The 144,179-nt window shown below is 43.9% G+C and overlaps 1 protein-coding gene and 1 long non-coding RNA gene across 4 annotated transcripts; one reads left to right on the forward strand and one right to left on the reverse strand.

The window, feature by feature from the left end:
• Window positions 1-3,701: 3,701 nt before the first annotated feature.
• CTDSPL (CTD small phosphatase like) lies at window positions 3,702-86,336 on the reverse strand. 3 transcript variants are annotated; one of them, XM_080340354.1, is made up of 9 exons: window positions 85,845-86,336; window positions 36,725-36,879; window positions 28,281-28,313; window positions 24,849-24,902; window positions 21,243-21,344; window positions 16,512-16,568; window positions 9,890-9,982; window positions 8,146-8,331; window positions 3,702-5,001 (listed from the first exon to the last, which is right to left on the reverse strand). In XM_080340354.1, the coding sequence occupies exons 1-9, from the start codon at window positions 85,918-85,920 to the stop codon at window positions 4,876-4,878; spliced, it is 882 nt and encodes a 293-aa protein (XP_080196480.1). In that variant the 5' UTR covers window positions 85,921-86,336; the 3' UTR covers window positions 3,702-4,875. The 3 variants fall into 3 exon arrangements, with proteins under 3 accessions (XP_080196480.1, XP_080196481.1, XP_080196482.1); XM_080340355.1 differs by lacking the exon at window positions 24,849-24,902; XM_080340356.1 differs by lacking the exons at window positions 24,849-24,902; window positions 28,281-28,313.
• A 1,130-nt stretch (window positions 86,337-87,466) lies between these two features.
• Window positions 87,467-90,434, forward strand: LOC308037777. The gene is made up of 3 exons (XR_013921854.1): window positions 87,467-87,479; window positions 88,875-88,966; window positions 90,389-90,434. It is a non-coding gene; the product is annotated as an uncharacterized lncRNA (long non-coding RNA).
• Window positions 90,435-144,179: the final 53,745 nt, after the last annotated feature.

Consider the following 144,179-nt stretch of genomic DNA (forward strand, 5'->3'; position numbering starts at 1 on the left):
CTCAGGAGCTGCTACGGAGATTGGTAAAATAATAATCATTTTAAAAAAATTAAAAACCACCAAGCTACCAGTATAATATGAAGGCAGTCTGGTCATTCCAACACATAACAGAAATAACTAACAATATTCTTCATTGCAACTGATGTGCTGTCCTGAGCCAGTTGCTTATTCTAGCAGGTTTTCTGCTCCTAATAATACATGGCTTTTGATAAAAAATGAGGCTCTTAAATCTTACTGAAAAAAAGTCCCCAAAATAGACTTTCCAAGCAAATAAAGTGTTTCATTCAGATATCCGTTGGGATACGGCAGCGATGTTAAGAACAGCCATTCAAGCCGCCCTTCGCAATGGAGTCACAGAGCTCTGAGACTCGACCAAACCATCGCATGATCTCATCGCAGGGATCTAAAGAGCCGGAACATCTGCCCGAGTCGCCGTCGATATACGGAGCCGAGTTCAGCAGCAGTTCATCTGCTCTGTTTGCAAAGCAGGTGGGCAATAAGAACCCTATAAATGACTTGAACAAAGCGGAAAGCGCAACAGAGATGGGTGGTTTTACTACGTATCATCAACGGGAATAAAACCCCTGTCAAATTGTAACTAAAAGTGGAGAAGTGTGGAAATTAGTGGTTTTTTTTCCCAGAGAAGTATTACATGCACAAGTAACTATATTGTTAAAAGTTGGTTTTTATTTGTGACAGTAAAGAAACCATTCAATACCTGATTGACAACACTTCTCTCTCCTGAAAACACTCACATGGTATCGGCAGCGTTTCTCAAGTATCGCCGGATTGTTCATTGCATTAAAGTGTAAACAGCTCCATTAGAAAAAAGAAGAAGAAAAGACACATTTCCATTGCTTACTCCTCTGTAAAGTTCCCAAGAGAGCTTTAACAAGAAAGAAAAAGTCAGCTGGAGTTTTACAATACAATGTGAAACAGCAAACGGACAGCTGCTCTTGCATAGTTAGCCCAGAGATTCTCAAGCAATTGCCCCCCCCAGGTCTCACCTGCCCCCCGCGCCCAAAATCATCACAGCACCTTGGAAATCAGAGGCACAAACTGGGTTCTGTTGTACAAATAGGGCTGTGCGGTACTGTGGTTTATTAGTTTAAAAAGAATCCGTCAAACATAGGATTACGTGTTTGTCAATTATAGAGCTACAAGTTATTATTTCTCCCCTTTTTTTATACACTGAAATGTCAAAAGCTGCAATATCAGCACACGCCAGTGTCATTTCGATACTTTTATTGTCCCCAACCAGTCTAATCAAAATCACGCTGTGATCAAGTGATTGCACACACCGATAACCAAACCTCCTCAGGTGTCGAGTCGCTTCCACGTATAACTTCGCTGTCTAAAAAAGGATTAAAAGGGCAAACCAAAGAGACAAATTCTTCTTTGCAAAGCTTCCTAAATTAACACAGCAACTACATTTGCTCCCGTCCTCCGTCCGGCCCCTGCCGCGATTCCTGGGGGTGAACAAATATTCTGTGCACAGCCCTAGTTTACAAATGGCAATTTAATCGGTAACACTTCAGTTGGATTTCAAAGAATCGGAGGCATTCTGCCTTACAGTTTAATTTAAAAATACCTATACAGGCAAAAAACCTTTGTTAACCCGACATATAAAGGACAACGGAACTTCAGGCCAGGCAGCGTTTCTGTAGCTGAACCCAATGACCAACTTGTGTAATATGCAGAAATAGGATGGAACCCGGGGTTTATAAGAGCCCCGGGACCCACAGGCATGAGCTGCACTTCAAAAGATGCAAAAGATTTAGGATAGAAGTAGTTTTTGTTTCCTCTGTTTTAATTCTTAAAAATCTCGTACTTCAAACACAATCAAATACCCGTATTGCGCATTTTCCAAACGTTCCGCTCATTACCTGACGCCACGGACAGAGCTCTATTGCTTTGTTAACATCCAGACACTCTATATATACAGCGTATGTATATCCATGCAAACCTAACACCTGAAATTTCAAGTACGATGATAAGTATCAGAATAAACAACAGTTCGATCCCTTTGGCCAAATCTGAAGAGCCAGGGAAGGCCCAACCTGACTGGAGATCGTCCCAAGTTTGATATCAATGGGAACGAGTTAATAAAAAAAGAATCAGAAGTGATAAAAAATACTCTTAAGACACCGGGAAAGATCAAAACTGTAAAGTTTCTCACCTTTGTATTGTCACCAAGTGTCATTTTAATGCTGTACTAAGTTAAAATAAGGGATTTGGGTTGAAATCTGTGGAGTTCAGGAGTCAAAATAAACGGTCCAGGACAAGTTGTGCAGAACACCGTTCTTTCCAGAATCTGGTGCAGAAGTTCAGTTGTCCATTCTATGCGGATTTTAGAACAATACAAGACACTTTAATAATCAACATTCATTCACAGACTTAAGGCAACTGGTTCATGAAATCGCTGCTTTCAGAAATGCAAACGAATGACACGGATCCTCTCACGTACAACGGGTCACAACCGGCAAATGACAACGTCTCGGCGGGGTTAATTATTGTCTAATTGGAAGATTGTTTGGTCTAACGCTAGCGAGAAAAAGTCTTTGAGTTTTCTTCAGCCATTCCCACCATACCTGCACATCTAACTAGGACCTGAATTCTTCCCTGCAAACTGCGCTGGAGGCCTCGAAGCGACAAACGCAGTTGAAAATACTGCTCAGAGAACAACTTTTTGGCAGCTTACAGTTTCATTACTCTCCAAGTCAAATACAAAATTAAACCATCTTCAACTGAAAATAAACGTTAATGAACCCGAATCCATACGTCCTTTTTTTTTTTTTACTTTTTTTTTTCTTTTTTTTTGTTTTAAAGAACATAGGATTTTCTTCTTAATCTGACAGTTTTGTTGTGGCACAGAGTTATACAGTACTAAGGTTAATGCCAACCGGTAAGAAAACAGAGCGGCGATGCCACCGCCCCTCGGCGCCACAGCTGGCGCACAGCTGGGACACAGCTGGCCCGCAAGGGGACCAGCTTATACCGCACCCACGACAACCTACTCACTGCCTGCCCTTCTATGAATTGATTTGTTAAGCTGCTTCACCAAGGTTTAGGACGAGGTTGACGACCCAAGTCCATCGCAATGATTTTTCTTTTCATTATTGTTTCCGAGTCGTCGAGACTTTTCGAGAAACATATAAAAGGCGAAGTGGATTTATTGGTTCGAAATTTGGCACCGGGGTAATTAGAAGCACCAACTACTTCATTTAGCCTTCTAATCGCATGGCTGTGATTTTTTACGTTGGTAGATTTCTGGTGCGGGTAATAATTAAAAGGTGACACTGGAAAGGGAATGAAAAATAAACGTGCCTTGTGCTTTAAAGGCTTAAAAATGTAACAGTTATTATTTCACAAGGGTACCTGTGACACTACAGACGATGCTAAGCAGGTTCTCAGATTGAGATGAGGCTTATTCAACTCCAAAGCCACAGGACCAATTTTAGGCCAGGCTTGTCACTTCTGCCTTTCTAGCAAGACTTGATTAAGCTCCTGATCTGTACCTCATGCCTTGGGGAAGAAGAAATACGAATCAGAGAGGTGGGAAAAATACTTCTTGCATTGTTATATAGCAAAGAAAGGACTAATTTTCCTAATTGAAAACCAAAATATTAACAAATCCTTTCCAGGTCACCTTTAACTGAGTTCTCGGCTATATCAGATTCCATGGGGTTAATACCCAGGGGTGGGTTATGAAGCCTGCGTTTTATTTATTGCCCAAGTTTGCAGCTTACAGAGAATGTTTCATAGCACAGGCACAGTGGCAAAAACAGTATAACAGCCGATGGTCAACTCCATTTGGTGAGGATACAGTAGCAGCAATTAAAAGAAAGAAGTACTCCAAACAGCTCCATACAGATCCAGCTTACCCAGATGGGGTTTCTTTTTTTTAAGAAAAGCATCTTAAACTAATAAATAGATCTCATTCTCCCAAGATAATGGTTTTCTGAAAACAAGAGGCATGGCAGTTGTGCGTAAGCGGAGACAACAGAACTTGATCTGTCTAGAAGAAAAGGTGCTTTAGATCTATTCGCCACCTGATTTTCCCAATTCCATCGTTCCCTAATACTCAACCAACTGCAGATATGTTCAAAACTGTGCCCAAAAAGAAAATCACATCAGTGAAACAACCGCGTAATTAACCCAAATCACCCCTCCCACAAACGCTTCAACCTTCTGAGCATGACAAAATGTAATTACAACTTAATGTCATTGTGGAAACAGGAACCCAGCATCTTTGTTTTAACTTTTTCCTTTGTTATATATTACAGTGCTCTATAAAATTTTTTTTCCTTTTTCCTTTTAAAGCATTTAGACAATACAAGACTAAAAGATGTCTGGAAATACGTCTTATACAAAAATGAATTTTTATCTTAAAATAACATTCAAAAAGGCACTTCATTCGGTAAGAAAAAATTCAGAGTCAGGTCAACTGCTCTAAGCAGGGGGTAGAATTGTCTGCATAGTGGGAGGGGAAGAAAGGGAGAGAAATTCAACTGCTGAAATACAAGCTTCTTTTTTTTTTGGCATGTTTTAAGAAAAGCTCATCCAGTAAAAGATGTCCGTTTATGAAATTCATTAAAAGAGTTCTGTTTAAAATAGCTTTTTTGTGGTTTTTTTGTTGTTTTTTTGTTTTCCTTTTAAAAAAGTAGTCTGAACACATGACCTTAGGAGTCAGGCTTCTGAAGGCTTAATAGCATCACTCGTGATTGTCCTTTGTGTCCAATGTAACGGGAAGATCAAGAGTAGCACTTCTGAGCGGGGTGACCTCCCCAAAGCTTAACATTTGAAAGGGCTGAAAAGGATGGAGATGCCTCGAGGAACTGCGAGCTGGCAGCAGAAGTCAGTCCAAGTTCAGGGCTACCTGTTGCAGAGTTTATGGAGCATACTGTAAACTTCTTCCTCTTTGCTTAGTCCTTCAAAGAAAGGAATAAGATCTAGCAGCTCTGTGTCTGTCATGTCATCAAACCAGGACTGCACAGGCACCTGAAACAAAGCAGCCAAGGGGTATTAAGGTGACTTTATGGAGGGAAGAACGTGTGAGTTTTGCCCGTGTAGGTGGCCTGTAATTCTCACCGCGATCACAGTGAGGCAAATTACTAGTAATTAGCATTTTCTACAACTGCCCAAAAGGAGGTTGGAGCGTGGAAGGGGTTGGTCTCTTCTCCTGAGTAACAAGCCATAGGACAAGAGGAAATGGCCCCAAGTCGCACCAGGGGAGGTTCAGACTGGATATTAGGAAAAAATTACTCATGGAAAGTGCTGTCGGGCATTGGAACAGGCTGCCCAGGGCAGTGGTGGAGTCACCATCCCTGGGGGGGTTTAAAAGATGTACAGACGAGGCTCTTAGGGCCATGATTTAGTGCTAGATTTAGGTTATGGTTGGTCTTGATGGACTTGAGGATCTCTTCCAACCAAAATGATTCTGTGGTTCATGTGGAGCAGGAGGTTCTAGTCCACATTTTCTAGTATGCAACACCAACCCCAAATCCAACTGTAAAAGAGCTGTCGTGACCTTCTATAAATCCACGTAACCTACATGGCCAACACTGGAGAGCTCAACTTGCTCTGCCTCGGTACTCAGAACAGACTGGAAGGAAGATACAGGTTATAGAATCATGGAACAGTTTGGGTTGGAAGGGACCTCCAAAGCTCATCCAGTGCCACCCCTTCCCTGAGCAGGGACATCTTCACCAGCTCAGGTTGCTCAGAGTCCCGTCCAGCCTGGCCTGGGATGTCTCCAGGGATGGTTCATCCACCACCTCTCTGGCCAACCTGGGACAGTGTTTCACCACCCTCAGTATCAAAAATTTCTTCATGTCCAGCCTGAATCTCCCCTCCTTTAGTTTAAAACATCACCCCTTGTCCTATCACAACAGGCCCTGCTAAAAAGTCTGTCCCCATCTTTCCTACAGGCCCCTTTTAAGCACTGAAAGGCCACAACAAGGTCTCCCCAGAGCTTCTCTCCTCCAGCTGAACACCAACACTTTATTTACAGGCAGGTCTTTTTTTCCCCTGCTATTATCAGTGTGAGTCACTAAACACAGACATGCAGCCACAGCCCCTCCTGGCACGAGGCTGCGCAGGAAATATTTCAACAGTGAGTACAGCACAGTTCTCCAATTAGGGCGGGTTCAGAAAATAATGAATATATTAATGCTTCTTAAATATGTGGGCTGGATTTGGGGAAAGAGCTCATGTATCTTCACTATGGAAGTACACTGAGGCCTTTTAAAGACCATCTTGGATCTTGTTACAAGCTCTGGTTTCTGCAGAGCCTCAAATATCAGTTCGCTAACAGCACTTTTCTAGACATGATTAAACCGCTCTGACAAGGTTCCTAATTTCATCTCCCAAATTTCTACAGCTCATTATTTTCTTGGCACTGAATTCCAAGGTACCGAGTGATGATCTGGATCAGGTTTTTAATTTTAACCGTGACCATAAATTAGTGCTGCAGGTCCTGGTTATTACAAATAGCAACTTTAAACAATGTGTGGCACCAACCATTTAAAAGCTGATTGATGCAACATAAGTAGCTCATGTTAAAAAAAACCACTATTCCAGAGACAGAATGATGCAAACCAGTGTTTCTGATACAAATTTCCTATGTTAACGTGAACAGTTCACAAAAAAGGCAGCCTAAAAACATCAAAGAAAGGGTTGCACAGCCTGGCTGGTTAAAAGTCGGTAGATCTAAGGCGAGTTCCAGCTTGCTGTGCTGGCAGCTACAGAACAGATGTGAACATCTGTACCGATGGCAGCAACGGATGGAGCACAGGCTGGAGCATTCACAGCTCTGGAGCTGATACGAGATACAGTCAAAATGCTCACTGCTCCTAATTGTTGTCCCTTGAAGTATCGTTGCCTGCCTTTTATTCTTAAAATGTGATGAACTTATCAACTAACATTTCTGAATATGAAGCGAGTTATCACAAAAATACTTAAAAGTAGAAGCGTAACAACACAACAGGATCTTGATTTTTTCCTTCCCATTCGCCATGAACACAAAACTCAAATAGTAACCAGTACAGCATTAATTATCTCGTCTAATAAAATACCTTCATTCAAACAACGAAAAAAGATGGAGTACCAAAAAAAGCAGTTTGAGTGAACATCCTTTTTGTAATTACCGTGCCAAAGAAAATCTCTGTTGGAGGGCAGCTTCAGTTTTTAGAGCTCAGTTAGTTATTGGGGTTCTACACAACTTGGTGTTTCTCAAAACTGACGGAGCAGTGTAGGGAAAAGGGACCTGGGGGTCCTAGGGACAGCAGGATGACCATGAGCCAGCACTGGGCCCTTGTGGCCAGGAAGGCCAATGGTACCTGGGGTGGGTTAGAAGGGGGTGGTCAGTAGGTCAGAGAGGTTCTCCTGCCTCTCTGCTCTGCCCTGGGGAGACCACACATGGAATATTGTGTCCAGTTGTGGCCCCTCAGTTCCAGCAGGACAGGGAACTGCTGCAGAGAGTCCAGCGCAGGGCAACAAAGATGCTGAAGGGAGTGGAGCATCTCCCGTGTGAGGAAAGGCTGAGGGAGCTGGGGCTCTGGAGCTGGACAAGAGGAGACTGAGGGGTGACCTCAGTAATGTTTACAAATATATAAAGGGTGAGTGTCAGGAGGATGGAGCCAGGCTCTTCTCGGTGACAACCAATGATAGGACAAGGGGTAATGGGTTCAAACAGGAACACAAGAGGTTCCACTTAAATATGAGAAGAAACTCCTTCCCAATGAGGGTGGCAGAGCCTGGCCCAGGCTGCTCAGGGAGGTTGTGGAGTCTCCTTCTCTGCAGACATTCCAACCCGCCTGGACACCTTCCTGTGTAACCTCATCTGGGTGTTCCTGCTCCATGGGGGGATTGCACTGGATGAGCTTTCCAGGTCCCTTCCAACCCCTGACATTCTGTGATTCTGTGACTTCACGCCAAACTCTAAAAGTAGGTGAACAGTCACGCCTGTCAACATCAGTTTGCCCTTGTCCTTCACCATTCCACAGTGAATATCAGAACCTACCTGCAGTCTAAGAAAATGCATAAACTAACACAGTCACCGCTCTGAAAAGCTATTTTCTGAATCAGAAAATCTGGTCAAGGACCAGAAAGATGACGTTACGCTTGAGCACTAAGAATACTTACTGCATTTTCAGGATGGAAGATGTAAGATGCAGGAGAATTATCTACTATAATAACTTTACTCAGCTCACGTCCCAGTCGACTCAGATCCTTCACGTAATTTCCTCGGTGGAAAACACAGGATTCTCTAAAGAGTCTTGCCCTGAACACACCCCAGCGATCCAGCAAGTCGGCTACTGGGTCTGCATACTTAAAAATAGAAGTTAGGAACATGACGTTAGCAACAGGCAGATAAGGCGAACTCGCAGATCTATACAAAGAAGGGACACACAATAATTTCAGATCAAAACACCCTTTCTTCGTTTTCTTCCCTGCTTCTTGTTAATTAACTCACATGCCTGCAAACCCGAGGTGATTAACAGACAGATAACTACGGAACGTTAACTTGCACTCTAATGTTTTCCGTGATTTATCAATTAAGTTTTACACTTAGGGCCAACTAATAATTACCCCAGGAGTTACCTAGAAGTTGATGGATCCAGAGATCTCACCTGACATTACCCTAAAACCAGCCAGCGCTAACAGAAAACCCATATGAAGCCACTTCCACAGCTGATTCATCTTCATATGCCTTTGAAGATAAACTGCACGGAGGGCACCTGCGGCTTTTTCAAACGATGCCCTTGGAGCGACTGGGTCAGGAAGAATCTTAAGGTTGCCAAATTGCATAATTGGGCCATAAAAGATCAAAGATGTATGTTATTAGGAAAAATACCAATGTGCGATACTGGGAGATTCTCATTTTATATAAGAAGATGATACTTTCAGTGAGACACAGCTTAGAATCCAGCAATTGAAATAAACTGTCCAAGGAATAGTATCCAAATAAGCCATGAAATCACCATGAAAACGGTAGTTATAACTTATGCTTGAAGGATATATTTTATATATATATATTTTTAAACTGAAAAACAAAACTGATGTTGAAATCAATCATCTTTTGACTATGAAACCACTAGACATCGAACTACAGTCTGAAATTGCTCCATTATTTGGGATTTTCACAATGTGACTGAACAGAATATGGCCAACAGTGCATGGAAGAATCCTCTGAAGAGGCAGCTCTACAGATCTAAACATGGTCCTGTCCCCTTCCACCATCTCTATAACTAGGTTGGAGTAAAAGATGGCTACGCTAGAGCGTTATTTAGAAATAATCAATACAGTTTTACAAACAAGACACCACAAATACAAAACACTGATAAAAAACCCCAAAGAACTGAAGATGTCGACTACTGCAACGTCTACCACAAAACTACCTACGAGGTACTAGTGCTACCGGAGGGCACAAAATATTCCTGTTGATGTTTTAAAGCTTTAGGAAACATCTGATTTTCTAACTTGAGATTCCACAAAAACCCACGTGTTCCAAATTTTGAGATGCAGTAAATTTCTGATAGCGATCAACGCAGGGTTATTTTATTTCATGCCCAGCTTTAATACACGGCTTTACTCGCAAGCTATTTGTTCTAATTTCTCACTATAACCATGGTAACTTGTCAGCCTTTCATATTGGCATTATGAGCAATGCATGGAGGCTACATTATGAGCCAAGCCCATATGTGATGGTGTTACCATGGAAACACTTACCACACACTAGCAGACAAAAGTACACACTGTCAGACAAAGAAGCAGAAAAGAAGGGGAAAAAATTAAGATAGTACCAAGTGTGGAAATAATTATCCATAGAAAACCCAGCCAAAAGTCCAGTGACCAGCACCGTGAAGGGGTGAATGGAGGAACAAACCTTGGCTAGACTGGCTGTGAAGAGAACACATTCAAAGAGCTCTCCCATCCTTTGAAGAAACTCATCCACATGTGGTCGTTTCAACACATAAACCTGGAATGACAGTGACAATTTGGGTCAAACGGTGTTTAAAGCAAAAGGAAAAACACATTAAAAAAAACAACTTAGAACACCTCCTGTAATGCTAACACTGGAAGAGACAAAAGTTAGCGTGGAAAGAGTTCAGATGGAATGCTAAAAGGCAAAAATATAGCATATACGAGATAAAAGTAGACATCCAGTAATGAGAAATTTGAATGCACAAGCTGCCAAGCCCCGCGCTGATTATGCTACAGCATCACCTGGAGTGACGCTGCTTGAAAAACCTCATTAAAGGCGAAGAGAGACAGTGGGGCTGCTCAAGAAGAGGATTCAGATGTCACAACCAGAGCGGTTTTGGTGCTGGGATCCTCAGTCCTGCCGAGCTCTACCGAAGGAATAAATCAATCTGATGCAACCTCCATGCTGACAGCAATTGCACAATAGGGAACTGTTTTCTTCCTGGGGCTAATTCTTTCATTTTTCCAATTCCAGGTGCGAAGCACCGTAGCTCGTTATGGATAATTATTAATAGTGTGGCTCTGCAGCGAGCTTTCACCAAAAATCTTCACGGAATGTGCAGCAAAAGCTGCTTTCTAAATGCGGTGGTGAGGTCTCCAGTGTATTTTACTGTGACCTTACCGTAAAGACGGGAAATACCCAGGATTTCTCTGGAGCAGCTTTGCTTTCTGCAACGTTATCTTGCCTTTTTGCACCGCCAACACGCAGCTCCTGTCAACAACCTGATTAATAAAGGTTGGAGCCTCCTCGCTTCTCTTTTCAGAGCGAGTAAGATGATTTGCATGTGCAAAAAAACCCACCGAGATAAGAGAATTGCAGCTTGGGAAGCTGACAAGCAGCTCACAATACACCGGGAAGCCAAAGAGGGGAGTCTGCTTGAAAAAGTATTTATCTGTTTTGTTTGCGCTCAGATTAAAAGTTGGAGAGAAAACACTGGTGGCGTTTTATCTTCGGCGCTTGGCAAATAATCCTTAATGCTGGAAATTTCAAGGCTGAATACAGGGAGGAATGATGCAATTGCAAGAATTTCTGTCTTTGATATGTTGAGCTAGATTAATTGTATGTGTTTTAGGAGATTCAGGTTAATAAAGAGGTAACAAACACGAGGCACCCAGAGAAAAAGCCTGAAGGAGAAATATATGGAAATAGCAGCTTGGACTGAAGTGTAACAAATAAAGCCTTTAGCAAAACGAGAACTAATAGGGACTTGAAATTGAAAACCTAAAGCTGAAAGCAAAGTTTTATTAAAAACATGTATGATGGGGCTGTACCTTAATGACTAAAGCAGAAATGTTAATTACTTTCCCACTTTATGCAGCGTAGAGCTCAGAGCATGAAGACCTGATCTGCTCTAAGCTATTTCTGTGAAGTTCAGCTAAACTATTTCTGGCCCCTCCAATTCAAGCGATACATTCAAACTTTGATATAGATACTAAACGATAAGCCAGGTTTACCTTTTATTTGTTTAAACAGCCACAGCAGCACTTCACCAATCAAATAAACGTGACAACTTATGAATTAAAGACACTGCACAGATTTCCTTCAACACTCATCCTGTGTTTCGCTAAGCACAAATCAAGTCATTTCTTCTCCTATAATAATGCAATTAATTTTCCACTTAAATTTTACTACACAAAGTAGGGTTTCCTTTCCAAATTGTATCTTCAATTTTTAAAGACACAAGTAGAAAGACACTTGCAGGGTACCCAGAAAGACATTATCCGACTTGCCAGTGATAAGAGGAAAGATTGCACGATGAGTAACGCCTTAACTCTACAGCTCATTACAAAACTCTTAATTATTTAGAATTTTATTATGTGTTGACATTTAATTATATATTTGGGATATTAATAATATTTCCACACTTATTCTTGAGGGACATCCCACAGTCTTGAAGTCATTCTTGGATAGTAAGTGCTGGAATTCAGTATTAATTTCCCTTTTAAAACCCAGTGTTTTCAGCCACAGCAAAACAAACCTCCTCTTCGCTTTCCTCCTCTATCTCCTCCTCTGTCGGTGAAATATTTCCACGTGGAATGTAATTACAAACTCCAAGCCAAGGATATGAACTTTGCTGCTTGCAACATAACCCAACTGCTCCATCAAGAGAGCGCCCAGTAAATCAACCGAGTAAAACCAGAGCAAAAGCTCCTCAACCACAGGCTTGTGGACAGGAGTGGGCTTATAAAAACAAATATTTGCAAATATGCGCTTTTTAAGCAATTTCTGGGTCTCCTAATACTGCAACTAGTCAGCATTAGCTGTAAGCACACAGTATTTTTAAGTCGTATTGTCTAATTTCGGCAGTTTAGAGCCTCTGATCCACCACAGCAGCCTCAACCTCCTCTACTTGAGTTTCTCCTTCTATTCGGCCTTAAATGTTTCCTGTTGGGCTCTGGCCAACACATTTGCTCCTCATATTAAATGCCTTATTAATAATGAATGTGATCTCTTAGGATGAAGCCTCACCAAATTTTTCCCTTCATTCTCTCCCTCTCTAAAAAGCCCCAAGTCCTTCAGTTCCCCCTTGGTTTTATTTTATTCCATTTTATTTTTTCTTCCATTCCAAAATCCTATCCTATCCTAATTCTATCCTATCCTATCCTTATTCTATCCTATCCTATCCTAATTCTATCCTATCCTATCCTAATTCTATCCTATCCTATCCTTATTCTATCCTATCCTATCCTTATTCTATCCTATCCTATCCTTATTCTATCCTATCCTATCCTTATTCTATCCTATCCTAATTCTATCCTATCCTAATTCTATCCTATCCTATCCTAATTCTATCCTATCCTAGCCTATTCTAATTCTATCCTATCCTATCCTAATTCTATCCTATCCTAGCCTATTCTAATTCTATCCTAGCCTATCCTAATTCTATTCTAGCCTATCCTAATTCAATTCTATCCTAGCCTATCCTAATTCTATCCTAGCCTATCCTAATTCTATTCTATCCTATCCTATCCTAATTCTATCCTATCCTAATTCTATCCTATCCTAATTCTATCCTATCCTAATTCTATCCTATCCTATCCTAATTCTACCCTATCCTATCCTATTCTAATTCTATTCTATCCTATCCTAATTCTATTCTATCCTATCCTAATTCTATTCTATCCTATCCTAATTCTATTCTATCCTATCCTAATTCTATTCTATCCTATCCTATTCTAATTCTATTCTATTCTATCCTATTCTAATTCTATTCTACTCCACTCCATTCCATTCCACTCCACTCCATCCTATCCTATTCCCTCCTATTCCACTCCATTCTACTCCATTCTATTCTACTCCACTCTATCCTATTCTACTCCACTCCATTCAATTCCACTCCACTCCATTCTTTTAAACAACCCTGGGTGTTTTTGCAGAGCAACATATCTTAACACTCCACATGCTTATTCCCCCCGAAGTTATTTTTTATTTCGAGAAGTCCTACTTAGATCCTGGAAGCGACTCCAAGCGCGCTGGTATCCTGGGCTACAAAATCTCTTTGGTTTCCTTCACATAAAAAGCTTTCTTCAGCTGACACTGCAGCTCTTTTCTCCTATTCCTCCTCATTTGGAATTTCCCCCCCCGCTTTACTTTGGTAGCGGCTGGACTTGAATCTCAATGCTGCATGGTTATTTGTGGCTTGGATGTTTCCTCCCTTGCCTGATGTCTTCAGTTTTAGTCTCTAGACTAACCGGCTCCTGGCGTTTTTCTGAGATTTATATACTGTCTTCAGGGCATTAAAAGACAGTTTTTCTGTACTGTATGCTCACTGATTTCTTCCTTATCACAGTAAGAATTCAGAGGAATACAGCCTTTTTTAAAACTGTTATTTAAAATGAAACCTACTCTTCAAATGTTAAGGCACAAATAGAGCACTAGGCATGTTTTCACAGGACTCTCTACTTACAGCTGCTAATGGCAGAACACGAGTAATTATCTTTAATTGTTTCCAAGCATTTTGCATTTCCACATACATTTTCCATACCTCAAAGCAGCCTTCACCTAAAGAGATTCTATTTGTAAACCAAAAGAGAAACCCAGCTCAATTTTAATCAATTAAATAGGATGCAAAGAACTGCCTTTCAAAAACCAACAAAATGTTCAAGTAACGACAAAGAAATCTGCCTGTGACAACTCGAGCTCCTGTAACCTCCTGTTTTGTGGGCTGGGTGCATCTTAACATTGAGCAGAAAATACAATGTGTTCTTGAGCTGCATTTCTCTGGAATATGAAGTTGTGGTTGCCTCCTAGTGCAAGTAACCAAGAATAGGCCAGCTCGGATGGATACAGCCTATCCTGGATTACTTGAACCAGGCCGCAGCCTTCTGGAAGAAAGTCAATTAATTCCATCCCTTCTAGAAAGAAAGTTTGTTATTTGAACAGCGTTTTCCCCTACCAAAAATAAACCCCACAATATTCTGTACATTAGATTCAAAGTATACATGATAAATGTTGCTTTAGTTTTTAACAACTAGTAATATACAACTGTGAATCGAATACAAAAAACCACTTAAAAACTAGTTTTACTCATTTAAGAAACAAAGAATAAACTCCAAGTTATACCAAAGGGTAGGAACCACCCCAGGTTCCAGTATAAGTTGGGGAATGACCTATTAGAGAGCAGTGTAGGGGAAAGGGACCTGGGAGTCCTGGGGACAGCAGGATGACCATGAGCCAGCACTGGGCCCTTGTGGCCAGGAAGCCAGTGGTACCTGGGGTGGGTTAGAAGGGGGTGGTCAGTAGGTCAGAGAGGTTCTCCTGCCCCTCTGCTCTGCCCTGGGGAGACCACACCTGGAATATTGTGTCCAGTTGTGGCCCCTCAGTTCCAGCAGGACAGGGAACTGCTGGAGAGAGTCCAGCGCAGGGCAACAAAGATGCTGAAGGGAGTGGAGCATCTCCCGTGTGAGGAAAGGCTGAGGGAGCTGGGGCTCTGGAGCTGGACAAGAGGAGACTGAGGGGTGACCTCAGTAATGTTCACAGATATATAAAGGGTGAGTGAGTGTCAGGAGGATGGAGCCAGGCTCTTCTCGGTGACAACCAATGATAGGACAAGGGGCAATGGGTTCAAACTGGAACACAAGAGGTTCCACTTAAATATGAGAAGAAACTTTTTCATGGTGAGGGTGGCAGAGCCTGGCCCAGGCTGCCCAGGGAGGTTGTGGAGTCTCCTTCTGTGCAGACATTCCAACCCGCCTGGACACCTTCCTGTGTAACCTCATCTGGGTGTTCCTGCTCCATGGGGGGATTGCACTGGATGAGCTTTCCAGGTCCCTTCCAATCCCTGACATTCCGTGATTCTGTGATATGTTTCAAGCATTCAGCTCTGGTGAACATTACACGTTTAACTACCCTGGATATTCAACTTTTCTACATAAAACAGGCACAGTATAGACACTGTCAAAGCAACTATCACTTTAAAACATGTTTCAGTCCACTGGCTGATGTTTAGTAATTATTTTGAGAGTGAGAATGACATGGATGGTTTTTGTAACAGGAAATAAAACAAACTAGGAACTAACTTTATGAGCTATCAATTGTTCCAGAATAAAAACACAAACATATTAGTCCAAGTAAAAACAATCCATATAAAAGACAACACTTCAGAATTTAAAGTATTTAAAATCTCCATTGAATCACATGCAGGGAATATCTGCAACTCAATAACTGCATTATCTTTAATCTACAATAACCAACAGGAGACGTTTCAAACAATTTGCAAGATTCATATACCAGAAAGGCTCAGCTCCACATGAACCAGTAAAACCCGTTCCCAGCAAGAACTTTAATGTCTGTCTGAAGTACTGAAAATGTACTCTAATTTATTTCATTCAACATTTATAGAAATGACTACGGATTAAACACACCAAGCCAAGATACATGAAGGGCACTGGTTTTCAAATTACGCCTGTTTTGCATTTGCTGAAAACCATTTCACAAAGTCTTAAGTGAAGTTCTTAAAGAGTAAGACATAAAAATTAGTCCCTTGCAATTTTGTGTGGACCTTTTAAAGATGTTCAAGTGTATAAAAAGTCCTATCAGTGGAACTTAAATTACTTACAGGAAGAAAAGGAGACAGAACTTAAACACAGATTGCCACAAGAACTGAAGAAATGTCTGTTCTTCCTTAATACTTTTATAAAGTTTTGTCCCTATGAACTACCAAAGGATTTTAAAGCCAATTTATGTCCTGATTGTCTGTGGAGAGAAATTAAGTATTCAAGTATTTTTTTTCCGGGCTTGGGTTGAAAACCCATCCTTAAAACATTTTCAAAGTGGAAATGATCTAAAATTGATAAAGAGTCAAGTATTGAAGTCCTGAGATATTGTGAACAACTGGAAAAGCTAAAATCGAGACTTAGTAGTTAGAAACTACGTACCTGATCAAACAGGGATGATACATGGCTGGATGATACATCCCAGAGGACACAGATATTGTATTTAGCAAAAAGACAAGTTATGGAGTTTACAAAAAGAAAGGAAACGCTCTGGGACATAGTCCCACGGCTTGAACAACAGCGCTTACCTGATGTATGGTGCCATCGATTTCAACAGGAACGATGAAATCAGCGTTGCTAATTGGCTAGAAAGAACGACAAGGACATAAATCAACATTAAAATATATTAGAGGGAAAATTTCAGAGGCATAAAAGAGAAGAGCACTCACTTCTCAATAAAAAGTTAATATATATTATTATGTATTAACTCTGTGTGAGTTGTGTTCACCAGACACTGCACCTCCCTCTTTCCTGTTTAAATAACCCCCACTACCACTGAGTGTGTTCACCAGCATAAATACCCATTTGCACAACCCTTTCATCAAGTCTGTGTGGATGATAGCAAAGGAACTCAGCTATGTGCTCCCCATATTCTACTCTGGGTCATCAATTAGTAATTAATTAAAGTAACACCTAAAGCTTATATTTGAATCAGAAGCTGCAACAAGGGAAGACTTAAGTCATATGGTTAAATGATTCTTAAGATGTCATACCCAAGAACATGCTATACCAATCAAATTAAACGTATAAACCAAACCATTTTAATTCATAAGAGCGGGCACACTCTGTCCAAGTCCTCAAATCCATTTTTCTAGCCTGTTGGATATGAGCTATTTCTTTAGACTTACTGTGAAAACCTGTTGGTCAAGGAAATTACTTTAGAAAGCTGGAAAATGTCCTTGTAGAGAGTTGAAGAGCCCCTGGTCTAACTTTGGCTGGGCAGCAGTGATAGTTGGAGGACGCACGGATAAGAATGTTTACTGGTTCCAATGAACATTGAACTGGGCAGGATCCTTTGGTGCGGCTCACACGTTACGTCCACGACAAAAAAAGTCATGTAGACATGCCCAGTTTAAATTTGTAACTCACCCAACAATCTCCAGCTGGGAAATGGGTGAGACACCGAGCGGCCAAATACAGTTTGGATGATGAACAGACAATAAACTTCACATCTAACAGTCTAAAATAAAGGTTGGAGGTTGTGTGGCTGGAAAACATCTTCACTTGGCTCTCTCAGACCTGCATGGACCTTCCCAGCTGGTCTTCTGGATTAGTGGATCTACTGATCTCAGGTACCACCACAGTGGTGGCCCTGGAGAACGTGCAAGACTAGAAACAGTCGTAAAATCCATTTGGGGCAGCAAGAAAGCAGAGAAGCAGCCAAGGAAAAGAGACTGAGAAGGAGATCACACACTGGTGAGCCTGAAGAGGTGCTCTGTGAAAAATGGTAGGGAAGAAGAAACCTGCACTGTCAACCTGACGGCACCACTTTGATCCCACTCCGTGGAAGAACGACCTAATGATACAGTTCAACAACCTTCATGTGAGGAGAGTAAAATGACCGTAAGAATTTATACAGAGGGCAACACCCTCTCTCGGTAGCAAAGTGCTAAGGAAGATGGTTTGAACCCATGTCAAGTGTTGTGTCATGAGAAGCTTTGCTGAATCCACTCGTCCTGACCAACCACTATTGGCAACCAAACCTCTGATGCTGGAAAATTCCATCCTGCCGATGACCACTGTGCCAATAAGATCTAGAGAATGCCTCAAACACAATCTATTTTTTTAAGCCTGCATCAAGTGATTTCCAAGCTACATCCCTCTTTCTGCTTCTGAAAAGGACAGAGAGGGGTCTCCCCACTGATAAGTATATATATGATAAGTACATATATATATATGACCAAACTTTCTCACCAGGAGCAACAGCGACCTGAGAAAAACAGAGTCTGTTTAGACAACTGAATTTTTACTAACAAATAAATCTCACCCTTAGACTTTGTCATGATAACCAAACTACTCGCAACTATGTATTTGCTTCCCCTGCTTGTACTTCAGATCAGAGAAGGGAAGGAGGGAGAAGGAGGCAAGGAGGGAGAAGGAGGCAAGGAGGGAGAAGGAGGCAAGGAGGGAGAAGGAGGCAAGGAGGGAGAAGGAGGCAAGGAGGGAGAAGGAGGCAAGGAGGGAGAAGAAGGCAAGGAGGCAGAAGAAGGCAAGAAGAAAGAAGAAGGCAAGGAGAAAGAAGAAGGCAAGGAGAAAGAAGAAGGCAAGGAGAAAGAAGAAGGCAAGGAGAAAGAAGAAGGCAAGGAGAAAGAAGAAGGCAAGGAGAAAGAAGAAGGCAAGGAGAAAGAAGAAGGCAAGGAGAAGGATCTGCAAGAGTTTGCTGGGTAAAGGCTTCAGGGGTTGCAGACGTGGAGCAGTAGATGCCCCGAGTGGGACCCGCAAAGACAGTGTGAAAGAAGACAATGTATTTCCATAGAAAATCTTCACCTAGAACTGTTTCTATTTAATAAAAAAAAAAAGCTTCAGAGTTTTAAATGTTCTCAAAAAGTTTCACAGACAGTTTTGAATACGACTGCATTCCAGACTTGCATGTGGTTTAATTCATTTTATACAAAACCATGTTTACATCTCCTTGATTTAATAATTTATGATTTTTGCTTCTATTATTGTTTTATGATGGGAATGATAAGTATAATGTCTATCTATTCCTTTTTTACTCTTGCCAAAGCACCCCGAACTTTATTCCTTTAATATGCACCTAACATGAAAGACTGGTACCTGCTTAAAGCTTCACACATACGCAAGGGCATAAAAAGGCAAGAATTACCCTCCTTCAGATGTTGCTGCTTTCATAAAAGTGCACTTTAAATAATCCGCCTCTCTGGTTGTGTTAAAAAAAAATAACCTTCATTTGAAATATGAAGCCTATTTCATAACAGAATTAGGAATTCTAAACCATCATGTGTTTTAAATAAAGCCTTTTGTACTAAAAATCACAAATTTATGTGGGTTTTTAGAGCTTTTAAGCAGAGACCTGCCTGGTAGAGCTGACATAGGGAAGAAAAAAAGGCATCTTAAAGAAATGGCACAAGTAACTTGATTTTGCAGGCAGAATAAGTGTTAAAATCACTTTATGAAATAAAGTCCGAACAGGAGCACCGGGCAGTACCAGCCACCACACAACTAAGGCCATTTTCCTCCAACGCTCAGTTTTCTCACATGCTACCATAGGGCTTCACATTGAAATCAAACCAGCACAGCCCTACGACTCCAATAGTGCAGAAATTCCAGTGTTTGCCCAACTCTATTTATTTCACGGAAAAAAAGGACCAGTTTTCTTCTCCTAATACAAAGCATTATTCAGTGTTCAAGACTAAGTAGAATAACCTTTTGATTTTTCTGAAATATCTATTCAACGTCATGTAAATGCCCTTTGAATAAATGGGATGATTAAAACGAGCCCACTAAGAAAGGACCCTGCAATAAAAGCAAAGCTCAGTCCTACAAGAAAGGATCCAACCATTAAAGGTGTATTTCTTGAAAACTGGAACTGAGGGGCCACAACTGGACACAATATTCCAGGTGTGGTCTCACCAGGGCAGAGCAGAGGGGCAGGAGAACCTCTCTGACCTACTGACCACCCACTTCTAATCCACCCCAGGTACCATTGGCTTCCTGGCCACAAGGGCCCAGTGCTGGCTCATGGTCATCCTGCTGTCCCCAGGACCCCCAGGTCCCTTTTCCCTACACTGCTCTCCAACAGGTCATTCAGGTAACACTAAGCCTAATATTCCATTATTTGAATGTAAATTTAGATGTTTTATCCCTTACTATTTTTGAGTCTCTTTTAATTAGGAAGGCAGAACCTTCCCTCCCCAATCCAGCTGTGTTTCTAGTCCCCTTAAAAAATTCTTCTGTACCAAGTCTGGGTAGAGAAGACAATGACCCGGCATTGAGGTTTAGAGGTTCCTGTTCGCCACCACAAACTCTTACAGACCACGAGGAACAGTAAAGACAGAGAAGAACCTTAGTTTCAGTTTGAGGCACAGGAATATTTGTTCTAGTATCTCCTTATAAGGTCTTTTTTAAGTCAACAAAGACAGCGTGTTGCCAGATTCTAACCACAAGATGAATTAGGGTTTGCATATTTAAATGCAGGATTCAAACGCCGAGCTGATGCGAGCAGTGAAAAATGTTGTGCCACCAAAACTATAAAGTTGGTGGTAACTCTAGCTTGGAAATATACTCTTGATTCTTCAGTATTCTCCAATATTGAAGTATAAAACTAACAAACACTTTACCATTTCTGATATTTGTTAGTCAGAAATACTACCGGTACTCTGAGCCAGTTTATTTGTATTTCTGAAGTCTCCCCTTCTAACTTTAGCCCGACTTAAACAATAGAAAAATACCACGACTTCCACCACATGCTGAATTCTGAAGGGTTATAAAAATCGCTTCTACGAGATGAGCGACTCATCAGCAACAGCTGAATGTTATTTGCTTTCCTGTTGTGAACACTAAATACTTCAAAACACTCACTGCGATTGGGACAGCAGCCTGAATGGAAATCAATCTCTGGCACCAGCACAGAAATCAGTGGTTTAAGGTACATCTACCTAGCGTGAAGTTGTGTTGAGCTTCCATTCTTCTAGACTAACTACGGCATCATTTAAACATCAAAAATAAAACTGTATCTCCAGAGCAACAGGTTTTGTACCCATTAAAACCCAGGAATAGTCACAGTTTAAAGCCACAAAGTCAATGACCACGCTGCAGTCGTTGTGACTTGCTCAGAATCAAAAAACCAGCGGCGTCTGTGTTACTCTGACAGCTTAAATTAGGATGAATAATCAGAGGAGTAACGATGAGCACTACCAGGAGAGCCGGTGAGACAAGTTAACGTGTTATGAGGCTTCTACCACATCCACGGACATGTTCAAATCACCAAGAAACTGCTTTGGGTTTTTTTTACTTACCTTAAATGAACTGTGCACTAAAGTCTCATCTAAATCAATGACCACACACTTCTTCCCATAGTCTGATGCTGTCAGTTCTGGTAGGAGGTATTTAGCTGGTGGCTAAAAACAAAAAGGGAAAACAACAACAGAAGAGTAAAACCTCTATGGAAGGGGCACTCCTGCCAACATTATTATTCTAGTTGTTACTGGGAATTGAAATACACGACTCAAAGTTGCACGTTTTTCTGGCCTCATCTCAAGTACATGGATGGAAATTAATGGCTCATGCAATACCCATACAGACTTCTATTTTTTTTTTAAATGAGAGACTTGTTTAGAATGATCTCCAAAGCACTGGAAATGTAGATGGTAAAACCACCACTAGCTAAACAAACAAAAAATAGAGAAAAATAGCACATTTGATACAATATCTTTTCCAGTGGCCCTTCTCCTAATGCCTTGGGTTTGGTTGCTGTTACCCTGCTCACGGTCAACACAATTTCCAGCCACACCATGCTAATGAACATTTAATATATTGTTATTTCCTATTGCTACAAACGATTCTCGAGTGGAGAAACTAATCCTGAAGGAAGCCAGCAGTACTAATTTTATCTTCCAGGGTGCTGACCATGAGTATTCACATGGGTTATGTTCCCAATCAAGGTATTAAGATGCAGTAACGAAAGCCCTTCCTCTTCTACAGTGTGCTGCCCTTACTAAAAACCAGTACCAATTATACAAATTGACCTTTTTTTCTGAAAGCAAAGCAGTCAAATATTCTTCTGATCGCTTATTCCCTGCGTTACCATCCCAATGTGCAACACGGTTGTGTTATTTTAGGCTTTGGTGCTGTATGCTTTCCCAAATATCAGAAATGGGAGAGAACGCTTCTGTTTGGAGCTGAAACACTTGCTGCCGCTTGCTTAAAGAGAGGGTTTTGATGGAGGAAAAGGACTGGCTTTATAGAAAAGTATCGATGGGGAGAAGCTCAAGATGGAGAAGAAGTTAAATTAAGAGTTGGATACTTCATCCTTTGGCTCAACTTTGTGTCTGTTCAGACAATGTTAGAAATATAGAACCATAGAATCATTTCAGTTGGAAGACACCCTCAGGATCATCGAGTCCAACTGTAACTTCATTCTAACACTAAACCACGGCTCTAAGAACCTTGTCTAAATGTCTTTTAAGCCCCTCCAGGGATGGTGACTCCAGCATTGCCCTGCGCAGCCTGTTCCAATGCCTGACAGCCCTTTCCATGAAGAATATTTTCCCAATATCCAATCTAAACCTTCTCTGGGATAACCTGAGGCAATTTTCTCTTGTCCTATCACTTGCTACGTTGCTCTGGTAAAGATACATCTTTTTTTTTTTTTTCTCTTTAATAGCCTTTTATAGAGGTTTTTGCAGAGATTTGAGGCTACCCCTTTGCAGACAGAGGAGCCAGAGATCCTGAACCCCCAGCAGCAAGAACAGACTCTTCATTAACCACGGATGGAGTTCAGCCATCACCTTACATTAGTAAATACCGTCCAACGATGCCTCAGATGTCCTTTAAATGAGCTAACTAACAAATGAGATTCTGGACTAAAATAGAAGTGTCTTTAGCTAAAGCAAAATCATTGGGGGACTTTTCAGAGTGGTCGCTAAACAGATTTAGTTCCTTAGAGCTACTACCCACAAGTTTCTTCAATTAACACAAGGGGAGCTGCCTTGCTTACAAGCCACTTGCCTTAATATATTTTTCTCTTGGCACACACCTAACAGTGACCTTCAGGAAAAGAAAGAAACCACCGTTGCTTAATGGCTGTCAAGTAAGTGTCCATCAAGTAAGTGTCCATCACCATCACCTACCCAGGCCTTTCTAGGTTACTGACAGTCCCATGTACACGTTCCTCCTGCAACTCCTGGAGCTCTGCTTGTCCGCAACCAGGACCAGCCCTAAGGAATTTAGGGTTTCCCCTCCCATTTCCAAATCTAAAAGGTCCACAGGCACCCCACCGCTATTTTTCATAGTAAGAAGGATCCAGACTTGCAACCTAAATAGACCAAGCTGCTTATTGAAAGAAAAATCAAACCCATTTAAAGACTATAATCTTCACAATCCATCTCCTGATACTGACTTCTTGTCTTTAAAGAAGAAAAAAAGGTAAGAACACCCCAAGAAACTTTACGCGTACCTTTCTTTACAGAACAGTTCAGTTCATTTTTGTGTTCTTAAGACTCGTAGTAGGTAGTTGGAATTTTTGACTAAGTTAATCTGCACACGTAGTTCAAATCCAGCAATTTCTTCTGCTGGGTGAATTTTTGCGAACTGAAAATACCTCTGTATACGGAAATAGATCTTCTTCTGTCATCAGGAAAAGGATGGACACACACCAAGGGCTATAAAACGCGAGAACCTTTGACTCTGAGAACCCAAATTCCTTGAGCACAGAAGGACAGAGACCCCGTCCCGTCCTCTCCCACCGGCAGCTTCGCTTTTCCCAATGTGGCAGATGGGAGAAGAACAAGATGGAGAAGAAGTTAAATTAAGAGTTGGATACTTCATCCTTTGGCTCAACTTTGTGTCTGTTCACACAATGTTAGAAATATAGAATCATAGAATCATTTCAGTTGGAAGACACCCTCAGGATCATCGAGTCCAACTGTAACTTCATTCTAACACTAAACCACGGCCCTAATAACCTTGTCTAAATATCTTTTAAACCCCTGCGGTACCTGCGGTATCTTCACTGAGATGCTGGTTACTGCTGGCGTTTCTCTCCCTTTTTAGTATTGCTTTGGGAGATACAGTGTAATTATTGACCTGACTTCATCTAACAAGACTGTACCTCGAGGTTTTTCTGAGGAAAGTCTCCCACTAGGATACACCAACCTTCCTACAAGCTTTGGCTTCAATCTGATCCTGTTTTCAAAGACACCTGGTCAACACCTTCCACATCCAAAGAGCAGAAATAATACATTCTCCATTGCAAAACCTGCATCTCTGCTACTCTCAACCTGGAAACCGCACTTGCCACCCGATGATCTAACAGGGATGAGGAGCCATTTGAAAAGCAAAGCGCTATGAGTTGTGAGGCTGCGAAACAGCTGCTGTAGGACTTTGGAGCAAGGAGGACAATTCTAAGGCTTTTGGAACTTAAATGATTTGCACACAGGGTACTGGTCCATTTGTTTTGCCGTTCAAGCTTTCTGATCTAATGCAATTTCCATGTACTAAGAGCAGCAAAGCTTTTAGGCAGAAACAATCATTCAATATTGTATTTTAACTTCCTTGCTAATGGAGTCATATCCAAGAAGGATCCACATTACTAGGCTTCTATCACAGTTAATAGCAAATAGTTATGGATCTTTATTTCTTTTTATAAACATAGTAGATTTAAACATATCTAAGATGGTGAAGAGTATTTAATCGTGGCTAGCAGCAAGTCATATTTACTACGCAACACGCTGCGAAATACTGCAGACTTCCACAGAACTCAGCAGATAAATAACACGCCGTCCTAGTTCGGTCTTCGATTCCAACAAGACATAAACTGTATACAAGTTAAAGCTTTTAAAACTAGTCACTGTTTGGGATTTATGCATTCCAGCCAGGTCTCAGGGCTGATCAGCTTAACAGACCTTGTAGTGAACCGACTGCTGCACTGCTTCAGTCCCGTGGAAATAGTATATTCCCTAAGAAGAAAAGAAAAAACAAAAGGGGGGTGGCGGTGGCAAGAAAACAGGACTTTTGGTTGAAGCATAAACAGCCGGTCAACGCAAACCTTTCAGAAAGTTACTGTATAAAGCAATCACAACTTTACTTCCCTGCAGGCCCCTGTTTCCCACAGAGACAAGTATGAGAATTAACGAGCCCTTTCTCTGTGTGCTGGAAATGGCGCCCAGCCCGAGTGCAGCGCATTGATTTGCTGTTGGCGTTCCCTTCCGTTCACACTTGGGGCTCACGGCTTCTCCCAGCGCAGAAATCCCCTAATAGAAGATAAATTATTCCCGCTTTGAAACGCAGCTGCCAAAAGACGCCAGCTCCGGGTTATGAAATGGGCAGCTCGCAGAATTGCTTCTAGAAAAAGTTGTAACAAGAAATTGGCTCAATGTAGGTGAGAATAAAATAATATCCTGAATTTCTGCAGGGATTCTGAGGGCTGGTTTTGGTACTATCCCTTCATACAGGGATTTTTAATTGAACAAAACAAATGGTCCCCCCCCAACTCATTGAAGGAGGTTTTGTATTTCCATCCACCTTTCCAATCAAAAGACTGAGAACAAGTGCCCAAGTTGCTATGGATCAACTTTGATTCCTCTACCATATTCCTTTCCAAACAATGCTGAAAAACACCCAGGAAAGTGTGGGCATTCTGAGCTACGCTTAATGCATTTTTAAGCCAGGCTTATCCCAAAACTCCTCAGATAGGTCATCAGCTCAACTGTCAGCTGGTATCATTTTTTTTCTACTTTATTGTATGTTTATATCAGAAATAATTTTGCAGAATTAGGAAAAAGAAATTATTATATCATTGTTTAATCTCTGCCGGATCTGGAAACAGTTGCAGAATATGAGAGACAAACAGGATAAACTCATCTTTAAAAAAGCAAAGTCGTGCTGCTGTTTTTTGAAGGATCTCACTGAAGCTGAACGTTTCTTGCTTAGCAGTTATCTCAATATTACCAACAACCAAGTGAAAATTCATATTAATTCACGTTTTTTAATTAGGTGCAATTAACATGAGAACATTCCGATTCGGCAGAATCGCTTCACTGATTTTACATATAAAGTAACAAGTTTTCAAACAGGTGAGGCTGCCAAATTTTAACCGTGACCAACCTCACTCTGAGCCCATTCGGATGGTTTTTCTCTTGGTATAGACAATACACACAAGTTTTAACAGACTATTTCCCACCCTGTGCAGCGAAGTATCAAGAATTTCTGTCCTAATGGGTCTTAATGGCACTAAGTTGTCTCAGTGGGAGCCTTTGGGCTTCAATGCTTGGGAGAAACAGTACTTGTAGGGCTGGCAAAAGGGTTTAAGTTTAGGTGTTTTTCAAATATAAGGTTGTATCTTCGCTCCTACCACTTTTGATGTAACTCAGCTTGCTCCTGTCTTTAGATTGTTATGTACTAATGGTTGCTGGGCTTGGTTTGAGAGGGGGGAAAAGGAGGGGGGGAAAAGGAGGGGGGGAAAAGGAGGGGGGAAAAAGGAGGGGGGAAAAAGGAGGGGGGAAAAAGGAGGGGGGAAAAAGGAGGGGGGAAAAAGGAGGGGGGAAAAAGGAGGGGGGAAAAAGGAGGGGGGAAAAAGGAGGGGGGAAAAAGGAGGGGGGAAAAAGGAGGGGGGAAAAAGGAGGGGGGAAAAAGGAGGGGGGAAAAAGGAGGGGGGAAAAAGGAGGGGGGAAAAAGGAGGGGGGAAAAAGGAGGGGGGAAAAAGGAGGGGGGAAAAAGGAGGGGGGAAAAAGGAGGGGGGAAAAAGGAGGGGGGAAAAAGGAGGGGGGAAAAAGGAGGGGGGAAAAAGGAGGGGGGAAAAAGGAGGGGGGAAAAAGGAGGGGGAAAAAGGAGGGGGAAAAAGGAGGGGGAAAAAGGAGGGGGAAAAAGGAGGGGGAAAAAGGAGGGGGAAAAAGGAGGGGGAAAAAGGAGGGGGAAAAAGGAGGGGGAAAAAGGAGGGGGAAAAAGGAGGGGGAAAAAGGAGGGGGAAAAAGGAGGGGGAAAAAGGAGGGGGAAAAAGGAGGGGGAAAAAGGAGGGGGAAAAAGGAGGGGGAAAAAGGAGGGGGAAAAGGGTAGAAAATGAAGGAAAAAGAAGGGGAAGAAAAAAGAAAATGAAGAGGAAAAAAGGAAGCTTCTTCTTGAATCATTATTTTTCCTCCCTCTACCCGAATTCCCGGCTTTACCACCAGGAAAACGTGTTCTATGACAGCAAAGTGTCTCATTTCGTTTTTCTACCTGACAACGCTGGATCCAGTTGTTGTTTCAGAGCTGGGTTTGAATCCCTGTGGCACTGACACCTCCACTCACTCTGAGCTGAAATGTTACTCCGGGTCCCAGAACACGTTTGACATTCCAATAACTCCTCACAGAGTAACTACAGACACCAAAGTGAACCTGGCAGGTGTGTGAAGTCATTTAATAGTCAGTATTTTCATATAGCTGAAGTTTACTATTCCCAGACTTGCTTATATACAAGTTACACAAGAAGGAGGGAAAGAAGTAACAAAATAAAATGGTATTTTTGGGAATATTCAGGTCTTTGGGGCCTACCCAATACCTCAAGAAAGAGGCTGTGACAGTAACTCCGCACACCAGCACTGATATATCTTGTTAAACTCTGCACTAATCAATTATTATAAACAGCAAGGGAGCTCAAAAATACTTAAAAAAAGCATTTCCGGTTAAAAAAAACCCCTAAGTCATCATCCACATAAAAAAACAAGTAGAAAAAGAGCAGTTTTTGACCATAAAAGGTTAAACCTAATTAAATTCAAAGCTTCGCTTTGAGGAATTTTTCCACCCCCCCTTCCTTTCATTTAGTTTTGAAAAATAGTTCAGATGCCAAACAGCATTCCAAGGTTAATCCAGCGAGGATAAGGAGGAATATTAAGGCCTATAAACCAGCAGCTGATAGTGACAACATCGTCCCAAATGAGTAATGCAGCTATAGTAGGTGTATTCTTTATTTTCCTACAGTTTAAATGTGTATTTTAAACATACTATAACTCTTCTTTTCAAACTGAAATATAGGGAAAAATAGAGAAATTTAATTATAGCGATGAGTCGCCTTTTGTCTCTATTAATATAAGGAATTTCAGGCTACTTCACGCATTTTGAAAATGATAAAAATTCAGGAATGAATTTAACCGAGATGTGAGATGAGAAGCACATGAAACCCAAACTCTTCTTTTAGTCCCTGTGCGACACGCGCGGTTCGATTCATCCAACATTGCAGATAGAACAGCAAATCCTTGCGTTAACATGCAACAACACAACAGGCCTGTTAGACAGCAACGGAAGGTGAACCAAAGCAAAAAGGCATGAAAATTAGGAAAAGAAAAAGGGATAAAAATACATACACTTGGTATAGGCATGACCTGCATCTGGTCACCCTGGGGAAAAAGAAAAACAAAAAATCACTGTAAGGGCAATGGCTTTTTCAAGGGTAGAACAAAGGTCTGAAGCAGTAAATGTAGCACTCAAATATTTTCAACCAAAAAAAAATTCAAAGTATTTGAGAAACCAGGTTAAAAAAAAAATAAATTAAAAAATAAAACCAGGATTTTGCATTTTAGTCACTGAAATGATCGGTTAGTATATTGGTATTTATGATTTTTAGGAGACCAGGATTGGTAAAACCCATGCCGTGATTAATAAGAGATGATAATAAGGAAAGTACCTGTATTTACTGTAACTTTTTCAGCTTTAATGTCTATGAATGGGTATATTCTGTTTTCACTGCAGCAACAAGAGGTTGAGCCAGACGTGCCCACTCCTTGGAGTCAATGGGCATCTTCACCTGGGCAACAGCAAAATGCCCAAGGTGGACATTATGATGAGAAACCAACCCGAAGAATCTCACTTTCTTCACCAAGATAGAGGCAAGAGTATCGTGTTCCTCCCATGGGATCACTCTTGTATTGTACTTGGGGAAGACAAAAGACTTTGGCCAACTTGACCCTTCTCTTCTCATCCTGGGAACCAACGTACAGAGAACCAAGATATTTCCATTTACAGCTTCTCGATGGAGACAGGCTGGTCAGCGGCGCTGCCGACTCAATACTTTAAGATGTTTTGGGAAGAAGAGAGATTTTCTAGTCTTTCTAATGTGCCAAAAGCAACTATTTGGAAAAATGGGCTGATTCCAATGGGATGAAGTTCAACAAGGCCAAGTGCCGGGTCCTGTCCTTTGGCCACAACAACCCCCTGCAGCGCTCCAGGCTGGGCACAGAGTGGCTGGAGAGCAGTCGGGCAGAAAGGGACCTGGGGGTACTAATTGACAGGAAGCTCAACATGAGCCAACAGTGTGCCCAGGTGGCCAAGAAGGCCAATGGTAGCCTGTCCTGTATCCAAGCCAGCATGATCAGCAGTACAAGGGCAGTGATCCTTCCCCTGTGCTCTGCACTGGGGAGGCCACACCTGGAGTATTGTGTTCAGTTCTGGGCCCCTCAGGTCAGGAAAGACACTGAAGTGCTGGAGCGGGTCCAGAGAAGAGCAACAAGACTGGTGAACGGACTTTAGCACAAGCCCTATGGGGAGAGGCTGAGGGAGCTGGGCTTGCTTAGTCTGGAGAAGAGGAGGCTTAGAGCTGAGCTCAGCACTCTCTAAAACCACCTGAAGGGCAGTTCTAGCCAGGTGGGGATTGGTCTCTTCTCCCAGGCAGTCAGCAATAGGACAAGGGGCCATGGGCTTCAACTCTGCCAGGGGAAATTGAGGCTGGAGATTAGAAAGAAATTATTCACAGAGAGAGTGGTCAGGCATTGGAATGGCTGCCCAGGGAGGTGCTGGACTCATTGTCCCTGGAGGTTTTTAAACTGAGACTGGACATGGCACTTAGTGCCATGATCTAGTCAATGGGCTGGAGTTGGACCAAGGGTTGGACTTGATGATCTCTGAGGTCTTTTCCAACCCAGTCTGTGATTCTGTGTGATTTGTTTTCTGGTGGGTGCTGCACCTTAAAAACCAAAATAAATAAAAGGAAGGTGACTCTTTTAGCATAGATGTTGCTTAAGAACCCTGTTTCCCCAAAAATATGACATGGTCAGTATTCAGTTTTGCTCCAAAACTTATTACTTTTTTATGTGTACGGCTGCTTGGACACTATTTAAATTGACTTTTGTTATTAACTGCAACTAGGGCTTATTTCTGGAGTAGGGCTTATATTTCGAGCAGCCACAAAACACTGAAAAAAAAAATCAAGCTAGGGTTTATTTTTGGGGTAGGTCTTATTTTCGGGGAAAATAAGGGTAGATTATCGTATTCTTTAATTACTTGGGCAAAACAGGCGCTGAGTGCCAGCAGTTTGCCCATGTATTGAAAGAGCTGTTTTCAACATCAGAACATCCTCTCCCAGCTGAAAAAGCTTTGTGCTCGCTTGTTTTGGAATCTAACATTGTGTTGACACATCACGACAAACAGGGAGTTCTATATTATTTTTCAAGTCCTCTTTTTTATTGCTGTGACAGCAGAAATCTTCCCTAAAGTGGGAGGAAAATCTAGAGAAGCTGGTGAAGCAGCTCGAGAAGAGCAACCACCATGAACCATCAAGAAGCTTGTTAAGTCAAAATTGCCTGATTTCTATAAAAGCAAATGCACAGAAAAATGGTAAGAATGTAAATTTTCCTCAAAGGAACAGCTAAAAGAGAATTAAACATTACAATCTGGCACGTTAATGTGATAGTGGAAGATGCTCTGAATTTTGTGGGTCATTTGGGTCAAGAGCGTGTTTGAGTAGGTGCCAGTCGGATGAGCGGGTTGTTATCGAGGATACGGTTCCGCAGGCAGAACGTGGATTGCAAACCCGTGCTTTGTTTTCTTTGAAAGGCGTTTTTTGCATCTCCTGGTAGAGAATAAAATACAACTAGAACTTCTGTCAACAGATGAAAACGGTGTATGAGGGGTAGAGGCACATCCACAGGTTTTCTTTATTGTGAACGCAAATGTAGCCGCATATCATAGAATCATTTTGGTTGGAAGAGACCATCAGGATCATCGAGTTCAACCATAACCTGACTCTGGAACTAAACCATGTCCCCAAGAACGTCGTTTAAACGCCTTTTAAACCCCTCCAGGGATAGTGACTCCACCACTGCCCTGGGCAGCCTGTTCCAATGCCCGACAGCCCTTTTGGGGAAGAATTTTTTCCTAATATCCAATCTGAACCTTCCCTGGCGCAACTTGAGGCCATTTCCTCTTGTCCTATTGCTTGCTACCACATGAGGTTTTCCCCACAGACTTCCAGAGGCTTTCACCATGCCTAAATTCTTTATATTTTGGCAATTTCTTGAAGCAAGCCTGCACCATGGGGTATTACCGTTAAGCCTGACTTCCATGGGAAACCTGAATCTAAGTTGCTCCAGGACCTGCATTCCTGTTGGCTTTTTCTCATGGAATCCCTTAAGTCAAAAAACAAGGAAAACGTGAATTTCCTAAGAGGAACCCTAAAAGTACCTTACGCAAAAACCAAAATGATAACGATGCCACCTGGAAAAACAGGCAGGAAGATAAACGCAAGAGTCTGTTGGTAAAGCCTAAGTGTTCAAAATGCTTTTTAAAAACAAGTCTGCTATGGGAAACTTTTGAACAAGTGTCCTGCCTCATTTCCTGATGCCTTGGAACAGGAAGGGAAGTCGGTCACGACGCTATCGCTTGAAAGAAATGACAGATGACGGCATTTGTTGAAGTCTTTCCACCAGCTCCTGCTGCCGTCAATGGGACAAAGCTGTTCCTAGAACGCCAAAATTCCCCCGCTGTATCACTCAGATAACCCAGGAACTGGTTTGTCCAGCCATTGAAATGAGGGGTTTTTTTTTCATGGTACAATATATACAGATGAAACGATAAATCCGACCGTTTCCTTCAGCTACGTAATCTTAGTTGGAGAAACACAACATTTTCAGTGCCGTGTCCATTCGTTAATGCTGTCCATCTATAATCACGTATGGAATCCATGAGTATCAAGTGACAGACCACACTATTTTGCTTTTTGGACCTACCGAGCTTTGTATCTTGGTATAGATGACTTTTTGGGGAGCTGAAGAAGGTCAGAATGAGTGGGCAGAGACACAGGAACCAAACATAACTTTGCAGAGGGGTTCTTGATTTCTAACCAGATTCCCCACCTGCGTGCTGATGGTGACCAGAGAACCAAACACCAGGAATCTTCTTGCTCTGACCCAGCAAAGGTGAAGAAGAGAGAAAGAGCACTTATTTGTATTAATTTCACTTATTTTTCCCCACACTGGGCAATAAGGCTGGTTTGGAAAGTGTGCTGTTCGTAGTCTCCCCATCAAATATATACAAAGGTCTCTTGCATGATGGAGACACTCAAAAATGTGCTCCCTACAAGATGTTTTTCTCCCTCTGGTGAACCATATTAATGTAGGATAAAGATCCTTTCCCCTGGGTTATCAAAAAACATCCCTGCAGCAGACAAGAGTGTTGGAGACATGACAGTAAGTCCCCAAAATGGTTTTCCAGCATCGCTGTGGACATGACAGGACCGTGCAGCAAAATGCGTGGGGAGGAGGAGACGGAGCTCCTGTGGTGGTTTGGATGGGTTGGAACTACAAAAATGCTGAGGGGTCGGGAGCATCTTTCTGATGAGGAGAGACTGAGAGAGCTGGGGCTGTTCAGCTGGAGAAGAGAAGCTGAGAGGGGATCTCATCAAGGATTATAAATATCTCAGGGTGGATGTCAAGAGGATGGACCAGACTCTGTTCAGTGGTGCCCAATGACAGAATGAGGGGCAACGGGCACAGAATGAAATACAGGAGGTTCCATCTGAATATGAGGAGAAACTTCTTTCCTTTGAGGTGCCAGAGCCTGGCCCAGGCTGCCCAGAGAGGCTGTGGAGTTTCCTTCTCTGAGACATTCAAACCACCTGGACACCTTCCTGTGTGATCTGCTCTGGTGACCCTGCTTGAGCAGGTGGGTTGGACTGGATGGTCTCCAGAGGTCCCTTTCAACCCCAACCAGCCTGTGATTCTGTGGGTGAGGTGGAAATTCAAGGACTTGACCTTTCTGGTTCCATTCCCATTACAGGGAAAGCAGCTGCTGCCCCCAGAATAAACCTTCTTCTAATTCTGTCTCCTTCCCTGTTGAATGTGGACCAAGACCTTTTCATCTAATCCAACAAGTATAAAAACCTCTTTCCTCATTCACGTTTCATCTTGTTGAACATGAGCCATCTGCCCAATCTGGATCAAACAGTGAAACCGAAGCAGAGAGGATTTTAGTGGAGGTGGGTTGTAAATGAAATGGCAAAGCGCCAATGGGCTGGTCGGAGCTCCCTCACCCACCATGAATGAAGAGATCCAGTTTACATCCAGCTTTTCTCACCTTTTCTCTATTTAGATCCCTCCTGGAAGCCTGCAGATGAAATCTGTATCCGCAAACACTTCAAAACTCAGGTAACAACCTTACCCAGACAATATAAAACTTAAACCAAGAAGCACAATATAGAAATTCAGTTGCTAATTGAAGAAGAGAAATCGAGATCTGAATTTGTACAAGAGAAAACAAAAAGCACTTCCCTCTCCTGATGTTCTGGCCCCTAAAAATATTGGCTGGAAGGTCTTGGTGAGCTGCCTGATGCTGAGGAAGCAGGAAAGTATTAGTCAGGGTTTGATGAGGCTGAACATTGTGTGCGCCTGGTGACACATCTGGCTCAGCATCCCAGCTGCAGACAGGCTGATATACCCACCGTACGTCTCAAAATACATCTTTGTGTTGCGCTAAAACGCTGTCACATTTTAAGGAAAGCAAATATACAACCGTTGCAGTAAATACAAGTTATTGTTGGAAAACGTCGCACTGAAACTGTAGAGACAGAACGGATGGTTCGTTACCAGTATTAGAGTCACACTTGGCCAAGTGGCTGCTCTGTGAGTAGGTGGTTTAAATGTGAACTCAATACTTGAAAGAAGTTTTTGGGTTTGTTCGGTTGGTTTTTGCCCCTAGTGGAGGAGCAGACAGTGCTGAAAACCCCTGGTTATTCAAAATCACGCTCAGTTTGGTGTTTCTTCTAATGCTATGAAGAACTTGACCCACCAAGCATAATCAAGTCATATCATTTGGTAAAATGATAAGTGAAGCACTGATTGCATTTGAAGCACCGATTTCATCTGAAGTGCCTATTTCATTTTATCTAATACAGAAAAATAATAATAATCATCATCATCATCATCAACTACTCTGAACAAAATTTCAAAACTGTGTTTTCAATTACTTTATAAACCACTATTCCCCACTTTCCCTCCTTTACAACAGGTTTGTCTTGAAAGAATCGAGACTCCTAATCAGGACTAAGTTAGTTTGCCACATCAACCTCGAGAACACACCAGAAGCACCATAGAAAAATCACTAAATTTCTGTGAAACCAGCAGAAATCTTCTCCGTTCCTTTCCTTCCTCTGACGTTTTTACCACCAGTTTTCACAGAACAACTCGACTAAACAGCAAAGACAGAAGGCAAGTTCATTTGAGTCACTTTATACTAGTTTCTAATAATAACTATTGAACATTATTGTGCAATTTGCTTTTTCTGGTTTTGAAGGAAAAGGGGCTCAACACCTGAATTGACTGGGCCTGGTCAGAGGCCTGTGATGTGATAAATAATTAATACAATAGAGTGACAGAAGGTATAAGGGACCATTCCAATAGCACCTCAACAGGATTTTAACTATTCTTAACCTGGCAGGCAGATTAACGTGACAAAAACTAATTAAACAGCAGAGGAGTTGAAGCAGAATGTTGTCAGGCTTGCTTTTCTTTCCTAAATCAGGTCATTTTGCCATTCCTGGGTATTTAATTTCACCCATTTAGCAACTGAGGCCACTGCCTTTCCCCAACTTCATCAGCACCTCTGAATCTACACAAGATGTTGTGTGTAATTTGGTCAGATCCAACCAGCTCTAAACCGCAGCTCTCCGGGTAAAAAACCCACTATCCTGACAGCAAAACAATATCCAAATACATCCAAAAGTCTTTCTTTCTTTAAAAGAATCTCCTACGTACACTAACCAAATTAACAACAGCATATAAAAACACATAAGAAGCTTCCTAGTCTTCAATATCGCCTTTAAAATAGAAAGGTCACAAAGACTTATTTGCACTCACTATAGAGTTACCCAAAAGCTTGGCTGTCCATGATCTTTTTTTCTACTAAGATCTATACACATCTGAGCGCTTTTCATCCTGTTTGAAGAAAACGCCTTATTGAATAATTCTTTTTATCACATTCTTTGAACTTTTTTTGCTCTCTTAGTCTGGTAATTCTATGAATTCCGTGATTTACGTCCTGGGCTCGACAACATCTCCAAAGCCGCTTCACTAGGGCAGCGCAGAGCGAGGATGGGAACTCGTGTGAACATACACGCTGCGGTTCGCTCAGGGCATAAGGTGTATATAGAAAGCAATTGTTTTACAAAACGCTATCCAAAAACTGAGTCCAGACCATTTGAGCTCACGTTTTCTATAGGAAAAAATCCCAAATTCTTGTTCCTGTTTGTATTTCTAATGAATTCTCGTTTTCTCCCGGCTGTGATTTTTACCCATAGCTTCACTTCTGTGTCTTTTCCATCCGCTGGCACAGCGGGAAGGGAAATTTCTCCCCTTTCCTTTTGTTTCTCAGGTGAATGTGCACACACGTTACAGCTTCTCCCTTAGCACATCCAGACCAGATCTCCCTCATTTCACTCAAAACCTACATTGGCCAGCAAGAGACAGCTAAAAATACACATGTAATTCCTCCTCTCGGCAGAGGAATTTTCAGTGTGTTTTACCTCTGTGTCTCAGTCACTTTATTTTCCTCTCCTTTCTCCATCAAATGGTTTCTTTGCTCTTTCAGAACTCAAACGTAACCAGCAAAATTCCCAATAAAATGAACAGGACAATGTAGGTAAGAAACCAGCCATGTGGCTTATGAAAAAATTAGGGTGAAGAGCAGAAGGTTGAAAAGACATAAATGGCTTGATTTCTGCTATTATTCCCCATCATGGATACACTTATACTTGCAAAAATTAAAAATATTAAGAGTATAGCGCTAGTGGAGTCATCAGAATGCTGAAAAACAACATGGTGTGGAAAAGGTGATATTCCTGTGTTTTCTATATTGAAGGGAAATTCTTCAGTAACATAATGCAAATCCCTTCAGTGTTATCAGATTTCAAAAGAACATATAAAAGCGTATTGTGATTTGGTGAATATGCCAAAGCTATGTAATTACCTCAATTCAACAAAAGTAACATTCTGCTCTTCCATATAGTGAAGTACTAAGAGTTTGTAGCGATTAATTTGACTTATTAGGCAAACATAACTTATTAACCACAAAAAGTGGCCAAACGCTGATACCTCTGGACTCGGTGCGCACTAAATGGAGGTTAATTCATTAGGAAAAAAGGTCCAATTATGGTTTTCCCCCCTTTTGAACTGTTTTTATGTCACTGGAAACAAAGCAGTTCCACTGTGCTCCAGTGGATACGTTTTAACCTTCCTATAGTTGGGAAGAAGAACCAAAGCCAGAGACAACTCAGTATCTGGAATATTACAAGAAATCCACGTTTTTTTAGTGTCTTACTCAGGTTTTAAATATTGTTTGCTTGTAGTGCCAATAATCTTCATGGCCAAGTTAGCTTTAAATTATAGCCAAACAGATATTTGCAATGCACCATCAAAACAGTAGGTTTTTTTCTGTAACCATGTTCCCCATGAGGGAAACCTATTAAAGCAAACTTTAAGAAGTACAAAGTTAAACCTCGGTTGCAAAAGGCCTATAGGACAGTAAAATAAGATACAAGGCTGACCTTCTGAAGTCCTCCATTCTCCTCCACCAAAGGAGGAAGAGCACTGGTGCTGTTGGTAGATGGTGGCTCGACATTGTAGTCACGAAAGCAGCAGAATAAGGTGCTAAAGATACTTCGACTCCTCTGCTTCTTCAAGCTGATATTACATTGGGACACTAGGGAAAAAGAAAGAAAAGGCAGAAAAACTGATTAATGGAGCACAGAACTGGTTTTCCAGCCATGCAATGAGTCAATTTAAGATGTAAGGTTATTAACTATGATAATATCACAGAAATTTTCCGCCTTATTGAGATGCGTTTCGACGCATTTTGGCCTTGTCAGACTCGCACAACAACATCAGCCCATCATTAACCAGCCTGGATCTCTGCACAATCACAGCTATTGCCATGCCAAGAGTTTTCCTAGAAGTATCCAAAGGAGATACTGTAAATTATATTAAATAACTTGCTACTAAAATGTGTAGCAAGCAAACAGGACCCATCTAAAATAGAAGAGACGCAATAAACGCCTATGGATGCCTGGGGGTATTATCTACACCATCAAGTGTGGGACATTGAAGCTCCCACAAGGGTCACAATAATAATAATAATAATAATAATAATAATAATAATAACAACAACAACAACAATAATAATATCTAATATGATAGAATCACAGAATGTTTCGGAGTTGCTGGAGGACAAAGGGCACAACACAAGCAGGACCGTGAGCTGCAGCACTGGCTGCAGGCACATGGTTGAAGAGGGTGTTATTAACTGAAAAGAAAGGTCAAGACCGGTGTTTAACTTGCTAAAAACATTCAAAAAATAAACCAAATTAAAACCAGAACAGCCCTCCACCTCCAAAAAGAAACAAAACCAGGTAAAAAATTACATGCAGCTCAGCAATAGCAAGAGTAGCATCTAGTGAGAGTGGTGGGTTGATGGTTGGACTTGATGATCCTGAGGGTCTTTTCCAACAAAACGAATCAAGGATTCTATGAATTTGAAAGATCTGGAGATTCTAAGACTTTTAAACCCCAGATAAAAACAACGGTTTGCAGCATAGAAATGCACGTAAGGTATCTACTCATTTCCCCAAGACTCAGCTGCCTGACAATTACAACTTGTTGGAAAAGGCTTTTAGAATATTATGTAAGAAGTGATTTGATCACCTTGTATTTCGATGATCTATTGTTAGCTACAAGTATTTGTACCCTGCCTTTCTCGAAGCCCTTTATCCTCAATGTTTATCTACACCATTGGTACCGAACCCTATGGATACTCAACTTGTTAACCTCATATTGTAACACGATGAGACGCAACCACATCACATTCACCCTCTAAGCAAAGGAGTATCTTAAAGAAATTAACACCTTTCTTTTCGGAGTCAACTAATGATTTCATTGAAAACAAGTGCAAACAAGCCCCAACAAGTTATTTTTTAGTATTTCATTTTTTCCAGTTACGCAGCAGTAAAGTAACAAACTTTAAAAGGTGGATTATGCCGAGGAAAAAAGATGCTATGGAAGACGTAGCAGGTTAATAGGGATGTATTGACATTCTGCATTAGAAGGAACAAAACAGTTCCCGAAGCACAAGTTGGAATCCTTATAAAATCCCATTACACACATTAATATTATATATATATATTTTTACACGCGTAGCTGCCTGGACACTATTTAAATTGGCTTTTTTTAATGAATTGTAACTAGGGCTTATTTTTGGAGTAGGGCTCATATCTCGAGCATCCTCAAAAAATCATGCTAGGGCTTATTTTGGGGGTAGGTCTTATTTTGGGGAAAATGGTAGAAATGGATCCCCCAGGAGCACTGTACCCATCACCCCCGAATGCTGAAGACAATTTTAAGTGATCTTTTCCAATCCTATTTCACGCCTTTATCCCATCGTGTTCTGAACCTGTGATGACCTTTAGTGCCCAAAGTGTCCTGGGGTTGAGCCATTTGTAACTCCAGTCCACCTTGGTTCTTATCTTTGTACCTTCTCTAATTTGGATTTTTGAGCGGGGGAGAGATGGACTATATATATATATATGTGTGTGTGTATATATATATATATGTGTGTATATATATATATGTGTGTATATATATATGTATATATATATGTATATACGTATATATGTGTGTGTGTATATATATATATATTAAAAAAACACAATTCCCCATCTTTTCTCTCAGAACTGCCATGTACCTTCCCCCTGATATTACAAATACATCAAGTGCAATCAAGGCAACCGGTAACATAAATACAAATAATAAACAATACAAATAATACAATTACTAGCAGAAAAAGAACATTTCAGTGGGAGAACAGTTGTGTATGAAATGGATCGAATCTCTCATGGAAAGACTTTGATAAGAAAACCTCACGGTGCAGAATTTGTGTGAAATTTCAAGTGTTTTCTCTGGAAGTAGAAACCAAAATATTCTGATTTAGAGGAGCTAAATGTCAATATTTCCTCCTCTCGAAGCACTTGCAAGGTGCCCAACAGTAATTTTCTGTCCTTCATATAGTATGAATTTCCATCGTTCCTGTATTTTTTCCACCTTAAGGGAGTGAGTGAAGCTCAGGTGCAGTTATTAATTGATAATAATAGGGAAGTGTATCAGTATCTAAATGGGTTTTATGATCTTTTAACATTTAAGAAGTGCTTGAATAACATCATAAAGTCAGAATTGTGCAGATCTGTGTGTTTACTGAAGTGTTTCATTACTTTAAAGACACTTGTAAACTGAAAGCAACCCAATCACTGCCATTTGATGCTCCAGTTAAACAGAACACACACGGGAACTCTGCCCCTCGGTGATGGATGTTACGGTAAAAGGCTCGTTCTCAAAACGTCACATTCCGTTTGCAACAAATCTGCAGGAACACGCCTGGAGAAATCCCCACGGGACACCTGAGCAGCTGGGAAGGACTTTCCCAAACACAAACAGCTTTGTTGCAATGGCATCCAGGCAAAGAAATCTCCCTAAATACCGAAAGACGCCGAAATTTGAACGGGAAGGACAACTTCATGTGTTGTATTTTATGCGTAAAAATAGAGTTGTCCCAAAGCCAATGCTGCATCTTAGGATAAAGCCCAGTTTATATTCTAGGCTGAGATTGAGGGAGGTCTGCAAGCAGGATCCATTTCTACAGTTTTCCCCAAAATAAGACCTACCCTGAAAATAAGCCCTAGCATGATTTTTCAGGATGCTCGAGCTATAAGCCCTACTCATCCAGGCAAAGAAATCTCCTTTCTGACCTTAAATACCAAAAGACGACAAAATTTGAACACGAAGGACAATACTGTGTGTTGGATTTTATGCATAAAAATATAGTTGTCCCAAAGCCAGTGCTGCATCTTAAGATAAACCCCAGTTTATACTCTAGGCTGAGATTGAAGGAGGTCTGCAAGCCGGATCCCTTTCTACCATTTTCCCCAAAATAACACCTACCCCCAAAATAACCCCTAGCATGATTTTTTGAGGATGCTCGAGACATAAGCCCTACTCCAAAAATAAGCCCTAGTTACAGTTCATAAAAAAAAGAGTCAACTTCAATAGTGTCCAGGCAGCTACACATGTAAAAAAGGGCGTCCTTTAGAGTAACAATTAATATAAGAACCTGTCTTAATTTGGGGGAAACGGAGTATAAAGTTAACGAAGAAGTAGAGAGTGTTAAGCAAGAAAAACTAATTACCAAACGTTTGTGTAAGAAATGTTGCAGAGCATTTCTGAGCTTCATTTTCGGCCGCTTATTGAACACAAACAACACACGAGGCAAAAATTCACCTAAACCGCATCATGTTCGTCCCCAAACCTCAGAACGCTAAAGATCAGACCATGGCAGTCAAGGAATAGTCTAAATAAACTCTAAATAAACTTCGACACAAGCTACAGATATTTCCTGATAATTTAGGAATTGATCTAATTATCCATTTCAATATTTCATATAATATTTCAGTGAAATACTTGTTCTAGGGAAAACATTCCTTCACGTTGGTTTTAATCTTGGCAGTTTTGCCATTCGCAATACAGTGCCGTTCCAAATAGGTCTTTCCTTTAATTTACATATTATTGTAAAGGTTTTATTGTTAAATATTATGTTATAGAGGCTCTACTGTGACTTAGATAATAATTTTGGATGCAGAAATGAGCAGTTCTCAAGTGGTTTTATGTGGCTTTTATCACACACAGATAATACATAGAAAAGATTTGCACCAAATCACAATTGGAACAACTATGACAGCGTTGAGCATCACAGAAAAGTTTCTCCTTCCCTAGTTACACTGAACCAAACGCAGTAGATGCGCCATTTGCTACATCTGAAGATGTAAAGAGGCATCAATGTGGAAGCACTACCATAAATTTAGGTATTATGGATGCCGGTAAATTTTAAAGGGGGGAAAAAAACACCCTGCAGAGGACAAAATGTGGCGTTCCTTAAAAACCTATAGGCAGCAATGATCCTGGAGCGTTAAACTGGGTTATCCAAACTCCATATCTGAGCAGCACACCCAGCAGATGGAACGGAGAGGGCTTCCCTCACCACCCCCATCTTTTGGGACTTACAGCTTTGATTTCTGGGCCCGGTTTCCTACAGCATCCCCAGGAGCGCGGTACCCAGCACTGAAGACAATTTTAAGTGATCTTTTCCAATCCTATTTCACGCCTTTATCTCATCACATTCTGAACCTGTGATGACCTTTAGTGCCCAAAGCGTCCTGGGGTTGAGCCATTTGTAACTCCGACCCACCTTGGTTCTTATCTTTGTACCTTCCCTAATTCAGATTTTTGAGCGGGGGGAGATGGACTAGAACCACATACAATATTCAGGATAAAAGGAGAGAGCGCCATGTATTTACACACCCACACACTGCTTTGTTCTTTTACTTTCCTCATCATTCCCAATGTCTTGTTTGTGCTTTTTGACATGCGATCATTGAGCTAATGTGATTTTTCGGATGATCTTATTATAACACAAAGATCTCTTCATTAGCAGATATTTCTGCATCACTGCAAACAGAAGAATTCGTATTTCTTCCCATGCAGGAGCGTATCAACATTTAATTTCATCTACTATTTTAGATTTGAAATCACGTTGCCTTCCTGCAACGCCACACAATTAAGTTCTAAATCTATATAGAGATGCATAGATATACCCACACATTCATATAGGTGCACAAACAAACACCCCTTCCCCTTGCGATTTTTGTTGCCTTATTTCTTTATGCCTTTTTCTGATTTGAAAGTCCAAAGCCTGGTATAATTTCCATTCTCCCACCGTCATAGTTCCAACAGCAGCACAATTTGCACAGGAAAAAGCTTCTTCCTCACTTATTGTATCCTAAAAAGGTTCAGTTCAAGGCTTTTCCCCGCCAAATTTTGCTATAGTTGCACAAAATGACAAAAACCATCGCTTAACAAACCTCTTATTGCTCCAAGAAGCCACCACAGGATGAGCGGAAGGTCCTAATCCAGCCCATCCCTCAGCTAATTACTGCTGCATTTTTCCTAATTAAATGAAGGCAATAGCCAGGCTGCAATAATATAAACTGGGTAATGAAGAGACTTTCCGTGCGCTCACAGACCAAGTCGCTAAATGCAATAAAAGGAACATCTGTGTATCGTGAGCTCCCCGCTCACCAGTTTGTTTATGATACAGAGTGGAAAGATGCAGGGCAGAATAAAGTGGTATTAAACAAGGCTTTTATCCAAAGGGGAATCGTTTCGAAATCTATATATGATCAGAGACGAGTAATTTTTCAACCTTCCCAAAAGGCTGGTTTTGATCTTACTAGAAAAATAATACTTTTTATCCTATACGACTTGAGCTAGAAACAATTAAGCAGCAAAACCCATCCATTTTCCTTAATACTTTTGTGATGGACTGACCAGGACAAGAATTATTTCACATAACCCGATGCCAAATCTGCACGTGATACCCACATCGCTTTGGGTTTAAATTCCATTTTAATTTGTGATTGAAAGGTTGAATCTCCCACGTGAGCTTTGCAGAAAAAGCAGCAATAACAGGACTGTCACATACCTGCAAAACCCACCTATAGCTGCTTTAACCTTCAAATATGTATAACCTGAGCAAAATGCTCTGGTTGTTTTATGTTCAGCATGATATACCCCAGAATTATCTTCATTTCAGCTGAAATCGGCATCCTCTCTCCTCCAAGAAATGCAATTAAATAAATGTAAAGGTTTGGGTTTTCCACTGAAATTATTTCTTTGAAGGGAGGGATCCCAGACTAGTTTAATAGAAAGAAGAAACATTGAATTATCCTCCTCCCAAACCTTTTCTGATATTACGAGTCTACTTGGGATGGATGGGGCAGATCGCAAGGCCACGGGCTAAGAAATAAGAGCTTAAGCACGTAAGACAGGTGGGAACACAGGGAAAAAGAACCAAGTGACTTTGGAGATAGTCTTTCTCATTTTAATCCATTTAAAGCAGATCATGGCACTTGGATCTGAAAAAGCATCAATATGATTGAGGGAATTTTAGGGAAATTTGGGAATTTTAGGGAAAAAATTGCACGTTACTCTTTTATTAATCCATTCCACAAGCTTTTGGAAAACAGGCTCAGAAGTCGCACCTGTAGGCTCAGATCAAACGGTTCCGTAAGAATAGCTTATCTCATTCAAAGAGGAGTTATCTAGTGGATATTGGAACACTACGGTTTCCTTGCCATACCTGCCAAAGTCCTATAAATATACACAGTGCCTAGGACAAAAGGAGAAAAATCATTAGGGCGAATGTTAATCCAAGTTGTACGAGGGAAAAAGATCTCTACCTAAGCAAACAAAGCTTTGGAAATGATTCTGTTGTGGCAGCTTAATGCAAAAAACTTTTGCCTTATAGAGATTATTTATTACAGCCCTCGAATCCGGGCGGATTAAATACCCGTTCTTGTTGGACGCTCATTTTCTACGGATCAAACGGAGGGAAATTCTGAAGCCATTTATTTAACACACGGCACTGCTGCCTCTGCTGTGACGCATCAGGAGACGCAGATACTCAATCTTAAACCCAACAAGTGTGCGCAGAAGCCTCTTGGCCGACAAGGAGCGACAAGAAATCACAAAAAGGCTCAAAACGACACAAAAAGCCGACAGATCCCAAGGCAAATTCCCAAAACCATAAAGCAGTCGGTACGCTTCGGTCTGCACACTGCTTGGCTGGATATACGTATATATGATAATATAACACTCATGTATGTGTCAGCTTCCCATATAAGTCATGATTTAAACACCCATTCTGTCTTGTAGCATTAAAAAAATAACATAGAATTTCCCTCCTTAAAGGACATTTAGCTGTTGAAACTCAACTCCTTACATCTAGCAGATCCACCACTTGAGGGGCATTCGCGTTTGCTAACGAAGCTGAAAACTTAAAAAAGAGTTTTAACAACCTAATTAACCTGTTCTGAGCGAAATACCTTCACATTCAAACAAACTAGCGCAGGTTTTGGCTGGGTCCTTCCCTGCTCCTGTGCTTGACAAGCTAAACGGGGCCACTCCAGATTCCCATTTGGAGAAGCAGCACGTGGAGATCTGTATCTCCAAAGGACTCACAAGTTGGTCTTCTTGTGATCCAGGAAGGAACTAATTAACACTTGGCACTTATGCCTGTATTGGTCACCAATGGAACAGCCAGGGACACAAGAGGGATGAGAGTATGGAAGAGAAATTAGGAGATGTTCACCTCCAGTAAGACGAGTCAGGGAGCTGCTGTGGCTTTGACAGCTGGATGGCATTTAAACAGGAGCCCAACGTGCCCATCCAGCCCTCCCTGGGTTCTCCCCGCTTGTCAGGGGAGGTTTAGATTGGATATTAGAAAAAATTTCTTCATGGAAATGGTTGTTGGGCATTGGAACAGGTTGTGGTGGACTCACCATCCCTGGAGAGGTTTAAAAGATGCAGAGATGAGGTTCTTCAGGACGTGGATTAGAGGTGGACTTAGTGGCAGGTTAATAGTTGGACTTGATGATCTTAAAGGTCTTTTCCAACCAAAATGACTCTATAATTCTATGAGAAGGATAGTCCTGCACTGATATCCCTTTATCTGGTCAACCTAGGACCAAGGGCTGTCCTGGTCTTCAACACCAACCTGAGCAACGTCGCTTCCTTTCCACATCAGACCATGGAGCTGCTGAACATGCTGAAATAGGCGCTACAAGGATCTACATTTTCAATGTGTATATACCTATATGCATATACACACAGTTCACGGTCAAACCTTTTCCTAGTATTTGCTTTTTTTAAAAGCCACAGCACTTTGTGTTCCAGAGGAGCCTATGGACATAAATTCTCAAAACACATACCCGCTTAAAAGATAATTAGAAAAATCAAATAATGAACTAGTTACACCCCACAGTGGCTGTTCCCTTGTAGTTTGAACCGGCAACAGAGCTGCCACATGTACAAAGGACCAGAACCACCTAAAATAAAGTTTAAAAAGTTAAAAGAAATATGCAATATACAATATACAATATACAGCAGCCAGGCTACAGCAGTTCAATGTTTGTTAGCAGAAGCGATCAAACTCAAAAGCTGTTTTTCCTTTTGCTAAAACAAAATGTTTCACTTCCAAAGTAAAATTCATGCAAAGCAGAACAGTTTAAGGGAAAAAATAAACTAGAACAAATAATGCAAAAGCAGCTCCAGTACCATTTTTATCTGGATGGAAAATGAAGCTGACTGAGCTACACACAGGCAAAATTATGGAGATGGATTAGGCTGCAAACTTTTTGCAGTGACATTATGGAGCTATAACTCTGTACCTATAGAGCTTCGGTAAGTTTAATGCTTTCTCTCACCCCCCGTAGCCTCTAAATAGCGTAGAAGCAACATGCATAGAATCCAATACATTGAAGCTGCAGCGTTTCTCGGTTGTCTGAGCGAGGCCTGAGCTGCTGGAGCTGGAGCTTTTCCCAGCGCCGAGGTTTGGAGGGGCAGTTGAACAGGAAATGCTGCGCGGTCTGTGCGTGCGTTACATTCCTGAACCGCCCCGAGCCAACAAACAGACCTTTCTTCTAGTAAAAGAGAGAGAAAAGAAGGCAGATTGCACAAAGTTCAGCGGCAGATGAGGCCTACGAATCCAAACTGGCCTTCTTCGCTGATAAAAAGAAACATCGCAGTGTTAACGTCGCAGTTTTGTGAAGATCTGGACGTTTGTAAATGTTCTGAATGCGCGAGGGTGCTCTAGGAAAGCAGCAACTGCGTGCATGTCGGAGGATTTATTTTAAGAAGGTTTTGCCAAATATTATGACAATCAGGCCGCAACAGTCGAGCAGAATGGAGAGAACTTCGCCCGGTGAAAAAAAGAACTATTCGCAATAACAGAGCGTTGTTTGATTTGTTTCCATTTCATTTCCACTGAAGAAAAAAGACCCGGCACTGAAGTTTCTCTTCAACCGTAAAGTAATAAACAGAATTAGTAACCGGAGCGTACGTTCCGTGCGTCTCGACTCTTTCGAATTGCCCTCAGGTTGGCCTCTTAAATCCTGGGAGGTATTTAATAGTGATTTGTGGAATACTTGGGAGGGAAGGCAGAGGAGAAGCGAACAATTGGAAACATGAGAGCGCACGGGGTCAAAACGGCAATAGCTGGGGGTTTGTTAGTCAGGCCTGATACCCTCTGGCATCCAGAGAGGAGCAGAGCGGGGACGGCGAGGAAGCAAAATGTAAACAGGCATGTGTTTATAGAGCAAAACTATGTTCGGTATCCGATCCGCTCCGCCTTGGGTTGTGCTAACACGGAATGCGGTGGGAAAGGCAGAAAAGAGCAACTCGCCCAACGCCGAGGAGCTGAAACACCCCAAAAGATCCAGGGGAGCAGCACCGAGACCAAAGCAGGGGATGGCTTTCCCCAAATATTCATTTAATTCCAAAGAAAATTGAAAACACCAAACCCACTGCTGGTTAAACCAAAGAAAAGAGTGGAAAAACAAGCTAAAGAAAAGCACTTTGGCGGAATATTTTCTTATCACACATAGTACGAACCTACGGACACTCGCATGTGCCACGGACACACACGCAGGCTCAGCAACCCCTTCCATAAGAACTTACGCCACAAAATCACTACAAAGTTACTGAACAGCTATAAAAGCCCCTTTTTTGTGCTCCACACCCACTGTGCAGCGTGTAAAATACCAATTTACCCACCTATTTTATCTAATCAATTAATTTTTCAGGTTGAAGCACAATGCAAACATCAAGAATATTGCCTGTGATCGGCTCAGTTCCTTATCGAGTTTGTCCAGTTCAGTAAGATGATGTTTGGGTTTTGGGTTCTTTTCCCCTGCAATGACCAGATTCACAACCCGAGGTTTGGTTTGGCTCCAAAAATTAAGCTGATTTTCCTCCTGCTGCCAACACATTGACTCAAACACAGGTACAGGTTTGGGTCCTTTTTTGGTTGTTTTTCACTTGAAAACCATGAGACAAGTGGTTCACCGATCCCAAATGTAGAAGAATTTCCACTCTCTTTCCCCTAAAAAATACAACTATATCTCCAACCAAAGCCTTCCCAAAGCTTTGCTTAATCTGGGGAGAAACAGCTTAATTTGCTTTTCCTAAATATAGCCCTAAGATGTTCCCATAGAGACATTCCCAACTGCAGCAAATACTTCAGTAAGGCATCAAATCTAAAGAATTAAGTCTATTTTTGCCAGCTTTCTCATCTATTTCCTAGAAAAAAGCTCTTCTCTAATGGATTTATCTTGCAAAAATGCTGTTAAAGGGTGTTTAGTTTCTCCATTTTACTTTATGAAGTTTCTGGTCACTCCGTGGGGATATTTTGGGAATATCGCTCGTCTAAAGTTTGCTCCCCAAAAACTACATCAGTAATAGTAAAAATCAAACTAGGCCTGTTTTTTTGTGGCTCCTCAGACACTTATTTCCAATTATCGCTTATTTCTCCCAATTTTTGCTATTTTGTGGCTATTCAGAGCAGTTCGCATAAAGCATCCATGCTGGTTCTGGTAAGGTGTTTTATAGAACTAAAACCATTGAAATCACATAGTTTCTGGAAGAGGCCTTGTCTTAATGGAGTAAGGAACATGTGTGACTATGGAAAGGTTTTACCTTCCTTCTTTGGAATAAAAATACAAGTCCTGGTGGACAGCAGGATGAGCATGAGCCAGCACTGGGCCCTTGTGGCCAGGAAGCCAATAGTACCTAGGGTGGGTTAGAAGGGGGTGGTCAGTAGGTCAGAGAGGTTCTCCTGCCCCTCTGCTCTGCCCTGGGGAGACCACACCTGGAATCTTGTGTCCAGTTGTGGCCCCTCAGTTCCAGCAGGACAGGGAACTGCTGGAGAGAGTCCAGCGCAGGGCAACAAAGATGCTGAAGGGAGTGGAGCATCTCCCGTGTGAGGAAAGGCTGAGGGAGCTGGGGCTCTGGAGCTGGACAAGAGGACATTGAGGGGTGACCTCAGTAATGTTCACAGATATATAAAGGGTGAGTGAGTGTCAGGAGGATGGAGCCAGGCTCTTCTCGGTGACAACCAATGATAAGACAAGGGGTTACGGGTACAAACTGGAACACAAAAGGTTCCACTTAAATATGAGAAGAAACTTCTTCCTGGTGAGGGTGGCAGAGCCTGGAACAGGCTGCCCAGGGAGGTTGTGGAGTCTCCTTCTGTGCAGACATTCCAACCCGCCTGGACACCTTCCTGTGTAACCTCATCTGGGTGTTCCTGCTCCATGGGGGGATTGCACTGGATGAGCTTTCCAGGTCCCTTCCAATCCCTGACATCCTGTGATTCTGTGAAGTTGTGTAACTTCAAAAAGGCATTAATAGAGATGTCGCTATTCAGACCAATTAATGTTTTTCCCACTCACCTTCTCGTCCTCCACAGATTTCTCTACATTATGAAACCTGGATACACTCAGCTGGAACAAGGAATTTGTTCTAAATCACTGCACAATCTGTGCTTTGGTTATTAACACGATCCCAAAATTAAAACCACTCTCAAAAACAAGTTCCAGTCAGCGTACAACTCGTATCACTTGGGCAGGCGATTCGAATCCAGCGCTTGCAGAAGCAAAATTACAACATCCGATTTTTATTATAAGCTCAATTGTGGCAAGTTTAGCTGCGTGGATTTTGCAAGGAGCAGTTTGTAAGACACTTAAACGTATCGGCTTGGGCAGAATCTTACAGGTATTGTTGCCAAATAATTTCTGCTTCCAGAGCAGGTTTTACCCAACCTTAGGTTACCCTGCATAATTTTTTTCCCCAAATACCCGCAATATTTATGAATTCAAGTGCATATTTTCTTTTTCCTCCAAGCTATTGCATACGCCCTCACCAGTTGAGTTAGAAAGAATTGTGATGAATTTAAACTTTTCAGTAAGATCTCCATATACGCAGTGACTGCATTAAACTGAAAGTAAAGACAAGTGGTTTTTCAGTTCTGTGGAACAGCAGCACTGCCAGTATCTCTGATGATAACTTTAAGCTGTAGTTTGTCTCTCTGTAACAGAGCATCTATTACTATTCTCTTAAGTAAAGGGGTAAAGGGGGGAAGAAAAACAAAAAGAAAAAAAAAGCCAAAAAAACAAAGGAACAACAACAACAAACCCCACAACAACAAACCAAAAATCAACCAACCAACCAACACCAAACTGTATGGCAAATTCTCATCAATAGTTTGCAAAAATACCTCGTGTTGCCCTAATGAAACATGAGTCCCTGCTCCTTGCCTTTCAAACTCCTCTTCCCTGGGGTGAATTTAGAAAGGCCAGTATCACACAGAATCACACACAGAATCGACTGGGTTAGAAGAAACCTCAGAGATCATCAAGTCCAACCCTTGGTCCAACTCCAGTCCATTGACTAGATCATGGCACTAAGTGCCATGTCCAATCTCAGTTTAAAAACCTCCAGGGTTGTGAGTCCAGCACCTCCCTGGGCAGCCATTCCAATGCCTGACCACTCTCTCTGCACAGAATTGCTTTCTAATCTCCAGCCTCAATTTCCCTTGGCAGAGTTGAAGCCCATGGCCCCTTGTCCTATTGCTGATGCCTGGGAGAAGAGACCAATCCCCACCTGGCTAGAACTGCCCTTCAGGTAGTTCTAGAGAGTGCTGAGCTCAGCTCTGAGCCTCCTCTTCTCCAGACTAAACAAGCCCAGCTCCCTCAGCCTCTCCCCATAGGGCTTGTGCTCAAGTCCCTTCACCAGTCTTGTTGCTCTTCTCTGGACCCGCTCCAGCACTTCAATGTCTTTCCTGAACTGAGGGGCCCAGAACTGAACACAGTACTCCAGGTGTGGCCTCCCCAATGCAGAGCACAGGGGAAGGATCACTGCCCTTGTCCTGCTGACCACACTAGGTTTGATACAGGACAGGACACCATTGGCCTTCTTGGCCACCTGGGCACACTGTTGGCTCATGTTGAGCTTCCTGTCCATTAGTCCCCCCAGGTCCCCTTCTGCCCGACTGCTCTCCAGCCACTCTGTGCCCAGCCTGGAGCGCTGCAGGGGGTTGTTGTGGCCAAAGTGCAGGACCCGGCACTTGGCCTTGTTGAACTTCATCCCATTCAATCGGCCCATTTTTCCAGTCTATCCAGATCCCTCTGCAGAGCCCTCCTGCCTTCCAGCATGTCACACACTCAGTATCACACACACCGCCATTAAAACATTTAAATGTCTGTCTGAATTCTGATCAGCTCCCAAAAAAACAACCTCCAGCTGATTGCAGAGGAAGGAACGGCCAAAACCAAGACACATCTGACATGATTTAAAAATGTTTAGGATGAGATTTTTTTATTTCCTGAAGAGTCCAAGACAGAGATGTTTATTTCCTTAGTGGCTGGGTGTGTATGTTGTACCAAAACACGAAGCTGAACTACATATCAAAACCGCCTTTAAGAAAATGTTCGACTTGCCTCATTCAGCAAGTCTGTAATTTTTATATATATACATATATATCTCAAAAGATACATGCAATATTTCACATTAAGAATTAAAAAGCCTGAAATGATGACTATTAGTCTATAAGGTAATGCCAGCAACCATTGGAACTGCTTATTATTAAGCGTATTGTCAACTAAAATAAGTTAAAAAATATGAATTCCTAGCTCTCCTGACCATGTACTTTGGACTGAAGATTATTCCACCCATTCAGCATTCCCAGACCATTAAGAGCAGCACATTCCCATCTGGAAATATGATGCTCAGAAAGCTAAAACTAGATTAAGACCAAAACAGGAAAAATAGAGGAAACTGCAAGATGCGTATGATAAAGTTACTCCAGTTTTGACCAAAAGTACAATAAAGGCAGCAAAACTTGCCCAACTTCCAGCAATTCCCTGCTAGAACAAAGCCACATTTTACTGCCTGTTTAGAAAGTCAGCTAATAAAAAAACACAATTAATTTTTCTTATTCCTTTAAGCTTAACAGGAGGGGATTTCTAAAAAGCCTTTCGGTGCCTTTAACAAGTGCTCAGATGCCTCGACCGAGCTGACAGTTCAGCTGCAGGTTGGAACAGCTGCAGACACGTTTAATTGGCTTTGGTTTGTTGTTTTTTTTCTTTCAAATACCCAGAACATCAAGTACTTTTGACCTATTTGAAATATCCTAAACTTTGTACTAAAAGGAATGCGCACAAATTGAACAGCCGGGCTTTAAGGTTGTAACGATCCCGTAAGCCGGAAAGCTGCTCATGTTCTATTTTACATGTAAGTCATGAGAAAGTACAAACTGACTGCTGTATAATAACTGAACATGTTGAATAACCAGCGTCTCCTGGACTATGTGTTTGAAGAAGTTAAAAATAAACTGTTTCCTTAATTCTAGCAGGGAAACAAAATTCAAACCAGGAACTTTTTGTCGTTTACTGAAGTAAAAACAACATCTGTAAGTACGTGGATACATTGTACAAACCCCATTCCTGTTATCCCCAAAGGCCATATATTTATCTTATCAAAGGCAGAATAAAAGGAGGTCCTGCATCCATCAACAAAACTAAACGTCTTTGCTAGTTTACTTACTCCAGATGTGCCTTTGTGCTAATTGGAAGAGATAACCAAGGCATGACACAACAGAAATCACTCTGATTGTACATCTTGCCCAGGTCTCAGTTGTTCTCAACCCACATTCTTGCCCAAGCTCTTTATACAGAACAGCTCCAGATCGGCCGCTTTCTGCCCAATCTGGCAAAATAAAGCCATTTTCCTCCATCACGGATGCAGCAGCGAGGGCGAGCGGTTTATTTAGAACATAATGACGCAAGACTATTCCCACTGCTTTGCATCCTTTTCTTTCTTGGGATAATAGAGCCAACCTTTTACTATCTACATTAAACACACCTTGCTGTCCTGTTGTTCTTGGCGCTAAAGAAAGCCAGGTCTTGCCGAGTACTTATTCTTCATCTTGTAGGGAGCTAAAATCCCTGCCTCACGAGCAGCAATTTAACAGCAGAGGTTCCGGCACAGCTTGGGGAAGAGAAGCAGCTGATGATCATAGAATTATGGAATGGTTTGGGTTCGGAGGGAACTTACGAGCTCATCCAGTGCCACCCCTGCCATGAGCAGGGACATCTTCACCAGCTCAGGTTGCTCAGAGCCCCATCCAGCCTGGCCTGGGATGTCTCCAGGGATGGTTCATCCACCACCTCTCTGGGAAACCTGGGACAGTGTTTCACCACCCTCAGTATCAAAAATTTCTTCATGTCCAACCTGAATCTCCCCTCCTTTAGTTTAAAACCATCACCCCTTGTCCTATCACAACAGGCCCTGCTAAAAAGTCTGTCCCCATCTTTCTTATCAGCCCTTTTAAGCACTGAAAGGCCGCAGCAGGGTCTCCCTGGAGCTTCTCTTCTCCAGCTGAACACCCCAGCTCTCTCAGCCTGTCCTCCCAGCAGAGCTGTTCCAGCCTCGGATCATTCCTGTGGCTCCTCTGGCCCCTCTCCAGCAGGTCCATGTGTGTCCTGTGCTGAGGAACCAGAGCTGGCTGTACTTCTTGAGTTGGGTCTCACCAGATCTCACACAGGAGCCCAACCCAGACGAGCAATCCAATACATTTACTGCACTTTGATGGAAAATCCTAAGCATGTGGACCCATAAACATTAAATCCTTAAGTCTATACCTTAGGTACATACCTAAGCCCTTTCTCGCTCCCCACGCGGCTCTGACCAAGTCGGGCTTTGCCGGTTCGCAGTTCAAACGCTCACACGGGCTCTGCGAGCAGGTGTTCACACAACAAACCCCCCTGCCAGGTGGGTTGTAGCTCCAAACAAGACAGAGGAGGAGCAAAGCAACAGCCATTTCTAACCAAAGAGCATACGGGTGCCTCTGGGACACCGGCAGCAGAACTTGCATGGAGAAAAGCATCACACCGGCCACAGCTGCTATTCTATTAGCTTTAAAACCCCTTTTGGCCCAAATAATTATGTGATACAAGCGATTTTTAAAGCTTTCTTCCTGCTACTGATTGCGATCAGTTTGGGCAGAGCCTTCCCCTGCCCATTGAGCTCCCTCTGCATATTCAGTTTATTACTCAAATCTAAACAGACTCGTGCACTTGAATTAATCTCCTGAAGCTACACAGAGCTAAAGCAGAAAGGCACTGCACGCCTGCTGCAAAACAAGATAAATATCTGGCATCTCTCCCACTCCTACGTAACCAAAACGAGGAAGACAAACAGCTGCGTATCAGCTTCATTACTGCCCTTCTTACACGATCCTGTTTTTCTTGGGGACATAGGGAAACATTACAAGAGAAATGCATGACCAAGAAGGATTTTCCCAGAGCAGAACTGCACGAAGATCAACAGCACAAAGCTGGACGTGAGTCTTGTAATACTACTTGTAATACTCTCCACCAGTAATAACTGTGTCCGCGTCCCCTCCCACGGACCCAGCACAGGCCAGGAACTCCAGCCCTACAAAATAAACAAAGCGAGGTCCGGTGTGGCTTCAAATCTGCCAAAAATCTCCTGCCAAGACCCAGAACACCAGCGGTGAGAAGCTGCTGGGTGGTAACAAGTCTTCACATTGAACAATTACTATTATTAGTTGTTAATTCTATCTTATAGCTGTAGCTAAATTTCTATGGATACTCCCCTCAGCCTCCCGGTTGCTCAGTCATCGGCCCGGCAGCTTTCACAAAGCCAACCTGATAAGCACGTGTAAAACATAATGAATATGATTTTTCTATGCTACGACCTACCCTAAAAATGCCAATTTGTTGTTAATTCCCTCCACTGAGAGCCACCGGATGAATAGCTCAACTGTTTATATTGCAAACATTTACAGTTAGGGGAAAGATCGGCACCATCCCCCACATGGCTGCTTTTAGTCTTTCCTGTAAGTCAGCGGAGTTGGCCAAGACCAGAAACAATCCATCAAGTTTGCTTATCCTGAAAAGGCTGCAAAATGACCCCTGCGATTTAATCCTTCTGCTCCTCGTATCAGCGCGACTATTTCCTAACCACTCCCGGTTGTTCGCCCGCGTATCCAAAATACAAATGGGAAATGTTGTTCATAGGAGAAACAAAATAAAAGGCAGGACTAAGGCTCAACGAGAGGTTCCAAAGCAAGGATGGACTGGACACCAACCTCCTGGGGCCACAATGGGCTGCTGGGGGTAGCCCAGGTTTGGGGAATCCAGCAAGAAAAACAACACGGTGCAGAAAATCTGATCGTAGAATCATTTGGTTGGAAGAGACCCTTAAGATCGAGTCCAACCATAATGTCAATCTAGCACTAAACCACGTTCCTAAGAGCCTCATTTCTGCAACACCCGATGCCAGAACATTTAATAGAAGATGATTTGCCCTGTACCAGCTCAAAGCCCACAAGATAATTCACAGGGGAAAGGGTTCACACAAACAGGGCAAAGCTTCTCAATGGGCTTTCTCCGCAGGTTTTCTCCTCCCTCCTTTCACCAAGAGGTCAAAGTGGAAATTTTCATACAGATGATGCCTTGGGCACATTATCCACAAAACTTTATTTTTCCCTCATTTGAGAAAACTCAACTGTTCAAAGACGATATTTAATCCGCTAGTGAACGTTTATCGGTGAGTTCAAGCATTGAAGAGGCTGTTTCATCCCTTCCTTTAATGAAGGCTGAGCACAATTTCCAAATACCTTCGACAAGCCGCAGGTTCAAACACGTTTCACCACCATCCGATAACAACGCGGGGTAATTATAACACTTGTGTAATGTTTGTGCCACAGGTTTAAAGTTTCCCACCACTACCTCAAGGCTTCTGTTCAATTCCAAAGATACGCGTATAACAGTAAGAAAAAGGCAAGTTGTACTAATCTGCGACATTCCTTCTGCTCTTCTGCTTATGGTACAAACATCTGAATCAGCTTGTGTTTTATGGCACTGGAAAAATCACAGCAAACGTTAAGGAATGTGGCTGGAAGTGAATATGTAACAAATAAGGGCTAGAAACACAGTTTTTCTTGCAACCGCAAGTTTTGGATCCTTCCATTAAAACAAAAGACAATACAAAAACCCAAGTGATGCCAGAAGGTACCAACTGCTCCAAGTGACAAGCGGGGACATCGAATTGAGGTTGCCTTAAAACTTCGGATCGAGTGACAAAAGACAATACTGTATTGTACTTCTAACCGGGATCTATGCTCTGCGAAGCAAAGAGGAAAAGCCAACGTCGCCAATTAATACAAGTCTAACGAGAATTGGGTTCTAAATTTCCTTTTTCCTTTGGATTAGTGGCTTCGTACGTTTTGTGCAAGGGTTCCTTGTCTATACAATAACTTCATAAACCCAAGGTAAAAAACACCTATGGAATATTTCCTGCTTCATTTTCATTTAGGTAAAGCACACACCGCCTGTCACCAGCAGCTTGAGGCTGAATATATATTAAAAATTGAAGAGTGCTTGTATAATTTAATAGGAAGGTCTAGAGGAATACTTAGCTTGTAATATCCTGACTTTATTCCCTTTTCACAAGGAGCAAAAATTCCTGCAGTGGTATCATAGACACTTTTATCCAACATATTCTATATAGAAAATACTCCTAGATGTGGTCCTTAACTTTTAAGTAACAATTTAAGCTCGGCCTTCCACAAAATACAGTTGTGGCGTTTGGTGTTTGGTTCTGATTAATTATAGATATTTTTCTTATTAATAAACTAATTGTTGCATAAGCAAGGCAATGGAAAAACAGCTTTGGAGGGCTCCTGTCTGAACACGCAACTCGGTAGTTTCTTTTTCCTTGAGTCATTTCAGGCAAGTAAACCAAACACGATCAAGGAATATGAACAAGCATCGAACAGCACAAATGAAAAATATCATTAAAGGTGATGTCACTTGGCTTGTCCTCCTTGGTTATAGCGATAGGACGGCAAATATAACCGCAAATGTAAGTTTACACCAGGTTTCAAATGTTCCATATTGAAAGAATTTATTGTATTACATAATGCTAAACAGCTTGAAATGTTTTCCCAAATTCCATTTACATGCCGCGGACAGAAAAGCTCTCACGGGTTATGCCTGCCTTAATAAACCAAAGGAATATACACATATATGCATGAATACATGACGTGCATATGCACACAGCTGGAAAAGCCAGCTTGAAAGCGGTACAAGTAACAAAACCACGTAGCCCAGCCCTGTATTCAAACCAGTTAATAACAATAATACAGCTCAGACACGGACTTTAAAGCAACTTCAAGAACCAGTTGCTCTGTCACTTCAGAAAGCAAATTCTAACTAGAATTACTCCGACTTTTTCCTGGTAGCATTATAAGCATTTTCAGTAGCATTATAAGCATTATTCCATGATCCTATCAGCTTATTTTTGACAAAATTCTGGTGCTTTTTCCCTAAAGAAATTCCAACAGTACTTGCATGCACCACTCCAGTATTGGCAAGACATGAAGTCCCTTATATATTCTGTGCATATAATGTGTTCTTCAAGTTCATTTCTACCAAGGGGAGGAAAAAAGCTCTCAGCTTTGCTTTCCCCATGAATTATACATTAAGAATTTAATATTAGTGAAAAAACACCTTCTTTTTAAGCCTCCACAAAGAGTATTATATTTGCCCTATGACTTTGAAAAGACGCATGTGCACATTTAAATCAGGGTAAACCATTAGCTCCTGTTTTCCCATCATTAAGCTGTAAGAACATATTTCACCATTTATCAGCCCAATTCTAAAACAATGGTGTATGGCTTTATAAAGATAATAACTTACCATACCCACAATAAGAAGTATAACACATTTTGGTCCATAACTCAGGGTTATAATCCCAAGCGGAACAGATTTTCTCAGCCATTCACGAAAACTGATTTGTTTATGTGAAGGAGACAAGAGAATCCTGATTTCAAGTGGGCATCTCCAGTCCGCATCACTAATAGGCTCCGTAAATATAACCCAATCCCACAGGCAAAACCATTTGCAGAAGCAAAATAAATCATGTAAGAGAGCAAAATAATCGCTCATCAAAGGGATGAGAACTTCTAGGAAGAGAAGAGACCTTCTAAGAACAGCATCAATCTCGTGCCACTTGTCTTAAATCTTATTCTGCCGGCTCCCGCTACGGCCTCAGGGCTTCTTAGTCCTCCTCAGGCTTCAATAAAAATAAACTGACTGCGGAATACGAGCCCAGATGTTTCAGAAATCTGAAAGCAAGGAGTTCAATTATGCCGCTGCCATGGAAGTATTTGTGTTTGCGTCTGGCGCTATCGCCGAGCTCGCTTCCCTGGAGCCTTCAAGGGTCTTTTCCAGGAAGCCACCGGCGATTGAACGACACTTGAGGAACTGGACAAGGTGTCCTCTGAGAAAGGAACACGAACCGCGGGATAAAGGACAAACGTAGCAAACAAACTTCCTTGTCTTCATTTTCCAGGCGCTGGGAGGATCGGAGTGATAGCAAGGGCAAAAGAGTCGTTTTTATTAAGGCGATGGAAGAAATGTTACGGACAGGGGGATTGGAGTAGATGATCTTTTGAGGTCCTTTCTAATCCCTAACATTCTGTGATTCTCTGACTCAACTGCAACAGCAGGTTTAATTCAACTTTCAGCCCTATTATCCTTTAAATATATCTTTTAATTTCTCTAAGGTATCACATTCCGCACAAGCATGGGTACTTGGCCCATCACCATAGAAAAGAGAGTAGGAAAAGAGTTCTCCTTTACCTAACTTACTACAAACCCCTTTAATTATAAGTTATTGGCACTCCAAGGTTTCGCTCTGGGGTTGGATTTCCAGGCAGCTCTACACAAAAAGAGAAACCCAAGGTGCCCGACACGGGAAACTGAGGCTCTTGAGTGCCTGATACGCAATGAACGAGCTTGGAAACCCCACCTGGCCCTTCCCAGATCAGAGATTGTGGAGCAAGCTGTAAACTTGAAAGAAACAATGAAAAAATAATCACATTCCTAACTGAGCTTTCCAAGGGCACCGAGGTCTCCACGAGGCTTTGGGAACAGCCCTCCCATGTCACTGGGCTTTGGGGTGTTCAAACCTGCGGCTCTTTGACTGCAGACCGGCCAATTCCTGCTGTTATTCTTTCTCCTGTTTTCCTGCTTCTCGACATTTGCTTTCATCTCCAATAATAAAATTCATACAAGAAGCTCTTTTAACCTCAACCCTCCCAGAAAGAAAATCCTTTCCCGTTACTTTCTGAACTGTTAAAAATCACAAACCTCCCGCGTTCGGCTCAGCAAAAGGGCGAATTTGCTCTGACAGTGACTGTCCCCAATGTCCCTCGTGTCCCCCAGCAGCTGACAGGCAGCAAACCGCAGTGTCTATGTTTGGCCATTACCCTTTTTTCCTTTTGGCCAGCGTCTCGGGTTCCTGAGCTCCTCTCCCCTTATACAGGAAACTGGGGCCTCAAGCTTAATCCTGCACATTCAGTTCTCTTCTCTTCCAGCTACCGCTACAAACATGTTATCCCAGGGTAAAAAAAAAAGCACTGGAAGCTCTCGCAATCAAATCTTCGCTAAATTTCTCCACAGTGAGATTATTCCTCCCTATTTCTGGGAGAAAACTGAAGGAAAGAAAGATTAAGAAGATCCTGCAGCTGAGCAAACACACTAAGTGTTACTCGTGGAGACAGAGGGCAGATAATCCAAATGTGAAGCAACAAAACTTGCAAGGCCACTGCAACCAGATAACCGCAAACGTCGCAGTATCTTTATTCATATGTTTTGGCATCAGGCTTCAGTCGCCTCATGTGAGTTTCATGCAGTTGTAGGTTCACCGGCTCCTGTGTGGTGTTGGGGAAGCAGAAACAACCACGCGTTTTCAGGAGATGAGTGGGGAGATGTGGTTGCAAGTGGTGAAACTTGGTTACCTATGAACCCACGGCAGCAGGTCAAGAGGGCTGAAGGGAGGAAGGAGAAGCCTACAACTCTAATTTATCCTCTTTTAGGCTGAAATAATGGGACTTGCTGTGCACTAAGGCACCCACTCCCACTCCTGCTCCCTGGACTCCACTATCACAGAATCGACTGGGTTGGAAAAGACCTCAGAGATCATCAAGTCCAGCCCTTGGTCCAACTCCAGTCCATTCACTAGATCATGGCACTAAGTGCCATGTCCAATCTCAGTTTAAAAACCTCCAGGGCCGGTGAGTCCAGCCCCTCCCTGGGCAGCCATTCCAATGCCTGACCACTCTCTCTGCACAGAATTGCTTTCTAATCTCCAGCCTCAATTTCCCTTGGCAGAGTTGAAGCCCATGGCCCCTTGTCCTATTGCTGATGCCTGGGAGAAGAGACCAATCCCCACCTGGCTAGAACTGCCCTTCAGGTAGTTCTAGAGAGTGCTGAGCTCAGCTCTGAGCCTCCTCTTCTCCAGACTAAACAAGCCCAGCTCCCTCAGCCTCTCCCCATAGATCTATCAGCCCTTTCCACACCCAAACCATCTTGTTTCCTTCCCAGCCTAAAACGGTGAATCTCCTTTTCCTCTCTCTTGCCCATTATAACTCTACTGGGACCACCCCAGCGTGTTTCAAGCGGAAGGAAAAAAAACCCAACCAAAACCATCCAATCTCTCCACCTTGCAAAGCAGCGTTTTGTAACGTTATTTGTGTTATTTGCAACCTCCCAGCAGCTTCCTCAGTTCCTTCTTCCTGAACCTCATGGCCTAAAATAGAGCAAAAAAACCCCTTCCTGTCATCTTTTCCAATTATTTTGGCACTTCCTCAATTACCAACTCTAGGATAAAACTACTATACTACACATAAACACATCTGCAATTTGCTTAATTGTACACATGGCATTTCCGAAGGGTGAGATCGCCCAGTTCCCAGACTCACTGGTTGCTAAGATCAGCAGCCAACTCCACTATGGTTTTTACTGAATTTATTTTAAATAATCTTATAGCATTGCAGACACAGACAGCACAGCAGCAACTTACTGGGGACTTACACACTGACTGTTGGATATCAAGAGCCTCATCGAAAGGAGCGGATGGATCTTCTGATGCCTGTGGTCTGAATGAAGCTGATACTTCTAAACACTCATCCCTGTATTTCACATTCAGAGACCCCACAGCCATGTTTGATAATGCAGTAGCAAGAAGAGGTGGGACGAATGGAAAAGAAGTGACTATACATAGATTAACTACACGCAGAACCAACCACACCAACACATCTTTTCTATATTAAAGAAACATATGCTGATAGCAGCACTACTGTGATTTATGCTGGCAAGCTACCTGTTGAAATGCAGTCACATCAGTCACAGAAACTACAGACAGATATAGAAAGAAATCAAATCAGGATCCAGTCTTTTAGTGTGGGTTGAGTTTTCTAGTCTGATTTCTTACCCCCTGCTCCTTGGAAAGCTCTCAAATCCAAACCCAGTGCTCAAGGCTTTACACAGCAGTTCAGACCAAGTCTTTCCAAACCAGGGTACAGCAAATCAGCTGTCACCTTGGAACATCTGAACAGGCATAGAGAATCAAATCTAACTGCTACAAACATCTCAGGGTTTTCTACAGATCAGCGACACAATGGGCTGTCCCTGTCCTTCCCTGTCTGCTTTTGCAGCCCATTATTCCATAAACTTTTGGAATAGTCTGAGCGAATAGCACGAAAATCACAGGATATACATTTAGCTCATCCAGCCCCTTTCTATATTTAGTGGAAACACCCAGTATGTCTTTTATTTCAGTACCTGTGGATTAAGTATATTCTCATTCAAGCCTGTCCTGCCGTGCCCCCTCCAAGGCCCTGAGTTATAGATACAAAAGCTTCTGCACCCATGTTATAGTTTATACGCAGAACACGTTTTTTTCCTAGTTTAGAGCCTCAAAAGCTTCACTTCAGCTCATGGTAACCTACTAGTTTTCCCTCTCCTTGTTACCAGGTTACAGAAATAAGTTGAGTTTCTTGGACGTGTTTTATTTCTTGAAAAAGAAAAATCTGCTGGATATCATCGGTTTCCTTGGTTTCTCGCAATATTTCTTACGCTTCCATGTTCCTTTCTGAAAACTGAAATTAGACATTATGAATCAGGCAGCCTAAGTATTAAATCCATGTTTTAGAAGCTTATTTACTTATGTCACAGGTAACGGCTCGGAGCTCTGAAGTTGTACAGTTTCACACCAGCCACTAAGCAACCAGCGATTGAATTTGCCATCTGCTCTCAATTAAAGCCTCAGCCAAGGACTGATACAAGGTTCCCTTCCCACAGTTTAATACAATATTTTTGTGTCAGAAGTTGGTAACTTGCTTTTCCTGCAGAACAGCAACGCAAATCCTTTGTCTTCCTTTCGTTACAAGACTCACCGATTCTTTGTATTCCCCACAGCCACTGCTGGGTGCATGTTCTGGCAAGCGCAAGTCGCGGAACATAAAAAACCCCTAATTTTAAAAAATTAAAAGCAATAATAAAAATATCGAAGAAGCAAAAATGTTCTTTTAGACATATCCCTGCTCAAATTATCTCCATAGGAAACTAGGTCAGATTTTCTGCAGGCTTCCTTCCTTCTTGTGCTGGAGAAACTTCTCAAGTGAGTGAGTTACTCTATTTTCCATCCTTCATTTGAACTGGGACAGTCTGTGCTTGTCTCTGTAATGAAAAATGCCCTTAAACTGCCACCTCATCTTAAGTTCTCTTTATCTGCATCTGTGACAACTCTGAGTCACGTCTCCCACTTCTCCGAGTTTCTTGAGCTTTGCCATCTTGTAGCTCACTGATTTTCATGGTTTTGGGACAGAATTCCCTGATTAATGCCACCACCTCACAGTCACCCTTTCCAGCCACCCTCCACTTCTGTGCTCTCCTGAGCAGGGTCACAGCTTTAAGGATTTCTCTCAGCTGCCCTTCCTACATCAAAGCCTGGTAGAACACCAGGATGTTGTGGATGTGTCCTGCTCTACTCCTTCCCCAAGTGTCTACTAGCAAAAATAAACCCACTTCACCGTCATCATGTGTGGTTTGAATCACTCTGAGTCTTATACAAGGCATGTGCTAATTGCAAGATGTAATCAGGTACTGGAGTGAAAGCACAGTGAGGATACAAAGAGGTCCAAGAAAAACTACCTACCACGATGTGACTGTGCTGACATCAACACCAGCGCTCACACTGGCCCAGGTTGCCCAGAGAGGTGGTGGATGAACCATCCCTGGAGACATCCCAGGCCAGGCTGGACGGGGCTCTGAGCAACCTGAGCTGGTGAAGATGTCCCTGCTCATGGCAGGGGTGGCACTGGATGAGCTTTGGAGGTCCCTTCCAACCAAAAATATTCTATGATTCTACGAACTGTCTTTCTTGATAACTCCATAAATGAAGCACAAACATTTAATTACTATTTCCTAAAGACCCACAGGAAGGCTGTTGGGTGCCTCACCACGTAACAGAGCTGACATTGTCCCTCCACACAGCTACCGAGCGAGGACATTGCAGAAGGTACAGCCCTGTGATGTACCACCCTACAGGGCAGCAGCCTCCAAACGGCAAATGCAAACGTTATTTATGTGCTTTGTATCATCTTCACCGCTCCTGTTCATACAAGTACATTTTAGTCTACCCTAGCATACATGCAGTGTGAATGCTGACCAGGATGTCTCTTCCTGCATCTTCCAGCATCTCCTAAGTGGACATTTGACTTAAAGAAGTGTCATCGTCACAGCTGAAGGACTTTACTCACACTGGAATTCCCTCCTCTCACAGCTCCTGTATCTTCCTAGATCTGGAGCTGTTCAGCTGGAGAAGAGAAGCTGAGAGGGGGTCTCATCAATGTTTATAAATATCTCAGGGTGGGTGTCAAGAGGATGGACCAGACTCTGTTCAGTGGTGCCCAGTGACAGGATGAGGGGCAACGGGCACAGACTGAAACACAGGAGGTTCCATCTGAATATGAGGAGAAACTTCTTTCCTTTGAGGTGCCAGAGCCTGGCCCAGGCTGCCCAGAGAGGCTGTGGAGTCTCCTTCTCTGGAGACATTCAAACCCACCTGGACACCTTCCTGTGTGATCTGCTCTGGTGACCCTGCTTGAGCAGGTGGGTTGGACTGGATGATCTCCAGAGGCCCCTTCCCACCCCAACCAGCCTGTGGTTCTGTGCCTGCCCCTTGCAGATACTCTCACAAAGGCAGCTTTTATCATTGTGCTTTGCACCGATGCTTTTTCACATATGCACAACCCATCTCTGATCCTTCTAAACAGATAATCACCCTAACGAATCTGCACACCTACATGAAATACGAAAGTTATAGTGAGAGAAGTGCATGTTGGTCCTAAAGGGATGAATCTTACCTTCTTACCAAGACAATTTCAGGTTGTATTTTCAGAGTCTAAGATGAGCCAGAGAGGCAGTGACACACAAAAGTGACCTGCAATTCTGCTCAAATCCCCATCAAAGCACCTCTTACAGGACACTCTTCTCCTTTCAATCAAATGAATACACGACTACAGCTTTCTGCCTGTGTAGCAAAGCTGCCCCGCTCCCTTTAAGAAAGTTGTCACCGAGACCAGTGTTTCCACTCCGTGACCAACCGCGCTGAACTAAAAGTATTTTTGTTTGGTGGGGTTTTTTTAGTGCTTTTTTGTTTGTTTAAGCTTTTTTTCCTATTTAATTCTAAACAGAAATGCCTTGGAGAAAGGATTAAAAAAAGCTTTGTGCAATTTTGCACTGTTTCTTAATTCGGTTTTGCAGACAGTGTGGAGAATTGGTAAAAACACGGGCCCACAGGCTCAGCAGCCAGTGAAACAACTCTATTTCCTTTGAGTTTTTCCTCTAGAATATAAACTGACCACCAACATTTGGATCAGTATTAAGCATCCTTACGAGAACAGATAATTATATTGTGATTGTTGCAAGTTGATTTAAAAACAAAACAACCAACCAAACAACAGCAAAACACACTGATCAGTATTATCATGGAGTCACAGAATAGTCTGAGTTGGAAGGGACCTTTAAGGGTCATCCAGTGCCACCCCTGCCATGAGCAGGGACATCTTCACCAGCTCAGGTTGCTCAGAGCCTCGTCCAGCCTGGCCTGGGATGTCTCCAGGGATGGTTCATCCACCACCTCTCTGGGCATCCTGGGCCACTGTTTCACCACCATCAGTGTCAAAAGTATCTACATCCAAATATTCAGTTTAATAGGAAGCTTATACATTAATAAATATGAGGAACTGCAGAATTCAAGGAGTCCAAATAAAGGAAACAGAATGGATGTTCAAGATCGATGATGCTCACAGCTCAGATGGACACCAAGAGGTTCTCATCACGTTTCAAGCATCTGCACACAGAGGAGATTCCCCAAACTCACAACAATCTCTCATAACAACCAACATTTCCACCACCATGCTGAATCTGTAACAATCATCTGACACCCAGTCATGCTTAAATCTGTTCGGCTTTCTGCATATATGTATACGTCAAGCAGATGAAGAGAATTGCATTTGTAGCGATGAATGAAGTTACTACGGGCACATTTGTGATGTTCCATGTCAACCTATCAGCTTTTCAACATGCGCAACCACTTTCCCATCGTGGATTGCTAGAGACACCAGTAAAAGCCACCGCAACAATTCACAGTGTGTTTGGCACATTCATCTCTTCAGGTAACTCATGAAGTCAAATAAAAGTGGGAATTAAAGGACAAGATGTAAGGAAAACCAGTGTCATTCTTGAAGACAACGGTGAAGGGTCACACTTAACATATCTCCACCAAGTGCCCTGATGATCCCTTTTTTTAAGAAATAATGCTGTGACCGTGTTTTATAAAAAGCAGATGAGCATTAAGAACACAGTTCTTTAAGGACAGCAATGTAAGGAACAAATATTAACCAAACTCTAAACACAACCATTGGTTTTAGGAAACAAGCAGCCCATCAAACATCAGATGAACAACTACCGGCACCGAACTCCATGTCTTTGTGCCAAGGGGGACCTCATTTATTTCAAGAACTTTGGAAGCAACTTTCCTGAAATACTTCAGAGTCCAGTATTTTCAAACGCTTTACATTAAACTTTACATGGAGCACGGTTGGGAGATGCCCTGGAGTCCTGTATTTTTGGGGATACGAGTCAAGATAATAATTGTAAAGAATACACCGTTGATGAAAGGCCAGAAGAGAAACAACCATGATCTGTTCTACGTTAAATCTGATTTTAAAGGGAAAAGCTTATGAAGTGTATTTAAAACCAACCAAACCACACACTGTTCTTCCACATAACACAACCCTTACTTAAGCTTATGTCCAGAACTGGGGCCAAATGCACACAAAGAAACACAGATGAGGCTGCAGCAACTTGTCAGATTGTGTTGGAAAGATGCTTAATTTTTTTAGATCAATCTATTTAAGTTAAGCGCTTAACTCCATGGATATAACACCCATTGATTAGCTGCTATTTTTGCTGAAAAGAGCCCCACAGCAAACCCTGAAAATAGCAGCAGGGCCAGGATTCCAAGTGATTTTCAGTAACACGCCAAAAATACGCGGTTAAAGATTAACTTCTTGCCTCCAAAAGCAAAGACACTATTTTAACTGTTAATCTACCAAACTGCGGTTACTAAAGAGACCTCTGGTTATCCATAAGGGAAGCATATAGCACAATATATGACAAAAACATACCAAATTATGCAGCAACTAGCGACGTAGATTATTTTGGTGCTAACACTGTTTTGCAACATTTGGCAAAGATGGAAAAATAATCCCTCCCCGCTAACATGAGTTTTACTGTAAATGTTTCAGTTTTGGCCTTGCCATCCCATAGCAAAGAGCACCAAGGGATTGGCTAATCCACTTTCAGATAGATTTATTTCTATTTGTTTACCTCCCTTGAATTAATTGCAAAACTGTGCCCTGCCCTCCCCTGCCATTTCACTGCAGGAGAATAAAGGCTGTATCTCATTACATGGCTTAATGATAATCTTAATAATACTGTCACCAAAACTAAATAAAAAGCAGGCAGAAAATGTGCTATTGAGTGTGACAGTGTGCCCAAATAACGTGAGCAACCAAAGCAGTAATTAACACCAATTGGTTTACTTGACAGAATGAACAGAATATAAGCGACTTGCTATCATGATACAGTTTAAAGAAAGGGATGAGTTGGCTTCTCAGGGACTTGTTGGTGTTAGAGCAATAAAACAAAGGACACGACGAGAGGTAAAGCTGAAGCTAAAGAAACAATAGGTCAGAATTCAATTAGCAGATAACAAGAGGATTTTTTTTAAGATAGGATTCAGGGAGATTTTTCAAATGATGTACAGATTTTCTAAAGGAATATCGACCTAAAATACAAATACAAAGAACCCCCAGCACTAATACCACACAAAACTAATTCCTTCTTATGCTCAGGAGTTGTTTTCTGTAACCTCAGAAGAACCTTTTGCAAGGGGTAAATTCCCCTTTTTACAGGTCAGAAAGTCAGGGAAGCAAAGTATGAAAACAGAGGACTTGTGTCAGCTGCAAATACTGCTTTATATCCATATATTTTGAATAAATAATAAATCCATATATTTTGAAGGATACAAACTGCAGCCTGACGTTCACATTGTCTTCTGGGACCTGTAGAAGGGTTGAAATAGCACCTCAAACCACCCAAGTCTTCTATTACCCGTTGCTGTTCTCTCAAAGCCCAACCTCCTTCCTCTCTACATGAAGCCCACACATATATCACTTTAATCCCAAATTCTATTTTAAGTCATTATGCATTTGGGAAAAAAATAAACAACACGGAAAATAAATGTAAGAAGTTGTCAGATGACAATTTATTTTTAAAGGTAATTTTAAAATTAACCTGTTATTTAAGCTTCTCGTTCGGGAACGCTGTTAATGGAACATCAAGTAACTTCTGGATAGGAACCATAACTACCCAAGTAGCATTAAAGTCCTCAGATTAATATTCGATAGAGCGGTGACACTAGTGCCCAGAATTTCCTCATATTAATAATCTACTATATCAGAAATATCACACTAACTACTACTGAGATTATACAGGCTCAGATTCTGTGTGTTATACAGAAAATGTATCAAATTGCTGTGCAAAATTGTTGCAGGATTATTAGGAAGTGCCAAGTCGGATGGTAAAGGCAAAGGATCGCATCTAAATTCTAAATCCAGACAAATTTAAGTCGTTTTCAAGGTTGAATGTGAATATACACTGAGTAACAACAGCAAACTACTCGGGAGTGAAACCACTGTGTAGTTAGGACCATATTTGTCAAGCAGTGAAAAATACATGTAAAATAATAATAATAATAACAGCATCTCATTATTTCCTTTTCCACCTTTGAAAAGGTGAGTGACAGCACTACAATCGTCATATATACACACACTCAGAAAACACAGTTAGTCTCCAACTATAGTGAACATCTCTAGGTATCCTGTAGGATGCTCTTAAAAAGAGTAGATGAAAATACCAATGAAACGGGGTTTTTTTGGTTGGTTGTTTTAGTTGTTTGTTTCGTGGGCTTTTTTTGTGTACGTGTGTTTCAGGATGTGTTTTTTTCTTCATTTTGGGTCTTTTTTCCCCCCTCTTCCTTCCTTCATTTTGGCAAGTTTGGTTTGTTTTTGCAGAAAGCACATCTTGTTGCACTATTTGAAACAGGAACCGATGCAGCATCTCTATTAACAGCACCTCCCGAGCTTACCTATTTCTAGTTTTCCAAACAGACTATTTTCTACCTGCTTTGGCTTTTCCTGTAATGAACAGATATAATCACTAACACCGTAAAATCACGCTCCCCATTTCCTTAGTTTTACATCACAGCTATTACTCTAACACACAACAAGGCCAAGATGTAAAACCACATTTACACAATCTTTACCACTGAGCACAGGTTCCCATCTTCCCTCTGTTGATAAAATTAACCCCCCCCAAAAGGGGGGAATGAAAAGTTCATGGATTAATAGAATGTGTTCTCTGAAACACCTGAATCTGGTGCCTCAAGAAACACCGTGTCAAATCCTTAACAGGAGTGCTCCAAATGTACTCAGCTTCTGTAGTGATTTAATGTTTTTTTGACACATAGTGTTTGTTGAAAGTAGGATTTCATTGATTTCAAAAGCTGCGCATGCACAACAGGATAAGGACCTTCAACAGAATCCCAGAATGTCAGGGATTGGAAGGGACCTGGAAAGCTCATCCAGTGCAATCCCCCCATGGAGCAGGAACACCCAGATGAGGTTACACAGGAAGGTGTCCAGGCGGGTTGGAATGTCTGCAGAGAAGGAGACTCCACAACCTCCCTGGGCAGCCTGGGCCAGGCTCTGACACCCTCACCAGGAAGAAGTGTCTTCTCACATTTAAGTGGAACCTCTTGTGTTCCAGTTTGAACCCATTACCCCTTGTCCTATCATTGGTTGTCACTGAGAAGAGCCTGGCTCCATCCTCCTGACACTCACCCTTTACATATTTGTAAACATTACTGAGGTCACCCCTCAGTCTCCTCTTGTCCAGCTCCAGAGCCCCAGCTCCCTCAGCCTTTCCTCACACGGGAGATGCTCCACTCCCTTCAGCATCTTTGTTGCCCTGCGCTGGACTCTCTCCAGCAGTTCCCTGTCCTGCTGGAACTGAGGGGCCACAGCTGGACACAAGATTCCAGGTGTGGTCTCCCCAGTGCAGAGTAGAGGGGCAGGAGAACCTCTCTGACCTACTGACCACCCCCTTCTAACCCACCCCAGGTACCATTGGCCTTCCTGGCCACAAGGGCCCAGTGCTGGCTCATGGTCATCCTGCTGTCCACCAGGAATCCAAGGTCCCTTTCCCCTACACTGCTCTCTAATAGGTCATTCCCCAACTTACACTGGAACCTGGGGTTGTTCCTGCCCAGATTCAAGACTCTACACTTGCCCTTGTTCTATTTCATTAAATTTTTCCCACCCAGCTCTCCAGCCTGTCCAGGTCTCTGATGGCAGCACAGCTTCCAGTGTCAGCCACTCCTCCCAGCTTCGTGACATCAGCAAACTTGCTGACAGTCACTCTATTCCCTTGTCCAAATCATTGATGAATATATTGAATAATACAGGCCCCAGCACTGACCCCCGAGGCACTGCACTAGATACAGGCCTCCAACAGCACAAGAGGCAACAGATCCAAGTTGCAATTGGATAATTCCTCCTAAATCTTCAGAATTACAGTGATAAAGTGAAATCTCCATCCTTGAAGATCCTCCAGACTTGACCAGACGATGCTCAGATGTCCCTTCCCACCCGAATCACCACACGGTGACACCACCTGCCACCATAACACACCCCAAGGGTGAACAACAGCCATTTATTTGTGTCCTGTGTACAGATGTGACAACTCCCAGTTATTTAAAGAATTACACACAAGTACATACGACCGCTAAAATGCCACTAACGGGTTAAAAAAATACTACCTTGAAAAAGAATCATTTTCTATCACTAGCCTGTCAGCCTTGTATGAACAATAAGCCTTTTCTTCTAAATTCTTTTATGTAGCACAAAATTAAAGCTGAGTATTTTTGCTTTGAAAAACGATATTGCGAAGTACGAGAACCTAGAAAGGGCTCCTGTGACATCTGAAAGGCGATTTTTGTTTTTAAACTGACATTTCCATCACACTGAATTCTTTAAAAGCTTTCCTGTATCTTTCCTCCAGTTCTGTGTTAGCTACCTCATCCTCCTTTTCCTCAGTTTTCCATTTACCCCAGAAATATCAGCTTATCTTCTTTTTCCGGATTCTTACTGTTTAGCCATCCTCATTCCCTTTAATCTCTTCCTGGGACATTAACAGTAGAGGTAAAACAAAAATATCATAGCCTGGCAGTAGAAATAAACCGAAATAAGACACCATCTCGCTAATCACTAATCACAGAAAAAGGGTGAGAAGCCTTAGCATCTCTCTAATTGCTAAATGCCTCGTAAATATTTACTAAATTGCCAACTTTCGCCATGAACCTTGCTGTGTCAAGATCCAGCATTGAGCTGAATTTTGTCCTTAGTATCACAGATCAGCACCGTTAAAGTCACACTGAGCATACAGCTGAGCTTACGGAACGATTTAATCCGATCTGAAAGTAGAATTTCAGAACAGAAGTTTAAACTTGGCTGTAAATTCAAGCCCCACAACCCAAAACGCACGGCAAGTGTCACAGAATCACAGAGTGTCAGGGATTGGAAGGGATCTGGAAAGCTCATCCAGTGCAATCCCCCCATGGAGCAGGAACACCCAGATGAGGTTACACAGGAAGGTGTCCAGGCGGGTTGGAATGTCTGCAGAGAAGGAGACTTCACAACCTCCCTGGGCAGCCTGGGCCAGGCTCTGACACCCTCACCATGAAGAAGTTTCTTCTCAAATTTAAGTGGAACCTCTTGTGTTCCAGTCTGAACCCACTACCCCCTGTCCTATCACTGGTTGTCACCAAGAAGAGCCTGGCTCCATCCTCCTGACACTCACCCTTTATATATCTGCGAACATTAATGAGTCACCCCTCAGTCTTCTCTTCTCCAGCTCCAGAGCCCCAGCTCCCTCAGCCTTTCCTCACACGGGAGATGCTCCACTCCCTTCAGCATCTTTGTTGCCCTGCGCTGGACTCTCTGCAGCAGTTCCCTGTCCTGCTGGAACTGAGGGGCCACAACTGGACACAATATTCCAGGTGTGGTCTCCCCAGGGCAGAGCAGAGGGGCAGGAGAACCTCTCTGACCTACTGACCACCCCCTTCTAATCCTCCCCAGGTACCATTGGCTTCTTGGCCACAAAGGCCCAGTGCTGGCTCATGGTCATCCTGCTGTCCACCAGGACCCCCACGTTCCCTTCCCCTACACTGCTCTCCAACAGGTTGTTCCTCAACCCTCTGTGCAGCAGAAGGTACATGTGTTAAGATTACTTCCCCCGAGCTAGAGCTTAAGCTCACACTAAGGTCTGCCAAGGTGCCAAGTACCTGTGGGATGAGACAAGATTCCAAAATACGACAGCTCTAAGTTCCCAAAAGAAGGAGGATGGGTGTGAGGAGGACGGAAACCCCACGAGCAGAGCTGGTCAGAACCCCCATCCCAGACACGGCCACACAGCTCTGAAAAGGGGTCTCACAGAGCAACAGACTGGTTGGGGCTGGAAGGGACCTCTGGAGATCATCCAGTCCAACCCACCTGCTCAAGCAGGGTCACCAGAGCAGGTCACACAGGAAGGTGTCCAGGTGGGTTTGAATGTCTCCAGAGAAGGAGACTCCACAGCCTCTCTGGGCAGCCTGGGCCAGGCTCTGGCACCTCAAAGGAAAGAAGTTTCTCCTCATATTCAGATGGAACCTCCTGTGTTTCAGTCTGTGCCCGTTGCCCCTCATCCTGTCATTGGGCACCACTGAACAGAGTCTGGTCCATCCTCTTGACACCTACCCTGGAGATATTTATAAACATTGATGAGATTCCCCTCTCAGCTTCTCTTCTCCAGCTGAACAGCTCCAGATCTCTCAGTCTCTCATGAGAAAGATGCTCCAGACCCCTCAGTATCTTCATAGCCCAAAGTGTCTCCATCACCACCATCCTTCCCTCCACTGCTGAGAGCAGCTGAAGCCAAGACCCAAATCACTGAAAGTCAAATGAAATTTATAGGAAAAAAATATAAACAGTCTTATTTCTAAAGAGCTATAAATATTTCGTTTTGCTATGAGTGCAGAAAGTTTACACTTCTCCTAAATATACATGTTTAAAGTATACCAATTCTTTTAATGGGATGCAAACTTAGGACTTCAGGATGCAAATTTTGGAGCTCTTTTTTTCCTTAGCCATACCATGGACTATCAACAAGTTGAATCCAGTCAGAATCCCACTTAAAACACTCACATATGTGCGATCTCTCCCTTTCCTTCCACAACAGGACCCTGTTTCTTTCCATAGAGGCCTTAGCGACCACCCAGATGAATCTTCTTCCCTTTCCGTATTGATTTCCCTTTGATGCTGCAAACTTCAGGGAAATAAAAGTTTCTAACAACGCCTTTTGATGAATAACTATGCAAAGGACCATGATCTTGCAAATATACTTCTTCAATTAGAGCGGATTTTGTGGAAATGTTGAAGGGTAAGCATATAAAAGTGTTGGTGGCACTCGCTCGGGAAGCCAGCTGGCAAAAATCCAGAGAAGGAATTACAAAAGGCGATACTTTATCAAATTCAGCCGCAGCATTTTCCAATGGGACATTTGTTAACATCCTATAGAAACTGCGAAAACCATCAGAGAGGCACCGGGAATAATGCGGCCTTTCCATAACCCTCTATATTGTTCTCCCTGCTGCGTAACAGACACAAGAAGTTTCTCTACAGAGGCAAAACAACGAGGTCCTGCTGATGCTGAGATCAGGTTTGCCGCTGTGGAATAGAGTAATATAACTTCAGCGTGACACAAATCGCAATTTAAATACACGGCCTGAAGTTTATCGGTGAGTGAATGCCTCAAGTGTTGCCTAAATGACCGATTAAATTCAGCCGGGTGTTTTGGCTTTGGGAGCTGCAGCACGGATGGACTCGCCTGGCTGAAGCACCACGTTACCTAACGCTGCTCAGAGCCTTTCAAGACCCAAAAGCCTGTTTTAACAACCACCCCCAACGCTGCTAAACTTAGAGAAGCAGAACACCACCAACAACTGCTGAATTTTTCTTTTTGCCAAGTTTTCCCTGTTCTTCTCCTCCTCTGGAGAAGACAAGCTAACGCTAAACGAGGGGATTCTGCAAGGCCGTATCCCTGGTTACATCTCAGCACAGCCAAATGTCAGAGCTGTGTGACAGCATTGTCAGATTTGGATTTTGAACTCAATTCCACCTGTCAGAGGCTGGAACAGCTCTGCTATGGGGACAGGCTGGGCTTGTTCAGCTGGAGAAGGCTCCAGGGAGACCTTATTGTGGCCTTTCAGTGCTTAAAAGGGGCCTGTAAGCAAGATGGGGACAGACTTTTATAGCAGGGCCTGTTGTGATAGGACAAGGGGTAACGGTTTTAAACTAAAGGAGGGGAGATTCAGGCTGGACATGAGGAAGAAATGTGTTACAATGAGGGTGGTGAGAGCCTGTCCCAGGTTGGCCAGAGAGGTGGTGGCTGAACCATCCCTGGAGACATCCCAGGCCAGGCTGGACAGGGCTCTGAGCAACCTGAGCTGGTGAAGATGTCCCTGCTCATGGCAGGGGTGGCAATGGATGACCCTTAAAGGTCCCTTCCAATCAAAAATATTCTATGATCTTTGCACACCGACAAGCACAGAGGTCATAAAAACACTCTGCACGCTTCATTTGCTGTTACCAGAGTCAACAGGACACAATTCACGTCACCCTAAAGCAACAGTGCAGTCAACTGCATCCTACAAGAACCTGTGCTTCCTCCACCAATTACTAAAACAAACCCACCTTATTTACATGCACAAATGACAAAACCACATTAATTTTTATTGAGTATCAGAGATTTTTTTATATAAAATAAAGGAAAAAAATATTCAAACACACTGAACAAAATGGAAGGAAAATTCTCCCATTCCTGACCACCTGGCAACAAACAGCAACACCACCATTTTTCAGATGTGAAAGCATTTCCAGCATCGCTTGCAACAGCTCAAGTGTTAGACTGAAAAAGTTATACAAGATAGTTAAGATCGGCATTATTTAGGACTCCTCCACGCAAGGCAAATGACTGTACTTAAAACTCCAGTGACGGCAGAACGCCCTGTTTCTATGAGAAACAGCCTGAAAGACGAGCAGTGTCTCGAACAACAGGAACAACAGCACATCTGGCTCAGCTTCTCCTCCAAAAGGACCAAAATGCTGACAGCAATACGCAGGTGGCATTTGTGAATAAACACAGAAAACGAATCAGTCAGCAATGTTCGCAATGGGGCAGCGAGTGTGTGGGCACCTCTTGGCTCTACAAAATAATGATACGTGGCCCTCCCGGTGATCAAAAGTGCCATATTTGGCCACTTGGACCAAAAGGTGGGTGATGGTTTAGAAGCACATCGGTGTGGTTTCTTGTGACCGTTTCAAGGGCTGGATTTAACCTTTGGGAAGTGATATATATGGCATTCCAACCCGCCTGGACACCTTCCTGTGTAACCTCATCTGAGTGTTCCTGCTCCATGAGGGGATTGCACTAGATGAGCTTTCCAGGTCCCTTCCAATCCCTGACACTCTGTGATACGAATAGACATGATGCTCTCCCAAGGGAACGGTGCTGGTGCTCAGTTCTACCTACAAATTGCCAAAGTATCTTCAGTTTAAGCATCCAAGCCCTCCATAATTTTTTCCTCGAAGAATTAAAACCTGACTTCTCTAATAAATACTTGATGCTTCCTTTCACTAGAACACAAATCAAGAATTCAACATGTTCACATTCAACTTTTTTGCTCATTTATATGATTATTTCACATGCAAGACAACTGTTTATTGAGACGTTAACCCACGCAGACTTCACAAAGAAAACACTGGAATTTATAGGTGTTTTACAAATGAGTAAACTTGGGATTGACTAATAAAAAGTGTTTCTGAATACTGGGTCCAAACAGTAACCTTATCACGCTAGGAAGATATTCAGTGTTTATTTCATTCCAGCACAAAATAAATGTTTGGGTGCTTTCTACAAGAAAATAGAAAGCAAAACCAAAAGTGCTTTCAAAGACTTACTTACTGGACTTGGTGGTTATTTCCACAATTGCAACATTTTATCAGCTCTGTAACTGAACATATAAGATACGGATGCACATAAGGGCTTAATTAAAGCAAGAAATCCTCTTTACTCCTGCAAAACGCTTTGAAACAGCCAGACCAGCACCTCAGCGGCCATTCAAAAGGTGAACACTGTGAACCTGTTTGCCAGCCCAGGTGATTATCAATTCAAAACTGTGTCATTATTGCCCAAAATTAAAATCTTTAGTGATCTTAATAGCGGAAAATAAAAACATTTGTTACTTGAAGGCCGCGATACAAACACCAATTACAGCGGGACTTAAGAAATCATATAAAACATTTGCAAAGGCTTTTTTAGTTAAAGAGCAGCATATATTGGGCTGACGGTCACTTAAAAATAGTTAAGAACAAAGCCATACATTATTGGTTTTGTTTTCCCACCTTGACTCCAACTGGTAATTTAAAGTGGCCATTACAAACATTTTACTTCAATCTTGCACCATTATAAAGGAAGAATAAAACAAACAAGCGCTCTGGTAAGCAGAAGGTGCATTACTGTTTGCTGAAAAAATAATGATTTTTTAACCTACAGACTTAGCAAATTATGCAAAGTGAATTCCAACCCCCTCCTATACACAACATTGAGAATAAACAAAGCCTAAACTAAACAGATATTAACCCTTCCACGTTGAATTCAGGACTATCTCAGCATATCCTGCAATGAGTCAGCCCAGCCATATTTTACTCGTATCTTCCTTCTGTACCCATGTCCAAAACAAAACCAGTGCTACTTGTGCTTTAGTGCAAACACCACTCAAACAAATGCATCTCCTTGTAGGCTAAAGTCCCACTTTCTCAAGGGCTGGAGTGTGTTTTGTACAGACCAAGTGCCAGGTTATCTTGCTAGAAACCCTCCTGCCATCATCACACGGTTGTCCCCGAAGATTTTAATCACTAGTTTTCTTTTCACAGCTTATATCCCTGCTATTATTCCTACATTGGTTGGAAAAGACCCTCAAGGTTACAGGGTCCAACCATTAACCCAACCCTGGGACTAAACCATGTCCCTAATAACCTGATCTCTGCATCTTTTAAACCCCTCCAGGGCTGGTGAGTCCAGCACTGCCCTGGGCAGCCTGTTCCAATGCCTGACAACCCTTTCTGAGAAGAAATCTCTCCTAATATCCAATTCTTTCTTTCTCTTTAGGACATCTGCTGAAAGGACACCTTGAACAGCAATTATGAAGCGAAACCTCCTCCTGATCTCATCTTTTCTGTTGTCACCAAGTGTCACTCTGCATCCCACAGAAACAGTCCCTCAGTGACAGATCCAGGGGCACCTGGTCCTTCGGAATCTACTGAAGTCGCTTCTTGCATCTGCAGGTTTTGTCTGAAAGCTCATTTTTCTCCTTTTAATAATGTTACAGTTCCATAACATGAGACAGTAACAGCATTTAGTTATTATGTTTAAGATAAACAACCGCTTGATTTAAAGGTATTGAAAAGAATCCATCACTGGCAAAACAACTGATGTAGTGACATTTTTAAAACCACTCTGCTCTCGGAGCTCACTCGCCTGCCAGAATGATGCTAAACAGGTAATTTATAACAAAATGCAGCAGTAACAATACAAGTAAATACAACAATGAGACCTGGACACATTCCTGTTTCAAAACTGCCAAGTTTGATTCCTCCTTTTTATTCCCCCCCCCCCCCCCCATTTTTATCCTTGTTCTGTCATGAGATGGTTACAAAAGTGGTGCCAACTGTTGGGCACCAACAAATCTGAAATCCTCATAGAAAGGAAAACCCACAACTATCATAATACTAACAGTGAATGTTCTTTGTATAATAGTAATATTAGTTTAGGTGGTGTGTCTAAGTTGTTAGTATCCTTTCTAACATGGACAGCAAGAATCTACTGAAGCGTTTCAGATTCCTTATGGAGCAGGAAAAACACGCATTTGTATTTCAGAGCACAGTTTGCATTAAACTGACAGTTTTATCATGATAATCTAAAGCCAGAAACAGTTGAGTATTCAATCCACTCTGACATTAATAAGGACATTTCTTGGGTTTTTTTAGGTTTCACTTTCCTTCTCCATTACACTCCAGCACTGCCTTGACATCTTTAATCCCAACACAAGATGGAATCTTCCAGAAACACACAAGATTATGAAATGTGAGGAAAAAGGAGTCCCACAACTATGCCCTCATGATAAACCTGATTAAACAAATCCACTTAGAATCTCATCCCATTGTGGGTACGCACAGACTTCGGCACAGATGCAAATTGTTTTACAGTTCTGTTGTAAACCACCCCCTTCTGGGACTGTTCAATTCATGTCAATGTGTAATTAGCAAATGAATTGCACTGTAGATTGCATTCAGTATTCTTTTTTTTTCCCCTTTAATTCCCCAACTCCCATCCCCCCACTTCCAAAACTCTCAAGTCATTTTCAACTTACTGATTCTCAACAAAATCAGCTTCATATCATTAAAAGTCATGAGATTGTAAAGATGTTTTCCCCTTCCTTCCCCTACCGATGGCTGACACACAATTCACACGCTGACATACGATCAGTGCCTCTATATTATGTTTCAGTACCTTCATAAGGTCGCTTTTACTATAATAAACGCAAATTGCTGTCAGTTAACCCCGTTTAGGAATTCTCAGATTAACTATTTTGGCAACTGTACCTACTCAAGGATTGCGCCAGGTCACCTGTAGGATAAATAAGTAAATTCCTCCTTTTACCCCAATGGGATGTTCTGCCTTTAATTCCGAAGCTGTGGAAATAGCCCTGGCATACTTAGGCTATTTTATTTGTCATTTTTCATGCAGCTCCTCCCTTAAAATACAGCACAACATTCACTCAAAGGTTTTTAAGCATTTATTATGAAGAAGAAATGAACATCTTGGGTTTATGAAGCAAAGCTGCTGTGGGGCAGCGGTGACCCTGTATCAGCCACAAGATCAAGACCTTTATCTTCCTAAATTTTAACAGGGACTTAAACATTTAGAATGTCTCTCCTGATCTTGTGCTATTTTAGCCACTTGAGCAGGACTTAGTAAATTTTAGCTTTAGTTTAGGAGAAGTCCCATAAGCCTTTTTTAATTTGCAATGCTTTTGTGAAGGTTTATTGATGCCGAGATCCCTTATAACCATAAAAGTTCCTTTCTCTCCAGGTGGTAAATATTGGATCTTTCAATGTGCTTGGCTGAAGTGAATATAAATGATAAAACATCTTCTAGGAATGTGTCAAATATTGATCACACTTTTCAGAATAGATACTCCTATCTCCACCATGACTAGGAGATATCATCAATCCACAGCTCAAGCAAACCTTAGACTGCAAAACACCTTCAAAACCTCCGCTCATTATTCTCAACTTCACCAAACCTTCCTGATAATTAGATCCCCAGTAATCACGTATACGTGAATTCACAGGTATCTAATGACGGTATGTAAATATTCAAACATGTATATACAAATCAGCTCTTCCAGACAAAAAGCATGCAGATTCTTAAATGCATGGTTGGAACAACTATGCATAAAATTAACACCTTCATAAATATTCTTTTAATATTACTTCAGAGAATATGTGTTCATTCGTCTACATGTCCACTGTAATATTGTTCATTGCGGCAGATTTCTTTCTGACAAGAGTGAAGATGGTCCATCTACCCCAAAAAGAGCTGGAGATCCATCTCTGACTCCCAAAGGCCGGGGAAGGACCAGGCTTTGCAAATCATCCAGAAACAGGAAAGTTTAAAATGCCCTCATTGGTCACAGCGGCCAAGGAAACAGCGAGATAAGTTTTACTGTGAATTCTGCTGGGAATCCTGGAGGACAAGTGGGGAAACAAAAGTTGGGGGAGAGCACGGAGGGGAATAAAAATCAATAGATCACTTTCTACCAAGAAAATCCAGAGGTTCTGCAGCAATAGGAGAAAACAAAGGGGAGACCCGGCTGAGCTGTTATGAGAGATGACTTGACTTTAAACAAAACCATCAATATACAAAGGGTAACCTCAGCTTGACACTCATGAAATATTTGTTTCCTACAAAACTGCCCGGAATTTTTGTAAACATTTTAAAAAGTTGCGTACACAGTAGCTTTTGACACATCAGACACCCTTCATTTGGGGTTGCTCTTCCATACAAAATATGGCCTGCAGGATCTGATTTGCCCATCTGTCAGGCTTTAAATACACTAATAAAGGCTCAGAAGAGAGTAATAGTTCTTCCTTGCAAAAAGAAATCAGCAAAAAAACCCCTCATTTTAAAAAACACTGCATCCTTAGAATCAAAGTCTACCATATATTTCTTCAGATTTAACTCCCAATAAATGTTCTAGATAATAGAATTCCAGTTTCTAGTACAGCAAATCATTTTTAATAATGGGCTTTTCTTTTTTTATAAATCACACTTTATTATCTTGTACAAAGGAAAATAAGCTGCGGCACTTCCATGCAAGTGATCATGTTGATAACACACTGAATAAATCCTACAAATTCGGCCCAACACCACACACAGAACTCTCTCTGCTCACTGGACTGAAGTTGTATTCTCACTGTTACCCACTATGTTACGCAGTAGCAGCTGCTACTCAGAGCACTCAACTATATAGGACTCACTTTGGTGTTTCTGTCTTACAGCAAACATTCTAGAAACACAAAAAAGGTCAAAACTGTACCGCAGCAGACCACGTGAAGCATATTTTTACTTGGATCTATTTAGATGCTACTTACACTATCTGCATTTGTCACATCTATGTCCATTTTACACCTTAACCTTTCCAAGTAAAAATAAAGGCAGGTCCCGCCAAATTTACAGAAGAGTAATTAATATTTGGTCTTTAAACACCTAACCAGGCTTGCTCATTAGGTCTATCTTCCCTTCTCTTATTTCATCCTCGAAGATTCCTGCTCATTTCTGGATATACTTATGAACTGGGATATGGGAACACATCCAACCACCCAACCAGGTGGACACAGACCCATCCACTTCATTATGAGAGCAAGAACTGCCCGGGAGTAGGATGGAAAGTTCAGAGCAGGTTGGGAGTCCATAACAGACCCTAAATCTATTCCCTCTCCCACTATCAGTCCCCATATGGGCTCAGCAGCTCTCAAGCCAGGAGCTGGTACCCTCTGCTGTCCCTCAAACAGGCAGGAGCACTTGGGCACCAAAATTATCTGAGGGAGGATATGAGGACAGGCTGAGAGAGCTGGGGTGTTCAGCTGGAGAAGAGAAGCTCCAGGGAGACCTTATTGTGGCCTTTCAGTGCTTAAAAGGGGCCTGTAAGAAAGATGGGGACAGACTTTTATAGCAGGGCCTGTTGTGATAGGACAAGGGGCGATGGTTTTAAACTAAAGGAGGGGAGATCCAGGCTGGACATGAGGAAGAAATGTGTTACAATGAGGGTGGTGAAACACTGTCCCAGGTTGGCCAGAGAGGTGGTGGCTGAACCACCCCTGGAGACATCCCAGGCCAGGCTGGACGGGGCTCTGAGCGACCTGAGCTGGTGAAGATGTCCCTGCTCATGGCAGGGGTGGCACTGGGTGAGCTTTGGAGGTCCCTTCAACCCGAACTATTCCACGATTCTAGGATTCTTCTCCTTCCCAGCCCTACGTTCATCCACAAGACACGTCCCCTGGGCAGGGAGGAGGAGGAGGGATGAGCTACATCTTCCCCTCCCGATCCACAGAGTGGGTAAAAACCTAAGGAAGAATGTTGAGAGTCAGGTCTTGCTTTGCTTTTCCTATATATATATTTTTTTTTAAAAGGAAAATGTTAAATCTTGTGGACAGAAAAACTTCACAAATAATTCGAAGTAATCCATCTGAAATTCTCCATTGGGTAGGGTTGAATAATGGACAAATTCTCTCCCCAAGTTCACATTTCCAAATCCAGGATTGCCTGAAACTGGATTCTTAATGGAAAAATGCAATACTAAGCAACAACCATGATGGTCACCGCCAATAGCTCTTCCAACTCAAAAGTTAGAGGAAAACAGAGGTGTACTTGCTGACACACCAAATATTTAAGATGCAACACGCATACAAATTGCAGGCTAGAACTAATTTGCAACCATTTTCACGTTCAAATGATGACTTTTACAAGATAGTAAAACTCATAAATTAAGCGTTCCATGATGGAAAAACAAGCTTCGCACAGTTCAACCCATCTATCAGGCAAATGGGAACGACTTCACCCACCACCATCAACCCAAGGAGGGAGTTTCATTCCTCTCAGCTCTCGCTTCCTCAGCATTTTAGTTCCATATCACTTTATGGAAACAAAGCACGGACCCGTTATCTGGAGCCTTATTTGCACCGTTCCGATTAAATTCTGAAAGACGACGTGTGGCGTCGATCACGCGGCATTTGCCCGATTATCTCAGAAAGTAGTATTTGCATTTCTGAATACGGAATTGACAAAATGTAGGTCGACTTCGGGGGTTTTTTTAAAGGCATTTTAAACCTCTGAACACTTTATTGAAATCACTGCATTAAAGCAAATGTGAATTTGAGACGACATGCGCTATGAAGAAATGATAATTCTGCAGCTTATAGATGTGGACTGAATATTGGGTATTCATGAAAATTATCATTCATGTTACTGACAACCCCGTTCAGTTTAACTGCTCCCCTAAATCAAACCTTGGGTTACTACAGGTTACTTCAGCCTCCCTGGAACATAAAACCTACTGTATGGTTCCTCTGGTTTCATGTAACAACTATGTCATTAGTTAATGATTTAAAATTTTACCCTCTGTGAGCAATTCACATTCCAATGTAGTGCTGAAGTGGTTTCCACATCCTTTTTTCCTTAATGCTGCTTGGAAGTTGAAATTCTGAAGTTAGTATTTTAAAAATGTGTTGAGATAATGTCTCAGGAACATTAAAATATCATCCAGTGCTCTGAATCTTGATGATCTAATGGCAAATAATATTCTTGATATTTTCAAAATGCTTTTTTATTGAAGACACACTTAAAGACATTTCTTTTGGCTTTTAACCTGAGATCTTAAGAACTTGTTAATTTAAACAATAACGAATACAGGTCTCATTGCTGCTTGTTTCTGATATTATTTGAAAGAAAATAAGGCAAAAAAGTTTGCAAAACCAACCTCAGGTAACCACACTGTTCATTAAAGAAATACAATGGTTTAGGTTCCACTGTGAACCTTCTCCAAACAATCTATTGCAGAAGAAAATACACTTTTGTAAGGGCACTAAAACGTTCAGTTACTCTAAAGAGCTGAAAATAGACGCTCAAGCTGACAGATAAATTTTGTAGAAGCCAAGAAAGATGCATCTGAAGAGATAAAAACCAGCACCGCAACCTGAAGGACCCGGTACCTGGAGAAGGACTTGACTATTTTTACGCTACTGCTCAACCTGGCACATGGAAACAGCCAAGACTTTGCATTGGGTACGGGGATCGAATTAAGACACGTAGGTTAAAAATGGACATTCACTTGTTTGGAAGTTACCCATCCACGATCACACCCTCCGCGCTTCGCTCCCTGCAGAGACCTGTCAGCACTGCACTGTTTTCTGTAGATTTAACTGTATAGATTTCACATTAGGGGTCACTGTTCCACTAATTAATAAGAATAAATGCCTTCGTTATAAAATAAACGGTTGATTTTATCTGCAGAACTGATAATACTGAGACTCAGATTTTCAGTTGGATAGTTTTTCTATATGTATTTTTCTCAGTTGCTCACATTTATCACTGATACAACAAACCCCTTTTCACACACATAACTTGAAATTAAAATGGTGACTTAAAAGTCTTGTTAACGCTTCCAATTTCCAGAAGCACCAAATGACCACAACACAAAGTATTTCTGTGAAGAACTACTATTTGCATGACTTTAAAAACTAACAGGATATTAAATTCTCCTCTAATTCAGTGCTCAAAATATATTTAATCACCTACGTATCGCTTCCAATAGGGAGAACGCAAGTTTCTATTTCCCAGAACTAATTTAACGCCGCAGGTAGGGACCAAAATCCTCCAGGGGGACGAACACCGCGGGCATTTGGGAGCAAACACTATAATACCAATAAAATATGATTGTAGCAACTTTCCATGCTCAGCTTTCCTTCTGACAGACAAATACAGTGCACCACCGTGTGGCAACATATTAGGGAATGGTTCTTGTACCGAGATCTGGTTTTTGCCACCTTCTGAATTTTTTACTGTTAAAACTCAATGTTAACAATTCAGTCTTAAGTGTTACTAAGCTTCTCTTTAACAAGTTGTGACAGCTTCCCCTATGCAAAAAGCTATTTTTTCATGCATCTGGATTAGCAAGAAACTATTTGTGTGGTTTTATTTGTAAAACACAGTTATTTAGCTAAAGACAGCACTGCCCCGTGAGCAGAGAACAGCTCTGTTCCTGCCAAACGTGCTCCCTTGCACAAGAGAAACTGAGCATAAGCATATACTGTAAGTCAGGCTCATTTTAAAGCATAAATACACTTTAAAAAACCCCAAAACAACAAGCTAAATGCTGCATCATAGATGATTAAAAGCTTAAAAAAATTAATAATAAGAATCAAACACTTCAAGGTATACACATGAATTATTGAGCAGCTGCTCAGCTACTGTAAAACTCCTTCTCTCGAGCTAAACAACAAGAAAAATAGCTATTTTTTTCCACGAGAAACACCACCAGAAGGTCCCAAAAACCCAAAGAAAACTCAGACTCCGGAAGCCACTTAGTTCCCTGGAACATATTTCTGCAGCCAAACACTAAACTCGGAGAAAAAAAGGCAGTTCTCATTGCACTGGGCAGCCTTTGCTCACACAGTTCGGTGCTGTTGCAATTCCCTGTATTACAAAATTTCAGCAGCCAGGCTCAGGTGATTTCTGTGTTTGTTTAATAAAGAGTTAATTTATTAGGCCTTAATATATTTGTTAGCCATTTTGTACGAACCTGAATTTGCGGCAAAGACTCACTTTAAACATCAGTCTCGCAGCAAGAAGCCGATTGTATTCACCAGCTTGGCTTCGGGCTCTCTCGTAGCTCACCGGACCTAAAGCCTTTGCTAAAACTGTTAGGAAATCTAACAGAAAATGGGGTGATGTGATACGTGGCCACAAAGGAAGGCCGGGAGCACGAGGGCTTTTCACAAGCTCCACACCTGGAGCTGTGGGAAAACCTGTAGTAGAGGAGGAAAGAGCGAGGAGCCCGCGACCGAAAAACCTGCAATTCCTTTCCTGCAAAAGTTGTGATTTGAGTCTCGCCGCAGAGCACATCGTCAATCCAAAGCATGCACTTTAATCACATTAAATACATTAATCCAGATCCTACACTGAGGCCATGCTGAAGTTTCCTCCCATCTCCAACTCCAAGCACCCTCCCTCCCCTCTCCCCCAGCCCACCCTTGCGAACACGCAGCCCGAAAAGCCCCCGCTGTGCAATTAAGACCCCCGTGATTTTCTGCCCAAGACAAACCAATGGCAAGAACACAATGCATATTATGCAAGTTACTGCATAGTTATGCAAGTTAAATGCACGGGTTTTTTTTTGCTACGCGGCATCGCTCGCTGGACTCCGAAGACACTTGTTTGATGTGGATGCTCGCTCGCATTTTGAGCTGTCAAATTTCCCTCTACTTGTCTCAACTGTTTGTTATTTATTTTTTAACACTAAAATTACAACCACCTGCTAACAACACTAACAAAGTCCTTACCGAACATCCAACAACATAGGCTGCTAAGACCACAACATCTGAGCACGCTATCACGTACGTCCACTCCAAACCAGGAGGCATCGCAGGCAAAGCACCGGCACCTTGTTTATCACCAATACCCCATGCTCGGCATTGCCAGAACGGAGCCAAGCATCAGAAATCTCTTGAGATAAACAAGGCCTCGCGGTGGAAGCATCACTTCACAAGTGATATGAATTAGAGGGCTATGTGAGCACTCCCGTACTGAGTAAAAACCGCACAATTTCTCGTTCAAACACCCCCCCAACCTGATGGCTGGTTTTCTTTTTAATCTATCTCCTCCTGCAACCAGCGTTGGTGGGATGAGGAGACAAGAGATTTCCCTCACAGCCCTTCAGTTCAAAGTAACAGGGAGCAACTTCTCCAACGATACAGGACCCCTCGCTATTTACAAGACAAGCTACACAAACACCGAAGCTTTCTGCATGCTAAAAACATCAGTTTTAGGGGGAGATACACCAATCTACCCTTTTTAGAAGACCATTCGATGTCTATTACCAGGCAACACCACCACACGCTCTACTTCTAATTTCTGTCCTTTCTCCCCTTTTTACCAGCACTGCCTGTACCAAAGCACGAACCCAACACCCAAATAACTTCCAAAATCCACACGCAGCTCCCCAGAACTGGAACCCCACTGCTCACCCCCCCTTTCCACTTACAGCCCAAAACTCCTCCGAGCTTCCAAAAGGAAACAAGGTTAAGGGCAACCGTCAACCTCTGGACTTCGGAGGAGAAAGCAGCTCCTTTGGCCAGGCCGGATTCATCTTATTTTAGAGGAAAACGCAACCCAAGCGTGACGCCTTGCGCAATCAACAACTATTTATCTACCAAGTAAATAGAGCCAGCTTTTCAAAGTAGCCCGTGTTTCTTTCCCAGGCGCACAAGTGTCCTCCAACAAACCTGAGAGCTTCCCAGATTCTTAAATGCAAAGCCGGGGGAAATAGAGGAAAACAAGAAGTCACAATTATTATTATTATTTTAAAAAAATCTTTAAAGCTAAGACTTCGAAACCTTCTGACACATGCAGAACTGGTATCCTTGAAGCAGGGTACAAAGTGACAACCTCACAAAGTCCTCAAGAGACAGGAGTATTTTAATTTAAAGAACTGATTAAACCCGATATTTAAACACCGTAACAAGTTCCCAGCTCCAGAGAGCTTCATGCAAATATCTTCCCCCCACAAAAGAAACAACCAAAAAAACCACCAACCCCAACAAGCCCTCCTCTGTTCCCAGATTATACAGCGGCTGAAGAACGCAAGTTGCTACTACGTGCATTTTTAAGAAGCGATTTGCAGGAATTTAAAAGAAAACTAAATAAAAAAGGAGAAAGAGAGAAGGCTGCTCACCTTTATCCTGAGTGCAGGACAGGATCTCCTCCTCTTTGGGGTTAGTCACCTGGGTGATAATGGACGGGTTGTCCATGGAAACAGAGTGAGATTTCACCTGGCTATTTCCCTCCCGGAGGCAGGCTTGTGTGCGGGGGGGTGGGGAGGGGGGTTGTTTGTTTGTTTAAAAATCAATATGCAGATTTGTAGTTAAAAAAATAATAATAAAAAACTCCTCCAGGAGCGAAGCCAAGATGGGGGGGGGGGGGCACCGCGCACAGGGGCCCCTCCGGTAGCGCTGCCACCGCCGCCTCCAGGCGCCAATTCTCCACGGGGAGGGGGGGGGGGGAGGCGAATCAACCCCCCCCCTTAACAAAAAATAATAAATAAGGACTCCAATTCACCCTTCCGGGAAGCCCTGGCAGCGCTCCCCCCGAGACCCCGCCGGAGCCGCCGCCTCCCGAGGCGGGGGAAGTGCCCCCGGCCCCTCTGCGCCGCCTCCCCCCCGCCTCACACCGCCCCCCGCATCCACCTGAGCCGCCCCGCGGGGCCTCCCCCGAGCGCGTCCCCCGGCACAGCCCCGCGCTCCCTACATACCCCCCCGCCGCCCTCCTCCTCCTCCTCCGCGCTTATCTCATCCCCGCGCCCCCTCACACCTCCCTCCCTCCCCCCCACCCCCCTTCCCGCGGGCAGCGCTGCGGGCTCGGCGGAGCGACGCCCGGGCCGCCCCCTCCTCCTCTTCCTCCCCCCTTTCCCGGGTCGCCGCTGCCGCCGTGCGCGGAGGGAAGCGCGGTGCGGAGGGGAGGAAGGGAGGGGAAAGGGGCCGAGCCGCCGCTGCGCGCCCCGGCCGCGCTCCCCGCGCTGCGCCACAGCCCCGTCGCCGCCGCCGCCGCGCTCGCAGCCTGTCAGCCCGCCCGGCGCGGCCCGCGCCCCGCCCCGCTCCGCCCCCGCGCCGCGGGACGCTCCAACATGGAGGCGGGGAGCGGGCAGCGCCCGGGGCCGCTGCGCGGTAAACAACGGGGCGGGGCCACGGCGGGGGCGGGGCCGCATGGGGGCGGGGGCACAAAGAGGCGGGGCCAGGAGGCTATTGTCGTTGCGTACAAAAGGCTTTTCTCTCCGCCGCCGGGAGGGGGCGGAGCCGTGGGCGTGGCCACGGGAGGGGGCGTGGCCAGCGCTCCATGGCGGGGGAGCTGCCTGCGGGAGGCGGGAAAAGGCGTTAGCGCGTCACGTCCATGCTCGGCGCTGTCCCGCGTCAGCGCTGGGCTGGTTTCCTTCAGAAACGGGTATAAACTGCCTGAGAAGGAGCTGCGGTTCATGAGGAGTGAAATATTTTCACAGGTGGCCATGAAGTTTGGTTTTTTTGTTTGTTTTTTTTCTTTTTTCAGAGGCGGGTGTGTCACTAGAAGGCACCAGGGGCAGCATAGCCAGCTTCTCTCAGAGAAAACACCCTTTTATTATTTTTTTTTATTATTTTTTTTTCCCTAGAGCATCTTCGAAGGCTTCCCAGCAATTCCCAGCGCTGCTGCTCAGTGGCCACATCAGGAGATGGATCCAGCTCCTCCTGCCCTTGCCCGGGGTCTGGGGCACGATGGTGGGGAAGAAAAACCAGCTCCTCCATGGGGCTGTCAGTGTCAAATTAAAAGGGCGAACCTTTAAGTAAGCGTGTTGGTGTTTTTCATGTAAATGAGGAATTGCAACCCTGTTTCCTAAAAAAACATATATTTCTAATGTATATACAAGCCTCTATTGCAACCTTGCTACAGAAAAGACAGATATCATTTTAAATTCCATTAACCGAATTGAGGAAAACCCTTCCGTAGCTGGCATGGAGCCAGGCAGTGTGAATTGTAGTAATATTGGTTTCAACTCTCTTATTTTCCCTGAAAGAGAAAGCCACTGCCTGTCTGCATTTTTAAAACGTATATATAAATATGTATGTGGCTCTGAGCGGTTTTACCTAACGTTAGCAAAAATCCAGCGTTTCGACCGCCAAGCTAGGTTGCAGAAATGAGCATTTTGTTTAATTCCAGCAGCAGCTGTTCTCATTGCGGTGCTTTCCCTTAAAGGGAGCCCAGCAGTGAGGAGTTTCTAGTCTGCGGTGGTGCCACATCTACTTTCCGGGGAAAATTACTTGATTCTGGGGCTTTATTTCACTCTGGGTGAGTGTATTACGATGGTCAACACATTGAAACGAGTCTTGAAATTGCTGCATGTGTTTGACGTGGAAAAAAGTCTTTCAAATCTTGGCTGTGTCTTCTCTCACAAAACTAACACTCCCTAAGCAGCCGTACATGCAGAGATACCTGTATTGCAAGTTTCTGGGACTTGATTTTTAGGTTTACCCGTCCTGCTCTTATGACAAACGCTTTGAATGAGCGCGATGCCACTGCTTGCATCGCAGCCAGTTGTGCAAGTCCCGACCTGCTGTTCAGCTTTGGCATCTCAAGAGGAGAGTCTCGCAGCTGCAAACAGTCCCTCGCAGGTTAGATCGGGCACAGATGAACAGGAGTTTGTACATGTCGGCTGATGGAATCCGTCCTGCTACCCGTGCAGGTTGATAGCTCCTGCTCCTAAGATGTTACGAAGCTTTATCAGAGCGCTGGCTGTGTTGTAATCCAGCAAGTGCTTGATCTTCTACCCGCCCAGGCACTGGAGGCATTTTTAATTATCTGTGGGTTGATTTGCATAGAAGCTTCTGCTGAAACAATAAATTCATACCTGTGTTATTATTGGGTATGAGTTTCTGTATCAACATTTGTATTTGGATAAACCGAAGGAGCTTCCTACTAGCGTTAAGACAAAGGGTTTGCTTCAGAACAACTTTGAGACTGTCCAGCTCCAAATACATCTTCAGTTCTGTGCAAGGAAAGGGCAATTATAACATGTGGTAGGAGAATCATAGAATCATTTTGGTTGGAGTAGACCCTCAAGATCATCAATTCCAGCCATAACCTAAATTTAGCACTAAACCATGTCCTTAAGAACCTCATCTATACGTCTTTTAAACACCTCCAGAGAGAACATGTGTTCTAATGCCTCTTTTCTATGCAGGGATGAGGAGATACAAACATCTTGTTTGATGAAAAGCTCAACAAATACGATACTCACCTTGAGCCAATGTGTTAGGCCTGTTTTAAATCTTGGTAAGATTGTTTTTGCAATTTATGACGTAAAACTGCGGTCGAACAGCTCTCTGTTTATCACCTTATTGAGGAATTTTGTGCTTTAGTTTAGAGGGGGAACTGCTATTTATGGTGATACATAAAGTGGAAGTGGGGTGAAAAAACACACCAGGGGGACATCCCTCCCTGGGCTTGTCCCTTTGCTGCTGTGACACCACCTCCCTCACCCCTCCAGTTGAAGGTGAGGAGCAGAAAAGCCAAATATCGACAGCACGCTGGGAGCTGGAGAAAGTCCATGGGTGGAGCAACGGGGAACAGAACGGAAGTTTAGGAAATTCAGCTGAACTTGTACTCCCATTCCTGTACCGGCTACAAGACAGAATCGAGGAATCCATACTGTTTCCTCTCTGCTTTTACCTCAGAGACACTGAATTTTGCACACTGTCTTCTATCTATGTTTCTTTACATGCTACGTGAACTAAATCCTAAATAATCCCCTAGAACAAGTGAATGGTTTCATCTCCATGTTATGGAGAGGAGGTGGAGGTGCTGACAAAACAATACTTTGCAGGAAATTGCAGCACAATCTAGCAGGAGATCCAGGTTTTCATCATGACTCCTGACATCTCTCCTTGCCATTAAAACGTGTCCCCCTTTCAGTGCCATAGGATGTTTTATAATAGAGGGGAAAAACTGTTCTTTAGCAGAGCTGTTCTACATTAAAAGGAAGCATTTATTTTCATTGATATCAGCGCAGTGAAGGCTTGACCCTGGGCCCACAATGTGAGTTTTATCCTTGACTTTAATGGAAGAACAATCAAAGTCTCATGATATTACATCCTAAAGAAGGGAAAATACTGCAGTTTGTATCAATAAGATAAATGTCTCATAGCGTAAGTCGCTATATTCTTACAATAAGCAGTTTATTAGATTGATTAGATGTCTTCGCTTCAGCTATTAATCAGTTTTGGCAGCTGTTTATTGCTTTGTATACTTCAACATAATGGAGATTATTCCTTAATTATCTCATTGCAGTTCATTCATTGTTTCCTAAATAGTGCCATTACAATGGTAAATTGCCACAGTAAAACAGTGTCAATGCGAAGTTATGGAGTTCCCGTTTTATGATGCATTCATAAAGTAAAACCAATCTACTTTAAAAAAAGTCAGCACAATCTACTTAAAACGTAGCTTTGATTTCAGCGCAGTGACCTGTTTGATGTGGCATAAGAGATTTTTGACGAGAAAACAACAGCGCATTAAGTGTGCTGGGACTCTGCTTTTGCCAAAGTGAAACACAGCGTATTCCGTTGGGATATATATGCATAGCAGAATTTATTAAACTACTACTTCTCTGATCACTTTCATTTTCACCAAATGCTGTGAATTCCAAAGATTTTGTGCCTTTGAGTAAGATGTATTTATTTCTTTTTGCCTGTACAGAAAGAAATGGGAAAAGTCCAAGCAATACTATAATTCAGAGGTTACTGTTGTCATTGCACAGAAGGACAGAAGAGTACCAAATCAACCAGAAGATGATGGCTGCTTTCAGGATCATCTTCAGCACTGGCAGCAATGCAAAAATTAGCAGTTGCATAATAATTTCCACTCTAAGTCCCTTTTTCAGTCAACTGTAACTGTACCTAAGTTTAGCATTATGAGTTGCCTGTTTCAGGCTGAGTCGTTTGGGAGGAATCGGTATTACTGGCAAGTCGAGAAAGATTAACGAAACTCGCTTTCAAAAACTGTAACATCAATTGTCTCCCTTCTTGCTCCCCAATAAACGTTTTGTTGGGTAAAAATCAATGTTGGGTTCTCATTTTTTTTGTTGTTGTTTGGTTTTTTAATCTCCTTGACTTTTCTCTGTGCATATCATAGTAGAAAATGTGTGTCCTTACCCTGCATTAAATTAGTGCCGAAGGTGAATGGGATTTTTATTAACAGGGACGATTTATGTTCAGCTCCACATTCCTACAGCCTCCTAATCCAGAAACGTTCATTAAGGAACCCAACTAAGGTGAAGTCTGATTGTGCCAGATGCCAGACACCCACATGAGAAACGCTGCCTGAAAAGTGCTCAACCCAACATGACACGAACATATAATTAAAATGCCTGACTGTGATTTTGGTACCGGGTTGAATTCAACCGATGACCAAGAGGTGGAAGGCTCCGTAGAGCTCGTCACCTGGTAACCTACAAGTGACATATCTGGTCATGAAATCATATTGCAGCCTTTACAAAGATTAGTGACGTCTGCCTTTCACTGGGTGTATTAGTTGCATCTTCTGCTTCATATGGTCAAGTTTAAACAGTCTCCTACAGCTTCAAGGTGCTCAGCAACATCTTGGAGCTGAAGGTGAGCTGCCACCAGAAGAGACATCAGCAAGAAAGTTCCCACTTAGTCAAAACCAGCTGACTCAAGGCAACTATTTCAATTCTTTAGCCTAAATAATTTGGCCTAAACCACGTAGAGCTTACTCTGAATTTTTCAGACTGCAGAAGCAATAGCACGGGGCTGGAAACAAACATTTAGGAGGCACCAGCAACTTCAAGTAGCATAATTGCTTGTCCATTTGCAGCCTTAGACCGTATCCACGCTATAACTTTTTACTGTTGGTCAGAGATGAGAGTTGGGAATCCTGTGTTGTCAAAGAACCGCAGTGGAGACATGACAGCAGTAGCAGGACTTTTCTGTTTCACTTGAGCACAGCGGTGGAACAGGATAAAACTTGTGGTTTTATGTCATGCGCTCTCTTCCCCAGGATCCCGCCGTAGCATTCCGACTGATGCAGTTGCAGACGCTTGCTTTCCATTTCAGTTTTACTGGTTGTCAGAGAGTTTATCTGTGAAATAGATATAATAACAGCTAATCTCGTGTTATGGTTCCGTGGCTGTTTATAACTCCTATTAATAGCAACTGTGGAAAGCCCGGGAGCAGGTTTTATAGGGCACTGGGGTAACCAGTTACTGCACATTCCCCTGAGGCTACGTAGCATCAAGTGTAGCAGCTTGTCCTTTCCAGACTAGGTCATGATCACCTTAGCTCTGGCATTCTGTGTTTTGGGGACTTGACTTTGCACCCTGCGAGTTCTTCCTGAGATATGATTGGTAAGCAATTGGTTTTGGTCGGGGATTCGTACTAAGAAACGTCCCAACTGATTTCCAAGAAGAGGTTCCATAACTAAGCTCCACCTTGTGCATCAGCTCAGGTGGGTGTCAGCACATAAAAGTGTTCTGAGTTGGCTGGACGTTCACTGGAGAAAAAGGGGATAGGTACACGATGTTTTGATAAGTCTTAGAGATTCATACTTTTAAATGCTTCTAAATGTTCTAAATGATCATTTCAATTGCTGGTACCCGCTATTAAAAGTGTGTATTTTATCATCCAAATGTGGGAAATATTAATGTGAAGCCTAGTTCCCTGAAGCATTGACCAACGCAAGCATTTTCGCGTATAAAACCTGCCTCTTTGAAAGTGGACAGCAAATACCTTTCTTAATGATAGATACACTGTGGGATTGCTAAATTAACGTGGCGTTAGTGATGCGGTTGTGCTTTCCCATGAAGCACATTAAACATGGGAAGGTATTTGTCTACCAGTTCTGGGGGAACCAGCTGATGAGCCGTGAGAAAGTCCTGGCCTTGTGGATGATGAAACGGGATAAGAAAAGCCTGACAAAGGCTTGAAACAGCCCTCAGCAAGGACTTTGGGTCATCTTGGTACGCTGGAGTGGTAATTTATTCTAGGAGTCAATTCTGCAATCAACAGTGTGAGCTGTGAAATGAAGCTATAGTATGAATAAAGGCAATAGAATTTGGCCTAGTTGAGAAACAGAAGAGGAGGAGTGAGGAACATGAAAGGTCTTTAAGTGCAATATCCTGGCATCTCAATAAACTGATAGTCATGGTAAGGAACCATCTAATTGTTTTTAAAGGACTTCTCAGAAGAGAAACCTGCTGACTGTTGGAAAAATAAAGTCAAAACAATTAAGAATTGCAATGAGAAGTTCCAGTCAGTGCCTAATTTTATGCCATTCATTTCAAATTGCATAAACGGTAGCTTAGCTTTTGGCCTCGTGCCTAGAAGAGCACCTGAGAACACATCGTTGCATCATCATTGAGAGTCCATTGGCCTTCTTTTTTAATTATGGGCTGGCTTTTGAAAGTGAAGTGGCTTGATTGGTTAAGGCTGATACTAGACCTAACTAGCAGCGGATGACTACCACAAAAATGCTAGCACGAAAACCACAAATTCCCTTTGAAGTCTTTGAAGCTTTGCTTGCTTGCCACTCGGACCCTTTGCTTGGTTGAAATTTTGTTCACACGGCTGCTGGTGGAACCTGAGAACGTCAAGAATGCGCAAGAGCTTCTCTCATCTGGCGGGGTGGTCCGTGTGGTTGGAAGTAGAGGAATCAGAGTCCAAGTGGGTAGGTTGGAGTGAGAAAAAGAGGAGAGAGTATCTGCAGATGTAACGAAAAGGAGCCTTAGGCATGTGTGAGTTCTATACGCGAGCCATGAGGGGGAAGGGTGCATGGAGGAGGTGGCAAGGCAGGGAGAAGGAAAATGAACCACAGAAGGGGTAGGAAATAGGAAGTCCTTGAAGAAAAGCTCCTAATAACTCTCAGCATTTCAATCCTGGTGGCTTTGCCCTGGAGAATTGCCTAGCAAGGCATTTAAAATGTGAGGTGACCGTCAGCAGCTGCTTGCTGGAGAGCTGCAAAGGATCTTGGTGGCACTTTTTGGGGAAAGGTGCTTTAGATATTGGAAAAGCAGAGCTTATATGTGCTTGGGAATAGTACTATTCTCTTCCCCAGTTGTTCCTTCTGCTGTAAACATAATGAAAATGCTCAGGCATTGGAATGGCTGCCCAGGGAGGTGGTGGGCTCACCGGCCCTGGAGGTTTTTAAACTGAGATTGGACATGGCACTTAGTGCCATGATCTAGTCAATGGACTGGAGTTGGACCAAGGGTTGGACTTGATGATCTCTGAGGTCTTTTCCAACCCAGTCAATTCTGTGATTCTGTGAAAAGGAATCCAGTGGACATCAGAAGCTCCACATTACTTTCCTGCATATGCAAAGCTATGGAGGTGCTGCTCAACTGGTTCCCAGCGATTTCCAAAGCAGGAGACACTGGCCAGCCCCAAATAGTTTGGAATAATATCCTACACTTTTCACTGTAAAAGCTGTATCCCAGTAGAAGAGCCATGAAACAAGTTCCCTGCTAAATATCTACCCATAATGGAAGAGTGTAAACATCAAGAAAGACGTGCTTACATAGGACAACTAGGGTGAAATTGAGATTAATAAAAATATTTGACGGTGAGATCAAGATAACTAAATAATATTGTCAAAATTAGTCTCATTGTGCTGGTTTCTGTACAAAAAGTGGTAGGAAGTGACACACGGCCTAAAGATTGGCAGTTTGAGTGTAAAAGAAAACATAATTTCATGTGGAAACTGAAGCATAGAAGGAGTAATTAACTGAAATTACATGTGCAATTTCTGGCAGGGTTGGGACTACTCAATCTACCTCTCCAATCTTAAATTGAAGCTATCCTTTAAATTCTTGAAAATCAATCCGCTAAAGATGCAGGAAGGAATATTAGTGTGATAGGTCATGTACCAGCCCTGGAAGATCAAAGTCCATAATTCCTGGTCCCGTCACCCACCCATCAGAAACAGAAGCACCGAGTGAAAGTGTAACTAAGGCTGTGGGTTAGCAGAAAGTCTTCTGCTTATTTTTGGAGTCACCATCCCAGTAGGATACCACTGAACTAAGATTCTCGCATAAGCCACTCCCAACTTGAAGCTTGTCCCAAGCCACCAACTGACCGAGTGCCATTGCTGTCATTTCCAGTGAGCAAAGACATGGCTGTAAATGGAAGCAAATAGACTGTAGCGCTATTAGCTGAAGATGTGTAGGCAGACCTGCCACAGAAACAGACTTCACACAGTTGCAAAGTGCTAAGTGCTCCGGAGACTGATATGCCATGTTAAATCCATTAATTGGTTCTTCAGCTTGGTTGAAAGATCAACCCATGAAATACAAATATCTCAAGACAAACCATTTCTTTCTTGTCTGCCGTGGGTAAAGTGTTCTGCACATGATTGTCTATCAAATAAATGTTCAGCTGTGGCGTGTGCATCTTGATAGAATTATAGACTAGTTTGGGTTGGAAGGGAGCTTCAAAGGTCATTCAGTGCCACCCCTGCCATGAGCAGGGACATCTTCACCAGCTCAGGTTGCTCAGAGCCCCGTCCAGCCTGGCCTGGGATGTCTCCAGGGATGGTTCATCCACCACCTCTCTGGCCAACCTGGGACAGTGTTTCACCACCCTCATTGTAACACATTTCTTCCTCATGTCTGGCCTGAATCTCCCTCCTTTAGTTTAAAACCATCACCCCCTGTCCTGTTGCAACAGGCCCTGATAAAAAGTCTCTCCCCATATTTCTTATCCGCCCCTTTTAAGCACTGAAAGGCTGGAATAGGGTCTTCCTCAATGTTCTTAAGTAATTTTGTCCAGACTTCACTTGACAGCTATTCTACATTTCACTCTCCTTTGGGTCAGTAAGTGAAACATTTTCCTTGCATACTTGCATTATTTTCAGTTGGGGAGATACATATGACTGGGCACAAGCCAAACTGGTGTTTAGAGACTGTGATAAAGCTAGAAAACGGCGTTGCAGTGTGTTGATCCAAGCATCATTTGCAACGCTTTGCCCCTGGCTACTCATCCCGCTGCTCGGGGTAGCAGCAGCGGACTCCACTCCATTTGCATGCAGGGAAGACTTTGAACTGCCTGGTGTTTTGTGTGAGATTTCCCTTTGGCTGAAAGCCCTGCGCAAGTTCCACGCACCATTTAAGTTCTTTATGCATTAGCTTTTACCAGAATAGTTAAATAATTAAGACAGTCTGTTGGCCGGTATATTGATGAATGGATTACTTGGCTTCCGTTGGTTGCTATTTATGTGATCGTGTGGGTTATTTTTTGCTTCAACTACAAGTAGAAGTGCCCGGATCATGGGGTGATAGTGCTTTTTGGAAAAATTGGGATTTGACCTTGCAGGGAATGCCCCACCTCCCTCCCTAAGCCAGAATTTGTGGCTGAGGGTTTGGGTTGTATTTGCAGAGACAAAACCAACAAACAACTCTCGGACACCTGCTCTGACCTGTATTGCTTTGATTTAGGGAAATTAAACTCTACCCCCTAGAGAAAGAGCTGAAATCCTGCTGCTTTGGGGAATGGGATTTCAATGTACTTGTTCAGTGAGTTGGCCTGGTAGTTTACAATTCCGAAAGCCCCGAGCACTTGTGAATTGTGAGGGAAGTACACTATTCATTATCGGCTGTCAGGCATTCATCATCCCCGTGTAAGCTTCAATCCTCTCATCAGAATGCAGAGCATTACTTATGACCAGTCACAGGCCATGAATAATGGCTTAACGAAATGAACAGTTCTCCAACCATTCAGATTCAGGTTTGTTAATCAAAACTATTCAGAGCCAGATTCTGGCATGCCCTCACACATACTGAATAACACCTATCCCCAGTGCAATCTCTTTGGTTTTAATTGCATTTGTGGTTTAACAAACTCTTTTTATTTAAATCTAGCTGACCTCACCTAACTAGCTCCGGTAAATCTGGAGTTTTCCTCCACCAAAATAAGCAGTTCTTGTCTCATTCTGCATTAGTACTTGCCGTGCAAAACCACTTTGGCAGCGATGACAAATCTACATGTCTTTTCAGATGGAATATCCACACTGGTCAGCAGCTGAGCGCTGCCTAAAGCTAAGCAGTGATTTAAACATATATTTTATCTTTTATGTGGAAAAAGTAAGTCAAGCGACACATTCTTTATGGGACCTCATGCACAGCAATAAAATGGCATGACCATATTTGTCCATGTGTAGGTTTATGCACCGTTCTAGTCAACCTCCCAGCTGAGGTTTCACACCACCAGCAGTTCTCTCTTACATATTGCCAAACATACTTCAGGCTCCTGGAAAGTGGAATATATTGGTGTATTTACGACCTAGTCCCCAAATATTCCTCTACAAACGTTCGAAGCAGCTGGTAGTTCTAGCTCTCTTCCCCAGTCGTAGGAGGCTTCATTATTCTGAACTATGCCAAGGAAGCTGGTTCTGCATTTCCAGAAGCACGGATTGATTCAGTTGGAACATTCCATTTACAGAGAGCTTTCTGGGTAGTGATGGTAAGGTAAAGCCCTGGAAATACTCAACTGAATCTTACATCTTCAATACTATCTTTGCATTGTAAAGCACAGCCTTAGCTGTCATTACACATATTGGGCACGACCACCAGCAGCGGTTCCCCAGCACTATTTTGGGGCACAGGACTCCTGACAGATATGGGGTGGTAGGATGTATCCAGGATCCTGGGTGCATTCCTAATCCCTCTAGTATTCTTGAGCTGAGATTCCCCATGGAGACTCTCAGCGATGTAGTTACCACCTCCCATTATGGTCAGACTCTTCTATGTGTTTGAACACAACTCTGCGTTTTATTTTACATATTCATTTGTAAAATCATTTTCAGTGCATAGTCTTCCATAACCAGTTCTTCTTCCTTGGGATCATATTTTGGGCGACAGTCACAGCAGTTTCACCCCTGGAATATATTTCCCCATATGATTGAATGTTGTTCCATTTGTAGGCGTGAATGAATGCTCAAAATGAGGAGGAAAAAACCCTTTAGATTGGTGTCAGAGGATCTCTCTGTCGGCAACGGCTGGTGCAGGGGAGGCACAGCTTACTCTGGTTGTTTTTTTCCAGCAGATTATGGTCTGAGGCAGTAGCTGCAATGAGTGGGAAGGGAGGAGCAGGGAAAAGAGGGAGAAAAGAGAAAAGTCCTTCTTCTAGAGAGGAGCCAGGAGTGCTCATTTCTCCCTCCTCTGCCTTACATTCAATGCCACCAGCTCTTCATCATTTCTTTCTGCCTTCAGGGCTATAAATGTTGGCATCTGGTGGGGAATAACCTGCTCTATGGTTTTGTCTCCTCGAGGAAGTTTTCAGCAAATTTTCATTTTGGTCACTTCTTTTCTTCAGGCTTTGTATGTTCTTTATTAGAGAAAAGAGGGGAAAAATGCAACCCAAACAACAATTCAGCTTCTCCAGCAAAGTTTCTATTTTAATGTATTGAAAACTTGTCCAAGCAGTTATTTATATTTTATCCGTGGAAGACTCAAAAAATTTCATCTGAAACAGATATTTCCATGGAAACGTCCATCTTTGATGAGATGTCGTTCCTCAGATGCTTCAGCTGAACAATTTTGTCAGTTCTGGCCGGGGAAAAAGCAAAAGAGTGGGGGGCAGAACAAACAAAAGCCCAGGCTCACAGGAAAACACGCAATGCTTCAAGTTAATGGGCTGAAATGTCAGCTGGTGAACCGCCATAAAACCAGAGAAGTTGACCGGTCAAGCCGAGTCAATGGAACTATGCTGATTTACACAGAGGATCTGGCCTTAGGTTTTAATAGAACCAGCCTAGCAAGCTGTTTCTCCGCTTACCCATCCTCCTACCTTTTTAATAAGCTCTCAGTCATACTTGGCCTATCCTTTAATAATTCAGCCTTCTCTCTTCACCGTCCTTCTTCCTTCTCTGGAGATAATGGGATGGGATTTTCTGCTTGCAGCCCTAACAGAAATATTGTAGACAGGTTAAACTCTGCACAGCTGGCTACTGGCTTCTGACATATCCCTCGTGCCTCTTTCTGGACTCTAATATCCATCTTTTGTTTGGTCTTTACTTAGCCGGTGCCAACCGACTTCAATATTATTTGCTATATGTTACGATATAGCATGTTGTGTTGTAATCTATAGATCCTGGGGTATTGAAGAATTAAGCTCGCAGAGCAATCTTTAATGGGAATTGTGTGTGTCTGGCCACAATTCTGGAAAGTAGATCTATGAGATAGCTCTAGGACACAATCCAACTTCTGAACCAAGAGACTGCTCTGCCGCACAAGTCACTATTTCTTTCTTGCTCAGGGCCAAATAGATATTTAAAACACAACTGGCAAGATGCACTTTATTGCACACTTTTTGTTGTTGATGTTGTGTGTATCTGCAGTATGAATGACCGTGTGTTAACTGCTCAGTCCTTGCAGAGTTTCCAATCTAGTTACCCAAGGAAAAACAGGACTGGGATGGGAGAGAAGGATTCAGAGAAGCAAAGAACACATGGGGTGGCTGAATGGCAAAGAAGAGACCCAAATCTCACAAGACTTAAGATGAACCCATATTAGAGCATGCTATATTTTCTGTCTTGGTGGCATCCACCGCTCTGTTATGTTTTCCACAATGAAACTCCAAACCATTGAGAATTTGGGAGCATGCACAGATTTACCCAAATGAAGTATGCTGGGAAAACTGCTGTGGAAGAGCAGAATATTAGCTTCTCCTCTTCTGTCTTTCTATGACAAAATGCACCCCATTTCCATGTCTGAAACTGTTGCATCTTAATTCAAGAAAACTGAAAGTTTATTGAATCCCAACCAAATGCTATCTATGCCTGTTTTGGATAGTCTGCATTGCCCTGATCATCTGATCCACCCCCTTTTTTTTTTTAATATGGGAAGAGTAAATAGGATCAAAATATTCAACATTTGTTGCAGAAACTGTACATACTGGACAGTAGTAAATAACATCTTGTGGTTCGTGTGATAATTTAAATATATATTTTTTTCTCAGGATTGAGTTGAATTATTTCAGTCCCCCAGACATGAAACACACAGCTGTATGAAACAAATATTTGATGATACCCAGTTCCAGAGCTGCAAGTTTCTTACCCCATTCCCTTGAAGCCAAGATCCAAAGTACTGACTTTGGTAAGACCCACCAGGCTACTTTTCTTAATCTAGTTCTAGTTGCTTGGTGACCAAGTCCTTCCCTCTCAGATACTTTGACTAAATGGAATAGGGAATTGTTGAAACTCCCTTAAAAGGCTTGTGCTTTTCTTTTTTTGAAGATCCTCATTGAAAAAGGAAAACACACCTGATTGTCTCCTGTAGAAGTAAATAGTTTTGAGTCCCCAAGGAATGTGAGCCCTTATTTTCAGTGATGTATTTCAAATGCTTCGGTTCATTGTACCTGATCTTGTTGATGTGGAAGAGTGAAGACCATACAAAATCTGAGATGTCTTCTCTGGTGGTTTCTCAGAAACACAATGTGTGGAGCCCAGCTTTTGGACACCTTTTTCCAGAGTAGCTGAGACGCTGCTTGTTTGCCCCAAGTTTAGAGCTGGTAACTGCGTCTTCCAGAAAAATAACAAGTGTATGAATGGTTCCCTTACTGAAGCCCTGTGGAGTTTGTATTGATTAAATCAACCTTTTGGAACAAGTATGATTGATGTCATTTGAATTTCAGCTCAGCATCTCGACTGGTGTTCTTGTTTAATGACTTTTCCTTATTTGTTAAATTTAATTGATGGTTGTTGCATTTATTTCTAAAGAACATTGCTTTAATTAAAAAAAAAAAGTCTCAGCTCTATGGAAATTATTATTCACCATCTATATAGCACAAAAGGCTATGTGGTGAACATAGAGAATAATTAGTAGCTGTAGGAGGAGAACTCATGAGAAGATGATTATGAATATGTAATAGAGGAAATAGACTACGAGGAAATCAAACTAAGGAATTTATGAGTGAATAATTGACCTCAGAGTAAATACGAGCATTCTCTCAACAGCCACTTGACGTGTTGTTAACCACTCAGTATTTGAGAACATTAACCACCCTCTTAACTAACTAGTTCTTTGCTATTGGCAACAACTCGCTCCCTGGAGTTGCCTTCCTATTTTACAGGGTGATTGCTTACTGTGTGCATAATGCTACAAATACACATGGTGCCAAAGCTTTGGAGTAGGTGGGAGAAAGGTCATAATCTGTTACATATGTGTAAATCCACTCTTAGCCAAAGGAAATAGTTTTAGGGACTAAATAAATATACCTCCAGAATTACGCTGTTATAAATAAGAACAAAATTTTATCACTACTAGCAAAGGAATGTAGATCCATTTCTACCATGAGGGCATTGATCCAGAGCTGAGATTTTCAGAACTGATGGTGAAGTTTCTAAAGTTGATTTTCAAAGTTTTCAGAGTTTCCATTTTCCCTTAGATTTGGTGATAATTAATAATGGTGACATTAAAGACTGCAGGCTAGAGGTGCCAGCCTGTGCCCAAGAAAGCCCAATATCTTACAAGTGAGGGGCCTGAAAGATATGAGCAGATACCAGAAAAGCAAAGCTGATAGTGGTTATATCTGAGAGGTAGTTCCCAAGAAATGTAGAACATCTATGAGTAAGGGCCAGGCCTTTAACCTGAATTGTATCATTAAGTGAGGTCATATCTCCCTGAAGGAAAACTAGGCTCATATTTTGAGGATTCAAAAATCAGAATGATAAAAAATCAGATGGTGAAGTTTGTTCATTGGGAAACTTTTGTATTATGATGGTCCATGGAGAATAAGGTACAATGGTTGTATATTGAGGATAAATAATATGGTTTTGTTCCAGAGAGAACAGTTATTCCTGCTGATTATGGACCAAGCACATTGCTAAACTGCCAGTTTACACCCAGGAACGTGATAAGAAAGGCATGATATCAGTGGAGCTTTGTCTTTTTCTCCTCCTTCCCTTTAAATGCTGTTTAGTGCACCAAACATTTTTTATATCATAGAAGGCAAGTGGTTATCTAGAAAATGTAATGATCAACTACAATATGTGACTGATTGAATCAGGTGAGTTGTGTGAAAGATGAGGTTCACTTGCTGGCCTTGGCATCTTCGTTTGGCAAAGAGAGATAAGAAGACAAAGCTCAGTTTTATCAGAAGTTAACGAATTACTAAGTAGATGAGAATCTCAGACCAGCTCTTTATTTCATTGTGATCCAAGTAATTAATGAAGTATGCTTGGAGATGGCGAAGGCCAAACATAATACCTTAGCTATCCCCAACTTTACCTCTGCTGGAACATAGAGTGGTGCTGTTGGGAGGTCCTTCTGTATGAGTGAAGACCAGGTAGAGCCTTTGGGTTTGAAGTGAGCTGGACATTTCATTCTTTAACCTCCTTGGAAAGTCCTAATCTACATAGCCATAGCCCACACAAGTCCATACTTGCAGTCCCAAGTCCCACCTTTGGCTATCTTGCTGAAAGTCAACAAGTTTGGAGAGCTAAGGTTATGAGTCACAGGAATTAAACCATAAGCTTATCCCAAAGGAAAGATGTGGATGTGCTCCACTTCAGCACAGTTTTTATCAGCAGTGAACATTTTTCTTTCTTTCTGGGAAAAGGAGAACAACCCATAAGCTAAAAGTAAGGAGTCCAGAAAAAGATGATCCAGTCGTCTTTTTTTTTTGGTGATGATGAGAAGGTTTTAAAGGCTACATCTACAGTAGTGAAACGAATGGTACTGGCCCACTGGAATTTGCCTTCTATTGTTTGTCCAGTTATTAGAAAGATCTGTGGATTTTTGGCCCAGGCCACCTACCTCTGTTCCCAAAAGTCTTCAGCAACTGTTTGGAAGTTCACATGGACAAATGACCTTTCCCTGTAGGCAGTTTTGGATGGCGTCACCATTTTGTGGAGGCTGAAGGACTTTGATAGTATGGACAGTCGCTGTCTACATGGATAGTTGCTGTCTACAACTACTTGAAAGGAGGTTGGAGCCAGGGGAGGTTGGTCTCTTCTCCCAAGTAACAAGTGACAGGATGAGAGGAAATGGCCTCAAGTTGTGTCAGGAGAGGTTTAGATTGGATATTAGGAAAAAACTCTTCCTGGAAAGGGCGCTCGGGCACTGGAACAGGCTGCCCAGGGCAGTGGTGGAGTCACCATCCCTGCAGGGGTTTAAAAGGCATTTAGATGAGGTTCTTAGGGACATGGCTTAGTGCTAGAGTTAGGTTATGGATCATTGGATTCAATGATCTTGAGGGTCTCTTCCAACTGGAATGATTCTATGATACAGCCAGACTGTGGTTGTTTGCCTCTCGACTATAAAATGCTCCCTGGCACAATATAGTCCACTAGAAGAGGTGTAGCTGAAACTTGTAAGGCTGTATTAGACATTCAGGGGAGACCCTTCCTCAGTTACCCCTTTAGGTAAGAAAACCTAGGATAAGTTTTAAAAGGAAGAGGGAATGTGTGAGATCTTTTACACTAATCATCTATGTGAAAAATGACAAGACTGTTCGGAAGATCTGACCCCACTTGAATTGCAGTTTGGTACTTTCTGGAGCATTCTACTTTCTTTTTGAGGTTTTCAGTGTCTGTGGAAAATAGAGAGCATGATAGAGAATTTGAATGCAAAAACTGAGGGTATATTTTAGCCCCTATGGCTGTGCCCCATTTCGAAAGCAACAGCAGCAAATACATGAAGGCCAAGTTCAAACTGGGGTCTAAGACTAAGATGCAAAAGGAGGGAGCAACAGTGCAGACTCCAAGAACGCATCCTTATGTACGTCTTCTTATAGGCAGACAGTTACATATTGGTCTGAATAGGTGAACATAGGCTTGTGTGCTTTCCAGAGATGAGGACAGGATCATGCAGAACTCGAAGATGCTGCATGAGTTTGATTCTGAAGTTCCTGAGAAGGGGCTTCTGGGGAGGTGGAATTAGCTGTATGGGCAGGGAAGTTAGAAACTAGGTGGTTACAGAAATCAAAAGGTGCAAAATCAGGGTGAACATTTTCTGAGTGTTTAGATACTGTCTTAGATGTTCTGCATTCTGAAGCAGTGTTAAACATAGTGGGCCCATTTCATTTTTGCTGGCACAAATGAGAAACAAATCTCTCCACCACTTGAGATTCTATTGCATGCGAGATCAAAATCAGAGCCAGAGGCATTTGGAGTTTGAAAGAAATGGTTTTGGTTTTGATGTCTATTTTTGCTGCCTCTATTTAGAGCAAACATAGCCAGGGCTGGAAGTGAATACAGTGTCTCTGAAGAGGTGAATTATTCCCAGCCAATCTGTAGCGGCAGAAGTGTGGTACCTTATGGGCTTGAAATACACCATCCTCATTAACAAGATGTTGGGCCAAACTCCATTAATTTCTACAGCCCCTCAGGGCTGAATTTAGCCCATTATAACAAAGTGATAATATCGTTGGAAGCTATTTTTGTGCCCTGTGCTGTAAGTTGCATACTACGATACAGCATGAACTAGGTGAAGATATTTTAGACTTTTTGGCATTAAGTAGTTTCTCAGTATTTGTCCATGCTCTTCTCAAGAGTTCCCAACAGGACTAATTAGTCCCTAGCATGGCCCGCCTAGGGCTGTTGAGTTGCATGTTGACTTATGTAGATATCCTCTTCTGGTCTAGGTTATGTGGAGACCTCTCAGGCTTTGCTGGTGTTGAGACAGCTGTGTGATGGGACCAGACTCTTTCCAGTGGTGCCCAACGACAGGATGAGGGGCAATGGTCACAGACTGAAACACAGGAGGTTCCTTCTAAACATGGGGAGAAACTTCTTCACTTTGAGGGTCCCAGAGCCCTGGCCCAGGCTGCCCAGAGAGGCTGTGGAGTCTCCCTCTCTGGAGACCTTCAAAACCCACCTGGACACGTGCAATCTGCTCTGGTGACCCTGCTTGAGCAGGTGGGTTGGACTAGATGATCTCCAGAGGTTCCTTCCAGCCCCAACCAGTCTGTGATTTACATTTTCAGTTCAGGAAGGAGTGGAGGTGGCAAGGTTGCTCAGGCAAACCTCATGACTCTATCCTGACACTAAAACAGGTGTCCCTTCCAACAGGGGACTGCGGGAAGCTAAGAAGCAGTTGATATACCTGGTCTATGTGCTACTTCTTAAGCCCTCTCCTCAATTTGTCTTTCCATTGGTTACTTGTCTTGTGGCTTTTGGCCGTCTTAAGATTCTGGTATGTCTCATGAGCTCAGGAATATCAGTCACTGCTGGGGTTTAGCAGCACAAATAGGACTCATCGAGTTCATATGAAAGCTTTTCCCAAATGCACAGAGTTTCCCTAAATCACAGTCCCCTTCTCCAGCTGAGGCGAAGCGGGCGAAGGTGGGTGCCCTGCTGACACATGACAGTTTGCTGTGACGTTATGTGGTGCTCTTCTCCTCCGTTGTTATTCCCATGGCAACAACAACAATCATTTGACACATCACCCCGCCTGACGCATGCCTGAGCTGTGCCGTACTGGCATTAGCCGGCTTTACACCTGCTGAATAATTGCGCTCTCGCGAGCTTCAAGATCAGGCATGTGAGCTTCAGCCATTTCGAGAACAGCTTTGCTGGAGCAAAAAAATCTAGTTAAAGAGAGAAACACAGCAGGCAGCGAGCTGTTGGGTCATAACACAGCCCTCCTCGGATAGCCTTACACCAAGGCAGAGGATCAAAGGTGGGGTGACCTTGTTCATGGGAGGTGAGGCAAAGTCCTCTGCACGGGCTGGAATGTGCATTAGCTCTGGAATGCAGACAGGCAAACATTGCCTCTATTAGCAGCCGTAGGCACAGGTCTAAGATCATCTGCGTCTAAGGGGAAAAAGCTCCGCATATGTCCAAAACCCAGAGAAGTCAGTGGAAAGACTCCCATCAACTGTGAATCAGGTGCTTGGAGGGTGTACTCTTAGATCTATTCTTCTGACAAGGATTACAATTAGTCTGGGTGATTATTAGTTTTGGTCCGCTCTGTTTTGAAGCCGGCTGAAGCTTCTGGAAAGCCTAGAAACCTCTCTTTAATTTGCTAAATAGGAAACTTGCATTCATCCTGTAATTTCACAATTCTCATTATAATCTCCAAAGAAAGATTAAAATGGGTCGTGTTTTAAAGATTACTATTTCTCATCCCATCTCCCACCCACTCTTTATTTCAGTTGTCTAAATACCAAGATTGTTATTTCTGGGTATGTGTGAATCAGTGCTTCTGTACTTACTGCTTTCTATACCACCTTCTGGCCTGGATAATTAAACTAAGCCACCTTTTGATTGCTTTTAGAGGAACTGTCTGGCCAGGCCTGTTTCACTGGCTTGTCATACGGATCCAAAGCAACAAAGAGCCCAGTGGTGGTTACCAGATCTCCTCTGTTGCTTGAAAGGTGTAGGGCAGAGAACACAAAGGTGTTGGTCAAGATGAAAGCATGACTCTTGCTTTCTCTTTAGATCCCTTGTCCTGTTTTGGGCTCACAGGTGCTGCTACAATGTACAGTCAGGTAGGATTCATCTCTCCTAACTTGAGACGTCTGCAATGTCAACATTTACTTCTGAGTACTCATCCTGGACCCACTTTACAGTCCAATAATTTTCCTCATCCTAAAGTAGACATTGGCAAGACTTGCCACATTGGGTTATGCCCTGAAGGACTGTGGTTGTCTTCATGTACCCTAGTGAGGTCCAGCAAAGAAGATCAAAGATAGACATCTACAGCTGAGGTGTCCAGATCTGGTTGGAGAGCTTCAAGTTTACAGTCTAGTTTTCCTTGGATCTCAAGGTATTAAAATCAAACCTCTGTTCAGTCTATTTTCACTTCCATCAGTCATCTCTGGAGACAGATTTGCCCTCTTTCCAAAATAGGGTGTGAATTTGGTTCCTAAATCATCTGCACCTTTGCACAAATCATGCTTCCATGAGTTTCTTCCCCTGGGCCATATCTCTCTTTCAAACCGCCCTCTAGGAACTATTTTGTAATGGGGAATCTGAATGGGATAGTTGTGCTTTTTTCCATTACTACTTGGGAAACCATCACCGACCAGAACACCCAGGAGCAAAAAAGCCACGAAGGCAGAAATCCCAGGTGTGCTCCCCATGGACAAAGCCCATAATAATGTCCCCATTGAGCCTTCCTACTTGCAGAACAGGAGAGGTGCATGTGCATCCTGCCTTATAACACGCCGTGGAATCCTCAGGATGAAAATATCTATATAAACTTAAAAAATCTCTATTGATTATAAATGACAGCTAAAAGGAAATACACAATTTAAAGCAGTGCCAGCTCTGGTCTAATACCAGATAAAGAGCACTGAAGCTGTTGGTCAGATAATGCCATCCACTCTACACCACTCAAGTTCAGGCGAACTGCGGGGGAAGGATACTTTCTTCTATCAACACCACAAAGATCTGCATGTTCCTGTATGTCTTTCCTACAGAGATAAAGACATGGACACTGCTGACATATTATATTCCCCTTATCTGGAGTGATTGTGTAATGCCACTGGTGTAAATCTCCTGTTTCCTAGTGTGATGCAAGCAAACTCTGCCACTGTAAAGAGAGAGGTTTGGCACGGTGCTGCCCCCCAAAGCAAGAGGTGTGACTTGTCAGCACGAAAATCACGGATGTGATTATACAGAAGGTGACAAAAGGTTGGAAATCAGTGCAGGAACCTTCCAAGAAAGCCCCATACAGTCTCCACGGCAATTCCTCCTCTCGCCATGTGTCTTATGTAAGGTAACAAGAGACTGACTTGGCTGGGTAACCTCCCAAAAATCTGGGCAGGACTGTCACGCTGCAGGCTGCCGTTACGTGATCCATCTTGGGAAATACAACCCCATCAGGAGCTCTTCCAAAGGATGCGTTTCCAAGTCCTGCCGTCCCCAGGACTCTGGGAATGTTTGTCATCTCGCGCAACTTCAGGGGAATGAATCAGGCATCAAGTGCCACTTTAGATGCCCTGTGTTATCAGAGACACCTGCACAAGGCTGGTGGATAGGAGGCAGGACCTCTGTGAGACACGTGTCCTTGAGGGGCAATGAGAAGCCAAGTGAGGAACACCAGGACATCTCAAAGGGCATGAGATGCCTGGACTTAGGCACCTGCGTTCCTTCCTACATATTTACACCCTCAATGTCTCCATCAGAGCTGCTCACTCTGAGCTGTTTTTTGCAGTCAGTGTAGAGACACCTGTATTTTCAAGGTGTGCTTTAGCTGGACTGTTTTAGACACCTATTTCAGGTGGAGGTGAGTTGTTCCCCAGACGCCGCTGACTGTCATAACTAGATTTCTGTGACCGCAAAAGGAACTCGAATATAGACATTTGCGTTCAATCAGATGAACCTCATCCCAGATCTGGTCTGTCTCAGGTTGACATCAGCTTCATACCAAGAAAACAGCAATCTACCGACCTGATTTTGCTTGTAATTACAACACTGTTGATGAGATTAGATTCAGAACCACCATTTGGCAGTTTTGTCCCCCGAAGTAAGCACTGATAGATATTCATTACGGTAGTGTTTTCATGGCTCCTTTTGTAAAAACAAGCATTTCAGTTAAGAGTTATTTGTTTGGATTCAAGCCAATTGCAAACGGCTTCAATTTTAACGGGGTGTCCCACGACGCTTTCAATTACAATGAGGTAAGAGATGTTTTGGTTTGCTGGTAGTGCTGAAAGATAATTACACACATCTATATTGTTCCTGATCTAATAAAAAAGTTTCACTCAATCCCAGAGAAAACATTTCAGTTCGCTTTCAAGCATTTTTCACGTTAAGAAGAAAAACAGAGTGAAAGGAAATCTCTGAACAAAGAGGCATTTCATAGTGAAATCCATCTCAAGCAACTTATGTTTTTTAATTCTACATGAATTCATTTGGCAAAAAGGACAGAAATTCACAGTGTTGCTGGTTTTTTTTTCACCACAAAGAGCATTGAGCCCCCCCAAAATATCCCCATCCTATTGCAGCTCCAGCATTCAGAAAGTCACAGGGCTTTGGACCTTTTCTGGCAGGGCTGGGGGGACCTGGGATGGTCCCTACAGGTTGGTGACAGCACGTTAACAAAGGGCCATTGGAAAACTTCCCTCCACGATATTTCCACAAGGTAAATGTTCCTGGTATTATTTACAGCGCGGTCATATGTCACAGCAAATGCCAGGTACAATAAGACCCAGACAGCAAAACTGAGTATAAATAGATGAGGGAATTCCTGGCATTAGTTCTGGAGCAGTTTGGGACTGGAACAAGTGAAAAATACGATTTCTCTAAAAGGGAAGTTTCCTGTAAGTAAAAGAAAATTTCCACCATTTCTCTCCCATTTCTTTCCCCGGTTTCCAGTTTTTTGGTAAGGACAATCCAACTGTTCCAAATCAGTTCAACCAGGATTTCATTTTACTGAAGTGGCCTGATTTAGTATGCCGGCTGACCTGTGAAATGCTGACATTTCCCATAGGAGCTGAAATTTACTGAATTTTGCTTATCTCTAGTTACTCCTTGCACAGAAATAGCCCAAAGCAAACAAACAGCCACTTTTGTAATGTGAGTTGGGAGAGCCACCTGGTAAATAGGTTAATTTGGATGAGGTTCCCTGGTGGCAACTCCTCTTCCTCTCTTGTGCCCGGGGAAACCTGTGTAGCCATCAGCTCTGCAGACAGGGCAGTGACAACCTTCCCTTTGAGGGGACAATAAACTCACACATATATAAATTCAGAGATCTTTTCCTACAGGAGTCATTGACACCCCAGGGCAGAAACTTCTTCTCAGTGAGGGGTAATGGGTTCAAACTGGAACACAAGACGTTCCACTTAAATTTGAGAGGGAACTTCTTCCCAGTGAGGGTGGCAGAGCCTGGCCCAGGCTGCCCAGGGAGGTTGTGGAGTCTCCTTCTCTGCAGACATTCAAACCCACCTGGACACCTTCCTGTGTAACCTCATCTGGGTGTTCCTGCTCCATGGGGGGATTGCACTGGATGAGCTTTCCAGGTCCCTTCCAATCCCTGACATTCTGTGATTCTGTGATTTTGGTGTGGCCTGAGGCAGCTCCACTGACCTCAACAGAGCACCTCAGCGACAGGATCACCTCCTTCTCTATGTTGGAATATTCAATTTCCCAGCAAACCTGAAGCCCTAAAGGACTTTTTTATAGGCTCCACAAAGCAGCTGGCAGCCCAAGTGGGACTTCATAGCTGTGGCTGGATGCTGGGAGGCTCCCAGATGGTGATGTGTCCCCGTTGGAGAGGTGTCAGCATGTTATCGATGAGTGTGGGCAAACGTGCCAAAGCTGGGTGCCTGAAGGGCTGAGAGATGGTTGCATGTGAGTGGCACTGGATGGAGGCAATTGGTTCCTTTTCATTGCCTCTGTCTCCATGACACAACTGCAAGGAGACAGCAGCTTTCGGAGCTGGTGAAAGCCTGGGGCAGGGCAGCCTTGGGGCAGCTCCTGGAGGGAGCTGGACCCCCAGCAGCAGAGCGCTGCGGGTTTTCTTTACTGGAAAGTTGCTCTCCATATCCCTCACTACAAGACAGACACTGAGGTGCTGGAGCAAGTTCAGAGAGAGACAACAAAGCTGGTGAGGGGCTGGAGCACAAGTGTGATGGGAGCGGCTGAGGGACCTGGGGGGTTCAGCTGGAGAACAGGAGCTGAGGGGAGACCTTCTGATCTCTGAACTGCCTGAAAGGAGCTTGGAGCATGGAGGGGGTTGGTCTCTTCTCCCAAGGAACAAGTGATAGGATGAGAGGAAATGACCTCAAGTTGCACCAAGGGAGGTTTAGTTTGGACATGAGGAAAAATGTCGTCTCCAGAAAGCGTCATCAGGCATTGGAACAGGCTGCCCAGGGCAGTGGTGGAGTCACCATCCCTGGAGGGGTTTAAAAGATGCATAGAGGATGTTCTTGGGGACATGATGTAGTGCCAGTGTTGAGTTAGCTGTTGGACTCAATGATCTTGAGGGTCTCTTCCAACCAAAGTGATTCTATGATTCCATGTAATGTAGGGTTGAGCAGTTTTGCCTGCTTGCAGCAAGGACAGATGTGAGCACTGCAGTCTCGGTCCTAAAGTATTCATGGCTTTCCATGCTGAGCGTCAGCTCTGCTATAGTAACAGGCTTTTACTTCTCATCCGAGGACGGCAAAGTGCCCTGCAAACAATTAAGTCTCGCAATCCCCCAGCGAGCTGGGAGAGAATTATCTCCTCATTTTTAACTGTCTCAAAAATGACATAGAAATTAATTGACTTCTTCAAGGTCACTCAAAGAGGCAGTGGGAGATTTAAAAATGGGACCCAGGAGTCCTGACTGCTGGTCCTTTCTAATCACTAGATACCTAACATCAATTGCTAAAGAACCGGCTCTTAGGCTTTACAATTTTGATTAAAGATTCAAAAATATTGGAGCTTTAAAGCTAAAAAAAAAAGAATCCCCTACAAGTTTTCAAGCAGTGCGTGACTGGGCACAGCCCCTCTGGGAATACAAGCGCTATTTAAGAAGAGCTGAGCTGCTCTACACTCTGCATACGCATGAGGTGTTTGGCTTGATGCCAACTGAGATGGGCAGCAGGTCTGTTCCTGCCATCAGGGACAGCTCAGGTAGCTGGCAGGGATTTGCATGTCCATGTCCAGAAGGTGAGGTCCTGAACTAAAGAAGTAGCAAGCTGTGCATTTACACCTTACACTGGATTTCTGTTGCATTACACGTTCAAAAGCAGCTGCTAAATACCAGCAGCCTGGGCTTTGAGGATAACACGTGGAGTTTAGTGGATGCATCTCCTGCTCTGTGTGCAGAAGCAGAGTGCTAAGTTGGCTCCTTGCCTGAAATCATCCTGTGGCTGCCAGGAAACACCTTCCACAGGGTTCCTCACAAAGCTCAGCAACCTGTTTCTGTTGCCACCTCATTTCTTCTCCCACCGGTGCACAAGGACACTTGTGGGGAGGATCTGGAGCATCTCACAGAGCAAAAGGTGCCAATGCTTAGAGAACTGAGTCCCCTGACCAAAGGAATCACTCTCCAAGGACAGACTTTTTAGCAGGGCCTGTTGTGATAGGACAAGGGGTGATGGTTTTAAACTAAAGGAGGGAGATTCAGGCCAGACATGAGGAAGAAATTTTTGACACTGAGAGTGGTAAAACACTGTCCCAGGTTGGCCAGAGAGGTGGTGGATGAACCATCCCTGGAGACATCCCAGGCCAGGCTGGACGGGGCTCTGAGCAACCTGATCTGGGTGAAGATGTCCCCCGCGGCCCCAGCACAGGGACTCTTGTCCCATCACATCCCTAGCATGCAGCCCAGTCCCACGCGTGCCCCATAGCAAGGGCGGTGATGGCAGCACAACCTGCCCCTTCATTTACTCTTCCCTGCTCTTACCCTCAGGGATCACCACCCCCAGCCCCTCCATCTCCATCAGCAAGACCTGTCCCAGCCATGTGGCTCCAGCATCCTGACTCACTGTTACCCTCTAGTGCTGGACCAAGCGCTGCAGGCAGCACTGGCTTGTCCTCTCCACTCCCATTCACCCCAAATTCAAGTCCTGGCCCCAGCAACTTATCAGAGGGTGCTGAATTTCAGCCCCTGGGTGGTTTGCTGAGCCGCTCGCTCTGTTGTCTGGCTGTCGGGTAGCATAGACAAGCATTTTGGTTCACTTGATTATGCTCCTGCTGCATTTTATTTTTTCTTCCTTTTTATTTAAGGCTCTCCCTGTCATCTTGAGTTTTGTTCTCCAAACCTCGTTTGCTGTGGTTTTAGTGGAGGGACCGGTAGCTGGTTTGCCCATGGGGAGGCTGACGGTGAAATGCCTGCCAGGAACAATTAGGGAAAACTTGTTCTGTTGGAAACTCCTATTTTTATAGGGAAAGCACTTCTGGAAAGTGGGGCCAGAGTTTGCTCCCAGTCTGCACCAGTAAGGGCTTGGACACAGGAAGATGAAGAAAATGCTGAAGCCTTCTTTTGCTTTCCCCTAGTCTCTGAGAATATGATGAAATTTAACAAGGGAAAGTGAAGAGTCCTGCATCTGGGCAGGAACAACCCCAGGTTCCAGTATAGGTTGGGAAATTACATATTAGAGAGCAGTGTAGGGGAAAGGGACCTGGGGGTCCTGGTGGACAACAGGATGACCATGAGCCAGCACTGGGCCCTTGTGGCCAGGAAGGCCAATGGTACCTGGGGTGGGTTAGAAGGGGGGTGGTTAGTAGATCAAGAGAGGTTCTCCTTCACCTCTACTCTGCCCCAGTGAGACCACATCTGGAATATTGTGTCCAGTTCTGGGCCCCTCAGTTCCAGCAGGACAGGGAACTGCTGGAGAGAGTCCAGCATAGGGCAAGGAAGATGATTAAGGGAGTGGAGCATCTCCCGTGTGAGGAAAGGCTGAGGGAGCTGGGTCTCTTTAGTTTGGAGAAGAGGAGACTGAGGGGTGACCTTATTAATGTTTATAAATATATAAAGGGTGAGTGTCAGGAGGATGGAGCCAGGCTCTTCTCGGTGGCAAACAATGATAGGACAAGGGGTAATGGGATCAAGCTGGAACACAAGAGGTTCCACTTAAATTTGAGTAAAAACTTCTTCCCAGTGAGGGTGGCAGAGCCTGGCCCAGGCTGCCCAGGGGGGTTGTGGAGTCCCCTTCTCTGGAGACATTCAAAACCCACCTGGACATGTTCCTGTGCAACCTCACCTGGGCGTTCCTGCTCCAGCAGGGGGATTGAACTGGATGATCTTTTGAGGTCCCTTCCAATCCCAAACATACTGTGATAATGTGATACTGTGCTACTGTGAATATTGCCATTGGTTTCCAAACAGCCAGGATTTTCCCTCTCTGCTGGGAAATGAAGAGCTGAGCATCTTAAGAGCAGCCTTTATGAGTGAGGCTCAAGACTTCAGAGTGCTGGGATTTGGCTGGGGTGGAGCAGGAAGCTTGAAGGGGGGTGGCTTTCCTGGGGAGGGTGGAGAAAGGGCAGCAGCTGAGCTCTGACCCTCCTTCCCACCCTCCTTCCAGGGGAAGAGGTTTGGCATTTGTCCCTAGTAGGATTCAGCATGTTGGGCACCCAAATTAGATGCCTTCTCGCCCCATCCTGGCCACAGCCCTGAATGCCAATGATTCAACACTGGAAACACTAGTAAAGCTACTTTCCTTTTAATAGTTTTCTTTTATTTCTTAATAAGTTCTGCCAATTCCTTATTTCCTTATAACTTGTTCATCTGAGAGGACTCTCATAGTCACATTGGCTATGGACTGTGTAATCAAGAGCTTGCTGTGGCCCCCTTACACATTTGCACCTGTTTTTTCTGATCAGCTTAGCTTGTTTATAGACATGTGTGAAATGCAGCTTGTGGTTTTCTGTCCTAGTGCATCTTGTTTGACTGTATTTTAACTTCACCGGGTGTACCCATTGATAAAATAAACATCACTATCCATATAAATCATTCACACTTCGAGATCCTGTGATAAAGCACGGTAAAAGTGTCTTGCCTACACTGCTGACCTGAGCAAAGCAAACATCCTGTGAGATAGGTAAGGAGCACTTAGAAACTTTATGGCCAGAAACACCATTTGATCTTTGAGTCTGAGCACTTGTATACACAGGCCATAAAAATTCACCCACGTATTTCTGCATTGTTTCCAGCAATGCATTTTTTGAGTGATGTGTCTGGAAAACACACAGGGCATTTTTAAGTTGCCTAAATTGAGGTATATGGGTTTTTTTTGAGATGCTGTGGGCATGCGATGCACCCGCACAGGTCTGGTAGGATATGATGAGGCTCCCTCCCTTTTGGAGCAGCTGCTGGAAGTAGGGCAGGACACCTCCAAAACCCTCAAGAGGTGTGAGATATCTGTGTGTTGTCAACACAGCTGAGCTCTGTGCATTGTATGAAAGGTAGGGTTGAGCTCACAAACCAAGACAGCTACATTCAAATGCCTGCAGACTGGTGTCCACATGAGCATGGAGTGTCTCAGTTACTGTCAGCGGAGATTTTGTCCATCCAGTCACAGAATCATAGACTTATAGAATCACAGAATAGTTTGGGTTGGAAGGGACCTCCAAAGCTCATCCAGTGCCCCCCCTGCCATGAGCAGGGACATCTTCACCAGCTCAGGTTGCTCAGAGCCCCGTCCAGCCTGGTCTGGGATGTCTCCAGGGATGGTTCATCCACCACCTCTCTGGCCAACCTGGGCCAGTGTTTTACCACTCTCATTGTCAAAAATTTCTTCTTCATGTCTGGCCTGAATCTCCCCTTCTTTAGTTTAAAACCATCACCCCTTGTCCTATCACAACAGGCCCTGCTCAAAAGTCTGTCCCTGGAGAGTGATTCGTTTGGTCAGGCGACTCAGTTCTTTAAGCATTGGCACCTTTTGCTATGTAAGATGCTCCAGATGCTCCCACACAGCTGATGCTGAGGATACCTATGGAATCTGCAGTGTCAGACTTGACAAAGGACTTAAAGAAGACACAGATCTGGATGACACCAAATGTCAGAGAGGTGTGGGCCTCCGCAGAGCTTTTGTCATATCTGCCAGCAGATATGTGTGCAGATACCTGACATATCCCGAAGAGCATTTGACACCTCTGGAAACTGAGCTGAGGACCAGAAATGGAGTTCTTTCCTAACTAGATGTTCATAATGTAGACAGTTATATCTAATGTGGCCACTCGTGGCTCCCTTTACCATAGGTGGTAGGAAATGTGCATTCCCAGGGCATGATTCATCTGCCTGGCTTTCAATGTCTTTTTTTTTAGGAAGACAAGAAAAACTGTTTCTTCTGACAACATAGACAAGATCTCGACAGGGTTGAAAAGGTGCATAGCAAGATGTTGGCTTTTCGCTGTAGATACAGTCATTTAATCAGAAGAGTTGCATCTTCAGGAGGTAGAAAGTTCACCAATTGCTTTGACAGATTTTGCCTGTGACTTGCAGTTGTCTCATCTGAATTTGTCTGGTTTGGACTTCTGGCTTCAGTTTTATGTCCTGCTTCTCTTCATTAGGCTGAAGGACCCTTTAGCACCGCAGTGAGTCATATATTCTGATCACCCCATTGATAAAATAAACAACTGGAGCCACTCAAGGCCTTGCGAGATATTGCTTAAAATTCTTAGGAACTGAGATAACACATGGTGAATACATTGTTTCCATCAATGAGGACAAACAGAACAAGTTATTAAGTAATTCTGTGTTACAAGATAACTGACTTAATAACATCATTGCAAAGCTACGTGCAAGCTACATATGGATGGGAGAGTTTAACTGTATATCAAAGTCTGTCTGTCCATGAAAGAGACTCAGAAAGACCAGAGAACTGGAGAGAGAATATCCAGTGAACATCGTCAGAGGAACATTGTCAGCATTTGCTGAGAAAATGGAGAGAAAGTAACCGATAATACATTTTAGTGTCACCTCTTGAGTTATCTGGAAAATGGATGGGAGCTGTAACCTCAAGAAGCAGTTTTCAGTTCTTTTCCACTATTTCTAGGGGACAAAATAGGGCTTTATTGATGAATGAGATTGCGCTGCAGAGATCTTGATCCTACAATAATTTCTCTTTGGTGGAAGCAACTCTGAATTTTGACAAGTGCTTCAGCGTAACCCAGAAGAGATGCCTTCCTTGAAGCGTTCTGTTTTCTTCGGAATACCCTCTTTCATCCCAGATTTTGGAACAGCATGTTGGGTCTTCTTTGTCTCCCTGTTTGAAACAGCACAACAGCTTAGAAGAGGGAGGTTCAGAGGACGGAAGGCTGAAAGTCATTGCATGGCTAGCAGGTGGACTCATCTCCTTCAGAATGGGTTCCGACACCATGACAGACCTCACTGGTCATGATCTTGGCCTCATATCCCATATGTGAGAGATGCTAAGAAGACTTGCACATAGAATACCTGAAGTCAGTAGGATTCGAGGCTGAGTGGGAGAAGAAGTCCCTTGATGCTGGGTATTGACCATCAAGCAAGGCAACAGGTTGAAGAACAACCCAGAACATAGGGCTAAGGCACCTCCAACTCACCGTCACCCAGTGCCTCTTCTGTGCATGGTTGTGATTTGTTTCATCACTCTCATGGCAGGCAGTGTGGAAGAGGAGGTGGATGCCATTCCAGATGATGTGGATAAGGTGATCAGATCTATTTTCTGACATCTTGTTGTGACTGTGTGTGCTGGAAAGGCACGTGGAATCACTGTGCCTCAGTTTCTCCATCTGGACAGTGGAGCTGGTAGGACGAATCCACTGAGTATCTCCTGAGCTGCATTAACTCTAGGTTGTCTAACTTAGTTAGTTAGTTGGTATAAATCAGTTCCCATGGTGCTTGCTGACAAGGAGTCTGGCCTGGAGCTTGTGAAGCAGCCAGAAATGCAGATGCAATTTGCAACTCCCATCCCTGGGGCAAATCCCACTGCCAAATCTGGGAGCCCAAGAGGGATTTCCTTGTGAGAAACATCACATTGTTATGCTGGGGAGTGAAAAAGGAAAGAGGACCCCATGCTGTCCTCTTTCTAGGCAGAGTTGAGCTGAATTTTCAACAGCCTCACACAAACCTCCCCGCCATGATAGCAGATATCACTTATAATGTATGTAATTTGCGCCTGCAGGCTTGTGTCACCCAGGTCACATGCAGGCGTGTACTCCCTGCTGTTTCCTTTTCTGCTTTGGAAGGATTCGCTTTAGGCATCATGTGGCATCCCAATGAGGTGCCTGCAGAGCTGGGGTCTCACCGTAGCATGCACGGGCTGGTGGGGCTTCGGGAGGTACAAATGTCCCCCTTGCTGCGGTGGCCACCTCTGTGCATGGCTCCGGCTCAGGGCACTGCTGGCACTGGGTGTCTGCACCATCCCCATTGCCAGAGAGGCCATGAGTCTGCAGGGTCTGCTGGGGGAGAGATTTTCTGCTTCTTCTTGGGCAGATATCCCTGATTTTGGCCTTGAACTCGCATTCTTCCTGGCTGACAGACCACTTCTCGCTCCCTTGGCAACACTGCGTTAACAAGACAGATGGTGCTCACTGCACCCTGCTTTTCCAGCCTGACCTTATAGAATCACAGAATAGCTGGGTTTGGAAGGGACCTTCAAAGCTCATCTTGTCCAACCCTCTGTAAGGAGCAGGGACATCTTTAACTAGACCAGGTTGCTCGGAGCCCCATCCACCGTGGCAATCTCTTTAAAGCTGACACTGCTGGTTGTTCTGTGTCCCACAAAGCCAACCCATGCTGGAACGGAGCTGCAAGACCCTTCAGAAGCCCTTGCCACATCCATGTTGTGACCTATTATGGGAGATCCTTTGCAGGTCTTCAGGGCTGTGTTGGCCACATGATGATGGGCACAGGGTGGGTGGCTGCGATGCTCACTGTGCTGTGCAGTCTTATGCATGCCCTGATTCACCTCAATGTTAGGCAAGTGCTTCTTCTATTGCAGTTATTTATGCTTAAATACCAAAACCAATCCCTGATAATACTAGACCTCAACTATTTTGTCTTTTCTCATAGTGAGACCTTGGCAGGATTAAGTAACTTCATAGCATCATCCAGCAAAATGAGTGCTAAATAAGTGCTTCATCATTTTGGGAAGTGACACTTGAGCTCTCCAGCATGCCAGCCCGGTAGATGCCTTCTAAAGCTTGTTTGTCAGCTACATGGGCACATGGCTCTCCTGGAGGTCAGGGAGATATATCTGTGAAAGTGCTCTGATGAATGAGAGTCATGAACCACCAGTAGCTCTCAGCTCCCTGGATGATTCCATGAGGCAATTCAGTTACTTACTGTATTTCAAAGACAACAGGGGATGAAAGGCACTGTGGTTATCTCTAGACACTCCTGCCATGGTTAAGGCACCATTTAACAATCAAGAATAATGAGATTTTACACCTTTTAGAAAGCACTTCAAGATCTGCTTGTGATAAGTGCCTTAGAGAAGCCAAATATTGCTATTATTATTTATTCCAATGTCATAAATGTGTCCAGGCCTAGTAATGGATGCCACCATAGAAACTTTGAAACCCTGTCAGAGAAATGATGGCGTATCCATGTCTCCATAGCTGTACAATGCGCATGTGAGGGAGGTTTAGTGACTCACTCGAGGCTACACAGCAATATGTGGTGGAGGTGGGACTGATTTTGGTGACACATTACTTGGGGCTGCACCTTCAGTAACCATCAGGTTAGGGAAGCAAAGCAGTCCTTACAGAGAAGGGTCCTGGTCCCTCCTGGTCTCCATGGTTGTGCTGGGCAGTGAGCCTGTGGTGAGTGAGCTTCCTTTGGTCTTACTCATAGGAATATTTTGTTGCTTCTTCAACCCACTCATAAACACAGTTATTGAATCCCTGCTGAGACTCAGCACATCAATGTAAATACATGGGTCATAAAGTTTCCCCTACAGTGTTTTTTGGGTCTGAAAACTAGATTCTTCTACACCTTCATCTTTTAGGTGAAATGTGCGCTTTGAACTTGTGTTGGAAAAGAGAGAAAACATTTCAGTCTGAAAGCCTGAAACTAGGTGAGGGACATTGGACTTACTCGCCCGGCCAGTGTGTGAACAGAACAAGAACTGAGTCCCCATCAGATCTAACACCTGTTCTTAATTAGACACGCTTTAATCTGTGGTGATTAAGTAAATGAGAGTTCAGTGGGAACAGAGGTGCTCAGCGCTGTGGTGAGTCATCTCCTTGGTGGCTTCGCTGTCAGTCCCAGCCCAAGATTGGAAAGAGCAGATGCTCTTGTGTTCAGTCCTCAGAGGCAGGACTGAGCTAAGCCGGTGGAGCAGTCTGGAAAAGCTTGTCTTGTCAAGGGTTTGGTCAGAGATCAAGAGAGGACCTCATTTTTCAGACACATCTACCTCATGCTTTCTATGAAGGGCAAGGAGAAGAAGTTTCATGTCCCAGGACTGTGCTCTGTGATCTCTTCACTGACCTCAGGGTCACCAAACCCTGCAAATTCCCCGATGCGTCTGCTCCTGCTCCCACTGAAGCCCTTTGACATCAGCTCAACTGAGAGCACACCTGGATTTGCAAAGAGAAACCAAGTTGATGTTTTTTGTTTGGTTGTCGTTGTTGGTTGGGTTTTTTGTTTGGTTTTGGGTTTGTTTTGTTGTATATTTTTTGTTTGGCTGGGTGGTTGGGGTTTTTTTGGGGGGAAAGTATTTTTTCTAGATATTTTTGTCCCAGGTAATTTCCATTTTCTTATTGCATTGCTGAGGCCCTTCTTTAAAAACAGACCTGTGAGCTAAACAGGGATCCAATTTGCAATGCTTTTCTCTATTCCTCTTTTACCCCACTTGGTGCCACAGAACTGCTCCTCGATGGGTGCCATTAATAGAAAAACGCTTCCTTTGTCTCTTCCTCCTTCGAGCCAACCCAAGAGAATGAGATAACACTTTCACAAGTCATATTAAAAGTAATGGTAAATATAAACACTTGATGGAGAGCTGTGGTGTAGGAACAGATTGCCCAATTTTCTTAGAGTGATGCAGATGTGCATGTCATTAATAAAACATCTTGTTATATGGTTTTTAATTATTTTTCTCATCTCAGTTGTTACCTCTGCTTACATGAGAAAGCAGATAACTTGATGAAGGTTCATGTAATAAGCATTGTCGGAGCCATCATCTGCCAGAGTATCTTGGTAATTAATGGTTTGTTTAAATTCCAGTGCATCATTTTCTTTGCACTCTCGGCTGACTGTTGCTTAGATTCTAGTGGGACATTTGTAGAGAAAACAGGAGGGCAGCAGGACTTTAATTCATCACAAATGCTCATCAGCCAGGTGTGCTTCGGTGGTGTCACGTCCTGGTGGTGCCACTCTGGGAATGGCTGTCACCATACAAGAAAACAACATCTCTTTGCTGGGCATCTGGGCTGGTATTTTCTAGCAACTGACAGTTCCTAACGCTGACATGTGGATTTATGAGTGGGACTAAATACCTTATGAGTGAAGTTCAGCGGGATTTTTTTTCTGTTGGCTCCTGTGAGCTATGAGCACCATTTTGTGTGGTGACACAAGGTGTCTGTACAGGAATCACCAGGAGATCTGATACTACTAAACTTTTTCTGGACTAACTGAGCAGCTTAGGGGAAAGGGACCTGGGGGTCCTGGGGACAGCAGGATGACCATGAGCCAGCACTGGGCCCTTGTGGCCAGGAAGCCAATGGTACCTGGGGTGTGTTAGAAGGGGGTGGTCAGTAGGTCAGAGAGGTTCTCCTGCCCCTCTGCTCTGCCCTGGGGAGACCACACCTGGAATATTGTGTCCAGTTGTGGCCCCTCAGTTCCAGCAGGACAGGGAACTGCTGGAGAGAGTCCAGCGCAGGGCAACAAAGATGCTGCAGGGAGTGGAGCATCTCCCGTGTGAGGAAAGGCTGAGGGAGCTGGGGCTCTGGAGCTGGACAAGAGGACACTGAGGGGTGACTCATTCACATTTATAAATACATAAAGGGTGATTGTCAGGAGGATGGAGCCAGGTTCTTCTCAGTGACAACCAATGATAGGACAAGGATAGAAACTGGAACACAGGAGGTTCCATTTAAATTTGAGAAGGAACTTCTTCCTGGTGAGAGTGGCAGAGCCTGGCCCAGGCTGCCCAGGGGGGTTGTGGAGTCTCCTTCTCTGCAGACATTCCAACCCGCCTGGACACCTTCCTGTGTAACCTCATCTGGGTGTTCCTGCTCCATGGGGGGACTGCACTGGATGAGCTTTCTAGGTCCCTTCCAACCCCTGACACTCTGTGATTCTGTAACTGGCATCTTACCCTTCCATCTCGCATTCCATCTAGGTCTGGGTCACAAACCAGTGCACTCATTGGGATGTTTTTTTCCCCTCTACAGAGTGGCATGAGTAGTCCTTTCTCCCTGTCCTTGCTGCAGCCCTGCAGCTTATTTGTGCTGCTGTCTCACCTGATTTTATTGTGAGACCTGAGATACCTGGTCCTTGTGCTTTCTACTCCAGTATCACTGCTGCCTCTGAGATTCAGTGAAATAAATAAATGCAGACAGAAAAAAAGGGTTTCCAAGCCTTGTAAACATGGAAGAAATTTTGAAAACACGATCCGGATGCAGCTCTGAAATTCTCAGAAAACAGAAAATATGAAAAATAAGTATCCTGTCAAAAAACAAAACCAAAAATTATTGTGACATATACCTCAGTAGACGCAATCCTGACGAGATGAAGGGACCAAGGGGTCTGCTCACAGTGCTTCAAAGCCGATGGGTCACAGCATTAGCTTCATTGGGGCTGTCACTTTATGAACAGCGAAGCATTTAGTTAAATTGCAGTTTGACAAATCCTGAAGTGTACAGCTAAATTCAGTCAATGACATCCCTCTAAGACTGGTAGATGGGTGCACATCCTCACTGAAGAGGTTAATGCTGTCAGAGCCCATCAGTGGAACGAGGAATGAAAACACCACTGGAAATATCGACCCCTCCATGGCTTGAGAATAAACAGTGAGAAATTCCCTTTTGGAGGGTGTCTGTCTGTGCCATGGGAGGCAGTGACTAAAGCCAAGGTCTCAAACAGTCAATAGAGGTTTTTATACCTCAATGACTTTATGACCCATAGTATAATTTGTGGTTCTCTGCTCTAATCAGATCTCATGTTTTGGGACAGAAAGCATCCTGCCATCGGGAAGGCGTCTGTCCTCCACGCAGCACAGATGCCCACAGATGACCGGTGACAAGGTGCATCATATAAACCTGTAAATCTGAAATATCCACTATCAATGCCCGCTGGTACCATTTTTCAGCCAACGTGTCGAGTAGACGCTAATTACAAGATGACAAGTGAGCAAGTCATAATTGTGTTGTTGATTACCTTTGGGAGGCCCCCCGTTACTGTGGTGACAGCCTAAAAGGAGAGAGTGTGCAGTTTTGTGTCTTTGGGAACTTTAATTTTTGGAAACCTGGTGTGCTTCCCGTGGCATCAGCTGGAAGAGCTGCTGCCTTCCAGCTGCAGCATTGGCCAAGTGGAGCAGCACAAAATGGTTACAAATGGTGACAGGGACAAGGGAGAGCAGTCCCCTGGGCCTGGCTGACTGATGGTGACCATGGGTGAACATCTCACCTGTCAGGGTGGAGATTTGCAAAATATCCAACTCATCTGAGTTGCATTAACCAGCTTGTGGATATTCCCAGGGAAACTGGAGCTTCAGACATGTTGGGAAGGTGGGAACCCAGAGTGTGGGAGGTCTGCTATTCCCAAGGTCTTGCCCTTTGATGGGTCATCAAGCAAGAATCCCTTTGCAAGTTACTATGGGTAGGAGTCAGCTTGCAGAGTAAGGCCTAAATTTAACTGCTTTAGTGGAGATGTCTTCATTTGAACCAGGTGCCTAGGCCTCCACCTACAGGAGGAACTAATTTACCTAGACTCAGCTACCTCCTGGTTCCTATAATTTCTTCATAGAATGGGTTGGGCATTGGCACAGGCTGCCCAGGGCAGTGGTGGAGTCACCATCTCTGGAGGGGTTTAAAAGACGCAGAGATGAGGTTCTTAGGGACACGATTTAGTGCCAGATTTAGGTTATGGTTGGACTTGATCTTGAGGGTCTTTTCCAAGGAAAATGATTCTATGATGGGTCTTGGACCTTTAGCTTGGACTAGAAGGTCTGAAGAGCAGTGAAGGACACTTAGTGCAAGGCAAACCGTGCTCGTTTCTGCTAAAGTGGTGAGGAACAGCAGCATCTCTCCCTCCCTCTGCCTTTCAAGCACCCACGGCTTTTCTCTTGTGTTAACTGTCATCCTCCTCCTGTTTCTGCAAATGCTGTAATTCGAAAATAGAAAAAGCAGAAGAATGAAACAAAACAACTGCTTTAAATCCCTGTAAAAAAAAAAAGGGGAACCTAAGATATAATTATGCCTCTTGGACGATATTTTCCCCTGATAATACTGGAAAAATACTAAACATGTTCATGTGATGTTCTAGTGTGCAAGTATCTGTAGCACGTCTTCCTCCTGCTCGCTGCCTCCCTCCCTCTCTCTCTTGCTCTCTGTTTCAGGAACTGCCAGCATTTAAATGTAGATATTCCTAGAGACAGCTCAGATGCAAACCTGCAGCACTGCTGTGCTCTGATTTAAGGATCAGTCTGTAAAACCTGCAGAACACACAACCACAGCGTTTGGCCTCAGAACAAAGCTGCATTTTGAACTCTCTTTCCACCGTTATTTGTGTCTCAGGCTCATTTTTGGGTACCTTAGAAGGAACATGAGAATTAAAGGGAAAAGTGGTGTTGGACCCTCATGCTCGCATCACAGCCCCTTTTCCCAGGGCCAGGGGCAGGAGCAAGGTGGGAGCAGTGGATGATGCAAGCGGTAGCAGCGATATGACAAACAGGACTTTAATTTGGGGGACAGGGCAATGAGGATGCTAAAACACTGTCCTACGTTGCCCAGGGAGATGGTGGATGCCCCATCCCTGGAGACATCCCAGGCCAGGCTGGACGGGGCTCTGAGCAACCTGAGCTGGTGAAGATGTCCCTGCTCAGGGCAGGGGTGGCACTGGATGAGCTTTGGAGGTCCCTTCAACCCAAACTATTCTATGATTCTCATGGAATATAAGCACTAGAGGCTTATGCAGCTCAGCAGCACGTGAACAAACAGGCCAACCCCTCCCAGCTCCATTCCCTCCTGCTCCATCAAGCCCCACTGCTAATTGCGCTGTCAAAGCTCTGCAGGAAATTCCTGCTGCCTTCGTCCAGAGGCTTCTCCTGACACATTCCTGGGCTGAGAGGATCCTGGGCTTAATTTATTCACTGTTTTCAGGGTCAGGTCCAAATAAGGACCTGTGCTTTCCCTTTCCCCTCTCCTCTGAGGTTTGCAGCAGCTGAAATCCAAGCCCTGCAGCAGATCACCGTGTTTTGCGCTAATTTAATGTGAAGCTTCAGGTACTTAAACATTTCTGCGGTCTTTGAGCACAAAAGTGGCCTTTTCTTCTTTTTTCTCTTTTCCTCCATCCTCTCTGTTATTCAAACACTGTTCCAAAAAATTTGAGGAATGAGCCATGTTGCTTGTTTCTTTCTGGCACATTTTGTGTTTTTAAAAGCAGTTTTTTCCACCATTTTGCTGGGGAGCTCACTGCTGGGCACGGTCCTCAGCAGGTTCTTGGAAACCCAAGGTGGATTTAATACCAGTGAGAAAACCTGAAAGCAAATCTGAGTCCCTAAGCCCAGAGTTTGTGTCAGATGTTTGCACATCTCAGCGTTGGGGACCTGATCCCAGATTTAATGATGCCCTGTGGGGTGAGATCTCAGCAAAGTGGGCTCCAGCCCTGTATGTGGGGTAGACGACCCCTTAAGCATATAGCACGTGTATTTAAAGCTTTATTTGGACATGGCATTTAGTGCCATGATCTTGTAAATGGACCGAAGTTGGACCAAGGGTTGGACTTGATGATCTCTGAGGTCTTTTCCAACTCAGTCGATTCTGTGATTCTGTTAAGAACTGAAGACTCAGATCTATCAGCATACTTCTTAGATGGCATTTCCTTTTGGATCCCTCTTAACTTGTCAGAAAAAGAGATGAAGAGCGAGCAGACCTTCTACCAAATAGGGTGTAGTTCAGTGAAAAGTTAGACCTGATAAAAAAGTGGAGATGCCAATAAAAAATCAGAAAGGGAACGTTGTAGTCTTTTTTTAAATCATTTTTGTTTGATCTGTTGTTTCGAAAAGGCACTTAAAATCAACCAAAGATTCTTCTTTGCAGCTGCAAAGGTGTCATCCTAAATTCAGCCTCCCATGAAAACTCAAGCTGCCTCATCGGGGTTTTAAATTGAATTAGTTAACTGAATTAGGGATGCTTTTTGCTTTTCTGTATTTGGTAGCGACTGATAAGCCCGCAGCTGCAGAGAAGCATGGGTTTGAATCAAGCTGCCGCCTGGACCTGCGCTTGGAATCAGTGAACCATGTGCAGGGGAGCTTTCCTGAGCCAGGTCCATATTTCCTGCATAAATGATACTTGTGACAAATACCTGGTGTCATTGATATTCCATTACTTTCCTTCACTGAAAGATCAGACAGCTTTAAAAAGCCAATAAATTCCCACAGATTGTCTCCGAAAGGGAGAAAATAAAAGATTCCTTGGCAGGCCACACACCATTAAGCCCGAGGAGTGAGCAAGTGTTTTATGGTTAGCAGAGCTGAGGTCACTGCTTTTGGAGAGGTGCAATTAAAATGCACTGAAGCTACGAAAACCCCACTGCTTCTGCAGGTGCTGGGGTGAAGACACCGTGTTCAGACAGCAGCAGCCCCCGCTCGGAGGAGTGACTTTCCTCACCAGTGCTATGCTGGTCTTGGAGGCATGTCCCTGTGTTTAGAGATAAAAACCCCATGGATCCCACCTGAAAAATAAAGAAAATAAGGTTTATGAAGATCCAAGGAAATGTCTTTGAAGCCAGAGCATCTACTTGCCGTGTAGACTAAGGGCCATCTGCATTAACCCCTTTTTAAAAGGGATTTTGGAGTGTCGTTAAGGTTCTACAGCTGACAAGATGCCCGCCTTGTTGTCGCCGCATCTCTGTCACTCAAGAAAATGTCTCAAGCCACGTATCTTTCTTTTTTATTTGAGTGTGCAGACGATCGGTATTTGTGGCATGAAATTGCAGCAGCTTCCCCATTTCCCGGCGTGCTCAGGAAGTCCGGATACTGTCAGTTTTTGGGTGCCATTTCCTGAGGTTTGGGTGCCCTTACATCCATCTATCTGTTGCAATGATTTCCCCAGAGCTCGCTCCAGCTGCAATCCTTCGGCAAGTCCTTTATTCCCACTGTTCTCCTTATGGCTGAAAATATATGTTATTCAGGCCGAGGTATATCTTTCAGCCATTTGCAGCCCGATTTTGAATTTCAATAAGCTGCAGCTTTTTGGCGTGTGTTTTCCTTCCCTCTATCGTTTGGTACAGCTAAACCAGATCGTTTTAGCTAAACACAAGAATAAATGGATATGCAGATTGTATTTTTTTTCCCTTTTCTGAAGATCTCAAGCACAAACGCTTGCTTTGATGAATGACTCATTCCTTTGTTATAGTAGCATTGTTGAAGCACTGGTGTTTTCAGGCGATGAGCAAGGCAAGGTTGGGAGGAGGAGTTATTGTCTTTTATTAGACTAGATGATACAGTTGGAAAAAATCAGTCAAGATTTCAGGCATGTGATCCTTTTCTTCAGGTTTGGAGCTGCTTTTGCTGCCTTCAAGCTGACTACAAGTTAAGAACAGCCATTGCACTATTTGACTGAGTTTAGTCAAAGTCAGTGCAGTTGTCTTCAGATTTTCCTTCTGACCAGGATCTCTCTGCCAGCACCACCCTAAATTCAACCTCATGCTAAAACTACTGATTATTTCATCCATTAAATGATAGCAGGCCCTTTGGACATACTTGTCCACATGTCTGTTTAGTTTCCCATTGCTCTTTTATATAGTTGATAAACAAAGCAATTGGAGAGAATTAAAGGCATTTTTGCCTTCTTCCTCATGATGTTTAGGCAAAATTTCCACATTCAGGTAATTCCAGTCCCATGCGACAATTGCACAGAAGGAAAAGGAGGGAGGGGGGGAGGCAACTGGTGTAATTTAAAACTTTTGTCCAAAATAACTGGGGAAAAAAAAAGTCCCCAAATTGACAAGCCTCTGAATACATTTATTGGGGAGGCTCCATTTCCAAGCAGACCCTGGGACCAGAAAACCTTTTCATGTGCTCCAGCCCCAACATGAGGCAGGGAGGATATGGCAAATGGAGACCCCCAGCTCAGGGTGGCTTGGGGACACAGCGTGCATGGGCAGTGTGAAAATGACCAGTTTGCACATCACTGGCTGTGAGGAGGAAAACTTCCAGCACCCATTGTGATACTCTCATCATGATATCCCAATCGTGATACCCTCCCTCATCATGATACCCCAACCTTGATACCCTCATCATGATACCCCTGCTGATGCAAGGCCATGAGCGATGCTGCCTCCAGGCTGGGGCATGTGTAAGGTACTGCCCATGGTGGATTTGGGGGCTGATGACCAAATGGACCCCCAAGTCCCTAAGGGTTTGCATGGGCATTGTGTTTTTCAGGCAAGATTTCTGCTCTTGGCCAAGGCAAGGCACACTTTCCAGCCTGTTTATTCCAGCCTAGCTGGGTGCGGGAAATCTTTCCTCCTCCTCTCCTGCTGCGTCTGACTCAGAAACACATTTGAAAATCCCAGGTTTCTGCCATCTCCTGCCTCTCCCCCTCTGGGTAACGGGAGGCTGAAGGAGAAGCAAACAAAGGCGTCCTTATGCTCGGGAGAGCTGGCGGGTCGCGGAGCGACGACTCCTCCTCTCCTCCCGCTGCCCTCTCGGGGATTCGGCCTCCCCATTGTCTGCAGCAGCTCCAGGCGAGTTACAGCCTTCCTTGGCGTGGCTTTCACATCCAGGCGAGAGCTGGGGCTGATAGGCGGGCTGTTGATATTAATTATCTGAACTGTGGTATGCACTTGAGTCCTTTGCTGCACTTGCAGTCCATTGTGTTTGCTGCCGTGCATTCATCGACACGGAGGTTATGAAACCTGGGGAAAAGACATATCAGGTATTTTGTTACCCTGTTCATCTACATCGGTGTGCTTTCTCCTGCCTTAAAATTATCTCACAAGTTTGTTGGAGACAGAGTTTCCCTTATGTTCGTGCAGCGGTGAGCACCGCAGGATCCAACTCCATGCCCAGGTTGCATCATTTTAACTGAAACGGTGCCATTTTACAGCTGCGAATCCCAGGGAGAGAGGATGGCAGCGGTTTGTTGCCAAAATCTGTTGGAAAAGCAGGGACCAGGCCTGGACAGCTGAAGTCTGGATCAACCATGCTGGCTGTGGCCCTCAGCCTTGTGCAATCACCCATCGAAGGGGAGGACACTGTCCTGCAAACTGCAGCCAAGATGTTCTCCAGCTGGATGAGGTTTTATTTAAATAAAGAGAAGGACAACTGAGGCTCTGCACAAGGTAGAGCAAATATGGGACTCCTTTTATCTGCCTCTCAGGACTCCTATCTGCAAGCAGGGGTTAACTCCTTGTTATTTTGTATTATTTTATTAAATGATGGCTCGGATGCATGCAGAAGCACATCGGAGCTCCTGCTGTAGCACTAGGGTGGCATAAGGACACAGGAATAAAAAACCCAACAAACCACAGAGTCTCTAGGTAGAGTCACTGTGCATGTTCAGGTTGGCACCTGGGTGAGATGAGAAGTAGCATTTCCAAGAGACCCGCTTGTGGGTTTCTGAAAGCGTTTTCAAGCCTGTGACCTTGTCAGTTGAGCTTCCAAATCCTGTGATGGCCAACAAACCTTCATCCCTGCGTGGTGTCCTCACCTTCTTTATATAAACTCAACCCCCAGGCAAGGGCAGTCGGCCAAGCAAATATACACAAATTCCTTCCTCCCCTCCTTCCACCCTCTGCTCTGCTCAATGCACAGGCCCGACATGGGGCCTTGGAGAGAAAGGTCAGGACCATTTGGTGTCCTCTTACTTTGGCTAGTGACAGGGCGTCTCTGGCTGTGCACCTTCTAAAAATAACCCGTGCTTGCAGAGCGGCTTAGCTCTCCGCCACGTACAGGAATAAAAGGATGGGAAAGGTCTCCAGCAAGGGAGATGTCCAAAAGTGGTGCCACGCGGCACACTGCTTCTCTACCAAAACCACCCTGCCGGTCGCTGCGGTGTGGATGTGCATCTGGCAGAGAACTGGCACACAGAGAGGGGCTTCGGGTGGCCATGGTTTGGGGGACTGTGCCTCCTGTGAGAGGACCCTGGGCTGCTCAGAGTGATACGGCTGGAACACCTCTTTTATAAGGACAGGTTGAGAGAGTTGGGGTGTTCAGCCTGGAGAACAGAAGCCTCCGGGGAGAGGTTATTGCGGCCTTTCTGTGCTTAAAAGGGACCTATAAGAAAGGTGGGGACAGACTTTTTAGAAGCACCTGTTGATACAGGACAAGCGGTGATGGTTTTAAACTGAAGGAGGGGAGATTCAGGCCAGATGTGAAGAAATGTTTTACACTGCGGGTGGTGAGAGCCTGGCCCAGGTTGCCCAGAGCGGTGTTGGATGCCCCATCCCTGGAGACATCCCAGGCCAGGCTGGACGGGGCTCTGAGCAACCTGAGCTGGTGAAGATGTCCCTGCTCATGGCAGGGGTGGCACTGGATGAGCTTTGGAGGTCCCTTCAACCCAAACCATTCTATGATTCTATGAGAGCTCCTGTGCTGCAGAGCTGCTGGGTTATGAGCATGGCTTGGTGCAAGGGGTGAAGATGTGGGAGATAATCCTTTGGGAGCAGGTCTATCTGCTAGAGTCAGCCCCTAGGAGAAGACACCGAGGGAGATTTTAGGGCTTTATTTAGCTACTTCAGGACCCTGATGAGTCCAGCAGCACAGAGCGGGTTGTAGAGGTAGCCTTAGCATCAATATTTCAGTCTTTGATGGGGATCTCCCATCAGAATCAGTCAGTATGAACCAGCTCGTTTAAACATTCACCCTCATCTCTTTTTTTCTTTGGTTTACTGAGCAAATATGTTCTGTCACAGCACTTCTGTGATTTTGAATACTGAATCCAGCTTGATGTTCTATGAAAAATGTTTCTCACTTGACTTTTCCCAGGCAATCCTATATCAACCAATTAATTCCTCATCTAAGCACGTTCACAAAGTGTGACAAAGTCAGCAAGAGACAGCAGAAAAATGTGCCAGGAAAACCTGGAGTCACCCTGGATTTCAAAATCAGGGGAGTGTTTCTGTCATGGTTATGGAGAGCTTGGAAGATTTCATCCGAAATGCTGCATGCAGGTCCCTGGGGTATGATAAGTAGGATTTCAACTCAAAGTAGTGTGCAGAAGGGATCTGTGAGGAAGGTCAGAGGAATGGACAGTCATCTGTAGCAGAAGGGACTAAGTCCTCCTGCTGTTTTAGATGGATTTCAGTCATTATATGAGCAGTATTATATTTTATGGCAGCCTAAAACAGCTGATTGTGGGATTTGAGAAATCTCTGGCCATATATTCTGTGCTGTAATCAGGAATTAATCTGTCCGATTGCCTGTAGCTCTGTGATTGCACGTCTCCAAAAAGACAGCAGGGCCTTGTATTTCTTGACTGAGGTCTTGGGGAAGAGGCAAATACTGGGAACAGTCATCAATCTCTGACAAGGTAGAACAAGTGATGGCAACGATAAATAAAGTGGAGGTCAATCTGGTTTCCTTTAATGGGCCATTTGTGGGAAGGAGAGGGTATGTGTATGTGTGAACCACCTGGAATTGTCCAGGCAACCATTATATTAACCATTGTCTCTTCTTTCAACAGGTAAGAGTGTAACACATGCCCAGGGCCCTTCCACACCCAACAGGGATTTTGCATCCCAAATGAAAGCCAAGAAATGTGCAGGAGCTGTGGAAGTGGATGTCAGGAATCATAGACTCATAGAATAGTTTGGGTCAGAAGGGGCCTTCAAAGTTTATTGAGTCCAACCCCTGCAATAAGCAGGGACATCTTCACCCAGCTTAGGTTGCTCAGAGCCCCGTCCAGCCTGGCCTGAGATGTCTCCAGGGATGGGGCATCCACCACCTCTCTGGGCAACCTGGGACAGTGTTTCACCACACTTATTGTAAAGAATTTCTTGAGGGCAGAGCTTTTGTTTGTGTCCCTCATGTCAATGGCTCTCTGGATGTGTGTACACTAAAGCCTGAGGAAGAGTTCTTTATGGGAGAGGAAACTACAAGCTCTTAGCTCAGTTACTCCAACAGAAAACCCTGGGCAATTGCTGTGTTGTAGATCAAAGCTGTGTGAAAGCAAAACGACAGACAGTTCTGGTGCTTACACTGGAGGGTAATTCATCCAGCTTGGCTGAGTTGAAAAATAATAAAAAATAAAAGTCTTGGTGGTAACCTGGGAAGGCTGTTGTTTCTCCAGAAGAAAAGATTCACCTAAAATCCTTCTTGTCTTCCTGTTTCCTACATAAATCACGGGGAAAGGCACTGTGCTGGGAGTTAGCATTTCAGCACTGGTCCCAGCTCTACGCTTGTTCCACTTGTGGTCTGCCTCTCGCTGCCTCCTCTCTTTTAGATGGTGATAATCCTACTTACAAAATATTTCAAAGTTCTTCAACAAGCATTCAACGAACACCGAATGCTCTTAATAAATGTGAGCGTTGGGTTTACTTGGATGATGTCCTAACCAGCATCCATCTCCCAAACCAACCTGGTGTGAGGAAACCATTCTTCAGGCTATAAAACGATAGCCGTGGTGGGCAGGAAATAATTCATGTAACACTTCCAATTAACTGATCAGCCATCACTTAGAAAACACCTTGGGTCACAAGCAAAGGAGGATTCCAAAGTCTGATCCAGTCCCTCTTTGCTCATTAGCCTCTACGTGCTGCTAGAAACCCATTTCTGTTGTGCTCTGCAGAGAGGGGAAAGCCAGCCAAGAGAAGCAATACAAAATCTGCATCTGGAGGTTCATTTTGCAGGGAGCTGCAGGGACTTTCACACACGTATAGAAACTTATTAATAATAAACAGAGTTGCCTGGAACATTCGTACATCCCGCGTAGGATTTAGAGCTTCCAAGTCAGGGAAATTTAGCAGATGAGCAAAGAGGGACTGCAGGGGTATGCAGAAATGTCCATGAAGGGCTGTACCCAAAGCTGTGAATTCCAGGAGGAAGGAATGGGGATTTGCCTTCTCCTGATTGAGGAGAGCCAGCCCAGAAATCAGAGCCAACAGAGAATGTTATCGCTGGCAACTGTAATGAAATTAAAGAGATGTTTCACACAGTATTATCCATCATCAGGTGTGTCAGTTTTCAACATTTAATGGCTTGAAGTTAAAGCCTTTCTCAGCTGCATTTCCAGTCATTGGCTTTCAATTTCGAGCACAAGGAAGGGAATTATGCTAGAGGTATTGCAGGTGAGATTTCCTCCCTCCTGCCACACATTTCTGTGGCAATGAATCAGTCATGAGACTTTATGCATATCATCTTCCTTGCCAAGAGAGAATAATTAATTCAGTTCTTTATCTACTTACTTGTCCAAAATTGCTCTGGGATAATGGGACATACACTAAGCTGGTCCTTTTCTTTGGTATGTGACAACCACATACCACACACCACATCATGCCACCATCGCTCCTTGTAGATATGGGCATCTGAGAGGCAAAGCATCGTGCTGAGATCTCATGAAGAGTCTGGGTGTTGTGCTCAGCCTCTCCGCATGTGATCCCAGGACTGTCCAGACTTTCCTTTAGCAGCCCAGGGTGAGGAACAGATACACAGGGCACCTTTCAACATGACTCAATTCAAGTGGTGTTGGATGAACCCTACTGCACTCTCTGCCATAGGTTCAGTCCTGGAGTGAAGAAATGAACAGAAACACGCAGTGTGTGACAGTAACATCATTTGAAGCATGGGAGGACTGAAGAGGCCCTTCACTTTCACAGCCACATGAATGTGTGTTAAACAGAGATACAGACTCCTTTTTGGCACTTGTCAGACAACAGCAGCTTTTCAAGGCTGTTTCTGATGGCTTCATATGGATTTTCCTTTTATAACAATCTCTCTCATGGAAATCCTCATTGGTCCCTGCTATTCTAGCAAAGGAGAATGTCTAATTCAGCTCATTTTCCCCCGGGAAGATCCAGCTGATTATGCAATAGCAATGTGTACCAGCACGTTAATGGCGCTTGGCACCTTCCTGGGCTGCACGGGAGGCAGGGGATATTGCTGTCATTATGAAATTACTCACGCTGGAAACACCGCAGGGTTTGTTTAATCCAAGGAGAAAGGAAAAAAATGGTTGGGGTGGGGCGGAGGGAGGCGGCAACCACAGCTTTCTGAGCCAGATGGCAAGGGAGTGATGACAGGATCAGGGAACCTTTGCTGGCTGAGCGGGTGTCCCAGGGCCTCCCCACGCTCCGGTTGCCTGTGTGTATTAGTGGATTTTAACTATCTGTGGGCTGGAGTTTGGGGATTTTCCTCCATGCAGGACCCTGACAGCTGTTTGGCTGGATTTTAGCTGGATTCTACCTGAAAGGAGGTTGGAGCATGGAGGGTGCTGCTCTCCTCTGCCAAGTAACAAGTGATAGGATAAGAGGAAATGGCCTCAAGTTGCACCGCGGAGGTTTAGATTGGATATTAGGAAAAATTTCCTCCCAGAAAGGGTTGTCAGACATTGGAACAGGCTGCCCAGGGAAGTAGTGGAATCACCATCACTGGAGGGGTTTAAAAAAATGCTTAGATGAGGTTCTTAGGGACATGGGTTAGTGCCAGTGTTGGGTTAATGGTTGGACTCAATGATTTTGAGGGTCTCTTCCAACCAAAATGATTCTATGATTCTGTGGTACAAAGGGTCAGGTCCCTGCAGAGCCTCCTGGGAGAAGAGGTCTGGGGGGAAAGACCCTGCCTCCCCTTCACTGCAGGTGCTCACTGAGGGAATGTGCTTCTGGAGAACCACTGCTCACAGGTTGGGGATGCTTTCCTCCTGCTGCTGAGGAGGAGACGGGGCCAGACCAGCGCTCCCTGCTCTGTTCCTCTCCAGCTTTCATTGCAACACTGGACCCATGTCTGCCTCTCTGCAGGTCCCCTCTGCCTGCCCCAGGCCACTAGTATCTTTATGTGGTTAGGTACCACTGCCAAACACTTGCTTTAGCATCCTCTACTCTGGAAACGAAGACTTAGCCTGAGGTCTGCCAGCCAAGTGATCTGGGTCTGAGCCCTACTGTCTGACCATCTTCTGACAGAAAGAAGAGCTATGTTGGCTGCAGGTGCCCTAGGAGCTGTGCCCAAGTCCTTTTGGCCATGCTGGAGACATTTCTGCAGATGAGCTTGCAACAGTTGAGACCCACACTCACTCCGCTGGCTCTTCAGCCCATCAGACACCTCTGTTTCATGGCTGCAGTTGTATGCAAGCCCTCCCTGTGCCCCATGTCACCGCCTGTGTGCTCGGTGCCAAGGAGCTGCTGGGATTGTGCCAGCTGGAGATCATTTGCCTCCAGTCTCCTCCTCTTCAGCCAAGACGTAATGGTTTTGCAGCAAACTCAGCAGCTGCTTGTCCCCCACCTGTGCCTGCACTGGCGTTGCTTAGATTTCATGTGCCGTCAATGGGCTTCAGATGCTGCCAGCTAAGCGGCCCATCACAGGATCAGGAGAAGATTGATCTAGACTAAATTAATGCACAGACAGATCTCCAAAGGTACTACAAGACGCTCAGCCCACGGGAAAGACTGCAACGTGGTAACACCACAGGGAACATGGCCAGAAGACTTGGCCTGCGGAGAAGGGATGTCTGTTCCTTCTGCAACCGGCTGCCCACACCATAATCCACCTCCTGAGTTTTCCTGCTGTGTGCAAGGTCCTGACAAGGGACATTTTCTACCCTGATGATACGGTTGGTTCTGGTGCCACAAAAAAATGACTGCAGCAAATCCAGCTGTGTGATGGACTGTGTCCCCTTCTCCCATCACCATAGGACATGGAGGAGAGCTCCCATCAGCAGTCTTCATCTCTTACTTGTGGTGAGGGGAAAGCAAGACACAGTGGAGATGCATGCCCCCCTGCTGGATACTGCTAATTAATGTAAGAAACACTACCAGAGGCCACGAGGCATTGAACTGGAGTGTAATTAGCTACATGGGATTTGCTATGTGTCCTGATCTGGACAACAATCAGGAAACCTCAGGGACTGCCTCTGTCGAAGAGCTGCCATATGAAAGCAGAAGCCCCCCTAGGGATGCTCGGTGCTGCTGTCCAAGCCTATGGGTTGTTTTGTGCCCGACACGAGGCTGTATCGGGATGTACGCGGTGGCCCTATTCCTGCTCCCTGCCCCAGGGTGCCCACAGCACAGACATCACTCTCCTCCTTGCTGCAGCTTATTTAATATTTATGCACTCAAATGCTAGGGGATGTCCTAATACTTCATGTTCTCAAAGGTGCAGAGCTGCCAAATTATTTTGCTGCCTAGATCTTCTTTCCCCTTGCACTGGGCTCTTGCTGGGTTGGTCTGGTCTCCTGCCCAGGGATGGGACCAAATTGTCCAGCTGGTGTCTGGGGTGTCCTTGTCACTTCTGTTTGCTTCTCCCAAGCACAGAGGGTGGGATGCCCTAGGTGGGCATTGGCACTGGTTGTCATCATGTCTTCTTCCTCTGCAGACCAGGGAGACCTAGTGAATGCCAAGAGTTAGGTGTCCAAAATAGGCCAGATGAATCACACCTCCAGAAGCACCTGGTTTTGTCCGCTGAGGACCCATTGACTCAAAAGTATGTGTCCACAGTTAGACTGAGACAGCTTGTCACACCCTTCAGGACCCATGGGCTCCAGGGACTGTGAGCCCAAGGTAGTAAATGTCTTACAATGCTTCTGGTCTCCACGGGCACCTCCCTGTGAGGGGCTGAAATTAAATGTGCCTGGTTTTATCCAGCCTTCACCGGGATAACTAAACCACCCTTTTTCATCTCTAAAGGCTTTGGAAGCCTGGAACGAGGGGATTTATTCTCAAGAAGTTAACCAGAGGCTGTGGGATAGACAGTGTCTCTTAGATAAGCCAAGAAGGGACAAAAATAACCTCAATCCCACTAGAAGCCAGAACCTGCAAAAGCAAACAGGGCTTGTGATTCATGCTATGGCCAGTTGCCCATCAGGTTTGCATGAGACTGTGAGCAGGCGTGAGCGGAGCTGTCAGGTTTCTGGCTCTGGCTGTCCTGGTCATCTGCAGGAAGGATGGACGCCCTTTGAAACACACCAAGACTTGGAAAGGAGCATCGTGTCATGCCTGGCAGGAGGAAACTGCTCCAAACGTAATGCAGCTTCTGTTTAAGGCTCGCTTGGCTATTTTTGCATGTGCGGATGGTATAAAATGTGTTGTTTTATTTTGCTTTAAAAAAATGCAAAAAACAACAGACGTAAGGAAACACAAAGCAAAGGGCACCGTAGACACACTGCAGCAAAGAGGTGATGGGGAAAGGGAAAACAAGGCAACGGCGGAAAATCTATCACCTGCTGTTAATGTGAGAGGAGTTGTTTGGTTCCATTCCTGTGGAGCGTGCTCTCCTGCTTCCAGCCTGGCAGTCCTTACCTTTGCTCTGTAAAAAAGGAGTCAAGATGACTCATAGGAGTGATGAGGTAAAGGCTCTGGTGACATGTTGAGCAACACCATGAGCTTCACGGTCAGGAGGAGCAAGGATGAGTGTGACAGCCTGGGTGGCAGCTTTGGCACCAAAATAATCCTCCTTCACAGGAATTCTCACCTGGAAGGAACCCCTTTTTTTGGCACAGAGTTTAGGCATCTTCTTCCCCACCTTGATGGAAGAGGAATGGACCTGTATGGCCAGACATCAAGAAAGTCCCAAATGAGAAAAAAAAAAAAAAAAAAAGAGAATAATATTTGCTCACTTAAGATTTAATGAAAGCCAGTTCTGTCTCAGCCCAGAGTGATTCAGTTTAGCCACAGTGTGCAGGGAAAATTTCTTACATGCATTTGCAGACACAGGCTGAGCCTCTTGGGTTATTTTGTTATCTCATGTGCAATCACTCTTGTCCATGCTGGGGTAAATGAGAAAAAGTTTGAGATGAGGGAACAGGCTCTGGGTGCAAAAGAAACCCCAAGGATGGCTCTGAATGGCAGTTGTGATCGCCCGTGTTGAAATTTGCCCAGAGGATGGAAAAGAAATGCTCATCTCCTTTGCAAAAAGAGTGGGAAATTGTTTAATCATGCATCTTATATCTCAAAAAATAAAAAAAATTCCTTGGGCAGGAAAGATTCATCTTTCCCCATTCCCTGTGCTTGCAGTAAATCAGATCTCTTCCCTGCTGCTTCTCTCGCCTCTCTGATCTCTGGTGTTTCTCAGCCCCAGTATCCTGCTAGAGGTTTGAGCTCTGTTCTGCAGCTAAAAGCAAAGAAGATGGGAAGAGGCTTTCTGCAGGGCAAATACAATGCAGGAGGATGGTATGTGTGGCTGGGGTGGGGTGGTGGGGGCTGGACTCACTCCCCATGGCTGGAGGCACATAGAAGCATTTTGATTGGAAGAGACCATCAGGGTCATTGAGTTCAAACATTAATCCAACACTGGCACTAAACCATGTCCCTAGAAACATAATCTATGTGTCTTTTAAACCCCTCCAGGGATGGCGACTCCATCATTGCCATGGGCAGCCTGTTCCAATACCCGACAACCCTTTCCGTGAAGAAATTTTTCCTAATATCCAATCTGAACCTTCCCTGGCAAAACTTGAGGTTCATTGAGGTCCTTGTGGGGGCTCTCATCCCTCTCTGCTTTTTCTTTTTGGGATGGAGAAACTGGCACCTTCCTTTGGAGGGTGAGATGGTACCTGGGCTCCCTGAAGTATGTGTGACCTCAGTACCAGGTAGGACCATTAATGGCTCTTTCCTGAGAGAGCAGAAGACATGAGTGGGTAACATGGCTCTTTTGGGCCCTAAAGCTTTGGCCAAGCTCTCCCTTGGCAAACTGGTGCAGAAAGCCGGCCCTGACCCATTTTATTTTTGAGTACAGATGTAGGATGCAAACTCACCTCTGCATGGGAAAATAATGCCCTCCCCTAAGCGAGCCAAGGTCATTGTTCCCCTGCAGACCTGCCCAGACCTTGTGGGTAGATGGATGTTTTGGGAACTATGAGCCAAAGCTAAAATAAACTAGAGAAACAGCCTGGGAGCCAAGCCCAGTGGAGTTCCTCAATGCCTCATTAGCTTCCCAAACGTCTTGTCTGATCTGCTAAGCAACACGTGGAAAATTTCTACTCTGGACTAAGAGCTGTCCACGAAACTCCTGGTGGGGATCTGGCCACTAAGGCTGGCTTTGCATTGAGACCTGTCTCCACTACCCATATCCTCAGTCACTAGAGCTGAGCTCCACTCACATGTCTCATGAGCATGATTTTTTGTTGGCAGTCATAAAAATCCAAACAAGAACTGGAACAAATTAGTTAGGTCTAGGTTGTGTTTGGCACAGCATGGCCATCTCTCTGCTGGGGCACTGTGGGCAAGGGGTGCATTCCACCATCCCCTCCCATGGATGAGGACTGGTCTCACAAGCTGGGTGAGACATTCCACCTCACGTGCTGCTGATGGTCACTACCTGGCCCCCAAAATCCTCTGTGAGAGAATTTTTGAAGAGGATGGAGGGGAAAAATCTCCTTGTTTGCTTGTTCCTTCAATCTGTGTTTGAAGAGAGAGGATTTACGGAAGTCAATTCAATTCCCTGTCTTGTCTCAGCTGATATATTTCTACCCATCCTCACTACAATGCCATCAAGGAAGAGTTCAGACAAGTGCTTGGGTCGTCTGATGCTAAACCCCAGGATGCAGGGGAGGCACACAGGGAATGGTGAAGCAGTGCTTGGACCATGCAATGTCGTGTTAACAGCGTCATCTCCTGCAGCTCTTCCTGTTGGAAGACATCACAGAATCACAGAATGATTGGGGTTGGACCTCTGGAGATCATCCAGACCAACCCACCTGCTCAAGCAGGTTCACCAGGGCAGATCACACAGGAATGTGTCAAGATGGGTTTGAATGTCTCCAGAGAAGGAGACTCCACAACCTCTCTGGGCAGCCTGTTCCAGGCTCTGGAACCTCAAAGAAGTTTCTCCTCATGTTCAGATGGAACCTCCTGTGTTTCAGTCTGTGCCTGTTGCCCCTCATCCTGTCATTGGGCACCACTGAACAGAGTCTGGTCCATCCTCTTGACACCCACCCTGAGATATTTATAAACAGTGATGAGATCCCCTCCCAGCTTCTCTTCTCCAGGCTGAACAGCCCCAGCTCTCTCAGTCTCTCCTCATCAGAAAGATGCCCCAGACCCCTCATCATCAGCAGCACGCTTAAGTCCACCTGCACCTTACAGAGAGGGAGGTGGAGGTCCAGGCCCAGCCGGTGGGAGAGACAGAGGTGGGAACCAGCCCTGGGGATGCACATCTCCAGCATGGTTGCACACTCGCAGGCTCTGCACAGCTGGTCCCCTCATCTGGGCACATTCAGCCTGGCTCCATTCAGCAGCTTCCTGGAGCTTGAAAGGGCTGCTGATTATTTTTAATGAGCCTTTGCCTTACTAGGGATTTGTTTTGCAGTGATTGTGTTGGCAGCACTGTAGCCTCATCCCACTGTGCAGTTTCCCTCACCCTGCACTCCCCAGCATTGCTCAGCACCTATGAGGAGCTGGTGGGGGGACCTAACAGGTTTGGGGAACAAATATTATAGAATCATAGAATGTCCTGGGTTGGAAGAGATCCACAAGGATCATCAAGTCCAACTCCTGTCCCTGCACAGGACAACCCCACAGTTCACACCATGTATCTGAGGACATTGTCCAGTCTCTTCTTGAACACTGTCAGGCTTGGGGCCGTGACACCTCCCTGGGGAGCCTGTTCCAGTGTCCAGCACCCTCTGGGTGAAGAACCTTTTCCTCATGTCCAACCTAAACCTCCCCTGGCACATCTTCCTGCCGTTCCCTTGAGTTCTGTTGTTGATCGCTAAAGAGAAGAGTTCGGTGCCTACCCCTTCTCCTCCCCTTGTGAAGAAGCTGTAGATCGCAGGGAGGTCTCCCCTCAGGCTTCTCTTCTCCAGGTTGAACAAACCAAGTGACTTTAGCCACTCCTCATATGGCTACCCTTCCAAACTCCTATGAATATGCAGGCTATGGAGTGTCCACTGCTGTGCCCCATTGAGGCTGGAGATGTACAGGTCCCTTATGGGAATGCAGGACCCTGAAATGGAGGAAGGCAGCATGGCCTCCGGTCTCACTCTTGGGGAAGATTTGACCTCCACAACATTTGCAGCGCCTTCAGGGCATGGCATGATGCCTACCTGGCTCTGACCTCCTTCTTCCCACCTAGGAGCAAGGTTAGGAGATTTGGGAGGTTCCTTCCTTGCCCTGTAGCCTTCCTGCACACCTGCCCCAAGAGCCCAGGGCATGATTCAGCTCATCCCAAAGCTCGGCAGATGATTCACACGATATAAGTGCCCATATCTCACCATCAGCTCCAAAGGGAGCCTGGGATGGAGGGCTGAGCTGACTGTCTTTGGATGTTGTATCAGGCCCTTTATACTCCGGAAAACTGAGTAGCGTCCTGGCCTTGCAGGAATTTAAACTAATATGGCGAAGGGTGGTCTTGCATCGATATCAGTGCCAGGTCGAGAGAAAATGGCCTCAAGTTGCACCAGGGGAGGTTTAGATTGGATATGACGAAAAACTTCCCAGAAAGGGTTGTTGAGCATTGCAACAGGCTGCCGAAGGCAGTGGTGGAGTCACCATCCCTGGAGGGGTTTAAAAGACATGCAGATGAGGTTCTTAGGGTCACAATTTAGTGCCTGTGTTAGTTTAACAGTTGGACTCGATGATCTTGATGTTCTCTTCCAAACAAAAGGATTCTATGATTCTAAGGTGCAGTGCTTGGGGCAGTCGCTGGAAAACCACCAGTTCTGCTGAACGTGGGGCTGCTCCATGCAGTGACTGCTTCATTAATTAATCCCTGCAATCTGACGGGACATACCCTGTTAAAACCTGCTACCCAGCTTTATTTTTTAATGTTACTCTTGCTGCATTTTTTCCCCAAGAAATTATTTTAACAGATGGTTGAGCTTGTTATTAATATACTTATTTCAACCTTTGCATAGAGCATCTGTTAGGGAAAAAAAGAAAAGTTTTGCAGGTTTAAAAAAATATATATTTTTCATCTTTGACTTGAATTCCAAGAATCTGAGAAGGCGACTACCTCTTCCAAGAATGTATAAAAGCTTCATTTATATACCAGTAGGATGCCACTCCACTGAAATGTCACTCACTGGCAGATGATTTGGAAGAGGAGAAGGAAATGAATGTATATATTACAGAACTGATCAAGTCTAGGCCAAAAAAGGGGGAAGCTTTTAAAAGCAAGCTCCCAACCTAGTGTTTCTGCTGTTATTTGGGTCAATCAAATAAATTAGAGCCAAATTGTCTCATTTTCTTCCCTAAATAACCCCTCATTTATTGAGCTGTTTTGCCTGCACTGCTGATCTGACATGTGGTGGTCACCTCCTGGCCATGTCCTGAGTTCACAGCGGGCTGAGCCCCCTTCCCCTCTCCTTCTGCTCCCTTCTGCCTTCATTGGAAAGAAACTGAGGGGACACAACATAGGTGAGACCACCAGCACATCCCTCCTATCCTTGCCTTGGCTGTTCAGAGGTCTAGGATCTCCAGGTACACGTGGTATGTCCTCAATGGATGAAGCTGTTGAGAAATTGCATCTTTTTCTCATACAGAGCATCTGACAGTATGTCTGAATCCCATATACCTCTTTCTTCCCCAGGAAAATAGTGTCCTACAATAATTTTGCCTTATTGATTTTAGGACTAGCCCTCAGAAGGACCACAATAAAAATAAAACCTCATGAAGGTTCAACATGGCACATCAACAAAGGGCCATTGCCTTCTGTCCAAACTCTCTGGGTCACCCGCTTGTCAAACCCACAGGGCCAATGCTCTTCTTCTACCCAAAGGACTAGTCTGATGCTAAGTGACTTGATTTTTCCCCTTTATGACTATATTGAGCAAAGATGACCAGTAAACTTCTTTCTGATGTCTTCAGCTGGCCTCTGCAGAACAGGGTCTAGTCTGATGAACTTCAATAACAATGTCTGCCCATCATTGAAAGTTGTAGGTCAATCTAAGCTCTCAATCCATCTGTGCTTTGTGTAATATCCTCCACAACAGGATTTCACGCTCGTTTAATACCACATGTTTTTAAGAAGTTGGCTATTCATGTCTTCAATTTTTATTCTGTCTTCCCCACGATTCTCACTCAACTACCACGAAAGATGCGGCCAAGGCAACTGAGCCCCACTCTTTGACTTACATTATGACAGTTCTCATCTCAGCAGACTCCGGCTGAAGCAGAGGCACCTGATGTACAGCAACGTTGATTCAGAGTGGTACCTTTGATCTGGAGTCATTCTGGATTCAGGGTTTCATGTTGCAAGGGCAAAAACATGTCTTTTCTGCTGTATCTCAGACTGGTTTTTCCTTGTTTTTTTGTGTTTTTTTTTTTACATTTCTGTATCAGGAGACACTATGGTCCAGAGTATTGCAGGCAAGAGGCAATATTATAAATCGTAGCACATACATGCTTTAATTATTTTGTCAAAACAACTTCTAAGCTCTACCTTACTACAAAGTACGAGGGAGTACCTATGGACCAGTCTTTTCTGCTCCTTACCTGTGTTAGTTCCGAGGACCTGCTCCTCACCTTCTCCTCCCACATTTGTGCTCACAGGATGGCTATTTTTGAGTCAAGCAGCCCCTTGGCTTGACAGCAACTATGGAAATAGACCCAGGACTACACAGGTAGTATTTCATCTTGAGCCAATATGACACACACAGCCCCTGCAGTGCCCCCCACCATACACCAGCCACCCACCTCACATCCCCACACCACGGTAACTCAGTTTATCCCATAACAAACATTTCTGGCAGGGTGTCAACACAGCCAGAGTAATAAAAATTTACAGCCGTGGCAGAGGCAATGCCAAAAATACCTGGCATAAATAAACGTATCTCAGCACATAGGTAACACTCTTGTGACTTAAGTCCCTTGCAGTCAGTGAGGGGTGCTGTTTTTTGAACATTTTTCCAGTGTTTTCACTTTTTAATGACATACTTAACCTATTGCTGAAGATGTAATTTGTGGTTCTGAAATATAACCTCCTTTGCAGCCTCCATGCTTTGGCTCCGGCTGCTTTATCACTTGGTTCATTTCTCACAGTTTTGCATGACAGCGCAAGGGCTGAGTGCGATGAATGGTATGCAGATAAAAACAGGCTTTTCCCTCAAAGGCCAAGCACTGCTGGAAAAGCAAAGGGGAGCTGAGATGGAGGGGAATACAGAATCATAGAACTGTAGAATAGTTTGGGTTGGAAGGCACCTCCAAAGCTCCCCCAGTGCCACCCCTGCCATGAGCAGGGACATCTTCACCAGCTCAGGTTGCTCAGAGCCCCATCCAGCCTGGCCTGGGATGGCTCCAGGGATGGTTCATCCACCGCCTCTCTGGGTAACCTGGGACAGGGTTTCACCACCATCAGTGTAAAAAAAATTCTTCCTCATGTCCAGCCTGAATCTCCCCTCCTTTAGTTTACAACCATCACCCCTTGTCCTATCTCAACAGGCCCTGCTAAAAAGTCCATCCCCATCTTTCTTATCATTCTCTTTTAAGTACAGAAAGGCCACAATGAGGTCTCAGAGCCTTCTCTTTTCTAGGCTGAACAACCCCAGCTCTCATCCTGTCCTCATAGCAGAAATGTTCCATTCCTCTGAGTATTTTTGTGGCCCTCCTGCTTGGGGAGGCTCAGGAGAAGCTGTGAAATGCCTCTGGAGCAGTAGGAGGGAGATATATAGAAAGAGTGGTGTTGGAGGCCATGTGATGAAAACAAGGGCTGGATGCAACCCTACAGGTACTGAGGGGCAGGAAAATCACATTTTCAATGAAGCTCATGCAGGAGTATCCCACTCCCATCCTCTCTGTGCAGAGCCTGGCTGCTGAGATTGAACCCAGGTACATGTCTAAGTGTGCACCTGGGTCCTGCTCCCCCCTGCACAGCAAAGGGTTTGCTCTGGTCTTGCACCCAGACCCTGGAAAGTAAAGACAACTTCC

This window comes from Nesoenas mayeri, assembly GCF_963082525.1.
Source record: "Nesoenas mayeri genome assembly, chromosome: 2".
Taxonomy (NCBI): Eukaryota; Metazoa; Chordata; class Aves; order Columbiformes; family Columbidae; genus Nesoenas; species Nesoenas mayeri.

Coding starts and splice junctions, on each gene's coding strand:
- CTDSPL (XM_080340354.1), bottom strand. CDS start 85,920: ATGGACAACCCGTCCATTATCACCCAGGTGACTAACCCCAAAGAGGAG. Junction 28,314..36,724: donor AGAATGGAGGACTTCAGAAG/GTCAGCCTTGTA, acceptor CTTTTTCCCCAG/GGTGACCAGATGCAGGTCAT. Junction 8,332..9,889: donor TCACAGCCAGTCTAGCCAAG/GTTTGTTCCTCC, acceptor TCTATTTTTAAG/TATGCAGACCCAGTAGCCGA.